At 45.6% G+C, this 144,179-nt stretch overlaps 2 protein-coding genes across 6 annotated transcripts; both read right to left on the reverse strand.

Annotated features, from left to right (window-relative positions):
- Positions 1-40,264: 40,264 nt before the first annotated feature.
- On the reverse strand, positions 40,265-70,952 carry IL10RB (interleukin 10 receptor subunit beta). Of its 3 annotated transcripts, XM_068984180.1 has the most exons (7): positions 70,787-70,952; positions 68,141-68,264; positions 63,501-63,658; positions 61,800-61,966; positions 56,647-56,794; positions 48,898-49,055; positions 40,265-41,254 (listed from the first exon to the last, which is right to left on the reverse strand). In XM_068984180.1, the coding sequence occupies exons 1-7, from the start codon at positions 70,833-70,835 to the stop codon at positions 41,105-41,107; spliced, it is 954 nt and encodes a 317-aa protein (XP_068840281.1). In that variant the 5' UTR covers positions 70,836-70,952; the 3' UTR covers positions 40,265-41,104. The 3 variants fall into 3 exon arrangements, with proteins under 3 accessions (XP_068840281.1, XP_068840283.1, XP_068840282.1); XM_068984182.1 differs by lacking the exon at positions 48,898-49,055; XM_068984181.1 differs by lacking the exons at positions 40,265-41,254; positions 48,898-49,055 and adding an exon at positions 52,339-52,617.
- Positions 70,953-72,261: 1,309 nt separating this feature from the next.
- IFNAR2 (interferon alpha and beta receptor subunit 2) lies at positions 72,262-107,642 on the reverse strand. 3 transcript variants are annotated; one of them, XM_068984176.1, is made up of 9 exons: positions 107,448-107,642; positions 96,893-96,984; positions 93,399-93,440; positions 91,686-91,809; positions 89,946-90,118; positions 87,604-87,758; positions 86,031-86,199; positions 78,217-78,347; positions 72,262-73,775 (listed from the first exon to the last, which is right to left on the reverse strand). In XM_068984176.1, the coding sequence occupies exons 2-9, from the start codon at positions 96,945-96,947 to the stop codon at positions 73,032-73,034; spliced, it is 1,593 nt and encodes a 530-aa protein (XP_068840277.1). In that variant the 5' UTR covers positions 96,948-96,984; positions 107,448-107,642; the 3' UTR covers positions 72,262-73,031. The 3 variants fall into 3 exon arrangements, with proteins under 3 accessions (XP_068840277.1, XP_068840279.1, XP_068840280.1); XM_068984178.1 differs by lacking the exon at positions 93,399-93,440; XM_068984179.1 differs by lacking the exons at positions 91,686-91,809; positions 93,399-93,440.
- Positions 107,643-144,179: the final 36,537 nt, after the last annotated feature.

The raw sequence follows: 144,179 nt of genomic DNA on the forward strand, positions 1-144,179 counted from the left end.
AATTTCACAAACTAGAGTTCCCCAAACATTTCAACAGCTATTTTAATCAGTTAAACTATTCCAAATGAAAACTTGATAAGCCAAATTGTGAGATAGTATGCTGCTGCTGCTTTAATTGCTAAGTTATGTCCAACTCTGCAAACTTTTGGACTGTAGCCCACTAGGCTCTTCTGTTCATGGGATTTCCCAGGCAAGAATACTGAAGTGGGTTGCCGTCTCCTTCTCCAGGGGATCTTCCCAACCCAGGGTTGGAACCCGGGTCTCCTGTGTTGGCAGGTTTTACTACTGAGCCACCAGGGAAGTCCCCATGAGATAGTATAAAATGCCTTAAATATCTTAAAAATCTGACATACATAAATGCAATGATTACAAAATTTTCAATATACAGCCCACAAAATTTTGTTGCAAATATGCCACTGTCATATATCTAAATTTTCTCCTTTATTATCTCGGTTCTTATTCTTATTTTCTTTTTTAAAATTGGAGTATAGTTGCTTTACAATGTTGTGCTAGTATCTGCTGTGCAACAAAGTGAATCGGCCACATATACACCTGTGTCCCCCTCCCTCTTGAGTCTCCCTCATCCCATCCATCTGGGTCACCACAGAGGACCAAGCTGAGCTCCCTCTTTTTCCTATCGCTTTTCTGGGGTACTGGAGCCCTCCATTTGCCCCTCCAGATCCACTCTCCCCCCTGGTCTGCCCTGGGAAACACTTTGTATAAAATGCAGCAGTGGCGTCCTTTACTTTATGACTCCTGCCAGGGGGAGGCATCAGCTGGAGACTGGAGGGTGGGGGACACTGAGGTGGGACCCCTTCCTGGAGGGTCTCCGTGGGTTGGCTACAGACCCTGCTGCCGACCCCTTTACTCTCTCTGGAATAATGGTTCCTCCCGTTCCCCTCCAGGCCTGGAGCTAGTAAGCTCCCCACCGCCCTCATGCTTCAGCATTCTTCCTGGTGGTTTCGCTCACCCTGTCCACCCCCCTAAGGATAGTCCCTCTTGCGACCCTCTTCAACTACTCTGCTGGAGTGTGCCGTCTCTTTCCTTTTAGACCCTTGATTGATAATCAGGTTACAATTTCAGTTGCCTAACTTGCAAATCAGAGTGACCTTTGCTGACTGGTTAGGCTGATCCACGCATTCACGTGTAAGTCGATTCGGTCATGTCTGACTCTTTGCAACCATATGGACCCTAGCCCACCAGGCTCCTCTGTGGGATTCTCAGGCAAGAATCTCATGGGATTCTCCAGGCAAGAATACTGGAGTGGGTTGCCGTGCCCTCCTCCAGGGGCTTTTCCTGACCCAGGGATTGAACCTGTGTCTCTTATGTCTCCTGCGTTAGCAGGCAGGTTCTTTACCCCTATGCCACATAGGAAGCCCACGATAATCAATACAGCATTATCAGTTGATAGCTCAGAACCAGGGACAGGAGACTTGGATCTGCCATCCAAGGGATGTGTCCAGGCAGAAAGAGCCTCTTTATCTTTTTTGCTTGGATTTTGTTTATTACATGAGACCCTGCCCAGGTTATTGGCTCTAAATAGTTTCAGTTTGATTTTTTTAATGTCCTCAGTCTTGTAATTCCTTGAGAAATGATGCTGTTTGAAGGTCTTATCTTGAAAGTAGAGGCTGATAATGGACTATGTCCAATTACATAAGTCTTTATGATGCATCCGATAGAAGTCATTTTGTAACTGCTTTTTCCAAGAAGTGCCTGGTTTGGATTGACTACTTATGGTAAATTCAATGGACCTAGACAATGATATATTTTTTTTAATTTTAAAATTACAAAATTAAAAAAAAAAATTTGTGTTATGATTAACATTAACAGGTTAACGTTGTTAACCTGATTAACAATGCTGCGATCCCTGGGTTGGGAAGATCCCCTGGAGGAGGGAATGGCTACCTACTTCAGTATTCTTGCCTGGAGAATTCCAAGAACAGAGGAGCCTGGCAGGATATAGTCCATGGGGTTGCAAAGAGTCAGACACAACTGAACATCTAACACTTGAACACTTGATAGCTGATTAACAATGTTGTGATAGTTTTAGGTGAACAGTGAAGGGACTCAGACAGACATACATGTATCCATTTTCCCCCAAACTCCCCTCCCATCTAAACCGCCACATAACATTGAGCAGAGTTCCCTGTGCCTATACAGTAGGTCTTTATTTCTTATCCATTTTAAACATAGCAGCCTGTCCATGTCCATCCCAAACTCCCTAAGAAGCCCTTTCCACCATCCTTCCCCCTGGTAACCATAAATTGTTTTTCTAAGTCTGTGAGTCTCTGTTCTGTAAGTTCATTTGTATCCCTTCTTTTTAGACTCCACATGTAGGGGATAGACAATGATTTTTATTTCTCAGTAATCATTAAGAGTGACAAGAAGGGGCCTTCCTACTTCTGGGTCTGCTTAGGACCTCAGGGGCAACTGAAGCCTCCAGGGCAGCGAGTACAGTCAAAACGACAGGGCCTTTTAGGGTAGCCCGCCTGGGGCAATTTCAGGCTTTCAAGAGAACAACCTTAGTGATGAGTCTCATTAGCTGCCTGGGGGTCAAGAAGAGAAAGACCCCAAGATTTCACACTGGAGACCTTGCTGATACAAACTGTAATGTGTGAGTAGATGTGGCAGGAGTTTTAGTGCTTGTACTGTGAAAATCAATTTGATATTTGAATTTCCCCACCTGTGGACATGGGCTGCTCAACTGGCTGCCTCTAAGTCACTTTCAGACACACTTGCTGGATGATTTTCTCCCAGGACTGTTGTGGAAACAAGAACCGTAGCAACCGGTGAGCATCACCCCCGGGAGGGCTCTTCTTCCAGCTCATGAAGCGAAGCACCTGCTGTTTGCCCATCTCAGAGCCAGACACTTTGCAGACAGTCTACTGCTGGTTTTCAAGTATACTCCCAACACTGCTCAGTTCGCCTGCTCCCTCATTGAGTGAGTTCACTGTATCACTGTCCTGGAGAAACATTTCATGTCTCCTTATTTCTCCCCCAAACTCCTCTGTTCCCTCCTTTAGCTGATGACATTTATTAGGAATGGAGGAGATGTCAGACTTTCTGAATTTCCCTCCCTGCTCCCCAGTCAGCTAGCCTGCCTGTGACAACCCGTGCTCTCTTCTCTCTGTCCTGCCCAAGGCCACGACCAGGGCTCTGGGTCCTGCCACCCTCTCTTGTCCTTTCCAAGGGCATCCTCCCAGCTCCCATGGGTATCATCAATGTTTGTATCCAGGGCTCAGCTGAGCTGGAGAGGGAGATCCCAGCTGCCAGGGATTGGGGTAGCTAATGAAGCAACAGCCCCAGACAAGAGTACCAGTGAGGTTTCCATCTCTCACAGTGACGGCATACACAGAGGCACCCCTTCCATATCCTCCGGTGGAACATGCCCTGGTCCAGGTCAGATGGATCAGTGGGGGTTGTCTCGCTGTTGAGGGAGCCTGAATCAAAGGCTTCTGCAGTTTTGTGGACCTGGGCCTGGAGAGAGGGGAGGGTGACTGGGTGCAAGGCACAGTGGCCAACCGTGCCTCAAGGCTTTCTCCTCCTCCCTCATAAGGGGGCCTTAGCAGAGGCCCCTGAAGAAGACCACAGATCAAGAGACATAGGCATGAAGGTGCCAGGGCTGCAAGCACAGAGTGTCAGAGCATGGCCAGCCAGGGACCCGAGTCCCGGACTGCAGCTCTGGTTAGAGACTTCAAGGCCTGGCTGTCACCAGTTCTCAGGCAGGGAGGGAACGTCCCCCAGGTCCTGCCAGGTAAAGGCCCTGTAATTGCCTATTAGTCGGGCCCAGAAGGGAAAGGCATCTGGAAATGATCGTGGAAACAACTTTTGTAAGGGGTGAGGAATGGACAGCTGGGCAGAGGGAGCCGCTGAACTCAGATTCAGTCACATCTCAGCCAAACCCTCAGGGGGCTCTGCCGTGGGGTGGTACTTCAGAGTCGTCTGGAGTCGAGGCAAGGACTGGGCTTGCACTCCTGCTTAAAGCGACACTGGACGTGGGCTTCCCCCGCGGGAGGCGGGAGCTTGCACAAAGCCCCTCCTTCAGCGCTCCTGTCCTGACGGAGGCACTGGGAGGTACCCCACCGTGTCCACTACGTGTCCTCTGGGCACTCATCCATTACACCTCCGCCTCACCTCACCCACCTTACCAGCTTTCAACACAGCTGACCAGTTCCTTCTAGAAAAATCCTTTTTCCTCAATTCCCAGAACATCACACTCTGGTGGTTTTTTTTTTTTTCTTTTTTCTTACTTGTTTGACTATTTCTGCTCAGGCTCTTTCATGAAGCTCCCTTTCTTCTCTTGGGCATTCCATTCTTCTGGTTCTTCTTCTCAAGTGTTCTTGTACCGTCTTATTTGTTCAAAAAACACTGCATCCTTGGGACTGCCCTGGGGGTCCAGTGTCTAGGACTCCACGTTGCTAGTGCAGGGGGCCAGTCCCTGGTCAGGGAACGAGATCCCACTTGCTGCAGCTAAGAGTTCATGTGCTGCAAGTAAGACCTGGTGCAGGGAAATTAAAAAAAAAGAGAGAAAACAGACAGCAAAATAGAAAAAACAAAACAGAAACAACAACAATAAACTATGTTTTTGATGCCACTGTTAATGTCTTTAGCCCAAAACGATTTCCGAACTGCAGGCTCTTAGAACCAGCTACCGACTTGTCATCTTAACCTGATTATCTCACAGGCACCTCGCGCTCGGCATGCTCAGAATGGATGTCTCGGTTTCTCAGCTCACTCTATATCTCCTCCTTCTCCCTCTCACCTTTTCCATCGAGGAAAACGGCACCCCTTCTTTCCAGTTGTCCGGAGCTAGAAGCCTGGGCTGCAGCCTAGATTTCTGCCTTTCAGTTGGTTGCCTGCCTCCGAGAATCCCTCCGCTGCTGTCTTGCCCCCACCTCCGGCGGACCCCGCCATTATCTCTAGCCTGGCTACAGCGAAGGCCTCATGCCGCCTTTCCCACCCCAAGCCCCCAACTGGGCAGTCCCTGAGGGCAGCCCACAGAGTCCACGGTTGACTGAGGTGGAACCCCAGCTCCTCTGTGCTGGGCACAGGCTTCTTTCCTGGATTCCCATCTCCATCCTCCCTTCTTCTCCGACCTCAGCCCCTGGTGCTCGTGGCTGCACCCTCTCATATTTAAGGATGTGGAGTCCTGGAAAAGACCTGAGTGTGGTGGGTGGGGTTGCCTCCTCCTGATATCAGAGTGAACTTCGGTTCATTTCAAGAACATTCTTTGGAAGGAGGGCTTCCCTGGTGGCTCAGTGGTGAGGAATCCGCCTGCTAATGCAGGAAACACGGGCTCCATCCCTGGTCCAGGAAGATCCCACATGCCTCGGAACAACAGACCCGGAGCGCCGCAGCTATGGAGCCTGTGCTCTAGAACCTGGGAACGCAGCTACTGAAGCCCATGAGCCCCTGCTCTGCAGCGAGAGCAGCCGCCACAATGAGAGGCGCGCGCGCTGCAACGAGAGCGTAGCCCCGCGCTCTGCAACTAGAGAACAGCCCACCCAGCAACAAAGGCCCACCAAGCCAGAAATCAATAAGATTATTTATTATTTTTTAAAGAGTATTTTATAGTGGGAGTCACCTGCTTTTCCGAAAGGAAGTCTGATTTTCATGGCTCAGTGCAAAACGTGGGTCTGGGGTGCTCTTGGTAGGAAGGTACCGGAGGATGGTGGTCCTGGGCTGGTGTGTGGGCTGCACCACAGCAGAGAGTCTGACTGCGGTCCCCGAGAGACCATGACAGCCCCCTGGGGAGCCTCCTTGCTGGCCTTTTTCTTTCCGTCTGGGACATACCTGTGGTCAGCTTTTCTTGTTTCTTGCTGTGGCTCTTCAACAGTTTATCACAGAGCTGCTGGTGGACATAACTGATTTATCCTGTTTGACTCAATCAGTGACAGCTGCACTCAAGTGGCACAATTTCTCTTTTTTTTTTTTTAAGAGGGAAATACCACTGAAATCATCTCCAGTTATACGGATAACATGGTTAGCAGTCAGAGGCTTGCCTTTTAGTTTTCCAAGAAAACCAAAGTCCACTCAGTGAGCACCGAGGTTGTACACCAAACCACTACTGGCCAGGCAGAACCCTTTCCCAGGACAGCTTCTAAGAGGCACTTGAAGGTGCCGCAGGCGGCAGAGAATTTGCAAACTGTGTGTTCAGTTGCGTTTGGCTTCTCTGTGTTAGTAATTTGCCCTGCCACAGAGGCCTAGGGACAGCCGTACATAGGAAACAGCTGTCTCCTTCTTAAGGAATTTCTCCTCTTGACTGCCAAGTCCTGACTTCCGGAAATCCAAAATAAGATGGCTTCTGATTACGGCTGCATTCACCAGCAGTCTCTGGTAACGCCAGAATCTTACAAAGGACAGGTGTTATGGCTCTAGGAGATATCAAGGCCTCTATGTGTCTGTGGGTGATGCCAGCATGCATTAACCCATCCTTGGGTACTGCCAACCTCCCTGTACCCCCTTGGCAGTTTGCAGACTCATCTGCGGGTAACACACCCTTATTCCAAGTCTAAATGACAATCCAATGACTGGCTTTTTGACTCAAAAACATCTCCAAACCCTCAACTTCCTCAGTTAAATGGGAGAAAGCAAACATTTATTGAGAGCCTTTAAATGATGAAATACAGTGATGAACAGGTTAGTCCTTGCCCACCAGTTGCACTGATAATTAGAGCTCTGATTAAGCTCTACACTACTGGCGAGAATACGAGATGATTTAAAAAGTTGTTGTTCAGTCACTGAGTTGTGTCTGACTCTTTGTGACCCCAAGCATGGTAGCACACCCGGTTCCTCTGTCCTCCACTATCTCCCAGAGTTTGCTCAAATTCGTGTCCATTGAGTCGGTGATGCTATCTAACCATCTCTGCATTTACCTTCTCCCCTTAAAGTTATCTCCCAATGTTCATTAATTTTTTTTGAAAAATTAATAACCTTTAAAAAAGTTAAAGTATAGTTGATTTACAATGGCATGTTGATTTACAATGGCATGTTAATTTCTGCTGTATGAATTTTATGTTTAGAGCAGTATTAGATCCACAGCAAAGCCGTGTGGAAAGGACCAAGTTCCTGTCTGCACTCTGACCCCACACTTGCCCAGCGTCCCTCACTACCAACGTCCCACACCAGAGGGATCCATTTGGAACAATCGATGAGCCTACAATGACAGAACATTATCACCCGAAGTTCATAGTTTACATGAGAGTTCGCTCTTGGTGTTGGACACGTACGGGTTTTGGCAAATGTGTAGTGATAGGCATCCGCCATCATCGTATCAGGTAGAACAGCTTCACTGCCCTGAAAATCCTGTGCTCTGCTGTCCTCACTCCCTCCCCTACCCCAACCTCTGGCAACCACCAAACTGTCTATTGTCTCCTTAGTTTTTTGTCTTTTCCAGAATGTCATACAGTTGGAGTTATGCAGCTTGTTTTCCTGGTGGCTCAGATGGTAAAGCGTCTGCCTGCAATGCGGGAGACCTGGGTTTGATCCCTGCGTCGGGAAGATCCCCTGGAGAAGGAAATGGCAATCCACTCTGGTACTCTTACCTGGAAAATTCCATGGAAGGAGGAGCCTTGTAGCCACCGTCCATGGGGTTGCAAAGATTGTAGCCACCGTCCATGGGGTTGCAAAGAGTCAGACACGACTGAGCAACTTCACTCATGCAGCTTGTAGCCTTTCAAATTGGCTTCTTTCACCAAGTAATATGTGGTTAAGTTTCCTCCTCCTTTTTTCCATGGCTTGATGGCTCATTTATTCCATGCTGAATAATATTCCATTGTCTGGTTTTGTTTGTCCTGTTCACCTTCTGAAGGACATTTCAGTTGCTTCTAAGTTTGGGCAGTCATGAATAAAGCAGCTATTAACATTAGGTGCACAGGGTTTTGTTGTGGACGTAAGTTTTCAACTCCTTTGGGCAAATACCAAGGAGCGCAATTATTAGTTCATTGATTTTTAATATTTCCCCTGTTCTAACCCCCACAGTTCCAGAAATTTCAACCTGGGAAAACAGGTGAATCAAACACAATTGCTCCTCTTCCTTCCATCTCCTTTCCCCTCTTTCCCACCTTGTTCCTCCCCTTGCCTTCCCCCCACTCCCCTCCTTGCAGTTGTCTGCAGTTGTGCCCTGTTCCTTGGCCTGTAGTTGTTGGTTTGTTCTGGTCTGTGTATTTCAGCCCAAGGAGAAGGAATTTCATGAGAGCCTGAGCCCGGGAACAGAGACCGACAGAGAAGGGATACGGTTCAAGCGCAGCTCTTTGCACAGTGATGTATTCTATTGATATACATTGAGCCAAGTTAAGTGCTGCAGGGACAGAAAAGCTGTGATGGGGAGGGGGATTGGATGAAGGAGTTCTCTAAATATAGTATCTCACTCCCACTTGCCCAGAATGGGATGCTCTCAACTTCTCTCTTTTTTTTTTTAAGGAGAATAAACCAGTGTGGGATTTGAAGAAATGCAGCTGAGTGTGTGCAAGCTTCCCTGGTGGCTCACTGGTAAAGAATCCACCTGCAAAGCAGAAGATGCAGGAAACTTGAGTTCCATCCCTGGGTTGGGAAGATCCCCCGGAGGAGGGCATGGCAACCCCCTCCAGTATTCTTGCCTGGAGAATCCCATGGACAGAGGAGCCTGGTGGGCTACAGTCCATGGGGGTCACAAAGAGTCGGATGCAACTGAAGCCTCTGAGCACACACACACACACACAGAGCTGACTGTGAGCAAGCTGGGAGGGGACTTGGAGGGACCAAAAACTGCTCAACACACCTCCAGCTCCCCCATTTCCACCTTCACCCCCCGGTCCTGCCTCCTGGGGTGCTTGGCACATCTCTCTCCAGAGCCTTTCTGGGGGCTTCTCACAGGCAGCCCTTCCCTTAGATACATAATTTCCAGGGTTTTCCACTCTGCTAAGTGCCATTCTTTTATTGAGTTGTCAGGTTCCAAATACGTGTCACTATCTCTTGGCTCTTTTTGCTCTTCTTCCACTATTGTTCATGTGGGTTTCTGCTTTTTTATTCAGTTAATGTCACTTGGGTTGAAGTTTTCTGTACTTGGAGGCAGACTCGACACCTTAAGTCCTCAAGGTGGTTGATTAGAAAATGATGCAGGGTGGAGGTCTGTTTGCCCTCCTAGGGGAAGGATGGAGATAAATAAATGTGTCCAGTGGGCTGGGTTTCATGATGAGGGGCTCAGGGCTTTCTGTTGAATATGAAATTCCTGAGTGGAGTTTTACATTGTTATTCTTGCACAAACTCACCATACTAGAAATCTCTTAAAAAAAAAATTTAGAAGCTTCCTTGGTGATCCAGTGGTTAGAAGTCTGCCTTGCAGTGCAAGGGACACAGGTTTGATTCTTAGCTTGGAAAGATTCCACATGCCGTGGGGCAAGCGAGCCCGAGTGCCACAAGCAGTAAAGCCCGTGCTCTAGAGAATCCCCCGCGATGAGAAGCCTGTTCACCGCAGTGAAGAGTAGCCCCTGCTCACCACAGTTAGTGAATGCCCTCGCACAGCCCAAATAAACATAGTTAAATAAATGCTTAAAAAATAGTTATTTCTTTGGCTGTGCTGGGTCTTAGTTGCAGCACGTGGGATTTTTAGCTGTGGCATGTGGGGTCCAGTTCCCCACACTGGGAGCCTGGAGTCTTAGACCTTGGGCAGCCAGGGAAGGCCCTGGACATCACTTTTTTTTTTTTTCTTTTTCTTTTTTTAAATTTATTTATTTATTTATTTTTTAATTTACAATACTGTATTGGTTTTGCCATACATTGACATGAATCAACCACGGGTGTACTGGACATCACTTTTGACTGCAAGATTTGTGTCTTTCAAATCGAGCAAAATCATCAAGGTACCTGTGAGGCAACTTAGCACCAAACAATTGACTCTTGTTTAACACACAAGGAAGAAAATTCGAAGTCCCCCCACTGGCTCTGAATTGGCTGGCAGACACTACAAATAAGTTGTACATTGGATCTGGGCAAATCAGTTAACAGAGGCTTAAATGGAGGGCAGAGGAGAAAGTGTCTGTGTATATGTATAAAGAAAGACTGGAATCTTCCCCTACCCCTGCAATATAATCGTCACACACCTCTTATCTGCAGGATATTGCAACAGAAGGAGAAGGAGGGAACAGTGACGATGAAGACAGTCTCTGGACTCCGGTTGGCCCAGTCTCAGTCCATCACCTGTCAGCTGTGGGACCTGGAGGACTTTCTGTGTCCCCTCTCACTCTCTCTCTCCACTGTAGTCACACTGCTCCCTTGCCCGTCCTGGCTCAGGAAAAGGGAACACTCGCTGCTTTCTCTGTTGGGAGTGCTCTTCCCCAGATAGCTGCAGCTCTTTTTTTAAAAATTAATTAATTTTAATTGGAGGCTAATTACTTTACAATATTGTGGTGGTTTCTGCCCTACATTGACATGAATCGGCCACGGGTGTACATGTGTCCCCCATCCTGGACCCCCCCCCAACCACCACCCTCCCCATCCCATCCCCCTGGGATGTCCCAGTGCACCGGCTTTGAGCTCCCTGTCTCATGCATCGAGCCTGGACTGGGCATCTATTTCACATACGATGATATACACGTTTCAGTGCTGTCCTCACAAATCATCCCACCCTCGCCTTCCGCTCCTGCTTCTTCACTGCCTTCAGCTCTCTTGTTCAGATGTCTTATCTTCACTGAGGCTGTCTGTGATCTCCCTCCTACCTCCCAGCATTCCTTATCCACAAACCTCACTTTTATTTCCCCCCCAGAGCACTTCTTGCAACCTGCCTTATGACTCATTTACGTGTCTGCCATTGCTGCTACATTTCTCCAAAGAGACAGAACTGATAGGATATGCCATACACACACGTACATCTGTATACACACAAATGCATGTTTATGTGCATATATACACATATATGTGTGTGTGTGTATAGTGCATATGTATTTTTATATGCGTATATGCTCAGTAAAGAGCTGTCGAGTGGATGAATGAGACAAACCATCACTCCCTGAGATGAGGAGGAACTCGAGGCCTGGCATGGCTCCTGGTCAGTGGGCTTGTGGCTGAGGTGGAACTCAACACCAGGGGGCCTTGTCAGTTATCTATGGCTGCATAACGAGTAACCCCAGTATAACAGCTTAAAATAACATTATGAGACTTCCCTGAAGGTCCAGTGGTTAAAATTATGCCCTTCCAATGCAGGGGGCATGGGTTCCATGCCTGGCTGTGGAACTAAGATCTTGCATGCTGCACAGTAAGGCCATAAACAAACAAACAAGCAGAAAGCAAAGCCTTACTTTCTCAGTTCTATGAGTCAGGAATCCAGGAAGAGCTTGGCTGGACCCTCAGTTCCAGGGTCTCTCAATGTGTCAGCCAGGGATGAGGGTCCACTAGAGAAGAACCCACTTTTTCTTTTATTTTTTTAAATATAAAGTTATTTATTTTAATTGGAGGCTAAGTGGTTTTGCCATACATTGACATGAATCAGCCACTGGTATACATGTGTTCCCCATCCTGAACCCCCTCTCACCTCCCTCTCCATCCCATCTGTCGGGGTCATCCCAGTGCACCAGCCCCAAGCACCCTGTCTCATGCATCGAACCTGGACTGGTGATCTGTTTCACATTTGATATTATACATGTTTCAATGCCATTCTCCCAAATCATCCCACCCTACCCTCTTCCACAGAGTCCAAAAGACTGTTCTATATATCTGTGTCTCTTTTGCTGTCTCGCATACAGGGTTATCATTACCATCTTTCTAAATTCCATATATATGCATTAGTATACTGTATTGGTGTTTTTCTTTCTGGCTTACTTCACTCTGCATAGTAGGCTCCAGTTTCATCCACCTCATTAGAACTGATTCAAATGCATCCTTTTTAATGGCTGAGTAATACTCCATTGTGTATGTGTACCACAGCTTTCTTATCCATTCGTCTGCTGATGGACATCTAGGATGCTTTCATGTCCTGGCTATTGTAAACAGTGTTGCGATGAACACTGGGGTACATGTGTCTCTTTCAGTTCTGGTTTCCTCGGTGTATATACCCAGCAGTGGGATTGCTGGGTCATATGGCAACCCACTCCAGTACCCTTGCCTGGAAAATCCCATGGATGGAAGAACTTGGTAGGCTGCAGTCCATGGGGTCGCTAGGGGTCGGACACGACTGAGTGGCTTCACTTTCCCTTTTCACTTTCATGCATTCAATTCAGTTCAGTCACTCAGTTGTGTCCGACTCTTTGCGACCCCATGAATCGCAGGACACCAGGCCTCCCTGTCCATCACCAACTCCCGGAGTTCACTCAGACTCACGTCCATCGAGTCAGTGATGCCATCCAGCCATCTCATCCTCTGTCAACCCCTTCTCCTCCTGCCCCCAATCCCTCCCAGCGTCACAGTCTTTTCCAATGAATCAACTCTTCACATGAGGTGGCCAAAGTACTGGAGTTTCAGCTTCAGCATCATTCCTTCCAAAGAAATCCCAGGGCTGATCTCCTTCAGAATGGACTGGTTGGATCTCCTTGCAGTCCAAGGAACTCTCAAGAGTCTTCTCCAACACCACCATTCAAAAGCATCAATTCTTCGGTGCTCAGCCTTCTTCACAGTCCAACTCTCACATCCATACATGACCACTGGAAAAACCATAGCCTTGACTAGATGGACCTTAGTCGGCAAAGTAATGTCTCTGCTTTTCAATATGCTATCTAGGTTGGTCATAACTTTCCTTCCAAGGAGTAAGTGAATTTTAATTTCATGGCTGCAGTCACCATCTGCAGTGATTTTGGAGCCCCAAAAACAAAGTCTGACACTGTTTCCACTGTTTCCCCATCTATTTCCCATGAAGTGATGGGACCGGATGCCATGATCTTCGTTTTCTGAATGTTGATCTTTAAGCCAACTTTTTCACTCTCCTCTTTCACTTCCATCAAGAGGCTTTTTAGCTCTTCACTTTCTGCCATAAGGGTGGTATCATCTGCATATCTGAGGTGATTGATATTTCTCCCGGCAATCTTGATTCCAGCTTGTGTTTCTTCCAGTCCAGCGTTTCTCATGATGTACTCTGCGTAGAAGTTAAATAAGCAGGGTGATAATATGCAGCCTTGACATACTCCTTGTCTTATTTGGAACCGGTCTGTTGTTCCATGTCCAGTTCTAACTGTTGCTTCCTGGCCTGCATACAGATTTCTCAAGAGGCAGGTCAGGTAGTCTGGTATTACCAACTCTCTCAGAATTTTCCACATTTTATTGTGATCTACACAATCAAAGGCTTTGGCATAGTCAATAAAGCAGAAATAGATGTTTTTTCTGGAACTCTCTTGCTTTTTCCATGATCCAGCGGATGTTAGCAATTTGATCTCTGGTTCCTCTGCCTTTTCTAAAACCAGCTTGAACATCAGGAAGTTCACGGTTCACGTATTGCTGAAGCCTGGCTTGGAGAATTTCATGCATTGGAGAAGGAAATGACAACCCACTCCAATGTTCTTGCCTGGAGAATCCCAGGAACGGGGGAGCCTGGTGGGCTGCCGTCTACGGGGTCGCACAGAGTCGGACACGACTGAAGCGACTTAGCAAATAGCAACAACATGGCAATTCTATTTCCAGTTTTTTAAGGAATCTCCACACTGTTCTCCATAGTGGCTGTACTAATTTGCATTCCCACCAACAGTGTAAGAGGGTTCCCTTTTCTCCACAGCCTCTCCAGCATTTATTTCTTGTAGACTTTTGGATAGCAGCCATTCTGACTGGCATGAAATGGTACCTTATTATGTTTGATTTGCATTTCGCTGATAATGAGTGATGTTGAACATCTTTTCATGTGTTTGTTAGCCATCCGTATATCTTCTTTGGAGAAATGTCTGTTTAGTTCTTTGGCCCATTTTTTGATTGGGTTGTTTATTTTTCTGGAATTGAGCTGCAGGAGTTGCTTGTATATTTTTGAGATTAATTCTTTGTCAGTTGCATCGTTTGCTATTATTTTCTCTCATCCTGAAGGCTGTCTTTTCACCTTGCTTATAGTTTCCTCTGTTGTGCAGAAGCTTTTATTGAAGTACAGCTGATATACAATATTATATATTATATAAATTATTATATAATTATATAAAATATATTTATATAATTTTTAAATTTTATATTGATATATAAAATACATAATTATATATTTATTATATAAAATTATATATTATATAAACAATATTATTACAAGTGTACAATACAATGACTCACAATTTTTAAAGGTTAGATGGCACTTACAGTTGTTATAAAATATTGGCTATATTCCCTGTGTGGTGGTGGTGGTTTAGTCACTAAGTCGTATCCGACCCTTGCAATCCTGTGGGCTGGGAAGCTACCAGGCTCCTCTGTCCATGGGCTTCTCCAGGCAAGAATATTGGAGGGCGCTGCCATTTCCTCCTCCAGGGGATCTTCTCAACTGGAGAGTCGAACACAGGTCTCCTGCATTGCAGGCAGATTATCTACCGTGAGCTACAAGGGAAGCCCATATTCCCTGTGTAGTACAGGAAACATCCACTTTTAAGATCACAGGGTTGTTGGTGGAACTCAGTTTCTTTAGGGCCATTTTTATCTCAGAGGGGCTTCCCTGGTGGCTCAGATGGTAAAGAATCTGCCTGCAATACAGGAGACCTGGATTTGATTCCTGGGTAGGGAAGATCCCTGGAGAAGGGCATGGCAGCCCACTCCAGTATTCTTGCCTGAAGAATTCCATGGACAGAGGAGGCTGATGGGCTACATGGGGTGTCAAAGAGTTGGACATGACTGAGCAACTAACACTTTCACTCTCAATCTCAGAGAGACACAGTAAGGGGTCCTGAAGAGAGATTCTAGTTGCCTGTCCAGGAACTGAACCTGGGTGGCGTGGATGAAAAACCAGGAATCCTAGCTGCCAGACCACCAGGGACTAGAGGCTAGAAGCAAAATGGCCCTAGCTCTTGCCCCTGTTTGAAAGCAAGAATGTTTTAAGGAGGCAAAGACTGTATGCTGCTGCTGCTAAGTGACTTCAGTCATGTCCGACTCAGTGCGACCCCATAGACGTCAGCCCACCAGGCTCCCCCACCCCTGGGATTCTCCAGGAAAGAACACTGGAGTGGGTTGCCATTTCCTTCTCCAGTGCATGAAATGACAAGTGAAAGTGAAGTCGCCCAGTCATGTCCGACTCTTAGCGACCCCATGGACTGCAGCCCGCCAGGCTCCTCTGTCCATGGGATTTTCCAGGCAAGAACACAGTAGAGAGGAGGTTAAACCACTCATATAGGGTCAGTTCTTCCAGGTCTTTGTTTACCTTTGACCAGTTATCTTGTTTCTTTTCTCACATCTGATTTGTCCTAAGGTCCTCCCCGATCTTCATGAGCATCTTTTCACCAAGATGGATTCCAGTGCAGAGGCCTGTGGGAGGCCTGACATCACCTATTACGGGACGGCATCCCCTCCTTTTTGACCCCCTAGGAGCCTTCCCGTGCATGTGAAGACAGGGAGGTTTTCCTTGACCTCAGAAGTGGGCATCTTATCTCTTTGCTTTGGCAGAACTCAGCTCTTCCCACTAACTTTGCCCTTGCAGTGTTTAGGTGAGAACAAAGCTCCAGTTTTACTCTGTTTGACCAACACCAGCTGTCTAGTCCTGGGGCCCATCTACTTCCTACCATAGTTAAACTGAGGAGTTCAATTCCCTACTGGCGAGTGGAGGTGGCCTCAGGTCCTTGCCACATGGCCTTTCCACCCTGGAAGCTTGCTTCCCCAAAGGAGGCAAGCTGAGCGCTTCCCTGGTGGTTCAGTGGATAAGAACCCTCCTGCCAAAGCAGGGGACACAGGTTTGATCCCTTGTCCGGGATGATTCCACATGCTGCGGGGCAGCTAAGCCTGTGTGCCACAACTCCTGAGCCTATGCTCTAGAGCCAGGGAGCTGCAGTACTTGAGCTCACACTCCGCAACATAGAACCTGTGCTCCACAACAAGGGAAGCTGCGCCCGGCAACAGACGGAAGACCCCGCTTCCACCGCTGCACTGCAACTAGAGAAAGCCACGGAAATAAAAATTTTTTAAAAAGGGTGCAAGCTGAGAAGTCACTCGAGAGAGTCAGCCAGCAAGACAGGAACCACCATCATCTGTAACTTAAATACGAAGTGGCATCCCTTTGTTAGCGTCTGTTGAGTCACAGGTACCATGCATGCTCAAGAAGAGCGGATTACGCAAAGGCGGGGATTACTCTGAGGTGTGAGTACCAGGAGGTGGGGATCAGAGGTGGCTATCCCAGAGTCTGCCTGTCACAGGTGGGTAGGAACACAGACTCCAGAGCCAGACCACCTAGCCTCAGTTCCCTGTTGTGTCACTTCTTTCCTGTGTGATCTCAGGTGAGTTACTTAACCTCTCTGTGCTTGAGTCCCAACCTTTGAAAAATGAGGCAAACAACAGTATCCACTTCATAGGGCTGTTGTGAGAATGAAATTAACATGCGAAAGTGCTTATTTATATAGCTGCACACAAGACTGGCTATTAACTCCTGCTTCATCCAGGCAAGTACACAGTGTCGTCCTCAGAGAGAAAGATGTCTCAGCTGTCCTAGGTTTCCTGTTTTGATAGAATAGCTCAGTGCAGTCCACAGCCTGTCCTGGCCCTGATTTCTCCTGCTCAGAGACTTTACCCTCATAGCTTTAACCTTCTGGGCATGTTTCTAGTCATAAACCCAGGGCAATCATCTAGCTCATCAAGTGCCAGCCTGTTCCAGGCTGTTGAATGAAGAGTTCTGATGGGTGTGGAAACTAAGGCAGTGGTCTGTGGTGGCTCAGAGGGTAAAGCGTCTGCCTGCAATGCGGGGGACCTGGGTTCGATCCCTGGATCGGGAAGATCCCCTGGAGAAGGAAATGGCAATCCGCTCTGGTACTCTTGGCTGGAAAATCCCATGGACGGAGGAGCCTGGTAGCCATCGTCTATGGGGTCGCAAAGAGTCAGACATGACGGAGCGACTTCACTCACTCACTCACTCACTTGACTCAGACGTGAGTCCTGAGACAACCAGGAGTCAGAACGTGAACATGACTCAGGGAGAAAAATCACATTGAGTCTTTGTTGCAGGAGACAGACTTTTACGTTTCTTTTACCCATTTTTTACCCCACAGGAAGTAGATTGGCTTGAGCGCTGTCTGAACTAGGGTTCAGGGTACGAGACACTTTGCAGTCACTCCTCTTGGCTGAGAAGAGGGTGGAATGGTGTTCCTGTACAGTCAGCTGCTCGCTCGCCCGCACTCCTTCCCGTTTTAAACATTAAAAAGAAGTTAAACTGGGCAGGTTAAAACAATGGAGCCGTTCACTACTCTGTCGGTTTCCTGTGGCTGCCTTGACAAATGACCATAAACTGGGTGGTTTGAAAGGAACAGAAATGATCCTCCCACAGTTCTGGAGACCAGAAGCCTGAAATCCAGCTGTCATCAAGGCGGCACGCCTCCACAGACTCTCAAAGAGAACCAGTTCCTTCCGCCTCTGACGGTTCTGGACATGTCTCAACTTGTGGCCACATCACTCCAATCTCTGCCTCTGCGGTTACATCGCCTCTTGCCCTCCTATCCGCAGAATCCTCCCCACCCCCATCCCACCTCTCATACAGGGACACTTGTACAGGCATTTAAGGCCCACCTGGATAATCCAAGACAGTGTGTATATCAAGACCTTGAACTTAATCCCATCTGCAAAGATCCTTTCTTTTCCAAATAGAGTCACTTCCACAGATTCCAGGAGTTAGGACCTGGGTGTCTTTTTAGGGGACTGTTTTTCAGGACTTCCTGTCCCGCTGCTTGAATAATTTCACCATGGAATGATTGAATGATGGCTCTGTGGACAAAGTGGAGAAGATGGATCAAGACAGTATGGTACTGGCACAAAGACAGAAATATAGATCAATGAAACAAAATAGAAAGCCCAGAGATAAACTCACGCACCTATGGACACCTTATCTTTGACAAAGGAGGCAAGAATATACAATGGATTAAAGACAATCTCTTTGACAAGTGGTGCTGGGAAAACTGGTCAACCACTTGTAAAAGAATGAAACTAGAACACTTTCTAATACGATACACAAAAATAAACTCAAAATGCATTAAAGATCTAAACATAAGACCAGAAACTATAAAACTCCTAGAAGAAAACATAGGCAAAACACTCTCTGACATAAATCACAGCAGGATCCTCTATGACCCACCTCCCAGAGTACTGGAAATAAAAGCAAAAATAAACAAATGGGACTTAATTAAAATTAAAAGCTTCTGCACAGCAAAGGAAACTATAAGCAAGGTGAAAAGACAGCCTTCAGAATGGGAGAAAATAATAGCAAATGAAGCAACTGACAAAGAATTAATCTCAAAAATATATAAGCAACTCCTGCAGCTCAATTCCAGAAAAATAAATGACTCAATCAAAAAATGGGCCAAAGAACTAAACAGACATTTCTCCAAAGAAGACATACAGATGGCTAGCAAACACATGAAAAGATGCTCAACATCACTCATTATCAGAGAAATGCAAATCAAAACCACAATGAGGTACCATTTCACACCAGTCAGAATGGCTGCTATCCAAAAGTCTACAAGCAATAAACGCTGGAGAGGGTGTGGAGAAAAGGGAACCCTCTTACACTGTTGGTGGGAATGCAAACTAGTACAGCCACTATGAACAACAGTGTGGAGATTCCTTAAAAAACTGGAAATAGAACTGCCTTATGACCCAGCAATCCCACTGCTGGGCATACACACTGAGGAAACCAGAAGTGAAAGAGACACATGTACCCCAGTGTTCATTGCAGCACTGTTTATAATAGCCAGGACATGGAAGCAACCTAGATATCTATCAGCAGATGAATGGATAAGATAAGAAAGCTGCGGTACATATACACAATGGAGTATTACTCAGCTATTAAAAAGAATGCATTTGAATGAGTTCTAATGAGATGGATGAAACTGGAGCCGATTATACAGAGTGAAGTAAGCCAGAAAGAAAAACACCAATACAGTATACTAACACATATATATGGAATTTAGAAAGATGGTAACAATAACCCTGTATGCGAGACAGCAAAAGAGACACAGATGTATAGAACAGTCTTTTGGACTCTGTGAGAGAGGGTGAGGGTGGGATGATTTGGGAGAATGGCACTGAAACATGTACATTATCATATGTGAAACGAATTGCCAGTCCAGGTTCGATGTATGATACAGGATGCTCAGGGCTGGTGCATTGGTAGGACCCAGAGGGATGGGACGGGGAGGGAGGTGGGAGAGGGTTCAGGATGGGGAACACATGTACACTTGTGGCAGATTCGTGTTGATGTTTGGCAAAACCAATACAATATTTGTAAAGTAATTAACCTCCAATTAAAATAAATAAATTTATATTTAAAAAAAGTGGAGATGACGGCTCAGCTATGTAAAAGTGAGAGGTGCTGAAATTGTGGACTGTAGGAAGGGCATTTCCAAATGTTTTAGGACAAATGAAGACTCTCCCCAAGGCACAGTAGGGGAGGGGGCAACCCATGAAGATGAAGGGAAGTGTAACTAAATGTTTACTCACTCATGTTTTTTGAGCTCAGACTTACAGGATCCAGTCTAAAGATTGAAGGCAGGCACACAGCCCTAGACAAGCATTTTAGAGCATCCAGACCTTCTAGCGAGAGTGCCAGAGAGACTGCAGCACCAGAATGAGCCGAGAATCTTCTAGAGATGAGCGCTGAGAAGCCACATTTGCAGCAGAAAGAGGAAGGAAGGGAAGGCCCTCTCCCATGGGTAGAAGGTGTTTTGTAAACGAACCAAGAGGAAACAAAACTGTTCACCTGCTATTTTTGCTTTTGGCCTCATCATCAAAGCAGCTCAGATGGGAAGGCACAGATGGGGTGACGATATGCTGCTGGGCAAATCAAAGCCAGAGACAGGTGTAGTTAAGGGGCCCACTGGAAGGAACTCTGGCTTCTGAGGCTAGAAGACTTGGCAGACTTGACTATGGACCAGTGAGAAATACGATGGGGGTGCTGGAGTGAGGGTGAAGGAGGCTCCAGGCACCCACGAGCAGATCAGGGTCCTCAGATCATGAAGCTCTCCAGTCTGACCCAGATTGTAGAGAGTTCATTAACTATGGCCCAAAGGGTAATTTTGAGTCTAGGGAGACTTGTTGGGGATGGAGCTATTTGGTTGAAAAATCAATAATGCAATTTATCCGGTTCTGATACATAGAGTCAGTTAACCAGGCACCCCTCTCTCTGAATGTTTATTCTTCTGCCTTTTTCAAGGAGAATCAACTGCGCATCTCTAGAGTCCACCGGATTCCGTTCCTGGGAGTTCCCTCCTCCCTTCCCCCGTTCCATTCTCTAACCCAGTCTGGACATGGATCCTCTTGCTGATCCCCCCTCACCCCATGATTTTCCCCCTTGAATATGAATGAGGGAGGTGAAGACACGGAGCCCATGAAAGGAAATACTGACAGCTCTGGTCCAGCCAAAGGCTGGCAGCAGAAATTATAAATGGGCAGAGACCACGTAAAGAAGAGGTAAGGCCAAGTTAACTTGGAGAAAGGGAGTAAAAGCATGTAAAGCTTTACTAAGAAATATTTCTTGGGACTCCCCTGGTGGTCCAGGGGTTAAGCTTTTCACCTTTCAGTGCATGGGCTGTGGGTTTGATCTCTGGTCAGGGATCTAGGGTCGCACATGCTTTGTGGCCAAAAAAAGACTGAAATATGTCAGAGCAATGAACATCCCTTGCATTGCAACTAGAGAGTAGCCCCCACTTGCCACAACTAGAGAAAAGCCTTGTGGAGTGATGAATACCAGTAGAGTTAAAAAAAAAAACCCACAATAAGATACCACCTCACACCTGTCACACACTATTATCAAAAAGACAAGAAAAAAAAAAACCCACTGTTGAGGATGTGGCGAACCGGCTGCAACGGACCTCGCAGAAGCGTGGCCAAGAGGAGCTACCCCATGTCCGAGGTCAGGGGTGGCAGCCGTGAGTGCCAGGCTGACGGCTCAGGAGCGGCCGAGAGGAGCTGCCCCACGCCCGAGGCCAGGGGCGGTGGCCGGGAGGAGCAACCCCACATCCAAGGAGCAGTGGCTGCGCGGGTGCAGGAGGGTCTAAAGGAGCTATTCCACGTTCAAGGTCGGGAGGGGCGGCAGTGAGGAGATACCCCTCATCCAAGGTAAGGAGCAGCAGCTGCGCTTTGCTGGAGCAGCCGTGAAGAGATACCCCAAGTCCAAGGTAAGAGAAACCCAAGGAAGACGGTAGGTGTTGCAAGAGGGCATCAGAGGGCAGACACATTGAAACCATAATCACAGAAAACTGGTCAATCTAATCACACTAGGACCACAGCCTTGTCTAACTCAATGAAACTAAGCCATGCCCTGTGGGGCCACCCAAGATGGGCGGGTCATGGTGGAGAGGTCTGACAGAATGTGGTCCACTGGAGAAGGGAATGGCAAACCACTTCAGTATTCTTGCCTTGAGAATCCCATGAACAGTATGAAAAGGCAAAATGATAGGATACTGAAAGAGGAACTCCCCAGGTCATTAGGTGCCCAATATGCTACTGGAGATCAGTGGAGAAATAACTCCAGAAAGAATGAAGGGATGGAGCCAAAGCAAAAACAATACCCAGTTGTGGATGTGACTGGTGATAGAAGCAAGGTCCGATGCTGTAAAGAGCAATATTGCATAGGAACCTGGAATGTCAGGTCCATGAATCAAGGCAAATTGGAAGTGGTCAAACAGGAGATGGCAAGAGTGAATGTCAACATTCTAGGAATCAGCGAACTAAAATGGACTGGAATGGGTGAATTTAACTCAGATGACCATTATATCTACTACTGTGGGCAGAAATCCCTCAGAAGAAATGGAGTAGCCATCATGGTCAACAAAAGAGTCTGAAATGCAGTACTTGGATGCAATCTCAAAAATGACAGAATGATTTCTGTTCGTTTCCAAGGCAAACCATTGAATATCACAGTAATCGAAGTATACCCCAACCAGTAACACTAAAGAAGCTGAAGTTGAATGGTTCTATGAAGATCTACAAGAACTTTTAGAACTAACACCCCCAAAAGATGTCCTTCTCATTATAGGGGACTGGAATGCAAAAGTAGGAAGTCAAGAAACACCTGGAGTAACAGGCATATTTGGCCTTGAAATACAGAATGAAGCAGGGCAAAGGCTAATAGAGTTTTGCCAAAAGAACACACTGCTCATAGCAAACACCCTCTTCCAACAACACAAGAGAAGACTCTACACATGGACATCACCAGATGGTCAACACCGAAATCAGATTGATTATATTCTTTGAAGCCAAAGATGGAGAAGCTCTATACAGTCAACAAAAACAAGACCGGGAGCTGACTGTGGCTCAGATCATGAACTCCTTATTGCCAAATTCAGATTTAAATTGAAGAAAGTAGGGAAAACCACTAGACCATTCAGGTATGACCCAAATCAAATCATTTATGATTATACAGTGGAAGTGAGAAATAGATTTAAGGGACTCAATCTGATAGATAGAGTGCCTGATGAACTATGGACTGAGGTTCATGACATTGTACAGGAGACAGGGATCAAGACCATCCCCATGGAAAAAAAATGCAAAAAAGCAAAATGGCTGTCTGGGGAGGCCTTACAAATAGCTGTGAAAAGAAGAGAAGCAAAAAGCAAAGGATAAAAGGAAAGATAGAAGCATCTGAATGCAGAATTCCAAACAACAGCAAGAAGAGATAAGAAAGCCTTCTTTAGCAATCAGTGCAAAGAAATAGAGGAAAACAACAGAATGGGAAAGACGAGATCTCTTCAAGAAAATCAGAGATACCAAGGGAATATTTCATGCAAAGATGGGCTCAATAAAGGACAGAAATGGTATGGACCTCACAGAAGCAGAAGATATTAAGAAGAGGTGCCAAGAATACACAGAAGAACTGTACAAAAAAGATCTTCATGACCCAGATAATCATGATGATATGATCACTCACCTAGAGCCAGACATCCTGGAATGTGAAGTCAAGTGGGCCTTAGAAAGCATCACTACGAACAAAGCTAGTGGAGGTGATGGAATTCCAGTTGAGCTGTTTCAAATCCTGAAAGATGATGCTGTGAAAGTGCTGCACTCAATATGCCAGCAAATTTGGAAAAGTCAGCAGTGGCCACAGGACTGGAAAAGGTCAGTTTTCATTCCAATTCCAAAGAAAGGCAATACCAAAGAATGCTCAAACTACTGCACAATTGCACTCATCTCACATGCTAGTAAAATAATGCTCAAAATTCTCTAAGCCAGGCTTCAGCAATACGTGAACCGTTAAATTCCAGATGTTCAAGCTGGTTTTAGAAAAGGCCAACATCTGCTGGATCATGGAAAAAGCAAGAGAGTTCCAGAAAAACATCTATTTCTGCTTTATTGACTATGCCAAAGCCTTTGACTTTGTGGATCACAATAAACTGTGGGAAATTCTGAAAGAGATGGGAATACCAGACCACCTAACCTGCCTCTTGAGAAACCTGTATGCAGGTCAGGAAGCAACAGTTAGAACTGGACATGGAATAACAGACTGATTCCAAATAGGAAAAGGAGTACGTCAAGGCTACAGAAATGGAGTAGCCATCATGGTCAACAAAAGAGTCAAGATATGCAGATGACACCACCCTTATGGCAGAAAGTGAAGAGGAGCTAAAAAGCCTCTTGATGAAAGTGAAAGAAGAGATTGAAAAAGTTGGCTTAAAGCTCAACATTCAGAAAACAAAGATCATGACATCTGGTCCCATCACTTCATGGGAAATAGATGGGGAAACAGTGTCAGACTTTATTTTTTGGGGCTCCAAAATCACTGCAGATGGTGACTGCAGCCATGAAATTAAAATTCACTTACTCCTTGGAAGGAAAGTTATGACCAACCTAGATAGCATATTGAAAAGCAGAGACGTTACTTTGCCGACTAAGGTCTGTCTAGTCAAGGCTATGGTTTTTCCGGTGGTCGTGTATGGATGTGAAAGTTGGACTGTGAAGAAAGGTGAGCGCCGAATAATTGATGCTTTTTCACTGTGGTGTTGGAGAAGACTCTTGGGAGTCCCTTGGACTGCAAGGAGATCCAACCAGTCCATTCTGAAGGAGATCAACCCTGGGATTTCTTTGGAAGGAATGATGCTAAAGCTGAAGCTCCAGTACTTTGGCCACCTCGTGCGAAGAGTTGACTCATTGGAAAAGACTCTGATGTTGGGAGGGATTGGGGGCAGGAGGAGAAGGGGACGACAGAGGATGAGATGGCTGGGTGGCATCACCGACTCAATGGATGTGAGTCTGAGTGAACTCTGGGAGTTGGTGATGAACAGGGAAGGCTGGTGTGCTGCGATTCATGGGGTCGCAATGAGTCGGACACGACTGAGCGACTGAACTGAACTGTGTACAGTTGACGGAATGTAAGTTGGTATAGGCCCTATGGAAAAGAGTCCAGAGATTTTTTTAAAAATTCCAAATAGAACTACCATATAATACAGGAATTTCACTTCTGGATATTTTTCCAAAGGAAAGAAAAACACTAATTTTAAAAGATATACAGACCTCTGTGTTCACCACAGCATTATTTGTAGTCAAGATATGGAAACAATCAATAGATGAATGGATAAAATGGTGGGGTAAATATGCAATGGAATATCACTTATCCACGAAAGGAATGAAATCTTACCATTTCTGACAACATGGATGGAACCAGAGGATATTAGGCTCAGTGAGAAGAGTTATACAAAGACAGACAAATATCGTATGACGTAGGATCTAAAAAATTTAACCAAAGAACAAACAGAATAAAAACAGGAACAGGAACACACTCAGATGCAGAGAACAAAGAGGTGGTTTCTAGAAGGGAGGGGCTGTGGGGATGAATAAAATACACAGGGGTAATTGAGAGAGAGAAATTTCCAGTTACCAAATAAGTGAGTCTTGGGGGTGAAATGCACATTATGGGAAATACAGTCAATAATACTGCAATAACTCTGCATGGTCAGGGCAACCAGATCTATCGTGGTGATCACTTTGCAGTCTATTGAAATATTGAATCCCCATGTTGTACGCCTGGAACTAACATAGCATGGTAGGTCAGTTATACTTCAACTTTTTAAATTAATATTTTCCCCTTCTTGTTCTAGCCTTCTAGAAATACTATGTAGAACTCGTGGCTAAGAAATACGACCTTAAGGAACGACAACAGATTGCATTTGCCAAATAAAACAAGTGAACAACACACAGATGGTTTCTATTTTCTATAACGAGTGGAAGGTTTGGTGACTGATGACAATGCCAGGGGCCTCCAGGAAGCTGTGCAAAGAAGTGATGCTAGTGGTATCAGTACAAAGAACACAGGAAGCTTGCAGGCAACCTTTAAGTCATGTAAGTGGCCCTCCTCAGGGCCATTCAGGTACCATATAATTCACTCATCTAAAATGTAGGATTCAAAAGTTTTTGTATATTCACAAATACTTGATGGCTATCATCACTATCTTATTGCAGAACATTTTTATCACCCCAAAAGAGGTCCCCTATCCATGAGTAGCCACTCCCCATTCTTCTCCTCTTCCCTCCCCGGCAACCCCAGCACTTTCTGTGTCAATGGATTTGCCTATTCTGGACAATTCATAGAAGTGGAAAGATATCAAACCTTTGTGACCCTTTGTGACTGGCTTCTTTCACTTAGCATGTTTTCAAGGTTTATGTGGCATCTGGGTCAAGTGGCTTGCAGGGATCCTTCACTTCATTGCTGCATACTATCCCATTGTGTGGTTTTACCGCATTTCGTGTATCCATTCATCATCTCATGGACTAGTGGGCTGTTTCCACTTTTTGACTAGTGTGATTAACGCTGCTATGCATATTTATGTAGAGCAGGTCTTTGTGTAGAAATGTAGTTTCAGTTCCCTTGGTTGTATAACCAGGACTGGAAGTGTTAGGTCATATGACAATTTTATGTGTATTTCTTTGATGAACTGCCAGACTTTTCACAGCATTGGTTTTTCACAGTGTTGGTTATTAGAGTGGTGGTACCAGATCCTTGTCTTCCCTAGCACTTAGGATAACAGAGGGGCTACTAGATGCTTGCTGAGACTTCTGCTGATTTAAAGTCCTCTAATCTTCAGGGCCCATCAGTCCACTAAAGACCTTTACAGAGAAATATTTCTCTTTTTTAAAAGATTTTTATTTTTTGATGTGGACCATTTGTAAAATCTTTATTGAATTTGTTACAATGTTGGGTTTGTTTTCTGAATTTCTCTTTCTGATAGTTTGTTGTTAGTGTATAGAAATATAATAGATTTCTGTGTATTGATTTTGCATCATTGTACTGAATTCACTGATGAGGTCGAGTATTTTTTTTTGGTGCCAGCCTGAGGATTTTCTGTGTATGATATCATGTTGTCTGCAAACAGCCACCGTTTTACTCCTTCCTCTCCAACTGGATTCCTTCTATTTTTCCCCTTATCTGATTGCTGAGGCTAGGAATTTCATGTTGAATGAAAGTGGTGAGAGTTGGCATACTTTTCTTGTTCCTGATCGTAGAAGAAATGATTTCAGCCTTTCACCATTAAATATGATGGTAGCTGTGGGTTTATCATGTATGACCTTTATAACATTGAGGTATATTCCCTCTACAGCCGCCTTGGTGGCTCAGCAGTAAGAATCCGCCTGCCAATGCAGGAGATGCAGATTCGATCCCTGGGTCAGGAAGATGCCCTGGAGAAGGAAATGGCAACCCACTCCAGTATTCTTGCCTGGGAATTTCCATGGACAGAAAAGCCTGGCGGGCTATCGTCCATGGGGTTGCAAAAGAGTTGGACGCAACTTAGTGGCTACACAACAACAATCTTCCCTCTACACTCACTTTGTTGACAATTTTTTTATCATGAATGGATGTTGAATTTTGTAAAAAGCTTTTTCTGCATCTATTGAAATGATATGATTATTATTCTTCAACTTGCTAATGTAGTATATCATATTGATTTGCAGATATTGAACCATCCCTACATCCTTGGCATAAACCCCACTTGGTCTTGGTGTAGAATCCTTTTAATATATTGCTGAATTCAGCTTGCTAATATTTTGTTGAGGATTTTTGCATTTATGTTCATCAGGGATGCTGCTGTTGCTAAGTCGCTTCAGTTGTGTCCAACTCTGTGCAACCCCATAGACGGCAGCCCACCAGGCTCCCCCGTCCCTGGGATTCTCCAGGCAAGAACACTGGAGTGGGTTAACATTTCTTTCTCCAATGCATGAAAGTGAAAAGTGAAAGTGAAGTCGCTCAGTCATGTCTGACTCTGCACGACCCCATGGGCTGCAGCCTACCAGGCTCCTCCGCCCATGGGATTTTCCAGGCAAGAGTACTGGAGTGGGTTGCCATTGCCTTCTCCGTCATCAGGGATATTGACCTGTAATTTCTGTGTGTGTGGTGTCTTTGTCTGGTTTTGGTATCCAGATGATGCTGGCCTCGGAGAATGAGTTTGGAAGTGTTCCTTCCTCTTTAATTTTGTGGACTATTTTGAGACGGCTAGGCATTAACACTTCTTTCAATGTTTGATAGAATTTACCTGTGAAACCACCTGGTCCTGGACTTTTGTTTCTTGAAAGTTTATTGATTAGTGACTTAGTTTCATTACTGGTAGTCAGTTGGCTCATATTTTCCATTTCTTACTGATTCAGTCTTGGGACATTGTACATTTATGGAAATTTATGTATTCCTTCTAGGTTGTCCATTTTATGGGTGTAAAATTATCTGTAGCAATCTCTTATGATGCCTTGCATTTCTGTGGTGTTGGTTATAACTTCTTTTCTTTCATGCTTGGGTTTACTGATTTTTGCCCTCTCTATTTTTCTTGATGAGTCTGCCTAAAGGCTGATCAATTTTATCTTCTCAAAGAAAAATTTTTTAAATGTATCTGCTAGGATCTTTATGATTTTTTTTCTCCTACTAAGATTTCTTTATTCTTTTTCTAGTTCCTTTAAGTGTAACTTTAGGCTACTTATTTGAGGTTTTTCTTGTTTCTTGAGGTAGGAGTTAGTGCTGTAAACTTCCCTCTTAGAATGGCTCTTGCAGGGTCCCATAGATTTTTGATCATTGTGTCTCCCTTTTCATTTGTCTCCAAGCAACTTTTTTTTAAAATTGGGATATAGTTGCTTTACAATATAGTGTTAGTTTCTGCTGGACAGTGAAATGGATCAGCTGTATGTATACATATACCCCTTGCCTCTTGGACCTTCCTCCCACCTTCCTGCCATCCCACTCATCTAGGTCATCATAGAGCGCTGAGCTGAGTTCCCTGAGCTATGCAGCAGGTTCCCACTAGCTCTCTGTGTTGCACAGGGCAGTGTACATACGTCAGTCCTAATCTCCCAATTCATCAACTCCCACCCCGTGTCCAGCCATTCTCTACATCTGCATCTCTATTCCTGCCCTGCAAATAGGTTCATCTGTGCCATTTTTCTACATTCTACATATGTATGTTAATAAACAAATTTGTTTTTCTCTTTCTGACTTAGTTCACTCTGTATGACAGGCCCTAGGTCCATCCACGTCTCTACAAATGACCTGATAGCCTTCCTTTTTCCATTCTACGTATGTACCGCGTCTTCTTTATCTGTTCATCTCTTGATGGACATTTAGGTTGCTTCCGTGTCCTGGCTGTTGCAAATAGTGCTGCAGTGAACAGTGAGGTGCATGTGTCTTTTTGAATTATGGTTTTCTCAGGGTGGGATTTCTGGGTCATAGGTTGTTGTCATCGATAGTTGCTCTGTAAATAGTTGTAATTTGGTTGTGTCCATGGGAGTAGGTGAGCTCAGGGTCTTCTTACTATGCTATCTTCTCTCTCCTTTGAAACAGAACTTTAAGAAAACTTGTTATTTATTTATTTTTTAAACCCTTAAGTTTCTTCCAGGGTATTTGGTCCATCCTTATTACATTTCTCCATTTCTTTCTTCTAAAGAGCTAAATTTTAAAAGCTCACTTGGTGAAAACATTCCATTATTTGTCCTTGTGCTCAGAGATGGCTTTTGACATTAAAACAAAGTTTGCCACTGAGGGTTTGATTTCTAACCCACTCTTCTGCTGCTAACTAAAATAAGGGCTAATCTTACTTTGGCATAAGAAGCAAAGATTGGCAACAAGAAGTAAAAATATTAAAAATGGGAACTGAGATACTGTAAAATTTTGTGACTTCTGATGTGCAGTTGAGGGTGAAAAACAACTTCAATTCAATTTGAAAGTAGACAGAAGAGAATATAACCTTTTTCTTTACCTGGGAGATTTTCACTGATTTTATTTTTCTCTTGCCTATGTTTTGGTGTTTTGTTAACTTATTTAAACAGAATTAGCTCTATTTAATCTGCATGTGTTAATGAGTTTCTATTTGATCTGCAGTGTAGCTGCCAGGTACTCAAGAAGGTTTCAGTTTACATTTTTATTATCTATTATTTCAACAGACCCTTCTTAGTACTAGGTCTGTGTCAGGTGCCAGCATAGAGAAAGGGGTAGCAGCAGGGAGAATTACTTCCCAGATGACCAGTGGTGAGAAGCTCAGAAGCCTGGAGCAGTGCTGGGAGGAAAAATTTTCGGCCATGAACATATTTCCCTGAGATGTTCATAACTCTGAATAATTTCTGATCTTCTTGTAAACGCAGAAGGTGATGGGTGGACCTTCCGTTGTTGTTGTTTATTCACTGAGTTGTGTCTGACTTCTTAGTGACCCCATGAACTGTAGCTTGCCAGGCTCCTCTGCCCATGGGATTTCCCAGGCAAGAATACCAGAGTGGGTTGCTGTTTCCATCTCCAGGGGATCTTTCCGATCCAAGGATCTAACCTGCATCTCCTGCACTGGTAGGTAGATTCTTTACTGCTGAGCCGCCTGGGAAACACTGGTGGACCCTTTAGCCGGGTATTAAAGATAAGAGAACAGGAAAACAGACAGGAGTGCAGGGTAACAGGTACTTACCACCTCTCGCACCTCTGGCAGAGCAGCGATCTGCACCTTCATCGCACACTCCCTGGAAAAAACCTGGGAAAGCTTTAAGACCCAGGACACCTGACTCCCACCCCAGAGTGTTCCAATTTAGTGGTCAGAGCAAGGCCTGGCATTGACACTTCTAAAGCTTGCCATGTGCTGCAATGGCAGCCATGGCTGAGAACCACAACGGAGAGGAGGGACAGGGTGACTGAGAGGCTGCTCTGGTCTTGGAGGGCAGGACTGGAAATGCCAGTAAGGAAGCACAGTGAACTCTTCTTCTAGAAGAAGCTGGCAAGGGGAAGCCTGGGGAGGGGGTGATGGGAAGTTGGCTCAAGCTGGCTTCCCTTTCGAACAAACCTGACATATGTTTCTGCTATGGTGTCTTCATGGGGGCCCACAAGATGACCTGCTGAATCCCTTTCTGATCTCAGAATTCTTGGACATTTTCTCACCAGTGAGGTTCTCCCCTCCTTCTTCACTTCCTAGCTGTAAAGCTTGCAGCCTTAGCAGTTAGATTGCCCACATCCTTTCTCAAGAGAACTGGGCTCCAGAGACTTGGCAAGGCCACAGAATCCACCCTGAGCCCTGGCAGGGCCTGAGCCACAGCCCTCATCACACATGAGGGTTGAACTCTCAGTGCAGCGCCTGCAGCCTGCCTCGGGCTTTCCTTACAGGGCTTCAGAAGGTCCTGGGGAGGGTTTGGGCCCAAAGAATAAGTAAGATAATCAATGTAAAGTATTTATCACAAAGCCTGGCTGCTACTCCCTTGATGTCAGTTGAGACAACCAGAAATGTTCCCAGACATTGTCAAATGTCCTGTGGGAGACAAATCTGTCCCCTCCTATGAGGGAAATTAAAATGGAGGAAGTCTTGCAGGGTGGGGCCGGAAGTGCCCGTAAGGAAGTGCAGTCAGAAGCGGAAGCAGGAGAGCAGGCCTCTGACCTTGCTTCTGACCTTCCTGGACACTGTCCGGATCCCATGCCTGCCCGCAAGCACAGCTAGTCAGGCAGCACTTTAGATGAGAAAGGAAGTAGGATGCGGCCAGTCATGCCTGGGGTTTAAAGAAATCATATGACTCACAAGATAAAACAAACAGTGTTGTAAAAACATTAAAGTCAATATTAATTGGACCTTGAAATGTTTTATCTTCAGCTGTTCTCCTCCCTGTGTTTTAGTTTAAACCCAAGATATATTATATGGAAAATAGTTGTTTAGATTTACTCATATATCTACCAGTTTCTTTCCTGTATTTCTTTCTTTTTTTCCTTTCCTATATTTCTTCTTACATAACTTTCATCTGGGAATGGTTTCTTTCTGCCTACAATATATCCCAGAGATCTTTCTCTAAAAAGGTCTTTTGATGTCAAATGTCATCAACTTTTGTTTGTCTGATTCTTTTTTAATTTCTTTTCCTGAAAAATTGAAGTCGCTATCAGTTTGTGACCTGGGATTATGAGTGGGAGCCCCTGGAACTGCAATTTGATGTCTCATCCACAGAGTGGATGCACTGCCTGGGACCTTTTCCTGGCTGGGATTCCAGATTGCTGTTAACCAGGGACTTCCCAGCACTGTCTTTAAGTCTGGATGTAGGTCAGCCCAGTTTGGTGATGTATGTGCTGTTACTCTTTTCTGTTGCTTCCATTTCTCTTCTTTTAATGACTGTATGTTGAAATTAAGTCAAATAATCTTCTATAGAAAATTGAAATTGTTTGTGTGTTACGAGTGGTTTCTTTTGTTAACAAATCCTTTGAACCTAAAACAAAATTAAAACTTAGTGGTAAAACACCTCCCCAATTAAGAACCATTTCTCTAGAATTGAGGTAACTCTAGAAATTTTATGATACTTAACTTACCCATATCTCAGATTCATCTTATTCTCCTCTGAAACAAAACAGGATCTTAAAACATTTCCTCTTCAGCTGTTTTCCTCCCTGTATTTTATTTTAAACCCAGGATATAGTGCTATTATTTTATACAGAAAATAGTTGTTTAGATTTGCTCCTGTATTTAACAGTTTCTTTCCTGTGTTTCTTCTTATGTATCATAATTTCCATCTGGGAATGGTTTCCTTCTGTCTGAAGTATATCCGTTAGATCTTTATTTGATCTTTTAATGTCAAATAGCATTGACTGTTGTTTGTCTGAGTCTGTATTTTATCCCTTTTCTGGAAAGATATTTTTGCAGTCTTATAATTCAAAGTTGACTAAAATGTTAGTGCACTTGAAAGGTATACTATCACTTTTTGACTTCTTTACTGCTGAGATCATCATCCATAATTTAATTATCTTTTCTTTGAAGATAACATGCCTTCTCTGTTTTTGAGGCCCTGCAGTTTCACCTTGAATTAAATTTGCCCATTCTCATTCATTTTAGTTCACTGATTCCTAAGATGTCGATGATCAATCTTGCCATCTCCTGCTTGACAGTCTCCAATTTACCTTGATTCATGAACCTAACGTTTCAGGTTCCTATGCCACATTGTTCTTTACAGCATCGGACTTTACTTTCACCACCAAACACACCCACAACTGAGTGTCATTTCTGCTTTGGCCCAGTTGCTTCATTCTTTCTGGCTATTAGTAACTGCCCTTTGCTCTTCCCTAGTATTGAAAGGTTGTTGTTGAATTACAACGCTGGGATTTTTGGCCCCTGGAGGAGAAGAATTTAATCCGGGGCCAGAGACGAGGCTTGATCGCTCAGAGCTTTTGTGTAACAAAGTTTTATTAAAGTATAAAGGAGCTAGAGAAAGCTTTTGACATAGGCATCAGAAGGGGGCAGAAAGAGTATTTTTCTGTTAGTTTTTAGCTGGATGTTATATAGTTATTAGCAGTCTGTTAATGAAAGAAAGGAATGTCTCAAAACTTAGAATGGCACCAGGCCCCTCACCCATAGGATGTATTTTGGGATAATCTTGGCTCCAAATGGTTCATCTTAGGCCATAAAAGGATTAGCTTGAATCTTGAAGAAGGGCAGAGCACCATACAAATAGTGTTATTTACACAGATTAGAGGAACAGTATCGGTGTACAACATCAGAGTTTGGGGTAAATGCATAGTACATTAGCAGAGCCTAAGATAAACATTTCCATAAGAAAACGGCATTTGTTAACTTCAGGTGAAACCAGGTGTCATGGCAACACAGAATTTTAAGAGAAACCTTTTAAATTTGTATAGAGAAGGAAAAATATCTCTACTTTGTTTCCTCCTGCCGCTTAAGAGAGAAAAAAATGTCTGACACTTGCAGCCTATTTCCTCCATTTGGAGACCCCTGGCCTTCCTGCCTGTTACCCTCTCAGTATCATGTTGGAAACCTTCCAATATAAGGGACTTATCTTCCCGTGTCCTATCTTTTTGCCTTTTCGTACTGTTCACAGGGTTCTTGTGGCAGGAATACTGGAGTGGGCTGCCATTTCCTCCTCCAGTGGGCCATGTTTTGTCAGAACTCTTCACTGTGACCCACCCATCTTCGGTGGGCCTGTACCGTGTAGCTCATAGCCTCATTGAGTTAAGCAAGTCCATTTGCCACGACAAGATGATGACTGCAGCCATGAAATAGAGACACTTGCTCCTTGGAAGGAAAGGCATGACAAGTCTGTGAAAGTCGCTCAGTCATGTCTGACTCTTTGTGATCCCATGGACTACATAGTCCATGGAATTCTCCAGGCCAGAATAATGGAATGGGTAGCTGTTCCCTTCTTCAGGGGACCTTCCCAACCCAGGGATCGAACCCAGTCTCCTGCATTGCAGGTGGATTCTGTACCCAGCTGAGCCACCAGGGAAGCCAAAGCATGTGTGTTAGCCACTCAGTTGTGTCTGACTCTTTGGGACCCTATGGACTGTAGCCCACCATGCTTCTCTGTCCATGGGATTCTCCAGGCAAGAATACTAGAGTGGGTTGCTGTTTCCTTCTCCAGGGGATCTTCCTGACCCAGGGATCGAACCCCGGTCTTCAGCATTGCAGGCAGATTCTTAACCATCTGAGCCACTGAGACAGCATATTAAAAAGCATCACTTTGCTGACAAAGGTCCAGATAGTGAAAGCTATGGTTTTTCCAGTAGTCATGTACGGATATGAGACTTGGACCATAAAGAAAGGTGAGTGCTAAAGAACTGATGCTTTTGAATTGTAGTACTGGAGAAGAATTTTGAGAGTTCCTTGAACTGCAAGTAGATCAAACCAGTCAATCTTCAAGAAAATCAACTCTGAATATTCATTGGCAGGAACGATACTGAAGGTGAAGCTCCAATACTTTGGTCATGTGATGCAAAGAGTCAACCATTGGAAAAGAGCTTGATGACAGAAAAGACTGAAGGCAAGAGGAGAAGAGGGCAGCAGAGGTTGAGGTGGTTAGATAGCATTACCAACTCAATGAACATGAATTTGAGCAGACTCTGGGGGATAGTAGAGAGCAGAGGAGCATGCAGTCCATGGGTTGCAAAGAGTCAGACATGACTTAGTAACTGAACAACAGCAAGTTTTGCCCTGATGTGATTTCTTCTTCTTTGTCCAGCTAGGGATTTGTTATCTTTTCAAATATTCAAATACTTCTTTTGCCTCATCCTTTCTCACCTCTTCTCCTGAGACTGTGATTCAGTTCAGTCAGTTCAGTCACTCAGTCACGTCCAACTCTTTGTGACCCCATGACCCGCAGCACGCCAGGCTTCCCTGTCCATCACCAACTGCCAGAGTCCACCCAAACTCATGTCCATTGAGTCGGTGATGCCATCCAATCATCTCATTCTCTGTAATCCCCTTCTCCTCCCCACTTTCAATCTTTCCCAGCATCACGGTCTTTTCCAGTGAGTCAGTTCTTCACATCAGGTGGCCAAAGTATTGGAGTTTCAGCTTCAGCATCAGTCCTTCCAATGAACACCCAGGACTGATATCCTTTAGGATGGACTGGTTGGACCTCCTTGCAGTCCAAGAGACTCTCAAGAGTCTTCTCTAACACTACAGTTCAAAAGCATAAGTTCTTCTGTGCTCAGCTTTCTTTATAGTCCAACTCTCACATCCATACATGACTACTGGAAAAACCATAGCCTTGACTAGACAGACCTTTATTGGCAAAGTAATGTCTCCGTTTTTTAATATGCTGTCTAGGATGGTCATAACTTTCCTTCCAAGGAGTAAGCGTCTTTTTATTTCATGGCTGCAGTCACCATCTGCAGTGATTTTGGAATCCAAAAAAATAAGAAGACTGTGATCAGGCATGTAATAGATCCTCTCATTCTATTCTCGTATGTGTGTGTGCTAAGTCACTTCAGTCGTGTCCGACTCTTTGCAACCCTATGGTCTGTAGCCTATCAGGCTCCTCTGTCCATGGGATTTTCCAGGCGAGAATACTGGCATGGGTTGCCATGCCCTTCTCCAGGGTATCTTCCCACCCAGGGATTGAATCCGTGTCTCCTATGTCTCCTGCATTGGTGGGCAGGTTTTTTACCACTAGCGCCACCTGGGAAGCCCCTCTCATATTTCCCATTCTTCTGTTATGTTAATGCATTCTTGATAATCACTTCAGATCAACACTCCTGGCAGTGGTTAATTTTATTTGTCAGCTTGACAAGATCATAGTACTCAAATATCTGCTCATATACCAGTGAATGTTGCTGTGAAGATGTTATTTTTAACATGAGACTGGCATTTAAATGAGAAGGCTTTGAGTAAAGCAGGTTACCCCTTTATCATGTGAGTGGGTCTCTTCCAATCAGTTGAAGGCCTTGAGAGAAAAAAAGACTGAGGTCCCCAGAAGAAGGAATAATTACGCCTCCATACTGCCTTTGGACTCAGCTGAAACATCAACCCTTCCCTGGGTCTCTGACTTGCCAGCCTCCGCAATTCCATGAGTCAGTTCCCCAACAATGGAAATGTCTCACTTCTCATTGGCTCTGTCTGAATCCTGACTCTTATGCTCTCCTTTCTGCCTAATCTATTTACGTTCATTTCAGTTTTCCTAATTTGCTGTTAAGCCCATTCTCTGACTTTTAAGTGTCAGTTATGGTTGACCCTTGAACAATGTGGTGATTAGGGGCACTGACCTCCTGCACTGTCAAAAATTCACATATAACTTTACAGTTTGCTCTCATAGCTGTGGTTCCACAACCACCGATTGCGTAACATTATGGTATGTGTTTAATGAAAAAAAATTCTGTGTATAAGTGGAACTGCGCAATTTGAATCTGCATTGTTCAAACAACTGTATCATAATTTTCATTTCCAGAGATCTATTTAGCACCTCCTCTACCATGCCCTCACCCCGTCACCAAATCTGTTTGAAACTTAGTCTGCAGCAGATTTTACTTATTACTCCCAATTATTCTCTCTCTTCCTTGTGAGGGAATCATACAGTCCTGACTGTTCCTACATGACTTGCAGCTCTTCCCAGGGAAGGCGCACACGTCCCCATTCTACTAACATTGGACTTGGCCAAGCTTTTGGCCACAGGAAGTGGAGGGCAGCGACATGCTCCATGTTCAGCAGAAGCTCTGAGGACGATTGTGGTCTGGTAGTTCTCTCCCCATTTGGCAGGTCCTTCAGCCTAGATTCTAGAATGAAGACATCACTGAGAAAAGAACAGACCCTCAGTTGATTGCCAGCCACACACAAAATGAGTGAGAAAGAAGTCTTTGTTCTCCAAGCCATTGAGATTTGGGCTCCTGTGAATCGCTCTGCCTCTTGTGCCTCCTGATGCTATCAATGCTTCTTATATTTATTTGACTGCACTCTGCGTGCTCTCTTTCCTTGGACCGTTTATGTCTGCATCTGAAGTCTTGGTGGGTCAGGCCCAGCTGCCTGCTGTTTCTCCTGGCTTTTCCTTGTGATGTTTTCCTTTGGGGTTTTGTGATTTCTAGCAGTTAACCTCAAGTTTTATTTTGACCAGCCAGGAAGAGGGATTGGCGGCTGCAAATCTACAGTTTTGAGATTATAACTTCTCAGGAAAGATGCTACTTTGCCTCTCCAATCAGAAACAAAACTGAAACCAAAAAGGTTCACTTGTAGGGAGTGTAGTAGGCTGAATAATGACACTCAAAGGTACCAGGTCCTAGTCTCTGGCATCTGCGAATGTGACCTGTTTGGAAAAAGGGTCTTTGCAGATGTGATTAAATTAAAGATCTTGAGTTGGGTAAGTTATCCTGGATAATTATCTGTTCAGTTCAGTTCAGTTGCTCAGTCGTGTCCGACTCTCTGTGACCCCATGAACTGCAGCATGCCAGGCCTCCCTGTCCATCACCAACTCCCGGAGTTTACCCAAACTCATGTCCATTGAGTTGGTGATGCCTGGGTGGGCCTTAAAATGCAACCACAGGTGTCTCTATAATAAAGAGACAGGCAGAGGGAGAGAACCAAACAGAGGAAGAAACAGTGATCTGAATACAGGCAGAGACAGCAGTGACGCTGATGCGAGACAAAGTCTGCTGGCATTTGGAAAAGGCGGAGCAGACTGTCCCCTAGAACCTTTGACGACTTTTCTGGCACCTTGAATTCAGCCTAGTGACACCGATTTTGGACTCCGGAAGTCCAGAGCTGTGAGAGAGTAAGTTTCTGTGGCTTTAAGTCACCAATTTGTGACACTTTCTTATGGCAGGAAACTGATATGGGGGTGGGATGGGATTCATTTATTCCTAGTTCACCCTTACACAGGGGAGGGGATGCTCTTTGGGATTTCAGACTTATAGGAAGGTGTCCTTTCCACCCCACCTTGGGTGAGCCCCAAGTCTTGTCTTCTGTCCCCTGAGTCCTTGCAAGGGGCTGAAATCCTGCAGGGTTTATTGACTGCCCTCCAGGGTGAAAGGTGGCATATTCCTTCCTTCCTCACTAGGGATCATTTGAAATGTTTTTATAAATGTAATGTCCAGCATTTTACTTGACTTCATCTGAGGGTCAGGGACGTTGCCATACTATGGGACAGGGAAGCCTAGATGAGGTTCCCTAAGATTGCTGACATCTTGGGGGCCAAACGGTAGACATGTCCCCCTCCTATTCATTGTGCAGAGACATGAGCAATATTTCCTCATGAACGAGGCGGCCAAGATACATGAGGAGGGTGGCGAATATGAGGGCGACTTGGGCAGACATCCATCATCAGTGGTGGGAGACAGGGGTGTGTGTGTGGGAGGTGTGCAGACAGTGCACCCCCCAGTGTGGCTAGAGACCCTGGTCCCTGAGATGGCTCTGATTCCACCCCCACAACACTGTATTCAGGGCAGGGCAGGCAGTAGCTCAGGGGTCAGCTCCTGGCCCAAGAGGGCCTGTGCCCTTCTTTGCCTTCATCTTAGCTGCATTGCGGTAGGAGGAGACGCAGGAGATGCAGCTTTGATCCCTGGGTCGGGAAGATAGATCCCTTGGAGGAAGAAATGGCCACCCACTCCAGTATTCTTGCCTGGAGAATCCCATGGAGGGGGAGCCTGGCAGGCTATGGTCCATGGCGTCACGAAGAGTCAGACAGAACTGAGCAGCTGAGCACGCACGCATGGGCTGTGAATTCCCCCACTCTCGGTAGGAGGCTGTTACCCTTGTGGTCTCCAGCTAGTCAGTCTCAGGGTTCAGCTGGTCCCCCTGAAGCCCCTCAGGACCTCCCAGCCCTAGAGGATGAGTGCTGCTGTCAGTCCCTCTGCTGGGGAATCGCACAGAGATGGCTCACTCCTGTCATACCCCTATGCCCACCTGGGTGGGCTTTTAGGACTGGAAAATCCATATCCACTCTGCTTCGCTTTGGGAAGCCTGCTCAGGGTTTCAGCTGCAACCATTAGCAACTGACTGGCTAAAATGAGTGTCTCAGCCTGATTTGGGGGAGCTCACAGAATCTCAGAAAGGGTTGGAGGAACAGCCTTGGGAGGTGAAGGCAGGAACAATGTCCAAATCAAACCCAGCAGAGAATCTGCCTGCAGTGTCAGAGACCCGGATTCAATCCCTGGGTCAGGAAGATCCCCTGGGAAAGGGAATGGCAACCTGCTCCAGTATTCTTGCCTGGAGAATCCCATGGACAGAGGAACCTGGTGGCCTACAGTCCTTAGTGTCGCAAAGAGATGGATACGACTGATCGACTAACCCTTTCACTACTTACTGCTGGTGCTGTCTCCCAGGCTACTGGATGCTTCCACTGGAACCCTGGCCTCTACTGCTGCCCTGCACACCCCTCCCCATCTCCCAACTCAAAGCCCAGCAGCTAGGGGACTGCAAAGGAGCAGGTGGCATTTTGAGCCCTTAAAAAGGGAGAAGGGTTCACACTTTCCAAGATGGAGACTCCTCAGACATGTGAAGGGCTTTAGACATGTGAAAGACTGGATGAATAATGGGCAATAAAGGAATATTCCTTTCCTTCTCTCCCAAGTCAGACACATTCATGTGCATAGAACTTGATGGCCTTCCTGTCACGCCTCCTTCAGCAACGATGAGCTGAACTGGGGAAGGGAACTGACTTCTCCCCTGTCGTAAGAGTAGCTCCAAACCGGAGTCAGGGGCTGAGAACCCAGATCGTGGTGCTTGCTCCCTCACATCACTGAACGTAATTTGACAACACTGAACAAGTCAACAAACTTTTGACTCCCCGCCCCCCATGTTGTTTCCATTAAAAATAAAATGTCAAATCACTTCAAAAAGTGTTGTTTTTCTATTTTGGGGAACTTTGATGAATCTACTTTATTGAGTAATCTGGCCCAGAGGAAGCGACATCTGTTGCTGACCTAGGTTTGTGAAGTCAGTCATACCCATGAGATGATGCAGCTGGTAAGATGAGCTACCATTTATTGAGTGAATGCTATGTGCTGGCACCAGGGTGGGCATTTTCACTGAGTGTCACTAATCCTTAGGTCTTTTCATCTTCATGTATAGATGAGGAAACTGCTAAGCGTCTGAGGTGGAATTCAAAGCCGATGCATGCATGCTCAGCTGCTCAGTTCTGTCTGACTCTTTGTGACCCCATGGACTGTAGCTCACCAGGCTCCCCTCTCCATGGGATTCTCCAGGCAAGAATACTGGAGTGGGTTGCCATTTCCTCCTCCAGGGGATCTTCCCGACCCAGGGATCGAACCTGCGTCTCCTGCATCTCTGGCATTGATGGGCGGGTTCTTTACCACGGAGCCACCTGGCAAGCCTGGAATTCAAAGCTGAGGGTCTTCTATTTTCTGAAGCTTCCCAGTTGCTATGGGGCCCCTGTGCCTGGCACAGTCCCTGGCTGACTGGCAAGCAGGGACTGAGGAATATCCACTGAATGAGTGAACAGTGAAGACAGCATATGAGACCTGGTTCATACAGCCACACAGATGGAGGGTCATTTAACAAACATGGACTAAAAGAGAGTAAGGCTTTAATTGACCACCAGCATTATACGAAACGTGTTCGCATAGGAAAATAAACCCAGTCCAAGTGTCCCTGAGAATCCAGAGTCTGCACTCTGTACAGTGCTTGGTGAGAGCAACTTCTGAGTAGACGCCATTTCTCCCGTCAGAATGTCGGCACTCTCAGACTCCCCAGTGCCTTGGTCTTTCTTCCTCATTTTATATATTTTTGTTTCTAACCATTTAAAACTTTTTTTTTTTTGGTGGTTTTGTTTTTTTGCCACATGGCTTGTGAGGTCTGAGTTCCCTGACCAGGGACTGAACCTCGTTCCTCGGCTGTGAAAGCATGGAGTCCTAACCACTGGGCCTGCTGGGAAATTCCCTAAAACCTTTTTATATTAGTGAATACATAAGACTGAGAATATACCTCTGGTGGCCAGCCTCAACCTTTTTTTTTTTTTTCTGGCCATATCATGTGATATGTGGGATCTTACTTTTTCAACCAAGGATGAAACCTGTGCCCCCTGCATTGGAAGCGTGGAGTCTTTTAACCACTGGGACGGACCATCAGGGAAATCACAGTGGCCAACATTTTTTTTCAAATCATTAAGGCCTTTAAAAAGTGGCAAGTTCCCAAGGTTTTGCCACATGAGCATTTGGAGTCCAGCTCCTTGGTGGTGTGGACGCTGTCCTGGCGTCTGTGTGAGCTCTCCATCTGGGGTTTACTCAGGCGCTCTCGGCCCGCCCTGGCTGGCTTCTCTGACTGCCCTTGTGGGGAGATAGGACAAGGAGGGGGTCACTGCACCCGGCTGAGTGTGCTTCCTCCTTGGACATCAGCTGGAAGGACCCCTGCCCATGTCAGGTCCTGAGACCGCAGCCAGCCCCAGGGTTCAGCCTGCAGCTTTCAGACACTTCTGTGATGACGCTCAGTTTGTCAAAGACTTCATTCTCATCAGAGAGCGGGAAGGAGAATAAGAGAAGAGTGCTGTGATGAGGGTGGCTCATAAACTGCAGGGAGGGGAAAGAAAAGAGTTAATTAACAAATTTTCCCATTTCTTTTGCTGGACTCACAATTTTCTACAGAACTCCTGGCTGGAAAATGCTGTTTCAAAAAAAATGTAACAAGAGTATGACACTTCCTCACAAAATTAAAAGCAGAATTACCGTATGAAGCAGCAATTTCACTCCTGGGTCTACACCCAAAAGAACTGAAAGCGGTGTCTCAGGGAGATGCATAAGTACGTCCCCGTCTTCAGGGCACCGATCAAATTGCCAACATCCGCTGGATCATGGAAAAAGCAAGAGAGTTCCAGAAAAACATCTATTTCTGCTTTCTTGACTATGCCAAAGCCTTTGACTGTGTGGATCACAATAAACTGTGGAAAATTCTGAAAGAGATGGGAATACCAGACCACCTAACGTGCCTCTTGAGAAATCTGTATGCAGGTCAGGAAGCAACAGTTAGAACTGGACATGGAACAACAGACTGGTTCCAAATTGAAAAAGGAGTACGTCAAGGCTGTATATTGTCACCCTGCTTATTTAACTTGTATGCAGAGTACATCATGAGAAACGCTGGGCTGGAAGAAACACAAGCTGGAATCCAGATTGCCGGGAGAAATATCAATAACCTCAGATATGCATATGACACCACCCTTATGGCAGAAAGTGAAGAGGAGCTAAAAAGCCTCTTGATGAAAGTGAAAGAGAAGAGTGAAAAAGTTGGCTTAAAGCTCAACATTCAGAAAACTAAGATCATGGCATCTGGTCCCATCACTTCATGGGAAATAGATGGGGAAACAGTAGAAACAGTGTCAGACTTTATTTTTTTTGGACTCCAAAATCACTGCAGATGGTGACTGCAGCCATGAAATTAAAAGACGCTTACTCCTTGGAAGAAAAGTTATGACCAACCTAGACAGCATATTCAAAAGCAGAGACATTACTTTGCCGACTAAGGTCTGTCTAGTCAAGGCTATGGTTTTTCCTGTGGTCATGTATGGATGTGAGAGTTGCACGCTGAAGAAAGCTGAGCGCCGAAGAATTGATACTTTTGAACTGTGGTGTTGGAGAAGACTCTTGAGAGTCCCTTGGACTGCAAGGAGATCCAACCAGTCCATTCTGAAGATCAGCCCTGGGATTTCTTTGGAAGGAATGATGCTAAAGCTGAAGCTCCAGTACTTTGGCCACCTCATGCGAAGAGTTGACTCATTGGAAAAGACTCTGATACTGGGAGGGATTGGGGGCAGGAGGAGAAGGGGACAACCGAGGATGAGATGGCTGGATGGCATCACGGACTCGATGGACGTGAGTCTGAGTGAACTCCGGGAGATGGTGATGGACAGGGAGGCCTGGCGTGCTGTGATTCATGGGGTCGCAAAGAGTGGGACATGACTGAGCGACTGAACTGAACTGAACTGAAAGACAGGAGCGGACCGCGTGCCCACCCACATATGTGTGCGTGCACTCAGTCGCTTCGGTCATGCCCGGCTCTGTGTGACCCCACGGACTACAGCCCGCAGGCTCCTCTGGCCAAGGGGATTCTCCAGGCAAGAACACTGGAGTGGGTTGCCATGCCCTCCTCCAAGGGATCTTCGCGTGGATCAGTTTCTGCCCAGATATCAAACCCACGTCTCCTGAGCCTGGGTCTCTTGCATTGGCACGTGGATTCTTTACCATCTGGGAAACCCCATCCACGTATGACTGGATAGATATTGTGTTGGCCAAACATTTGTTTGGGTTTTTGTTATATCTTCCATAAAAATCCAAACAAATCTTTTGGCCAACCCGATAGAATGTAGTCTATCCATATAAAGCAGTATTTTTCAGCCTCAAAATGTAATCAAGTTCCAATCCACATCACATTGTTGAGGAACCTTTTGCTAGGTGAAACACGCCAGACACAGCAGGACAAACAGGGCACGACTCCACTTACATGAGGCACTTAGACTAGGCAAATTCACAGACAGAAAGTAACGGTGGTGGCCTGCGCGGCTGGGGGAGAAGGGAGATGGGGAGTTCTACTTAATGGATCCGGTTTGTTTTTCGAGATGAAAGAGGTTCTGAGGATGGAGGGTGAGGAGGGTTGCACAACAATGTCCATGTACTCAATACCACTGAACTGTACGCTGAAAACTGCATATGGTGGCAAATTTTACGCTATGCGTGTTTTCAGTTCAGTTCAGTTCAGTTGCTCAGTTGTGTCCGACTCTTTGCGACCCCATGAATCGCAGCACGCCAGGCCTCCCTGTCCATCACCAACTCCCGGAGTTCACTCAGACTCACATCCATCGAGTCCGTGATGCCATCCAGCCATCTCATCCTCGGTCATCCCCTTCTCCTCCTGCCCCCAAATCCCTCCCAGCATCAGAGTCTTTTCCAATGAGTCAACTTTTCCCATGAGGTGGCCAAAGTACTGGAGTTTCAGCTTTAACATCATTCCTTCCAAAGAAATCCCAGGACTGGTCTCCTTGCAGTCCAAGGGACTCTCAAGAGTCTTCTCCAAAACCACAGTTCAAAAGCATCAATTCTTCGGCACTCAGCTTTCTTCAGAGTGCAACTCTCACATCCATACATGACCACAGGAAAAACCATAGCCTTGACTAGATGGACCTTAGTCGGCAAAGTAATGGCTCTGCTTTTGAATATGCTATCTAGGCAGGTCATAACTTTTCTTCCAAGGAGTAAGCGTGTTTCACCACAATTTAAAAAATTTGACAATAAATCTGCACCTCCTGTGCTTAGTGATCACAGGTCCTCCTCTGACCATTCCTCTTGTAAACCCGGACGGAGACTTAGGGACGATCCTGATGCTGCCCTGGGCATCCTTGCCTCGAGGAAGCTGGCTTGGGATACACGTGTCTTGGAATAAATCACTCTCCTGTGCATCCTCAGGCTGAGTTGGGGGCCCCTTCTGGTGCTCCCCAGCGCCCTGAGTGTCCCTTTGTTCAGCCTTCAGCCCTGTGCCATTCAGTGCGGCAGCCACCAGCCACATGGAATGTGGCCGCTCTGACTCTATGTGAGCTGAGAGGTAAAACACACACCAGATTTTGAGGACTTTGTATGAAAAAAAGAATGTAGATGTTTCAACAAATGAAAAAAATGATTGATTCCATGTTGAAATGACATTTTGGATATATTGGGTTGCATAAAATGTATTACTTATATTAATTTCAGCTGTTCCTTTCTGTTTGTTATTTACAATTGGAGCCTAATTGCCTTACAATGTGGTGTCAGTTTCTGCTGTACAGTGAAGTGAAGCAGCTATATGTATACATACATACATATATGTATCTTCTCTCTTGGGCCTCCCTCCCCTCCCCATCCTATCCACCTACGTCACCGCAGAGCCTGAGCTGAGCTCCTTGCGCTTACAGCTTGTTCCTGCAAGCTATGTGTTGTTGTTTTGTGTTTTGCTTTGGTTTTCTTGGCCGTGCCTCATGTCATGCAGCATCTTAGTTCCCCGACCAAGGATGGGATCTGTTTCCCCTGCAGTAGAAGTATGGAGTCCTAACTACTGGACTACCAAGGAAGTCCCCTGCTCCTTTTCACTTCTGAAAAAACTGTGCATGCATGCTTAGTGGATCAGTTCAGTTCAGTTGCTCAGTCGTGTCCGACTCTTTGTGACCCCATGGACTGCAGCACACCAGGCCTCCCTGTCCATCACCACCTCCCGGAGTTTACCCAAATCCATGTCCGTTGAGTCGGTGATGCCATCTAGCCAGGTCATCCTCTGTTGTCCCATTCTCCTCCTGCCTTCAGTCTTTCCCAGCATCAGGGTCTTTTCCAATGAGTCGGTTCTTCAAATCATGTAACCAAAGTATTGGGATTTCAGCTTCAGCATCAGTCCTTCCAAAGAACACCCAGGACTGATCTCCTTTAGAATGGACTGGTTGGATCTCCTTGCAGTCCAAGGGACTCTCAAGAATCTTCTCCAACACCACAGTTCAAAAGCATCAATTCTTTGGCATTTTGCTTTCTTTATGGTCCAACTCTGACATCCATACATGACCACTGGAAAAACTATAGCCTTGACTAGATGGACCTTTGTTGGCAAAGTAATGTCTCTGCTTTTTAATATGCTTTCTAGGTTGGTCATAACTTTTCTTCCAAGGAGCAAGTGTCTTTTAATTTCATGGCTGCAGTCACCATCTATAGTAATTTTGGAACCAAAAATATAAAGTCTGTCACTGTTTCCACATCTATTTGCCATGAAGTGATGGGACCAGATGCCATTATCTTAGTTTTCTGAATGTTGAGCTTTAAGCCAACTTTTTCACTCTCCTCTTTCACCTTTACCAAGAGGCTTTTTAGTTCTTCTTCACTTTCTGCCATAAGGGTGGTGTCATCTGCATATCTGAGGTTATTGATATTTCTCCCGGCAATCTTAATTCCAGCTTGTGCTTCTTCCAGCCCAGCATTTCACATGATGTAGTCTGCATATTAAGTTAAATAAGCAGGGTGACAATATACAGCCTTGACATACTCCTTTTCCTATTTGGAACCAGTCTGTTGTTCCATATCCAGTTCTGACTGTTGCTTCCTGACCTGCATACACATTTCTCAAGAGGCAAGTCAGGTGGTCTGGTATTCCCATCTCTTTCAGAATTTTCCACAGTTTGTTGTGATCCACACAGTCAAAGGCTTTGGCATAGTCAATAAAGCAGAAGTAGATGGTTTTCTGGAACTCTCTTGCTTTTTCGATGATCCAGTGGATGTTGGCAATTTGATCTTTGGTTTCTCTGCCTTTCCTAAATCTAGCTTGAACACCTAGAAGTTCACAGTTCACCTACTGTTGAAGCCTGGCTTGGAGAATTCTGAGCATTACTTAGCTGGAGTGTGAGATGAGTGCAATTGCGTGGTATTCTTTGGCATTGCTCTTCTTTGGGAGTGGAATGGAAACTGACCTTTTCCAGTCCTGTGGCCACTGCTGAGTTTTCCAAATTTGCTGGCATATTGAGCACTTTAACAGCATCATCTTTTAGGATGTGAAGTAGCTCAACTGGAATTCCATCATCTCCACTAGCTTTGTTCATAGTGATGCTTCCTAAGGCCCACTTGACTTCGCATTCCAGGGTGTCTGGCTCTAGTGAGTGATCACACTATTATGGTTACCTGGGTCATCAAGATCTTTTTTGTATAGTTCTGTGTATTCTTGCCATCTCTTCTTAATATCTTCTGCTTTTGTTAGGTCCATATCATTTATCTCCTTTATTGTGCCTATCTTTGCATGAAATGTTCCCTTGCATTTTGAAATTAGAAAATCTCTAATTTTCCTGAAGAGATCTCCCATTCTATTCTTTCCCATTCTATTGTTTTCCTCTATTTCTTTGTATTGATTAGTGAGGAAGGCTTTCTTACCTTGCCTTGCTGTTCTTTGGACCTCTGCATTCAAATGGGTATATCTTTCATTTACACCTTTGCCTTAAGCTTCTCTTCTTTTCTCCTTATTGCCAAATTCAGACTTAAATTGAAGAAAGTAGGGAAAACCACTAGACCATTCAGGTAGGACCTAAATCAAACCCCTTACGATTATATAGTGGAAGTGACAAATAGATTCAAGGGATTAGATCTGACAGAGTGCCTGAAGAACTATGGACAGAGGTTCATGACATTGTACAGGAGGCAGGGATCAAGATCATCCCCAAGAAAAAGAAATGCAAAAAGGCAAAGTGGTTGTCTGAGAAGGCCTTACAAACAGCTGAGAAAAGAAGAGAAGCTAAAAGCAAAGGTTACATAAGTATGTAGTATCTTGGGGCTTCCGTGGTGGCTCAGGGGTAAAGAATCTGCCTGCCAATACAGGAGACACAGGTTAGATCCCTGGGTTGGGAAGATCCCCTGGAGAAGGCAATAGCAACCTTCTCCAGTATTTTGCCTGGAAAATCCCATGGACAGAAGAGCCTGGCAAGCTACAGTCCATGGGGTTGCAAAAGAGTTGGACACGACTTAGTGGCTAAAGACCAACAACCTCATACTACCTCAATCTTGGTTACAAAGCCTAAAACACTTATTATCCCAGAGGGGGACGTTCCCACGAGGGGACACGTTAGGGATTCCATCAAACTGTAAGTTATAGCTGCCACCTTCTCACGGCAGGATGCTTGTGCCAAAAAATTAGCCGGCCAGGAAAGCAGTCAGGAGTCACTACTTGGGTCATCAGGAGGAGAAAAGGCTGCTGCTACATGGTGGGGCCTTGGGGGAGGGGTGACTCCTGCCCAATTTCCATGGCACGTGGAGAAGCACAGGAGCCGGGGTCTCTGGCGTCCTGTGACAGGGGCTCAGCCCTCGCAGAGAGGAGCATCTGAGTCGCCCCCGTCAGGTCAGCAGCGGGTGGTCAGGCGAGAAGAAACAGCAGAGCAGTGAGATCATGGGTGTCACTTGAGCCTTTGGGACCAGCTGCAGTGGTGGGGCTGGCCCTTGTTCCCTTAACCTTCTTCTTGTAACCGTCCCTGGAGGAGGAGATCGACTGGGCTCTTAAAGAAGCTGCACCCCTGGGTCCTAATGGTTTACGTGCAGGCTGGAGTGGATGCTGCGATGCTCCACCCTCACCCCAATCTTTAGGAAGCAGGGGCTTGCTCCCTCGGCTGCTGGGAGTGGGGCTCCCCCCATCCCCTACCCTGGGAGGCTCCCTGAGCTGAAGGAACTGCTCCATCCAAACTGCGCCTCCTTCCTGGGGGAGCCCACACCCAGCCCAGGGGAGACACGGGCTTCGCTTCACATTTCCTTTCACTTCATTTCTAATGAGAATATAAGCAAGATTTCATTTCTTAAAGCTGCCTCTGTCCTATAGGCTCTATCCAGGTACATTCTTTCTTCCACCCAAACATTTTGAAAGTAGCTTTCCTGTAGTTCAGTTGGTAAAAAATCCGCCTGCAATGCAGGAGACCCCGGTTCGATTCCTGGGTTGGGCAGATCCACTGGAGAAGGGATAGGCTACCCACTCCAGTATTCTTGGGCTTCCCTGGTGGCTCAGCTGGTAAAGAATCTGTCTGCAATGTGCGAGACCTGGGTTCCATCCCTGGGTTGGGAAGATCCCCTGCAGAAGGGAAAGGCTACCCACTCCAGTGTTCTGGCCTGGAGAATTCTATGACTGTACAGTCCATGGGGTCACAAAGAGTTGGACATGACTGAGCGACTTTCATGTTCACTTTTTCTTTTTCTCCACTTTCCTGGAGGAAAAAAAACTGCTTTCCTAAAGCCTGGGACACATCCTGTAATTTCAGTTGCTCTCAGACACTCCCTGCTCTGACACTGCTCCTGCCCCTCCGCTGTCCCTGGCTGTTCGCTGGCACTCAGCCCAGAGTCCTCTCTTTCCCATCTTTTCCGCTCTGAGCTCGGCTTAGCCCCTTTCTGCTCCGGGACCAGCACCTTGCCTCTCTGACGACTTGGGGCTCTGGGCATGGAAGGTCAGAGAAAGAACAAACATCCAGGCTGGAGGGAGGGCTTTTAGGAACAAAACCTCTGCCCCCCGCCCCCTCCCTATAGAGCTGTTCCCCGAGCTCAGAGTTCTCTGAAAGGGCACCAGGAATGGGACCTGCGTGCAAGGCGTGTGTCATCCTGCAAGAAACCATGCTGGGCTGAGTTAGGCGGCTCTGACTGTGAAGGTCAGCGTCTTCTTATGCACACGCATCTGGCTCCATGCCACTACCTACCTCTTTAAGGTGCTGTGGAAGAGAATTCCTCGGGGGGAAGGCGTGCCTGGCCTTCCTGTAAACGCACCGCAGCAGGAAGAAGCAGCCAAGCAGTAGCAGGACAGCGGCGCACATGGAGGCTGCCAGGACGCTGGCCACCATCCAGGATGGGGTGGTTTCTGCAGGGATGAAGGGCTGGGTCACATTGGGTCACATTCGCGTCATGCTTTCACCATCATGATCTAACGGTAACCCCTTACCGCTGGGGTGGGGCCGGGGTTGGGGGGCGCACAGGTGTGTCTCAGAAGGAAGCAGAGCAGCTATTTGAGGATCTGGAGGTTTTCATGTCTCACCCTTTCCTACCATCCTCCAAGTTGGGTTTCTGGGGCATGATTGCTGATATGCCCCAAAAAGCAGCAGCTGCACAAACTCTGATCCCCATTATCTACCCACAGGGGAGCCATCAGCTCCCTGTTCTGCTGTTCCATCAGCAGATAATGGGGCTCCCTGGGCCCTAGCGCCCCAGCTGACACACACGTGCTACAGCGTTTTGTATTGAGAACTGCACAGGGGACTCCACCTGACCGCCTGCACGCAGAGACCTCCCCTAATGCTAGTGCGGTGCCCAGCAGCCTAAAGCTGATCTCTGGGTGCCCCCCTCCCTTCGCTAGCACCTCTGTGAGCTCCTGTCTGGAAAAACCCGAGGCTACCAAAAGAATTCACCTTTGTTCTACCAACTTTTGATGTTCCTTTCTTAGTGCGCTTTCCGAAAAAGCTCAGGACTGTAAAGCCTTCCTCTCTCCCAGTGAGACCTAAATTAGCTCCTACAGTCCAGGAGTGTCTTTCTCAAGGATCTGGAAGCCACTCGTTTGACATGTCATCATCAGTATGGAGCATCATGACAGGGGAAGAGTCTCTGTCTCAGAGTCCCAGTGGGAAGAACGTCGCAGGTGATAAAATCCAGTTAGCAGCAGATGCAGAAAACGGCCTAAGTGCGTTAACACCACCCCATGTGTCCACCCAGTTTTGGTCATTTGTCACTTCCGTGACCCCGATTTCTTTTTATGCCGATTCCCAATTCTGTCTTTAAAATGCCCCATCAGCTCTTTCCCTTCCTCCAGTCACGAATGAACCAAATCTGTTTTTACCACCTGAACTGATGTCCAGCTTTATCTTGGACCGTCTCCAGGGGTCACCCTTAGTGGCCCAGCTCCCCTCACTTAGCACCAGGCCCCTTTGCCAGCCGCCCTCCTGGCCTCCCTGTGACCAGCCCTGTCAGCCAGCACCACCCTCCTGATGCAGACTGAAAGCATTTGGTGCTGGGAGAGGCCAGGAGAATGAACCTTGCCCTGGAAGAGCAGGGCCTTCTATGGGGATTGCGGCAAAGCGTCAACTCTTACTTCCCCAGGGCAGATCAAACAACCCTGATGGGCACACAGTCTTGGAGCCACCTGGACGGCAGGCCCCCTGCTGGCCTCTCCCAGCACTTGGCACACTGTGCGGCCATAGACACTCCCTAAACATCTAGTGAATGGTGAGGGCACCCATCATGGGGAAGAGGCTGGATGGGCCTGCTGCCCCCTCTTGCACTGTGATTAACACTGGCAGTGACCTTGCAGCCTGTCCAGCTTGTGCCCTGGCCGAGTTCAGGGAACTCACTCCTTATCCCTGCACCCTATGAATTCTCGTTTCAGTTACTAGAATCGAGTGGCGGTGCCTTTAGCAGGTTCAACTCAGATGGGTTTTCTGGGTGGATACAGGGTCATGGGGCAAGGGAACTGGTAGGGGTGGCCCCCAGGCTTTACGAGAGCGGATGATGGTAGGTCAGCTTGCGATCTGACGTCCCACCTCTGGAGGAAGTTCCAGCACCATCTACTCATCTCTCTATCTTTCCACTTAATACTTCTGTAGCCCTTTAATTTGCCATGCATCAGAATTACCCATGAAATATTCATTAAACATTGACTCCTGGGCCCCACCCTGGCACGGTTGGTGACACTGTGATGACTCCCCTGGGGGCAGCTCCTGGGCCTCCTTGGGCCTCCAACCCAGACGTTTCAGCATCTTACACAGGACATTATTCCATGGGCATACCTGGTTGATGGTGATAAAATTCAAAAGATGCTATTGTGACTTACCGAGAAGGGGGAATGGGGAAGGAGAGGGGATACTGCTTTACACAGGCTGTGACCTGTAGAAGAATCTGGTACTGAACTGAACTGAACTAGTAATCAACACTATCTGTGTGAAGCCCTTAACTTGCTTCAGTCTAGCTGGCCATGCCTCACGTGAACTCCCTTTTCCTGTCTCACCCTCGGGCAAGTCTTCCCTTTGCTTCAGTATGGGATGAATCTGTAGGCATGGGCGGAGATGTTACTTCCTGTTATTTACTTGTTGAGCTGACTTCCGGCAAGATACTTCATCTCTCTGAACCTTCACCTTCCTTCTGGGAAAAGGGAAAAGAACCTTTCCACACTTTCACTGAAAACTTGTGAGGTTTAAACAGGAGAACTACATTTAAACAAACAAACAAACAAAGCCCTAAACTGATGTTTGACAGAAGCAGGTTTTCAGTGGGCTATTCTTTTCTTTTATAAAATGTCTGGATTTTGTTAATGAGCAATCATTTAGAGTTAGAAGATATTTGAAATACTTTCCTTTCTGGTCCAAGTGTGTGCCTCATGCCATGGTTCGTGACATAAGCCTGAAGTAATATTTAAAGGTGTGATTTTATTAAAAAAAAATTTATTTATTTGGCTGTTAGGTCTTACTTTCAGGGCTCTAGAGCACATGGGCTCAGTAGTTGTAGCGCAAGGGCTAAGCTGCCCTATAGCACATGGGATCCTCGTTCCCCGACCAGGGATCAAACCTGCATTGCCTGAAATGGAAGGTGGATTTTTAACCACTGGAGCATCAGGGGAAGTCCCTAAAAGTATGATTTGAATAATGTCCTTATTAAACAGTAATGACACCTAACCTGTACTGCAGGCTGACTCTGTGCCTGGCACTGTCCTGGGTGACACCTTTGATCACTCTCATCCTGTAGATGAGGTGATGGAGGCAGTGGGCAGTTCAGGATCTGCCCCAAGTCACTCATTGTGCTGGAACTCACGGCAGGGAAGGATGGGACATGGAACAACCAGGCACGTACTCGGGCCTGGGGAAAGCAGTTGGCAGGTGTTTAGAGGAAAGAGCGAAGATCCCAAAGTCAGCATGCTAGTGATTTAAACAGGATGGGTGCTGCCAGGGCACAGAATTTTCATTCAAGCACAAATGATTCACGAGTGGAATAAAAAGGTAGGCTTTTGGGAGTTCTCCGGCAGTGCAGTGCGTAGGACTCTGCGCTTTCACTGCCAAGAGCCTGGGTTCAATCCCTGGTTGGGGAATGAAGATCCCACAAGCCTTGAGGGGCAGCCAAAAAAAAGTTTTTTTTGGTTTTTATTAAGGCAGGCTTTTGTTATTTAGAGGCACTTGCTGAGAGGCTCAGCCACAAGGTGGAACACAGGCAGGTGGACTTAGCCTTGGACAGCAGTGCCTTGGCACTAGCTGGGGGCTACAGAAAAAAGAGAGAGGCAGAGAATCCCCTGTAGAGAGACAGCAAGACTCCATCTTCTATGTGGCTCTGTAATCCTGAGAAACCGTGCTTAATATTATTGCAGAATACTTTTGGATGACACTGGAAAGATCACGTGACCGGGTGAGATGAGAAATTTCTGGATTTGGGCGAGTAACTTTGTTCATCTACAAAACAAGGGAAAGAAACCTCAACAAGATTCAGGAAACTCCAGGCTGGTAAGCCTGATTCAGTGTCCAGAAAAAGATACAAAAATTCTAAAATGGATCGTTAAGTAGCCACTTGTTGTTTGTTGCTTAGTCACTAAGTCGTGTCCGACTCTTTTGTGACCCTCTGGACTATGGCCCACCAGGCTCCTCTGTTCATGGGATGTCTCAGGCAAGAATAACTGGAGCAGGTTGCCATTTCCTTCTCCCAGGATCTTCCCAACCCAGGGATCGAACATGTGTCTCTTGCACTGGCAGGCTGATTCTTTATCACTGAACCACTAGGGAAGGCTGAAATTACGGCAAAGTTGTGTCTAACTCTGAGATTCTATGGACTGCAGCATGCTAGGTTTCCCTGTCTTTCACTATCTCCCAGAATTTGCTCAAATTCATGTTCACTGACTTGGGGATGCTATCTAATCATCACATCCTCTGCAGCGCCTTCTCCTCCTGCCCTTAATCTTTCCCACCATCAGGGTCTTTTCCAGTGAGTCAGCTCTTGGCATCAGGTGGCCAAAGCACTGGAGTTTTGGCTTCAGCATCAGTCCTTCTAATGACTATTCAGGGTTAATTTCCTTTAGGATGCACTGGTTGGATCTCCTTGCAGTCCAAGGCACTCTCAAGAGTCTTTACAGGCATCATAATTTAGAAGCATCAATTCAGCCTTCTTTATGGTCCAGTTCTCACATCCATACATGACTACTGGAAAAACCATAGCTTTGACGACCTAGACCTTTGTTGCCAAGCTAATGTTGCTGCTTTTTAATATGCTGTCTAGGTTTGTCATAGCTTTTCTTCCAAGGAGCTGTGCTGTGTTGTGCTTAGTTGCTCAGTCATGTTCGACTCTTTGCGACCCCATGGACTGTAGCTGGCTAGGCTCCTCTGTCCATTGGGATTCTCCAGGCAAAAATACTGGAGTGGGTTGCCATGCCCTCCTCCAGGGGTTCTTTCCATCCCAGGTCTCTTGCACTGCAGGCGGATTCTTTACCATCTAAGCCACCAGGGAGGTGTCTTTTAATTTCACGGCTGCAGTCACCATCTGCAGTGATTCTGGAGCCCAAGAAAATAAAATCTGTCACTGTTTCCACTTTTTCCCCATCCACTTGCCATGAAGTGATGGGACTGGATGCCATGATCTTAGTTTTTTGAATGCTGAGTTTCAAGCCAGCTTTTTCCATTTTCCTCTTTGACCCTCATTAAGAGGCTCTGTGGTTTCTCTTCACTTTCTGTCATTAGAGTGATATCATCTGCATATCTGAGGCTGTTGATACTTCTCCCAGCAATCTTGATTCCTGCTTGTGATTCATCCAGCCTAGCATTTCACATGATATACTCTGCATATAAATTAAAGAAGCAGAGTGACAATATACAGCCTTGACATACTTCTTCCCCAATTTTGAACCAGTTAGTTGTTCCATGTCTGGTTCTAACTGCTGCTTCTTGATCAGCATACACGTTTCTCAGGAGACAGGTAAGGTGGTCCAGTATTCCCATCTCCTGAAGAATTTTCCACAGTTTGTTGTGATCCACACAGTCAAAGACTTTGCATAGTCAGTGAAGCAGAAGTAGATGTTTTTCTGAAATTCCCTTGCTTTAGCTATGAAACACTGTATGCTGGCAATTTGATCTCTGGTTCCTCTGCTTTATCTAAACCCAGTTTGTACATCCGGAAATTCTTGGTTCGTATACTGCTGAAGTCTAGCTTGAAGGATTTTGAGCATAACCTTACTGGGGTGTGAAATGAACACAACTGTACAGTAGCTGGAACATTCTTTGGTGTTGTCCTTCTTTGGGACTGGAATGAAAACTGACCTTTTCCAGTCCTGTGGCCACTGCTGAGTTTTCCAAATTTGCTGGCATATTGAGTGCAGCACTTTCACAGCATCATCTTTTAGGATTTGAAACAGCTCAGCTGGAATTCCATCACCTCCACTAGCTTTGTTAGTAGTAAAGCTTCCTAAGGCCCACTTGACTTCACACTGCAGGATGTCTGGCTCTAGGTGAGCGATCACACCATCGTGGTTATCCCAGTCATGAAGATCTTTGTTGTATAGTTCTTCTACGTATTCTTGCTACCTTTTCTTCATCTCTTCTGCTTCTGTGAGGTCCTTGCTGTTTCTGTCCTTTACTGTGCCCATCCTTGCATGAAATATTCCCTTGATATCTCCAATTTTCTTGAATATATATCTAGTCTTTCCCATTCTATTGTGGGCTTATTTTTCTCAAGCTGTGTTCTTGGAAATGCTCCTTCTCAAAAAGGGTATTGAAAGATCAAATATGCTAAAAATGCTCATATATAGCGTGTTTTTTTCTGAGAGGGAGATGGGGTGAACCTTCATGTCCAGGCCCATCTGACTACAGGGCTCTTGTTTTGAGAAATATCCCATAAACACTCATGGGACACAGCTGGGACAATAATGCACTTGGCACTGGGTGTTGATTTCAGCTGATATTTGCCAAAAAGTCTTTCACTGTGACTTTGCAGACAGTCAAACACAACAGCTTACAAAATAGTCCAGTGTGTTCCTATGGATTAGTGACCATTAAGTAGGCATATCCTGGACACACCAACGGTTTAAACAACAAACTGTTAAAGATCCTGAAGCTCTTCCTAGCAAATCAGTTTTTCTTTGATAAGACAATGCAAAATTGGGCAAGAAATACATCCAATGACAAAAATCAACATTCAGGAAGAACTTGATAAGCTGACGTGATGAAGCACCATGATGGGAGCAACACAGCGGCCTCAGGACTGCAGTGACACAGATGGAAAGTTTTCCCCTTTCTCTGGAGGAAATAGTTTTTTTGCATATGGATACTCAGTTGCTGGGCATCATTCGTGTTGCTTTTTGTTTTCAGACCTTTTATTTTATATTGGAGTATAGCCAATTAACAATGTTGTGACAGTTTCAGGTGCACAGGAGAGCGACCCAGCCGTACAAATACAGGCTTCCAGTCTCCCTCAAACTCCAGAGGGAATTCTTTTATTACAATTGCTCTCCTTTGTACTTCTGCAATCCCCAGATCACTGCTTTGCTTTCCAAAGGGACTCCATAAATGAAAAGAGCCAGGATCAGACCTGCTTGTATGCATCTGAGCTGGTGGATCCTCTGGACAACGTCTTTAAATAACAAAAGGCCCCTCATTTGTGTGCAGACTGTAAGATTTTATCATCTCGAATGATAACACATCTGTATATAATTACTCAATGTCTAGGCCAACTGGTACCTTCCTCTTCCCTCTGTTCCTCCTTCTCTTCCTCCCTCCCCATGTTTAAAGAAACATCAAGCATGGAGGCACTCTACTAGACACTGGGGTACGTGTGCCTCATATGTGGGGGACTGTGTTGAGGTTCTGGTGCCATAATTCATGAGGAACCCTAAAACTATCTTGCTGAGGACAGTGATGGGGTTGCCAAAGTCTTCCTACGATGTGTGAAGGAACTGGAGTGTGCAGCCTGGGAAGGAAAGGCGTCTAGCAGAGGCCATCAGGGCTCGACCTTTGCTGGGTGGTCTTGGGAGGCCTGAGACTTGCTGAGGGAGCCCGAGAGGTCAGAACAAGCACACTGGAGGTGCGTGTGTGTGGGGAAACCTTAGCCCTCTGGACGGAAGGACTGTCCATCAGTCCCTTGGGTCTAGGAGTGAACAAGCTGCCTCAGAAGGTGGCGGTCTCCTTCCCAGCATGAGGCTCAGTCAGTCAGGGATGAACTGGAGTTTGAGCTGGGTGATAATCTCCAAGGAGTCTTTCAGCTGGCACACTCAGTGGGAGTCTCTAAAGCCACTTAAGATGCTCAGAGGAGGGAATTCCCTGGCGGTCCAGGGGTTAGGACTCTGCTTCTACTGTAGGAGACACAGGTTTAGTCCCTGTTTGGGGAACGCAGATCTCACAAGCCTTGCAGCATGGGGACCCACCACCACCACCCACGTCCAGAAAAAAAAAAGAGGGTGATCAGAGGACACAGAACAGCAGATGGTGCATCTCAAGACTCACCGTCAATGGTTGTTTGCTCACAGACAGGCTCACTCCATTCTCCAGCTTTGTTCCGATCAGGAAGAAACCCTCGAACTTGAACACAATAAGTTGTCTGTGACTCAAGATTTCGGAGGAACTCGAAGTCATACTGACCAGAAATTGAAAACTAGTAACAGAGACAAAAATCAGAACATGCCTCAGCAGTGAAGGGACATTTCCCACCGCCCCACCCCACCCCGCCACCTGCCACTTATTGGTTATAATCTTTACTTCAGGCTCAAAATAGGAGGATAAAGGAAGCAGATGCTCCTCCCACATCACCTCAGGTGACCCTGAGATCATTCTAAGTGGGGAGGAGGGGGAAGGGCAAGGACTGACCATGGTCCTGGCAAACTGCTTTCTTCCCTGAATTCCCTAGTTTAAATGATTTGCAAACCATCCCGCATTTTTTTTTAAAGATAAACCAGTTGTATGGGTTGAATTTTGTCCAAATTCTTACATTAAAATACTAACCCTAGTACTTTCAAAAGTGACTTGGTTAGACAGAAGGTCTTTTTAGATGTAATCACATAAATGAGGTTATTGGCATGGGCCCCAATCCAGTATGACTGGTGTCCTTAAATGAAGAGGACATTTAGACACAGGTGGGCACACAGAATGCCACATAAAGATGAAGGTGGGGATTGGGCTGATGCCTCTATATACTAAAGGATCCAAAATTGGCTAGCACCCACCAGAAGCTGGGTGGGAGGCCTGGAACAGATCTTCCTCTTGGTCCTTAGGAGGAACCAATCCTGCTGACACCTTGATCTTGGACTTCCAGCCTTTAGAACCTCAAGACGACACATTTCTGTCGCTTCATCCATCCAGTTTATGGTACTTTGTTACTGCAGCCCTGGCAAACGAACACACCAGCCAACTACAGTAAGACCCAATGTGATTTCTGGCCCTAGCTGCCTGGGGTTCTCCTCTGAATCACTTCTCCATTCACGCACCTGGGCTGTCCTCCTCGGGCGGCTCATCTCACCTCAAGGATATACACCATAGCCCGCCTCTGGTGAGGCCATCCCAGACTTATCTTAGTTTAATTTGAATATAAGTTATCGTAATTGATGACATGTTTCTGAATTTGAGAAACCAAAATAGTGTTGCAGGGAAGAACAAAATCTGACTCCACATCGGATCTGTTTCCTTTACTTTAACCTTTGCTTCCTATGAGGATACTATTTTGTTGTTCACTATGAGGATACTATTTGTTTTTGTTCACTACGAGCATACTATTTATACATAATGGCCTGCCTGGGGGTACCCTGCCCCTCTCCTTTACTATTAAACCAAAGTGTCTTTGTTCAGGATCCTGTCTACCTGTGAACAGCTGCCTATAGGAAGGAAGAAATGAACACATGCCCCCCCACCGCCACACCCCCAAGGTTGGCCATTCCAGGAGACACTTGCAAGATTAATAGCCTTTTTACTTCCTCACTTCCTCTCCCTCTCTATTCTATAAAAGAACCTGGCATCCAGAGCCTGATAAGAAGGTTATTTTTGACACATTAGTCTGCCATCTTCTCGGTTTTCTGGTTTTTCAAATAAACTCATGTTTCCTTGGCTCAATATCTTGTCTCTGATTTACTGGCTTGTTGTGTGGTGAGCGGAGTGAACATGGACTTGGTAACAATAGTTTCCAGCAAAATAAAGGGAATTAAAAGAGTACATACAGCTTGTATTTCCAGCATGGTTACAAATTCCTTATAAAAGGGCCTTATGAAAAATTTGCCATGTGAATAGGAGTTTCAACAGAAACTGAGCAGAGACTCTGTTTTTACTTTAGTAATTGTTTACTTTTCTTTGGGTGCTGGGCTTGCTGACAGCTTGTCTCTATTCTTTTGTTGTATGAGAAGCTGAGCTCACTGAAGGCAAGAACTGGATTTTACCAATTGAAAAATGAAGAGTATAGTATAACTTCTAATGATTAAAAACAGAAATAAAACCAAAAATCCCTGGCTTTCATTTCCAGAAACCCAATATCTTGAAAACCTTACAATGCATTTTTTTTTTTTCAAGGCTAAACTCAGAGGCTGACACGTCAGAAGCAGATAGGGAAGAAATGTGAAGTCCTTTTTCTTTTTTAACTTCTGGACAGCTTCTTTTTCTTTTTTTAAAGATTTATTTACTTTCTTGCTGTGATAGCCTTTGTTGCTGTGCTCAGGTGGTCTCTAGTTTCGGCAAGCTGAGGCTGCTCTTCGCTGAGGTGAACGGGCTTCTCATCGTGGTGGCTTCTCTTGTGGAGCACAGGCTCTAGGACACATGGGCTTCAGCAGTTGTGGCAAATGGGTTTAGTTGCTCCACGGCACGTGGGATCTTCCTGGACCAGGGATGGAACCCATGTCTCTTGCATTGTGAGGCCGATTCTTAACCACTGGACCACCAGGGAAGCCCCAACTTCTGGTTTTATCTCCCTGCTGTCTCCCACCAAGAAGAAAGAACTTCTAGAAGCTTTTAATGTTTTTAGCTCAGGGACCTGAACTGGTGGCACTCTCTCAGAGACACCTGCATTCTAAAAGGGAACCATTTAATCCTATTTCTTTCAGGCTGCTGTAAACAGAATGCCAAAGACTGGGTGGCTTATTGAGACACATTTCCTTCACACAGCTCTGGATACTGGGAAGTCCAAGATGAAAGCACCAGCAGATCTGACCTCTCAGGAGGGCCTGCTTCCTGGTTCATAACTGGGTTTTCTTGCTGAGTCCTCCCCAAGGGGTGGAAGGGGTGAGGGAGCTCTCTGGGGCCTCCTTTAAAAGGGTGCTAAGATCTACCTCCTAATACCATCACACTGGGGACTGGATTTCAACACGTGAATTTGCAGGAGGGTGAGGGTGGGGATGGGGTAAAGCGACACAAACACTGAGTTGATAGCATGATAAACTGGCAGAGGTAGCCCTGCAGGCACTAGTGAGAGACACACTTGGGGGAGCACGCAGCCTTTCCAATACTCTGTATGTTCACACCAAAGTCTTCCATACCCCAGGCAGAAGGAAGGGACGAATGTGTAACCAGATGCCAGCCCTGAGGGCATATTCTAGATAAGAAGCTAAAGATAGACTGGGTTTTGCACTTCATGCCTGGGGCAGGAGGCACTCAGGCCCTGGGTAACTGTGGAATCTGATTCTTAGGATGGGGAACACATGTACACCCATGGCTGATTCATGTCAATGTATGGCAAAAACCACTACACTACTGTAAAGTAATTAGTCTCCAATTAAAATTAAAAAAAAAAATCACAGTAGGCTGCTAGCTTCAGGAGTTATCTTTGTATCTCAGAGTTTAGCAGGGATCCCTGCGTTCGACAAGTGATCATAAAACTTATTGTTCTGTATTGCTTCCTAGGCACATGTAATCCCAGGGTCTTGACCATAAGCAAAATCATCTCTCCTGTGAAGAAGGCAGATATCCTGTATCACTTAACGAAGCATTTTAAAAAACTGAAGTGTAGTTTATACACAACATCTTAATGGTTTCAGGTGTACAACAGTGTGATCTGATATTTGTATATGTTATGAATTGATCACAACGGAGCCTTTTTTGGGGGAAATTAACTTGAGATTTTGGGGGACTACATTGTAAGTAGATACAAATTTAATTACATTATTCCTCAGACAATACAGGATTCCCGGGTAGTTCAGCTGGTAGAAAATCTGCCTGGAATTCAGGAGACCCCGGTTCGATTCCTGGCAAGGGTTGGGAAGATCCACTGGATAAAGGATAGGCTACCCACACCAGTATTCTTGGGCTTCCCTTGTGGCTCAGCTGGTAAAGAATCCACCTGCAATGCAGGAGACCTGGGTTTGATCCCTGGGTTGGGAAGATTCCCTGGAGAAGGGAAAGGCTACCCAATCCATTATTCTGGCCCAGAGAATTCCATGGACTGTATAGTCATGGGGTTGCTAAGTGCTGGACATGACTTCACTTCACTTCAGATAAGACACATGGGTGACCTGTTCTTGCCAAATACATGAGCATTAGTGATTTAATGTAGAGGAGATAACATATATGTAACGTAACTTACATAACATATATGTAAGTCAGTTTAGGCCCAGAAACGACATTTGGCTCAGAAGCACTAAAAGAATTAAAGGTGATCAAAGATGAATGAAAATAGCATTTTAACCTGTCTACACAAGGGGAAGGGACTCTCACATATTGACCCGTAACACATTGTTCAGGCAATGGGACACGTTTACCTTTCTTTTTACTTTTTTTCATTATGTCATTAAATTTCTCAACAATCCTGTGAAGTAAGTGATTGCTGCAGCTTAGATGCATCAGTCATGTCCAACTCTGTGCGACTCTATGGACTGCAGCCTGCCAGACTTCTCTGTCAACAGGATTATCCAGGCAAGGGTACTAAGAACGGATTGCCATGGCCTCCTCCAGGGGGGCTTCCTGACCCAGGGATCGAACCCAAGTCTCCTGCATTGCAGGCAGATTCTTTATTGCTGAGCCACCAGGGAAGCCCCAAAGTAGGTTATTATCCCCACTTTATTAATGAAATGGGTTATATGCCCATTTTGCAGACCTGAGAAGCTGAGGTCAAGAATGTGACCAGAGTCACACAGTGGCAGGGGCAACATGCCAGCAGGGTCTTTCCACTCCCAGCTCATGTTTTGAAAGGCATTGTTCCTGAAAGAGGAAGAAAGCAATGGGGAGAGGTGGGGTCAGTCCTATAAAAGGTGACGCCCACCATTCATCCAGGGCTGGGGCTGCCCTGACCATGGACTTGACTGTTCTGTGGTGTATGTGGGCCCTCATGCCATGAAACAGTAGTCATTCACTGGTCACCTGATTCTGGTGACCCCAAGTTCCCCCAGCCAGCTGCTGAGTCAGCTTGGCCTTCTCCAGCAATTTCCCTCTGGGGAGAGAAAGGCTTGTTCTCCTGCACCAGACCACCCAGGAAGTCTGCCCTTGAACCCCGGGAAGTGTGACCAGACACACCAGTCACCCCCAGAATGGGTAGCTTCTGGAGCTCAAAGGACCAGGCCTGAGAGCCTCTGGACCATAAGGTGCTGCCACCTGGCAGAGCTTTTCTCCATCATTATCACCTCCAGCCATGCTCCAGCTGAACAAAGGACAGGGAGTTGACAGCTGCAATGTGCGTGATTCACTGCACTTACCTTTTCATCAGAGCCATTTTTCCAATATTGCACATGATAAGTCCATGAGTTATAAATGTTCCTCATGGTCCACGGTTCAGGTTCATTCTCGATTCTTGGGGCAAAGAAACGCATATGTAAAGAATTAGCAAGTGCTTCTACTTGCATTCTGGGAGGTCCGATAGTGGCTGAGGATGAGAACAAAGCAAAATGACAATCAAAATTCACATGTTAAAAACATCAACATATCAACATTTACTTTTCTTAACTGGGCAGACCAACTGGGCTACTGAAATACTCTGTCCTTGATAAACCACTGTGGTGATGTTGACCGATGTGGCTAAGAACAGTTAGATTTTGTTTCTTAAAACAAACAAAAAAAAATCTTTTTACCTTTGCCTTTATTAATCAGGTTTGGTCCTTTTATATTTATTGTGATTTCTGATATATTTGCAATTACTCCAACTACATTACTTTGTGTTTTCTATAAAGACTGCTTTTTTTGTTTTTAATGGCTCATTCCTGTCCCCTCCTCCCTTTTATTTATTTATTTTTTTGGTTGGGTTGAGTTTTCTTTATTTCCAGTGCTGGGTTGGAAGCAAGAGATGGAATTTCTATTTTTAGTGTTTAACCTATATAATTAAACCACTTTCCAACAAATACATTTTCCAGCGAAGTCTGAAACTACTCCCCTCTCCCCAAAGCTCTTTTACTAGACATTCACATGATGGGCTCCTTCAACTCATTTGGGTCTCTGGCCAGTTGCTGCCACCTCAGAGAGAACTGTCTCACCATGCTATGTAAAGAGCAGCTCCCACCACTCCCTGTCCTGGCATCTTACTGTATTTTCTTTAGAGCCACGGTCACTGTCTGTCATAAAATATGTATCTGTCTATTTATCGTCTGTCTTCCCAACTGGAATGTACATTTCACCGGGGCAGGGGTTTTTGTCTTGTTCACCACTGTAGCTTTAACACACAGTAGGTGCTGTGGCCTCAGCACACAGTAGGTGCTGGCACACGGAAGGTGCTCAATAAGAACTGTGGAATGAATCATAAATGGCCCCTGGCAATCATGCTGTTTGAGTTATACCTGGTATTCTTGTCTGGCGACTGTTACATTTGGGGGACTGCGAATAGGCCTGGGTTAGCATTCTACCCTATTTCTACTCTGCTAGAAGCTGAAGACCAGATAAGAACATTCATCATGTTTTACCGAAGCAAGTATAAATAGGTTCCTGTGACATTTTGAAGCACTCTCCCATCATATAAACTTCAAGAGGCAAATATCGGATGCGGGGTTGTCATTGCTGAGAGCCCTGCCACAGAGGAAGCCTGGGTGTGGATTCCTGTGCTGCTTGCTCATCACCCCTGTGACCTTGGGACAAACCGCATATCTACTTATATTTGGCATCAGTTTCTAAAGAGAACTTCCATAAATGGGCCCTAGGATAGGATTTGGAACCAGTCAGGAACTGGTAAGTCTGCTCAGTGCAGGAGCAGAAACCTGTACTATGTTTTTTGCCTTAATGCTGATTCTGGCCTGTCTCTCCCACAAACTCCCTTAAGGTCACAGCCCTCCTAGTTACAGCCCCTTTGGTCCTCATCCAAGGCCATCCACTTGGTGGGCACTCAAAGAATTTCTGCCCATGGGCCAACCAAGGGGGAAATAATCAAGGCAGGGTGATGACATTACAATGAGATGAAAACGAAGGGGGCTTACTGTCATCCACAGGACAGAAGGTGATGTTTATCCAGTCTGAACTCTCATCAGCAAATTCAGCCCTGACTCTCAAGGTGTGGTCACCATACTTGGAAAGACTTGAGAAATCGCATTCCGTCGACAAAATACTTGTGCATCTATCCTGGAATTTCTTGTAACTACAAAATCAGAAAAAAAAAAATAATGAGAATTCTATTTGGGAAATTAAAACAGAAGGAGTCTTGTTCAGGCTTCAGAAGCAGGAACGAAGGCCCTTGACCTTGCTTCTGACCTGCTTGGACACTGCTTGGATTCCATGACTGCCCATAAGCACAGCTAGTCAGTTTAGTTCAGTCGCTCAGTCGTGTCCGACTGAGGACCTTGGAATTCTTGAGCTTCTGGTGAAAGTGAAAGTCACTCACTTGTGTCCGACTCTGCAACCTCGAGGACTATACAGTCCATGTTATTCTCCAGGCCAGAATACTGGAGTGGGTAGCCGTTCCTTTCTCCAGGGCATCTTCCCAACCCAGGGATCGAACCCAGGTCTCCTGCATGGCCGGCGGATTCTTTTCCAGCTGAGCCACCAGGGAGCTCCTGGAGGTCTGGCCAATCACTCCCGGTGGCTGGGAGCCTCAGTCTCAGTCTCTCTGAGGTTGTCATTGCATATGTGCATTTTCTAAACTCTGCTCCATGGGACCGTAATGATCCTTGACGTATCATCAAGACTTTCAAAAATAATCCATCCCATGGTCAAACAATCTGGGGCAAAAACAAGGTGAAACATGAATAGATGTCTCTTCTCAACAGAATTTCTCAGAGCACGTGTCTTTCCAAAAAGGGGTTGCTGCTGCTGCTAAGTCGCTTCAGTCGTGTCCGACTCTGTGTGATCCCATAGACAGCAGCCCACCAGGCTGCCCTGTCCCTGGGATTCTCCAGGCAGGAACACTGGAGTGGGTTGCCATTTCCTTCTCCAATGCATGAAAGTGAAAAGTGAAAGTGAAGTCACTCAGTCGTGTCTGACTCTCAGCAACCCCATGGATTGTATCCTACCAGGCTCCTCTGTCCATGGGATTTTCCAGGCAAGAGTACTGGAGTGGGTTGCCACTGCCTTCTCCAAAAAGGGGTTGAGTATTCAACATATTTGACCGAGAAAGCGTCCCTTTTTGATTATGTATCTCTGAAAGTTGTGGGGCATAGTTTGTGAAATGCTGATATACACACATTAGCCAAAATAGGTATATAACAACGATTTCAAATAATGCCCTATATGCGACTATGGCTCAATCATGATGGAAAAATTATTAAAAAAAAAACCTCACTGACCTCAGATCTCCAGGCCAACACCCAGAGGGAGGGTGGCAGAAACATGGTGTGGAAGGAAAGGGATGTAACTTAACCTCATAATAGCCTCAGGAACTATAATCAGTGCCACCTGATGTAAGGAAATCCAGGATCTTGTCTTGCAAAAAGTAAGAATTTTGTCTGATTGGCACCTTCCCGTCTTGGTGCCAAAACAATCTAGCTGCTCTCAGAGGTGACAGTGAAGGTGATAAAAATAACAACAACCAACATTTGTCAAGCATGCAGGTGTCCAACAGTGTGCTATTTCAACAGTATTACCTCACTGAATTTTCACAGGAGGGCAGAAATGACATCACACTTATTCTACAGACAAGGCACAGGGGTGGGAAGTCTAGAAACTCGCTCATGGAACTCAGGTCTGCTTGACTTCAGAGTGCTACCTGCACACTCCACCCGACTCTTAGGAGGCAGAGATAGTTGGGCTTACAGTCTGCTTTTTTTACTGTCTGTTCACTACATAGGCCACAAACACTTTTTCAATCAATGAACTTTTTATAGCTGCTTAACATCCCATCATTGGGAAAATCCAGGGGTCATTCCTTGAAGGGGCTTTTCCCACATGTGGCCATTTCTTCCATACATTTAAACTAATGCATCAATTGAGTGGAACACAGTCTTTCAACAGTTATTTTGCAGCGACTTCCCTTTCATTAGGTTATTTTTTAATAGTATCTACACATATTTTTCTTTCCATTAAGTAGTTAATATGATCTGTTCCCTGTATTTACACCTGGTTGTTTTAGATGTTTCCATATTAAAATCACCAGTACAGTCTCTGAAGCCCCACCCTTGGCCACCCCTATGCAATGCACACAGACAATGAGAGCTTGTGCTGTGTGACCACTCAGGCTGAATTCTAATCAAATGTTTTCTAGAGCCATAGAAGGGTAAACACATTTTTCAGGGTCAAATTTCTTCCACACCCAGCGTATGTTTTGTTTTCCCCAGCAGAGGCCCGGCTTGGTCTGCACCTCTATGCTCAGGAGACTGGAATCCAGGTTTCACTCTGAGCTATTGGCAGCTCTCATCTAAAAGACAAACATCTAAAACCAAACACTTCTACTCCGATGGCAAAGAAACAAAGAACAGAACAATAAGAAATACACTACAGGGAGAGAGAGAGACAGAGAGGAAAGTTAATTTTCCACAACAAAACCCCCAGTGCTATCAAGACAGAGCGGAGAAAACACAGAGATGAAACTAACCAATCAAAGCTAGAAAATACACAGCAGGAGAAAAAAATGAAGTCTCCGGCCGACCCGTCTTAGGTCCTTGGGGAGACTGACAGGACTGGAACATGGACTGAGATGCCAGGACAGCATCACAGGTGAGCCTGCCAAACCTCGGTGCTGTGCTGCAGCGATGCAAACGGTCACCCTTGCTCTCATGAAGCACACCGTGACATATCGAGGGGCGGAAGGCATTACGGAGCACAGAGACACTATCAGCTCAGGCAGTTCAGTTCAGTCGCTCAGTCGTGTCCGACTCCTTGCAACCCCATGAATCGCAGGACACCAGGCCTCCCTGTCCATCACCAACTCCCGGAGTTCACTCAGACTCACGTCCATCGAGTCAGTGATGCCATCCAGCCATCTCATCCTCGGTCGTCCCCTTCTCCTCCTGCCCCCAATCCCTCCCAGCATCAGAGTCTTTTCCAATGAGTCAACTCTTCACATGAGGTGGCCAAAGTACTGGAGTTTCAGCTTTAGCATCATTCCTTCCAAAGAAATCCCAGGACTGATCTCCTTTAGGATGGACTGGTTGGATCTCCTTGCAGTCCAAGGGACTCTCAACAGTCTTCTCTAACACCACAGTTCAAAAGCATCAATTCTTCGGCGCTCAGCTTTCTTCACAGTCCAACTCTCACATCCATACATGACCACTGGAAAAACCATAGCCTTGACTAGACGGACCTTTGTTGGCAAAGTAATGTCTCTGCTAGAGACACTATGGCAGACCTTAAAAACTGGTGAATGTGGATATAGGCTATTTGGAAGTTTTCTGCATTACACTTGATATTTTGAAATGATTTGTTACTTGCGAATTATTTTGAACTAAAAAGTTAAAAAAAAAGTGTAAACAAAGGTGATCTTATTTATCTTTCTCCTTCTTCTCTGACTCAGCAAGCTCTGGATATGGTGGTAAAACAAGGAGTGTAGGATCAAAGCCCCTGAGACTCGCATCTCTCCCGGCTCACAGAGGGTGTGTCTGCACCCCCTCCCGGCTCACTGAGGGCAAGTATCTGCCTTTGTCCGTTTCTGAACCACACGGGAAGCAGGTGTGCAGCTCACTGCCCTTTGCCCTCCTGTTGCTGTTTTGCACCCGACACAGAGATGCGTCACCTGTAGCCCAGCTTGTGACATATGGTGGCAGGCCCAGCACAAGGAGAAACTGACAGGAAGGGCAGGTCCTGGGAGCTTGGTGCATCACTGAGGTCATACTCACCCTTCCTTCTTAAGCCTCTGCTGTCTTCAGAGGAGACAGCTTTCAACAGTCAGCAGCTCTCTTACAATTCAGTTTCGGGACACAACTCAGAGTAGCTGAGCACCCACTATGCAAATGATCTGTACCCCCCAGCACTGAGGTATGCAGTTTATAACCTAGGCGGGTGGGTGGTAAGCTAGCAAGGGGCTTCCTGCCTGCTTCGCATACCTCGGTTTTCTTGGATAGCTCCCACTTACAAACTGTTGACTTCGAGCAATATTACTCTGAGCCTCCCTGGTGGCTCAGACGATAAAGAATCTGCCTACAGTGTAGGTGACCTGGGTTCAATCTCTGGGTCAGGAAGATCCACTGGAGAAGGGAATGGTTACTCACTCCAGTATTCTTGCCTGGAGAATTCCATGGACAGAGGAGCCTGGTGGGCTACAGTCCACGGAGTGGCATAGAGTCGTTCTCGACTAAGCAACTAACACTCTCATTTTCAGCAATACTACTCTAATAACTGGAAGATGGTCTCATCATTGGCATTTTTCTCTTTAAAAAACATCAACAGTGACAAGCCTGATAAGTTCACATTGCAGCAAGCTGCCTTGGTGGCTGATGACACCCACGATCTATAGGCTAAAATGTCTGTCACACCATGAACCATCACAAGAAACAGGAGAAAGGATTTTACTGTCTGTTTTCAGGGAACAGAGCTTTCACAAGAATTCTGGGACAGAATGAAAAAGGCCAGAGGAAATGCTCTCCCTGGGTTGTTACGGTCACTTGGGTGACAGCAGTCAGGCTCTCTCCTTGGTCCAGCCCAGTGACCAGCCCTGCCAAGTGCCCTCCTGCCAAGAGTGGCCCAGACTTGCCTTTGGTACTGAGCTGTGAACGTCAGATTCCCCTTGGGAAAAGCAGGTGACTCCCATCGTAGAATATTCTTGAAATTAACTGAATTCATTCTGACATTTTCAGGAGGTGGGATCATTCCTAATGCTGTAAACATAAAGGGAAAAAAGTTGGCAACTCTCTTTCTCAAAATAGTTGTCCAAGAAAATAACCATGTCCAATACTCAGGTCATGTACTCTGTGGCTCAAAGTCTTCACATGGGCTTGTGGGAGAGGGAGACAAGCATTAGTGGTGCTAAGGAGTCTGGACTGTATTTGAAGAGAAGAAATTGCTAAGGGGAGAAGGACAGCAATAGAGACGTGGGGATGGATGAGGGTGACCTGGCATTTGGGTGGTGGTAGAAAGGTGTGAGGGCTTTCCAAGTGGCTCAGCAGTAAGGAATCTGCCTGCCAACGTAGGAAATGTGGGTTTGATCCCTGGGTCGAGAAGATCCCCTGGAGAAAGAAATGGCAATTCACTCCTGCATTCTTGCCTGGGAAATCCCATGGACAGAAGGAGCCTGGTGGGCTACAGTCCATGGGGTCGTCAGAGAGCAGGCCATGACTGAGTGACTGAAACAACAACAGAAAGGTGTAACGGGGTAGATTTAAAATCTATTTCCAGATGTATAAACTTTAGACTTCCTGATACGCTCGGTGTGAAGTAGATGTTAATATCCACTCCCTGCTTAAGCACCTTATGCTCTGACTGGGGCTGGGGGTGGAAATCAAACAACACTAAATATTCACTGGAAGGACTGTTGCTGAAGCTGAAGTTCCAATACTTTGGCCACCTGATGCGAAGAACTGACTCATTGGAAAAGACCATGATGCTGGGAAAGATTGAAGACAGGAGGAGAAGGGGATGACAGAGGATGAGATGGTTGGATGGCATCACTGACTCAATGGACATGAGTTTGAGCAAACTCCAGGAGACAGCAAAGGAAAGAGAAGCCTGGCCTGCTGCAGTCCATGGGGTCGCAAAGAGTCAGACACAACTGAACAAAAACAACAATTTTAGGATTTGCATTAGGTTTGAGATACTGAAGGATACATAAGTAGGAATGCCAGAGACAGCTGGATGAATAAGCCAGCTGTAGGCACAGAGGGTAGATTTGAGCTAGAGATAGAAATAGTTGTTAAACTTTTTAACAGAAAATGCCAAACATACACAGAAGTACAGAGAAGAGTATAATAACTGCCACCAGACCATCACCCAACTAGCCAACAGACAGAAATTTGAAAGTCATGAGTCCATGTTGTCCAGTCGCTAAGTTGTGTCCAACTCTTCTGCAACCCCATGGACTGTAGCCCACGAGGCTCCTTCTAATCATGGGATTTCCCAGGAAAGATTACTGGAGTGGGTTGCCATTTACTACTCCAGGGGATCTTCCCTGACCAGGGATCGAACCTACATCTCCTGCATAGGTAAGATAGATTCTTTACCACCAAGCTACCGGGGAAGCCCAGTGCTAGGTGTTAGCCCCTCCACAGTGTTAGACTCCTTGGGACCCCGTGGACTGCAGGTGGCCAGGCTCCTTTGTCCCTGGAATTCTCCAGGTAAGAATACTGGAGTGGGTTGCAATTTCATTCTCCAGGGGATCTTCCCCACCCAGGGACTGAACCTGGATCTCCTGCATTACAGGCAGATTCTTTACCATCTGAGCCACCAGAGAAGCCCAGAGCTGGTATTTAATGCCAGAGTTCTGCTGGCAGCCCCCAGAGGGGTAGTGTAGGAGAAGGAGAGAGCAGAGCTGGGTATAAACTTGGCTGATAGAGGTGGAGAATCCCAGGGACAAACAGCCTGATATAGGCGGGAGGGAAACCGGAGAATGAGAGATCCATCAGAAAGGAAGGAGGGATCCATAGTGTTATTTGAACCTGGGGAGACAGTTTAGAGGACTGCCCTGTAGCCCAAGTGGTAAAGAACCTGCCTGCGATGCAGGAGACCAGGGTTCAATCCCTGGGTCGGGAAGATCCCCTGGAGGAGGGAATGGCAACCCACTCCAGTATTCTTGCCTGGAGAATCCCATGGACCTCTAGAGAAGCCTGGCGGGCCCCAGTTCATGGGGTCGCAAAGAGTCGGACACGACTGAGTGACTAACACGCACACGCACACGCACACGCACACAGACACACACACACACACACACACACACAAGCCTGGCAGGCCCCAGTTCATGGGGTCGCAAAGAGTCGGACACGACTGAGTGACTAACACACACACACACACACACACACACGCACACGCACACGCACACACACACACACACACACACACAGAGGCAGTTTGGAGCAGGACAGGAAAGGTTTCACTGGATTTAGAACTCAGAAGCCCTAGAGCTGTAGGGGTTGAGGGGCAGAATTCAGACCTTGGCGTGCTGGGCCTAATGGCCCGCCCAGGAACTTAAGTCACTTTGCGCCTCTGGGGGTGCGCTGGGGGAGGGCGGGGGGGTCGCCTTTGGGGGTCAACGCTGCCCGGCGTCGTAGCCACGCCTCCCGCTTCCCGAGCGCGCTTCCTCCAGTCGGGACGCAGCGCCACAGGCATCAGGGTCCCAGCGCGGGCAGCCCCGGCGGTCGAGCCGACGCCCCGGAGGCTACCCAGCGTCCCCTCCCCGCAAACCCCTCACCTGACATCAGGAGGCAGCCGCCCAGCCAGCTCCGCAGGCTGCGCGCCATAGTCGCGCCGGGAGCCCGGGAGGGCCCTCAAGGGGGCAGCCCCGCAGACAGCCGCCGGGCACCGGGGCACACCCCCCAACCTCTTACGCCGGGGTCGCACGTACGCGCGCCCGCCTGCCAGCTCCGAGGCTGCTTCCGGGAACCGGGGGCGGGGCGGGGCGGTGCAGGGCCCGCCCCCGTCTGGGCCCCGCCCCTCGCACCCTGCTCCAGGGGCCGCTGTCACCCGCTTGACTGTGGCAGAAACAGAGGTGAAAGGGGACTTCTCGCCTGCGGGTGAGTGGAAAACACCGTTAGTAAAACAGGGTGCGAAACTGTACATGCAGTGTCCCCGATTACATTAGACGCATGCTTTGAAAGGAGCCCTCAAGTTGAATGAATACACTCCAGATAGTAAAGAATCTGCCTGCAACGCAGGAGACCCGGGTTTGCTTCCTGGGTCAGGAAGATCCCCTTGGCGAAGGGCATGGCCACCCACCCATGGAAAGAGAATTCCGTGGACAGAGGAGCCTGGGGGGCTGCAGTACGTAGGGTCTCAAAAGAGTCGGACACGACTGATAGACTAATACGGAGCCAACCCAGAGTTGATATCTGGATGGCGGGATTAAGGGTGGTGATGGTTTTTCTTCAGGTCAGTTCAGTTCCGTCGCTCAGTCGTGTCCGACTCTTTGCGACCCCATGAATCGCAGCACGCCGGGCCTCCCTGTCCATCACCATCTCCCGGAGTTCACTCAGACTCACGTTCATCGAGTCCGTGATGCCATCCAGCCATCTCATCCTCTGTCGTCCCCTTCTCCTCCTGCCCCCAATTCCTCCCAACATCAGAGTCTTTTCCAGTGAGTCAGCTCTTCGCATGAGGTGGCCAAAGTACTGGAGTTTCAGCTTTAGCATCACTATACAAGTTTTCTCCAGTGAACAGTTGTGGCCTCTATGATCGCCTCTCCCCCGCAAATAAACTGATTTTAAAGCACTCCGTTAGCAAATCTAGCTTGAGAGGATCTTCTTTACCATAACTCCCCTCTCCCCCCAGGGATAAGCGGCAACAGAGAACCAAGTTATTTACTGACCGGAATCGTTTCTCTCACAAGACTGCTGACAAAGGCTTAATTTCCTCCTTTTCAATGCATTATTTAACAGCAGGGTGATGTTGGAAAACCCAGAGCAGGGTAAGTACTAGGTGATGTAAGACACTGGCTGACTTCTGTGGCTAGAACATTCCACAGGAACACAAGCTCAGGGAGGCAGAAGGTCCCTTTGGCTCCCAGAGGCCACGAAGTAGTTAGAGGGAGGTTTGTGTAACCCAGAGATGCCAGGAGAACTACCCATCTGCTGCATATATCTCCTGTCTAACAAGAAACAAATATGGAGACATTTCCAAGTTCATATTAAAAAGTATGTTCTATTTTTTACCAACCACTGTACAAAATTATATCTTAAAATATGACACAGACCCTGTCCCTCTCCCTTATGCAAATGTGTCTCTATTGGTCACCTGTCTGGCACCAGAGTTATTGTGTGTGTGTGTATGTCTTCCTCACTCAGATTGAGGAGGGCTGGACCAGGGGCTGAGAGTTGAATTCTCAAGAGTGTAGGCGACACAATATCATCTAGGGGTGCCCCAGACTTGGTTGGGGCTTCCTTTTTTCCAGTCCCAACCCAGAGCATGTGCTTCTGTTTCCTCGTGCGTGTCCTTGCTTTCTAACTGCCCGCCCTCCCTTCTGTTTTTCTGTGGCTTTTCTGGTCTTCCCTCAAGCCTGTGGGGGAAAAAAAAAACCACTGCTGACTGCTCCTGCTATGAACCCTGCTGAATGTCTTCCTTTTCTCTCCCTACTCCACACTGACCCGATTTAATAATTTCCCAGAAATCTTACAGGGCCCCGGAACATTGCCTGAAAACCACAGGGAACTTTGTTCTTTACTCTGGGAAACATGATGCAGAATCATTAGACATCCATGAGAGGAAAGGGAACAGGCAGGGCATTTTCCCATCAGGGCAAATTGCCTTGAACAGGTTAACAATGCACTGAATAATAGCAGAATACTCTGTTTCCCACCTCCCCTCCCCCCAGAGTGAGAATTTGCATAGATGATGTCACCAGTCTCCTACTCCTCCCCAGGGAGAATACTCGGAGACCCCCAAAGGAGCAAGTGCAGGTGCTGGGGGTGGGGGGTGAGGCCCGGAGGCAGTGTGTGTCCAAGTTAATTAAAATTTTTCAGATTCACCTGTCTTACTATATACCCATCCCCCATGTCAACATCTGACTCGGAAGTGTCACTTTTATCAGAAAGAGCATCTTGGGGCCTCAGGCACTCCATAGAGGGGTCGGTGAAGGGCAGCTGGGTCCCTTCTTCACTGGCCACCAAAAGGCTTGATTCTGTCTCGTTGAGGTCCTCCAGCACGGCTGTGTCTTCTGGACGAGATGGGGACATTAGAGTGACTTCCGAGTCCTTGTCGTCCTCAAGGGCTCTCACGCACACAGAGTTCAGATTCACGTTGAAGACAATTCTGCCCTCAGACCCCTCCGTGGAGTCACTGTCCTCCTCGGAAGTGGGGTCCTGCCACAGAGTCCCTCTCATCTGGTAGCCCCCACTTGTGCCTTCCGACTGCCAGGGGCCGGGCCCTGGTGCCACGCGGGTCTCGGCGTCCCTCTTGGGCTCAGGCAGGTACGGCTCCTCAGCACTGGGGTCGCTGCAGTCCTCCAAGCTGCAGTCTTCCAAGCTGGCTGAAGTGGTGGAAGCTGGACACAGCCTGCCCGTTAGTCCGTGCTTGGTGTAACCGCCTGAATTTACGCGGGGAGCTGCTTCGTTTTCAATGTCACTTTCATCGTCATAATTATAATTCCACTCTTTCTTCTTCCTGGTGATGTGAATGACTTCCACGGTAGCCATTTTTTCCAATGGAGGCAGCTCAGGAAACACCCAGACTGACAGTTTATAAAAATTCTTTAAAAAAAAAAAAAAAAAAGAGAATGATCAGTCCTGAGTGTTTGTTCTCTCTCTTTTGGACATCATAAAACTTAATAGAGTTAACTAACTGCATAGAGATGGGAAAGGTGGTCATGAAGACGATGACAGTAAGTACAAAAACAGCAGACAGTTACACAGGATTTACTGTTTGTGGAGTACTGCTTTTAGTAAACTACACATTATAATTCATTTCATCCTCACGACTTCTCTATGAAGTAGGCTTACTAGTCTTGCTCCACTTTACAATGCAGAGAGGTTAAGAAACTTGCCCGAGTTTCAGGGAACACTCACTGGTGGAGGCTGGGTTTCAAACTAGGAGGCTGCCTTCAGTAGAGACTGGCCCACTCCTTCCCACTGCTGTCCCCTTGCTGCTTCTTGCTTGTTAGGGGAATCTATCCATCGATAGTTTTGATAGATGGATAGATTCCAACTGGATAGATTTCACCTCCGGATTGCTGACATTCTTATGGGTGTCAGGGAACTGTGAGTAAGGAGAGATTCTAGGGAGCTGATCCCACTGGGGTCAGAGCTCCCTGGACTGGAGGACCTTAGAGATGCAGGTGACCCCTAAAGGGTCAGAGCTGAGAAGGAACAGAGAGACTGGAGGTTGCTCTAACCCAGCACCTCCCGGATACAACAGGTGAGGTGGCCTAAGGAGACCGGCTACAGTGGGGTCATGGTGAGGAGGGTGGTCTCGAGCTTCCCTTTGCAGACCGTGAATCATCATTAGCATCCTTCTCCTTTTTGTTGTCTTGCTCAGGCTGCCCAATGTGACAAGCCTACTTTTCGTGGACTCTATTCAGATGCAGCCTTAGGATGAACCATTCTATTGGGTTGTTTTGTCATTTTTCTTATTTATTTATAGGGGCTGTTTGTATAACCTTGGGCTTCCCAGGGGGCCCTAGTAGTAAAGAACCTGCCTGCCAGTGCCGGAGACAGAAGAGATGCGGGTTCGATCCCTGGGTTGGGAAGATGCCCTGGAGGAGGAAATGGTAACCTGCTCCAGTATTCTTGCCAGGAAAATTCCATGGACAGAGGAGCCTGGCAGGCTATAGTCCGTGGGGCCACAAAGAGTTGGACACGACTGAGTGACTGAGCACTTATATAACCTAGATGCTAATTATTTGTTGATTGTTTATGCTGCATGGACTTTCCCCTAGTCTGTGGTTTAACGTTTTACTCTTGTTATGATGACATTTAATGGAAAGAGAATTTCCATCTTAATTTAAGAAGGTATATCAATTTTCTTTCTCCATGGTTTCTGCTGAATCTTCCTTACCTTTAAGTATGATTCCTATATGCCCTTCTAAAACTTTTAATAGTTTTGCTGTTCATATTACAGTCTTTAATATGCCTGAAATTGATGCTTGTGTATGGTGTGAGGTAGGAATCTGATTTCATTTTTCCCCACATGGGTAGCATTTACTGACCTCAATCCTTTCCCCATAGCAATTCCTACAAAACCCTAAGCCTAACCTTGTTTCCACATATGTGAGTCTGTCTTTGGGCTCCCCATTTGACTAGATCTTTGTTAATGCCTTTCAACAAGGTTTGATAATTTTCTCCACAATGGGCTTGTGACATTTTCTGTTAGATTTCTTCCTTAAGTACTTTAAAAAATATTTTTTATTACTATTGTAATGATGTTTTAAAAACTGTATGATTTCACTTAAATTGCATGATTCCATTGAACTGTATGATTCTAATTTCAAAACCAGGTAAAACTAATCTACACTGTTAGAGTGTAGAGAGCGGTTATCCTGGGCATGGGCAGTGACTGAGAGGTGGAAGAGAGACTTCTGGAGGGGGTTGGTCATGTTTTCTTTCTTGATCTGGATGTGACTTATGTGGGTATGTTGAGTTTGTGAAAACTCAGTTTTTTGCTACGACTTGTGCACTCAATTTCTTGGATGTTGAAAAGCAACTTATAGAAAAACATATTTATTTTTAAGTGACTGTTGCTAGGGTATAAAAAGCAGCGTTTTTATGTTGATTACTTTGTGTGTAATAAACTTATTAGTCTAAATAAGTGGCTAATGTGGCTCAGCTTATTAGTCCTAATACTTCATCTCTAGATTCTGAATTTCTTACTTAGCCAGTCATATCATTTAATAATAATCATTGTCTCTACCCCCCATTTTTCAGACTTTAACCTCCATAAGGGCATCTTTTTTGTTTGTTTTATTCACATCTAGATCCCCAGCACCCAGCACCTGTGGATATGCAGTAAATATACAACACTTATTTGTTAAATGCAAAAGAGGAGGCGTAGGAGGAGGAAAAGAAGAGAAGGGGGAAGGCGGTGTGGGGAGAGGAGGAGAAAAGAAAAGACAGTTTAAAATTTTTAACTTCTGTTCTTCTTTAGACATACATACACAAGCATACTAGACCTACGGTGTTCTGTTTTACTATTCCTAGAGTTTGTACTTAAACACAGAGCAACACTTTTTACTGGAGAAATAGCAGACAGACACAAGGTAACAATGCTTGCTTTCGTTACTTGGAGATAACATAATAACTGGTATAAATATAACTGGCATATAATTTGGGCTCATTTTAAGGACAGGAAAAACCCAGGAGACCTGGGAGAAGGGTTAGTAATGAGTTTAGGTAATTCAGGCAGAAAGTCATCCAGGACATGATGGGTATAGTGCTAGAGGGTTTTATATCTCAAGGCTGCATGAGAAACATCAGTTGGAACGGGATTTATCTAAGAGCTCAAAGCGAAAGCTATACATGGCCAACGGAAGAGTTGGAGTGGAGGCTGAGAGTAAGCCTGCAACTGAACACTAACATAAAAAACTCAAAAAGATATACTGTTAAAGCTACAAAAGATTAAGTTATACTGATAGATTAAAAAAAAAACACGACAGGGATCACAGTATGGATAAAATCCAACACAGAGCCATTTACTTCTCATAAGCCACAGCCAAATGCCACCTAGGTTCAAATACTAATTCTAATTAAAAACTCCACAAGCACCCCTCCTCCCAAACAGTCCATCCCCCAACTCAACCTCAACACACAAGAACAAGGAAAAGAAGAGAATAGCAGTCATAACAAAGAATGAAATAATGCCATTTGCAAAGACTTGGATGGACCTAGAGACTATCATATTAAGAGGAGAAAGACATATTAAGTCAGAGAAAAGAAAAATATCATATACTATCACTTATTTGTGGAATCTGAAAAAAAAATGATACAAATGAACTTAGAGAATCCTGATGGGCTACAGTCCGTGGGGTCGCAAAGAGTCAGACATGACTGAGCGACTAACACTTTCACTTTACTTTTTCATTACTATATAAAAGTAGGTAAAAAATAAGGACTTATTGTATAGCACAGGGAACTATATTCAATATCTTGTAATAAGCTATAATGGAAAAGAATCTGAAAAAGAAATTATATATATTCTTTTTCAAATTCTTTAATATATATATTATTAAACTGAATCAGTTTCTGAATGCTTGAACACAGCATTGCAAATAAACTATACTTCAATTAAAAACATTTAAAGAAACAAAAGAATTAAAAAAAGACTATACTTTTACCACCTGTGGAGAGATATTTATTTGTGGCTATTTAAAAAATTAGAAGGTGAATGAGTTAAAACATAGAATATCTTCTAATGTAGAAGGAAATATCTGAATATCTTCTAATGTAGAAGGAAAGCGACAGGATAGGGAAAATGAAAAATGATGGACAAAGTGGTTGAATCAAAACATGTGAGGAGGTTTTAGAAATATGTAAAATCAATACCTAGACTTGGTTGAGTGCCAAAGATTCTGAGCAGGAAGAATATGCCTCATGAAACACAGAGAAAACACAAGACAAAGTGGCTGGTTCCACTTATGAATAACACAAATAAGAGACCCCTGGGGGACCATTATACTATGATAATGAATAAAAGTAGAGAAAAAAGATTAATCAATGTTGGCAAAGCTTTGGAGAAAGGTGTACACCGTGATGTTGACACTAGCATTATAAATTAGTTCTTTATATTTTCATATAAGATATATTCACTTTGTGTATATATTCCACATAAGTAATCCAAACTAAAAAGACAACCTGTATTAAAATGTTCATTGTGTTACTCCTAGTGGCCAAAGAAATGAAAGGAAAAGAAATAATGAAAAGGAAATCAATCCAAATGTCCAACAGCTGAGAAATGATTAAGGAAAAAGCAGACATTAATAACAATGGAACACTGTGACGATGGAAAATCGTATGTGGACAAAGTATGAAAAGAAAGTGGAAAATGCAGTATATACGTTTATAGGAATGGTAAAGAACCCAGAGTGGTACAACACCTGATGTTTTGAGAAAATGGGGTTTCTTCTATGAAGATATTTAAGTGTATAAAAATTCTTAAGTCAAAATGAAAAATAAAGGTAGAAATGAAAAAAAAAATACATACCAAAGCTTCGGGGAAATCATTTCTTAAGCATATATAACCAATCCGTTTCAGTACCATTACAGTGCTTACGCAGACAGCAGTTAATAAAAACAGAATAATTATTCCTCCTATTGTAGCAGGTTCTGATGACTCTGTCGATGAAAAATTAAATGGCTTTATTTAAAAGTAAATCCAGTGAACAGTCACAGTTGGGAACAATGTATATTAATCTGGTGGTGGAAGGGTTTATTATGGGGGCAAAAGTTGGAAAAACTACTGTTAAATATCAAAGAATGGAAAGTAATCCAAGTATACATTTTAAAAAAATGTTAAAATTCAGTTTCTAGAAGTAAAATTTCTTCCAGTTGATAATTATGCTCTATGACTGCATTGTCCAATAATGTGGCGGTTTAGCCACATGTGACCATTTAAATGTAAATTATCAAAAAAAAAAAAACCAAACTTGTTTCTGAGTCATACTAGCCAGGTCTCCAGAAGGAGTTGCAAAAGGGAGTTTGTCTGAAGATGACAACTGGGTCACTTGGAAGCTGGACTCTGGCCATGCCAGAACCCAAACTGGGGTGTGGTAGATCTTGTTTTGTCCAGTTATGAGTTCTCCTCCAGCTTCTTGTCAAAATGACTTTTCGAAAATTTCAATTTTCTGAATGTAAACAGCTTTTTCCTGTAAGTCCAACTAGGCTGAGAAGAAATCAATACTTATAGAATTAAGGCTGTCTTTAATATCCAGAAAAGCGTTTGTGAATATTAATCCAATAACCACAGCCTCAAGCAAAACAATACAAGAGAAAAACAACTAAAGACGGCTCATATCTTTCTAATGTCTTTTAAAAGGTTAAAGAATGGACAGAAAGAAACTCGGTGAAGATCTGAGCCCTTAGACGGCGGAAGACTCATGAACCCCTTTCGTTCCCATCAAGAATGAATGGGCCATCATCAAGAAAATTTACAAATAATAAATGCTGCAGAGGGTGTGGAGAGAAGGGAACCCTCCTACACTGTAGGTGAGAATGCAGACTGGTACAAACTTGTGGAGAACACTATGGAGGTTCCTTACAAAACTAAAAATAGGGCTACTACATGATCCAGCAGTCCCACTCCTGGTCATGTATACAGAGATATATGCACCAATGTTTATTATTTACAATTGCCGGGACACTGTGGCAACCTAAATGTCCATCCGCCGGGGAATGGATAAAGACGACTGTGGTGCATATACACAATGGAATATTCCCCAGCCATACAGAAAGATGAAATAGTGTCATTTGAGGCAACACAGATGGACCTAGAGATTGTCATACTGAGTGAAGTAAGTCATATAGAAAAAGACAAATACATGATATCGCTTATATGTGGAATCTAAAAAAATAGTGCGAATAAAACTCATTCACAGAACAGAATGGATTCACAGTGTAAAAAACTTATGGTTGCCAAGGGGGAAGTGGGAGAGGGATACCCTGGGATTGACATATACACATTACTATATATAAAGTAGATAACTAATAAGGACCTACTATAATGCACAGGGAACTCTAGTGACCTATATGGGGAAAGAATCTGAAAAAGAGTGTATATATACACGTGTATCATCGATTCACTTTGCTGTATAATATTACAAATCAACTATATTCCAACAAAAATTAGAAAAAAGAATGAATGAGGATGTGTCATGTCAATGGCAGTTATACAATCAGACCTAGTCATAAAGGCACACCTTTATAATACAAAATCCTCACATGCAGAGAGCTTACATTCCTGAAGAGGATTCTGTGAACCTACATGGAGGAGCAGTGTGATGTCACGGGATCTTGACCCATGTGTCCCACCCCTCTGAGTCACTTGAACGAGAATTTCTCTTTTGGCTCTGCTTCCAGGGAATGTAAGCATGACACCAGCCTATTTAAAAGAGACCCTATTTAAAAGGGACTTCCCTGGTGGCCCAGTGGTGAAGAATCTGCCTTGCCATGCAGGGGATGTAGATTCATTCAGTCCCTGGTCTGGGAAGATTCCACATGCCATGAGGCAACCACGCACTGCAACTAAGACGCAACGCAGTCACATTATATATATATATATATTCAAATTAAAGAGACCTACCAGATGTTCAAGCTGGCTTTAGAAAAGGCAGAGGAACCAGAGATCAAATTGCCAACATCCGCTGGATCATGGAAAAAGCAAGAGAGTTCCAGAAAAACATCTATTTCTGCTTTATTGACTATGCCAAAGCCTTTGACTGTGTGGATCACAATAAACTGTGGAAAATTCTGAAAGAGATGGAAATACCAGACCACCTGACCTGCCTCTTGAGAAACCTATATGCAGGTCAGGAAGCAGCAGTCAGAACTGGACATGGGCTAACCTAACTGGTTAGAACCAGTTAGGACTGGTTCCAAATAGGAAAAGGAGTGCGTCAAGGCTGTATATTGTCACCCTGCTTATTTAACTTAATAAGGCTATGGTTTTTCCAGTGATCACGTATGGATGTGAGAGTTGGACTGTGAAGAAAGCTGAGCGCCGAAGAATTGATGCTTTTGAACTTTGGTGTTGAAGAAGACTCTTGAGAGTCCCTTGGACTGCAAGGAGATCCAACCAGTCCATCCTAAAGGAGATCAGTGCTGGGTGTTCATTGGAAGGACTGATGCTAAAGCTGAACCTCCAGTACTTTGGCCACCTGATGCGAAGAGTTGACTCAGGAAAAGTTGACTTGGAAAAGACTCTGATGCTGGGAGGGATTGGGGACAGGAGGAGAAGGGGACGACATCACTGACTTGATGGACATGGGCTTGGGTGAACTCCGGGAGTTGGTGATGGACAGGGAGGCCTGGCGTGCTTCGATTCATGGGGTCGCAAAGAGCTGGACTGAACTGACTGACTAAACTGACCATCCTTTACCAGACATTACCCCTCCCCTGCCCTTTCTGCTTAATTTTTCTCCAGAGTATTATAGTATTATACTTAACCATCCCTTAACACAATGCATGTTTTATTTTTTTGAATCTTGTTCTTTTGTCTCTCAATGTAAGCTCTATAAACTAAGAAATTTTTATCTGTTTTTTTTCACTGCTGTATCCCCAGTATCTAGAAGAGTATCTGGACCATAGTGGGCCCCAGTAAACATTTGTCAAATGGATGAGGACACCTTTCCCTGGGGAACTTACTGAAGAAAACTCAGCCGATTAGTTTAAGATTTGACAAAAGGGAGGCATTTCTCCATTTCTCTGGAATAAATCCCCCTTTATCAATACTGCTTTAAGATATCAGTGTTTCACCACTGATATCCCAGTAACTTAACTCTGGTTCTAGGTCATCCTTCAAGAATCCCCCACCATCCAAACCTACCTGGTCCCTGGGTTTAGCTGCTTGAGAGTGGCTCACATGGCCAGTTTACACAGTGAGAGGGGTCACATGATCTGAACCTACTTGGTTCCTGAAGTTTCGGACAAGAATTGTGGCATGAAATATTTGGATAGTGAGGCACACCTGTACCTTAACTGTCTCATGTAATGATAAAAGAACAGAGGCTGAAATATACAAAGTGATGTGTTTGCACCAAGGAAGCATGAAGTGACGGGCCAGCATGTTGCCATATGACCATTCTTAGCAGGTGAAACAGGGAAGAGTCAGGGGAGACACTGAATCATCAGAGCAAGGACGTCACCTTCCAGTGCCTTTGGTCAGGCTTAGGTTCACCTAAGGGCAGACTGGGTTTCAGCCAACCACTGTTGTCATGTCCTATTTCTAATCTGAGTTTTTATTGCTGTGATACTCTGATTTATAAGAAGAAGTACATGTTTGGTCTTTTTCCTCAATTCTGAAACCCTTAGAAATTCCTAAATAATAAGAGCAAAGAAAGTGAAAGGAGCTTTTTTTTGTTATTCAGAACAAGCCCCTCTGAACCTCACTTGGTTTATGTGAAACCTAAAATGAATAAACATAATTTGTGTCCTAACACCAAATCTCAACATCAACTAGATGTCCAGAGATTTGACTCGTTTCTGATAGGAGTTAGTGCAGAACCCACAGGGCTATCTATCAGCTTTGATGATTTGCTAGAATGGCTCAAAGAACTCATGAAAACAGTTTACTCCCTAGATTCCTGGTATGTTATAAAAGATTGTAACTCAGAAACAGGCAGAAGGAAGAGATACACAGGGCCAGGTATGGGGGATGGAGCTTGGACTTCTGTGCCGTCTCTGGGCAGGCCACCCTCCCAGCATCTCAGTATGTTCACCAACTTGGAAGTTCTCCAAACCCCATCATTTATGGTTTTTAAGGAGGACTCGTTATATAGACATAACCAGTTAAATTCTTGGCCACTGGTGGTCACTTCAACCTCTAGCCCTTCTCCTCTCCCCAGAAGTCAAAGGGTGGGACTGATAGTTTCAACCCTCTACATCACAGGGTTGGTTGCCAGGGGAACTTTCCAAATGTCAACGGATATGAACACCCACTGGTCATTATTTTCTTAGGAAGCCTATTGTTTTGCCCTGTGTATCTCTTCCTTTTGCCTGTTCCTGCATTATAATCTTTTATAATATACTAGGAATTGGTGTTAGGACACAAATTATGTTCATTCCGTTTGGGTTTACATTTTTATATAGAGCCATAGGCATGAAGAGACTATATGTTCAGTCGTGTCCAACTCTGTGCAACCCCATAGATGGCAGCCCACCAGGCTCCCCCGTCCCTGGGATTCTCCAGGCAAGAACACTGCAGTGGGTTGCCATTTCCTCTCCAATGCATGAAAGTGAAAAGTGAAAGTGAAGTCGCTCAGTCGTGTCTGACTCTTAGCGACCCCATGGACTGCAGCCCACCAGGCTCCTCCATCCAAGGGATTTTCCAGGCAAGAGTACTGGAGTGGGGTGCCATTGCCTTCTCCGTGTTCAGTTGCTAAGTCATGTCCAACTCTTTGCGACCTCATGAACTATGGCACACCAGACTTCCCTGTCCTTCACTGTCTCCCAGAGTCTGCTCAAACTTACGTCCAATTAGTTGGTGATGCCATCCAACCATCTCATCCTCTATTGTCCCTTTCTCTTTCCCTCAATCTTTCCCAGCATCAAGGTCTTTTCCAGTGAGTTGGCTCTTCAAATCAGGTGGCCAAAGGATTGGAGCTTCCGTTTCAGCATCAGTCCTTCCAATGAATATTCAGGGTTGATTTCCTTTAGGATTGACTGGTTTGACTGCCTTGCTGTCCAAGGGACTCTCATGAGTCTTCTCCAGCACCATAATTTGAAAGCATCAATTCTTCAGCACTCAGTCTTCTTAATGGTCCAACTGTCATATCCATACTTGACTACTGGAGAAACCACAGCTTTGACTATACAGATCTCTGTTGGCTGCTAGGTTGGTCATAGCTTTTCTTTCAAGGAGCAAGCATCTTTTAATTTCATGGCTGCAGTCACCATCCACAGTGATTTTGGAGCCCAAGAAAGTAAAGTCTGTCACTGTTTCCACTGTTTCCCCATCTATTTACCATGAAGTGATGGGACTGGATGCCACGATCCTAGTTTTTTGAATGTTGAGTTAAATATGGGCAAAGTTTTGCCCATATGTAACTGACATTATAAACATGATTTAAGTTAAAGCTGTGAAGTAGTTTTTCCTTTAAAATTGATCTGTGTATCATTTGATTCTGAGTAACACTGGTGAATAAACTCACATTGCCTGGAGTTCTAGCAAACACCAGGCACCTTGACATGTCAGCTGCTCATTAGTGGAGTTCACTTCATCTGCAAAGAAGTCATTGCACTTATAGTCACTCCCTTCTAAAGCTCATCTTATTTTGACTCTGGTAAATCAGAGCACTAAAGAAACTCTCACTGGGGTTGGGAAACTCAGAAAGGCTTCTGCTGGGAGCCAGCATGGGGAATCCTGCCCATGGCAAAGGTCATGAGGAAGGGGGCCTGGAAAAAAGCAAAGGCTGAGATCAGGCCTCAGGGGTACCCCTGGATTTTCCTGAGCATCTACCCCCAAAACCAGAGTCTGCTTGCTTTATTGTACTGTGCTTTCCACTCTTCTGACATAACAGGGGGCCATCCCCTCCCACCTTTCTCTGGAAAGAGTTAACTTAGAGCTCCAGTTAACAGTCTCCTTCATATAAAAGGAGTGTCTCAGCTCAAACTCCTCTGACGGCTCTCTAACTTGCCTGACAGTTAAGAGACTTTTACAACTTGTGATTGTTTACAGCCCCCAACTGTGAGAGGCATGAAGCTTAAAGCATCTTAAAGATATAGAGCCTTTTCTAAAAAGCTAAAAATTATATTGGTGATGAGTTTTCATTGTTGAGTCAATGACTACTGCCATGCCTCCATATTCTTTATCTTTTAGGCACTTGAAGGATATTAATCAATGTAATTGGATATAGAAAAAGGAATATAGTCGTTTTGATGTTAGCAACACTAGACTTTTGAGTTAATGAACTTTCTCTTTGTTATAAATCACTGTACTCCTCTTTCCTTGTTATAAATTGTTGTGTCCTTGCTATACAAGAATGTAACCTTAATTAGTGCTTTCTGAGAGTGGCACCAGACTTTGGAAAGGCACTTTTAAGGCAAATAAGTTTTCTGGTTGACAGACCCTTATCAGAGAAGGGCCGTAAAATGCTAATAGGCCTCCTGGCCAGAAGATGATGTAAATCACCTAAGACTTGTGTATACAGCTAGGTATGCAGAGAGAAAGCCTGGTCTCGATAAGAGTCAGGACTGCTGACCCTGCATAATTTTGTATTATCCATTGATCTCTGTGTACAACCAAAAGTATAAAAAGCTTTTCTGGACAATAAAGGATGGGCAAGTTCCTGAAAAGACTGGTTCCCCCGTGTCTTCTTTTCTTTCTTACTCTATTTTCTGGCTGATTCCCATCTGGGGCATAGAGGCTAGCCGTGTCTACTTATTTGCCTGGGCTTCCAAGACCCACGCGAGAGGGAGCCCAAGGTGGGGCACCCTCCGCTATTCAAGCGGGTGCCTGTGGCCCTACGTAGACGGTCCAAGTCCCTTGTCTCGGGGCTTTATTGGCTTTCTATGTAAACCAAGGAATACAGCCTCTTTCTCTCCTCCATTCTCTTAACTGCAAACTCTTTCCTTATCTCTCTCTAAATCTATATATCTCTCTTGCCACGCTGTTCCCCCTTAAAATTACCCTGGATCCACCGGGGCTGGACCCCGACAGGCTTCTTTGGGGGAGATTTTCATAGATTTTCACTCTGGGCAAAACAGTTGGCTTCCTGAGAAAATAATGAGCAGTGGATGTTCTTAAGGCTGACTGTCCTCCCTGCAAGTTCCTCCATTTGAAGGAAGGTTCGGGGAGGAGGTTGTATGCTGTTTTGACGCCTTGGCCACAGAAGGGCTTTCAGCCTTCATCCGTGACCAGCTCATCCACACTGGCAAGTTTCATTTTCATCCATGAGTTACAGCCAACCTTCTGGGGAGCCAGGCCATGTCTATGGACCTCACTGCGACTGTCGTCCTACCCTTTGGCACCTCTCCAGGCAGTTACATCAGGAACCAAGCCTCCTCCAACACTTGACTTAAATAAACGGCCAAACCAAGGACACACAGAACTGAACCCGATCCTGCTCCAGAAATAAATCATTTCCACTTTAGCCTCCTGAAGTGGAAGTTATCTGATTGTCCCCATGGGATGGCAACATAAAAGCAGCTCTACCTCATGGTAGAGACTGACCGACAGAAGGCATCTCTGTGATGTACCTTGTTGGATGAAATATCTTTAGTGCTTCATGATTTTCAGACTCTTTTCTTTAAATAGATTTTCCCTCAGAGGAAAAGCAAACCATGAATTTTCAAAAACTGTCATACCTGATTCTCGTCTGGGTCGAAAGAGGGTACATTTTAAGGGAGATCTGTTTATTTTTCTTGGATATTTAGGCTCAAAATAAACAGATATACAGTAGTTTGTGTTTGGAATTAACTTGTCGATGACATAATTGAAATTTTCAGTGATGTTTCCAGTTATTTGGGGTTGATGCTGTAAAAATGTGCAAAAAAGAAAAAAAAGTCAGTAAGACATTAAGGGAGAATTTCATTTAGAGGCAAGCCCTAAGAGAGTCTTTGGGAATTGGTCTTCAAATCTTAAAAACACAGATAGAAATATCATAGGCTTGGCAAGAAAAAGTTATTTATAAGTTACTCAGGCAAATGATTTATTCAAGATTACATGCACATGTATAAACACACACATCTTTAAACCATGAAATCTAGTCTAGCAACTTCCTTTGACAAATGAGGAGAAAAAGACCCAATGAGGAATAAAGGTCTCCAGGATGTCATTTTTATAAGGTGATGTTACTCAAGATCACCTTGCAAAAATCAGAAAATAAGATTATCCTACTTCATTAATGATATGAGTCTACACTTCAGAAACTGCTTTCATATATATTAATCTGATTATCAAAAGAGTCTGCAAAGTAGGCATTATTCCCGTTCTCCAGATGAGGAAGCTATAGCTCAGAGTGGTTTAGTAACCTCCTCAAGGCCACACAGCTTATCTGTGGCAGAACTGAAGCTGAGGTCTAATTTCCCTGTCTTTTCCCTGAAAACACCTTGCCTCTTCTTCCCTGGCTACTTCTGTTCCATTTTGGAATTAAAGAGATCATCTGAAGAGGTTCTTTCATGAAAAATAACTTTTGTAAAATGTTTTATAGTTTTCAAAGTACATTCTTACCAATGGTTTGATAAATGAAGCTTTCCACCAGCTCAAATACAGCATCCTATAATATTTTTCTGCAAGTTTCTATTTGGAAGGAAGAGGAATTTTTTTTTCTCACCCCACCCCCAATAAACTAAAAGGTCATGCATGGAGGACGGAGCAGAAGTGCCCTGGTGGGAGTGCTCTGGCCTTGAAGGGAAACTGCAAAAGCGTAGCTGGGCGCCAGAGCTCTGGGTCCCACAGCTGGCATGATATTTGTGGTCATCATGTGATCTGCAGTCTGCAATGCTTGCTTCCTGTTTCACTGGAAGCTGCTTCACCCTTGGTGGCCGTGGACTCCGCCTCCCCAACTATGACTCAGATGGATAGTTCCTGCTCAGAGCCAAGGTCAACCCTTTCCCATGCTCATGAGAGTCTGCCCACTCTCATCTCCTCCAGAACATCACTCCCCTCCCCAACTCCCCTTCCCACCATGAAACATTCCCTCTGCATAGGGACCTGCTGTCATTTCTTCCATCTAAAAAGTCCCTCCATAGACCCCACTTCCCCTTCCAGCTATCACAGCATCTCCCTACTCCCGTTTATAGAGAACCCTGGAGATGTCTTTCCTGAAGTCAAACAGCAATGAAGCCCAGACCCTTCAGTTTTAATTGTCCAAATCATTACAGGTGTTTCTTTTAGCAATGTGTTCATTGCCAAGTCAGAACTGTTTTGACCACTTACCCTCTTAACACTGTTCCCTGCATGCTCTTCGATAAATGCTAAGTAAAACTGTAATTCTTCACTTGGTATCCTGGGACTGTCTAATTGAAATTTCACATTCACACTGATGTTGTTTGTAAAATCAACAATCTCAAACTTTGGTGGGTCCAAAGGCTCTGTTTAGAAAATGAAATAAACCCCAACATTAATCAATAAATAGCATAACCGTAATGATAACCACTTTCCTGATGCAACCATACCTCTTTACAGCTCTCTTTTTGACTACCTGTGGCCCTCAAGGCATGGGTTATATATATATATGTATATATATATATATATATTTTTTTAATTGGTGAAAAACTGAGAACAATAAAAGTGAAGTGATAAGTTTACTATTAGCACAAGAAATGGAGGACAGATTTTGGGGTGAAAGTCAGTATTTCACAATTTTCAGGTTGTATTCAAAACATAAGAGTGAAAATGACTTCTCATCTAATAATAATAAAATAATAATATATAACCATTGCAGAAATATCAGAAAATACAGACAGGCAATTGTCTTTGAATGCAGTTAATCCTCTCTTGCATATGCAGTATGTGGATAAATACATAAACACATATAAAAGCTGAACCAGTGTACACATCCACCTAAACTAAAATCAAATCATTCTTATACTGTTTTACATGGCATATGTTTTCACTTATTTCATAAACATATTAAATGCATGTTTACCTATGAGCTGGCAAACTAGGGCCTGTGGGTTAGATTTTGCACAGCCTGAAAGTTGAGAATGGTTTTTATTTTATTATTATTATTTTTTTGAGCGTGGTTTTTATTTTTGAAAGGGTTGTGAACAAATTAAGGCTATGTGACAGAGACCATACATGGCCCAAAAAGGGCGAAGATTTTTTTCTCAGTCTTCAAAAGATTGATTCACTCTTTTAAACAGTTAGATTGGCTCTAATTCTTCTGAATGGAATCTGCATATCAGTGAGTATTACAGAGCTCAGTCTTTGCATTTGGCTGTAATCATTTCTTTAGGACAAATTTTTGGAGGAATTCGGGATTAGAGCAGGCCCAGGTTAAGGTTTTCAACACATACTGCCAAATACCTTCAGAAAGACTGTGTCAAGCTATATTCTCTGCATTTCTTCTAAGTCTGGGTATTTACTTACTTTTTATATTTACCATTTGAGTCTTGAAAATAGATATCTCGTAACTGTGTTAATATACATTCTTTAAAGATCTGAGTAGTCTGAGTACCATGTTCTATAAGCTGGGCTTTTCTTTCTTTTCTACGAGGACACGTACACAAACACGCAATCCCACAATTCCGAGAAACACGCAATCGCACAATTCCGAGAATCCCAAAGTATCCAAGTTTGCTCCATGGGACTCAGCTATCATCACTTTGCGAAGCACAGATGTGTGTGTGTGCACACCCACACAGCCTTTAACTTGGCTCCTTTTGCTGCTGAGTCACTCAGGCACATCTGATTCTTTGGAACCCCATGGACTGTAGCCCACCAGGCTCCTCTGCCCATGGGATTCTCCAGGCAAGAATACGGGAGTGGGCTGCCATTTCTTTCCCTAGGAGATCTTCCCAAGCCAGGGATCAAACCCATGTCTCTTGCTTGGCAGGCAGACGCTTTACCACTGAGCTGCCTGCAAAGCCCTTTGCAAGATCAGGATACCAGAGACATGATGGAGTCTGGCGGAGAGCCACTGCCAGCTGCTCTGGAGCTGTTAACACAAATGCCAGAAGGAGCCGCCTCCCGTGGTAGGGAAAGGAAGAGCAGGCACGCCCACTCCTGGGATCCAGGCTTCTCTCTCTGGGCCCCGTGTGCACACACACCTGGGTGCTCACACATGCCAGAGCTACTGGGATCTGATCTGGGGAGGGGCTGCAGTATTAAGCAAAACACAGACCCCCAAAGTTATGACAGCTCAGACACAGGCCTTTCTGAACCCTGTTGTACACTTCCTGTCAGGCTGTGAAACAAAGCAAAAAGTAGCAGCTACTATATATCAGAAGTGAACACAGCGTTCTAAATCAACTATACTTTAATGAATAATAGCTTCAGAAAAATGTACCACCTGCTACTGCCTGAGTGACTGCCTTATACAGGCACAGAGAGCCCTTATCGTCAAAAAACAGGTTATCATTCCACGTTTTTGGAGGAGAAAACGGAGGCTCAGAGAAGCCAAGTAACCACCCCAGGGTGCCAGAGATAGGAGGCAGCAGGGCTGGGAGGTGAACCCAGCCCCGTGTCTAAAACACCTTTACAGAACTTCTTGCTTTCTGGCAAAGCAAGTAACGATGAACTTAGCGATGATGATGAAGATAATAAGACAAACTCACTGTCTGACACCAGGAAGAAAGAGCCCATACAATTGACCACCACTGCGTTCTCTCTGTATCCAACCACTTGGGAGATGTACATGTCCGTCGTGTTTACCCACACGTCTGTTAGGTCACAAAACGATCTTGTGATGTTTATACAGTCCTTGACGACCTTCATATCTTCTGGTTTACTTTGAAAGGCAAAGAGATGGTCAAAGAAAACATTAGCCTGTATGTGATGAGGGTGCATGAACCCGAAGCCCCACTTGGATATTCCTGTGTGGCCCTGCTCAAAGGTCCCTTGTGGGTTTTCTTTCTTTTAATTTTGAAATTTCTTTTTAAACATTTTATTTTGTATGGGAGCACAGCTGTGCTGTTGCTGACTGAGACCTCTGCCTACTTCTGGAATGTCTGCCCCAAGAAAACAGGGATCTGGGTTCCGAGGGTTACCCCTGGCACGTGGTAGGTGCTCAGTAAATATTTGCTGGGTGACTGAATCAGCAAATGGGTGTTCATGGCAGAGGCCCTAGATCTCTCCAATTCTGCAGGACAATCATGACTGCCCCTCCCTGAGACCCCTTCTTTCTCAGGCTGAGGATGGCATGGTCTGGTCCTAAGTTAGCCTATATGGGACCAACACAGACATCTGCTCTCTTGAGCTTCAGAAAGGCAGGTGGATAATACACGTGACTGCCTAAGGCAGGGAGAATCGTCAGTAGGTAACAAAGAAAAACCCAATCCTAAAGGAAATCAACCCTGAATATTCATTGAAAGGACTAAGGCCTAAGCTCCAGTACTTTGGTCACTTGATGTGAGGAGCCAACTCGTTGGAAAAGACCCTGATGCTGGCAAAGATTGAGGGCTAAAGGAGAAGAGGGCGGCAGAGGATAAGATGGTTGGATAGCATCCCGGACTTCAAGGACTTGAGCAAACTCTGGAAGATGGTGAAGGACAGGAAAGCCTGGCATGTGGCAATCCATAGGGTGCCAGAGTCAGACATGACCTAGCGACTGAACACCAACAAAGAGATGCCCACCAGGGGTCCTTCAGCAGGTCAGATAGCAGCAGCAAGAGTAATAAGACGGACAGCCAACTAAGGACACACCGCGGGGCAACTGGACCAAAGTAAGGCTTAGGAGGGTGATTGTTGGATGTGGGAATAAAAGGGCCGAAGAGGACACTGTCCATGAGGCATGACTCCCTGCAGCCCCCCTTGAGCAGGAGAAGCAGCACGAGGAGGCTGAGCTCTGCGCCCAGGCCACAGCTGGTTAGCGACTGAGCCAGACTTTGGACCTGGGCCTGTCCTCGTCGGGACCAGGTGGGTTTCTGATGTCCCGTGTGCCTCCCTGAGTGGACAGGAGTAAACATAACCCATCAATACAGTCAGCAGGCCTTTGGACTTCTGTCCTCAGAACGATGCAGCACTTTCGATGCCCAGACTTACTGAACTAGGGAAGTGACTGTGAAGAATGACGATAATTATTTTGACTCTGAGATGTTGACTGTAGAAATTGGCTTTGGTTCTAAGTACAAGTGTGTCAAAAATAACTCTGGGGTGTTCGGGCATTCAGTGTAATTCAAAATGGAGGAGTCTTTTGTCTTGGACTTTTAAAGCTCGGAATAAAACACTGAGACTGACAGGGGCTGAGTGAGGAGAGAGAGAAAAGCTCTATCACAAGGAAGCTCACCTCTTCCCCACTCCCCACATAATAGAAACACGATATAATTAGCAAGAGAAAAACAGAGTGTCAAACCCACCTCATGATTGTGTACCATAATGTATAGTGAGCTGGTACAATTGAACGGTTTTTTAACTCCCATGATAAGATTGACTGGAAATTTCGAAATCTCATCTTAAAAGTGCAAGATTCATCTGAAAGATCTAAAGGGAACAGAAGTTAAAAAAAAAAAGAAGATTGAAATCTGGAACCCAGGGTTGTTATCTTGGCCATGGTTCAAACTGTCCCTTGGGATCTGAACTTCTAGCAGAGAAACCCCTCTGAGAGCACCAGGATCTTAGAAACCCAAAGGAAATGGTTTTGTTGAACACTAGAAATGAGCTAATACAAGTAATATACAGGAACTCAGCACCGTGTAAACAGAATTTGGTGGTAGTGGTTTAAGTGGTTAATTCATGTCCAACTCTTGCAACCCCTTAGACTGTAGCCCACCAGGCTCCTCTGTCCATGGGATTCTCCAGGCAAGAATACTGGGGTGGGTTGCCATTTCCTTCTCCAAGGGATCTTCCCAATCCAGGGATCGAACCCGGGACTTCTGCATTGCAGGCAGATTCTTTACTGACTGAGCTACAAGGGAAACCTGAATTTGGGCTCACCCAATTATCACAGGCTCACAGCAGCAATTTGGATCAAATGATCCATGTTATCCTGGGCCACCTCATGCTCTCAAGTCAATCCTCAACCCCTCCTCTGGTCCACCCTACATAGCTCAGCCCATGGCAAGCTTTCCTTCCTATGAATTTCCCACTGCGCTTGTTCCCCATCACAGAGGGGAGGTGAAGAATGTGTGCCCAGATTGGATCTTTCCAGGCATTTCATCCCCATGCCTATGCTGGAGTAGATTTGATTCACAGACCCATTCCACAGACTGTGAACTTGAGAAGTTGAGTTATGCAACTCAGCTGGGGTGTGGCAGTGGCAAAGGAAACCTTACAGTTACATTTGTCAACGCGGCCTTATATGGTTAAAATTGCAAAGAGCATCTTAGTTTCCCGTGGTTAGGTCCTTTGCTTCTTGGTTGCTCAGTCTTCATCCCCTAGTGCTCATCACAAGGCTGGATACATATTTAACCCATAGCGAAGTTTTGTGGGAAGGTTTATATGTAGACAAGAAATTTAGTTTTAAAAAATGTATTTTCTCTTATCTGGTACCAGGTACCAGATAACAGGTGGAAAAATGTAAATTAAAGAGAAATGATTTCTGGAAGATTTTTTGTTTGGCACAGTCTCCTCATTCTTCTATTAGTGAGAATATGAAGAGCTGGGTATATTTTTAAGGGGCTTCCCTGGTGGCTCAATGGGAAAGAACCCACCTGCCAATGTAGGAGATCCAGGTTCAATCCCTGGGTCGGGAAGATCCCTGGGAGAGAAGTGGCAACCCACTCCAGTATTCTTGCCTGGAGAATCCCATACACAGAAGAGTCTGGTGGGCTACAGTCCACAAGGTCACAAAAGAATCGAACGACTGAGTAATGTAACAACAGCAACCACAACAATTCCTTCAAGGGGTTTAAAAAGTAACTCTAGTGTTAATTTCCTGTAATAGTTTTGTGAGACAAATGTGAAAATCAGAATTGGCTAAATTCTCCTTCTACAGAGAAAGTATTTGAGGAAAAAGATTCAAACAAAATGGCAACAGATTTGGAGTCAGAAATCCCATTTTTTGACTTCTAAATGGTTGCTTCCCTACTCGTACCCTTACACAAAATTTTGTTGTCAAGAAAATCTCTTACCAGGCACAACATATGAAATACCAAACACGAGGCTGATGTGCACTGGAAAGAAGAGAAACATGTTAGAAAAGCAAACAACACTTTCTCCAGGCTCAATTTATGATTGTTGCTCTGAGTCTGGCATTCTTCCACATACATGTATTAATATTGCACTAAGAGTTCCTTGTGCTAAAGAAAAAAGGTCAAGTAAATGGTTCTGGGCTTCCCAGGTGGTGAAGAATCCGCCTGCCAATGCAGGAGACACAGGAGACTTGGGTTTGATCCCTGGGTTGGAAAGACCCCCTGGAATAGGAAGTGGCACCCCACTCTAGTATTCTTGCCTAGAAAATTCCATGGACAGAGGAGCCTGGCGGGTTACAGTCCGTGGGGGTCACAGAGTTGGATACGACTGAATGAGCACACAAAATGATCTTAGAGAGTTGATGGTATCAGCAGTGCATCTTCCGAGGACGTTTCGGCCTGAGTGGATCCAAAATAAGCTGTTTGGGAACAGATACTACTAATGGGGGTTGACTGGTTGGGGAACCATCCTGAGAAGCAGTCATCCCTCTGGAACAAGTCTCAGAATGTGAATAAGCATGTTGCTAATTTTAAAACTTCCGAGGCAAAGATATTTACCGAGGTTGGTGGAGGGAGAAAGGTCTCGGTGAAGGGAGGGGGGGAATTCTCATTTGTTTTCTGACGTCACCATGACTCAGAAGTGGGAGGGCAGGGTTGGCAGTTTTTAGTAGGTGAGGCCCTACTGTGCTCACTGTCACATACTCCCCAATGCATGACATTTCTTGGGGGAGAAGTGTCCCAACCATGGATCCCTTACTGATAAACTATGCAACAGATGACACAGTGATAGTGAAATAGAACCAAAACAAAGGTAAGGAGAAGGCACAAAGGAATAGGGCGATGGAAAAAAAAATGATAATAAGTATAATGTGGAAACCAAAGTTCAGGGGTGACATTTTGGTTTTGTGATGAGGAGGGAGATGGGAGTTTTTTGTTATTTTGTCATTAGGTCGTGTCCGACTCTTTGTGACCCCATGAACTGTAGCCTGCCAGGCTCCTCTGTCCATGGGATCTTCCAGGCAAGAATACTGGAGTGGGTTGCTGTATCCTTCTCCAGGGGATCTATTCCAGGTGGAATTTTTTGGAGGGGTTTGAGATACCTGAGGTTATTGATATTTCTCCTGGCAATCTTGGTTCCAGCCTGTGCTTCTTCCAGCCCAGCGTTTCTCATGATGGACTCTGCATAGAAGTTAAATAAGCAGGGGGACAATATATAGCCTTGACGTACACCTTTTCCTATTTGGAACCAGTCTGTTGTTCCATATCCAGTTCTAACTGTTGCTTCCTGAGCTGCATACAGATTTCTCAAGAGGCAGGTCAGGTGGTCTGGTATTCCCATCTCTTTCAGAATTTTCCACAGTTTCTTGTGATCCACACAGTCAAAGGCTTTGGCATAGTCAATAAAGCAGAAATAGATGTTTTTCTGGAACTCTCTTGCTTTTTCCATCATCCAGCAGATGTTGGCAATTTGATCTCTGGTTCCTCTGCCTTTTCTAAAACCAGCTTGAACATCGGGAAGTTCACGGTTCATGTATTGCTGAAGCCTGGCTTGGAGAATCCTGAGCATTACTTTACTAGCGTGTGAGATGAGTGCAACTGTGCAGTAGTTTGAACATTCTTTGGCACTGCCTTTCTTTGGGATTGGAATGAAAACTGACCTTTTCCAGTCCTCTGGCCACTGCTGAGTTTTCCAAATTTGCTGTCATATTGAGTGCAGCACTTTCACAGCATCATCCTTCAGGATGTGAAATAGCTCAACTGGAATTCCATCACCTCCACTAGCTTTGTTCATAGTGATGCTCCCTAAGGCCCATTTGACTTCACATTCCAGGATGTCTGGCTCTAGGTGAATGATCACACCATCATCAGTATCTGGGTCATGAAGATCTTTATCGTACAGTTCTTCTGTGTATTCTTGCCACCTCTTCTTAGTATCTTCTGCTTCTGTGAGGTCCCTACCATTTCTGTCCTTTATCAAGCCCATCTCTGCACGAAATGTTTCCTTGGTATCTCTAATTTTCTTAAAGACATCTCTAGTCTTTCCCATTCAGCACAGGCTGGAATCAAGATTGCCAGGAGAAATATCAATAACCTCAGATATGCAGATGACACCACCCTTATGGCAGAAAGTGAAGAACTAAAGAGCCTCTTGATGAAGGTGAAAGAGGAGAGTGAAAAAGTTGGCTTAAAGATCAACATTCAGAAAACGAAGATCATGGCATCTGGTCCCATCACTTCATGGCAAATAGATGGGGAAACAGTGGAAACAGTGTCAGACTTTATTTTTCTGGGCTCCAAAATCACTGCAGATAGTGATTCCAGTCATGAAATTAAAAGACGCTTACTCCTTGGAAGGAAAGTTATGACCAACCTAGACAGCATATTGAAAAGCAGAGACATTACTCTGCCAAAAAAGGTCCGTCTAGTCAAGGCTATAGTTTTTCCAGTGGTCATGTATGGATGTGAGAGTTGGACTGTGAAGAAAACTGAGCACCGAAGAATTGATGCTTTTGAACTGTGGTGTTGGAGAAGACTTTTGAGAGTCCCTTGGACTGCAAGGAGATCCAACCAGTCCATTCTAAAGGAGATCAGTCCTGGGTGTTCATTGGAAGGACTGATGCTAAAGCTGAAACTCCAATATTTTGGCCACCTGATGCGAAGAACTGACTCATTGGAAAAGACCCTGATGCTGGGAAAGATTGAAGATGGGAAGAGAAGGGGATGACAGAGGATGAGATGGTTGGATGGCATCACCGACTCGATGGACATGGGTTTGGGTGAACTCTGGGAGTTGGTGATGGACAGGCAGGGTGCAGTTCATGGGGTCGCAAAGAGTCAGACATGACTGAGTGACGGAACTGACTAAACTGAACTGAAATATATTCTCGATCCGTTATCTCATTATTACCCTTTGTTGAATAGAAAAACATTTAATTTTCATAGAAGACCTTTTTTGGTCATGATGTGTGCTTTATAAGCTTTAAGAAACCATTCTTTACACTGAGGATACATAGATATTCTCCTACAGTTTGACCGACCCAGGGAGCAAACCCAGGCCTCCTGTATTGGCAGGTAGACTCTTAACCACCGAGCTTCCAGGGCAGTCCTAGGGGTCTGGCCTCTTTCCAAATGTAGGAATGGAGTGATAAACTCCACCCTGGATTAGAATGACAGTATTAAGGGAAATTCCTCTTCAAATTACAGTGACGCTAGCTCCCTTCATTATTGAGCCTCAAGTCTGTGATTATTTAGTTGTTTTCCTAAAACACCAGTAGAGCAGAAACCCATTGTAAATCAAACCATCAACACAGAATTCCTATCTATGTTCCACTTGGCTCTTGACATTGGTCCTGTGTCCTCAGGACCAGGAAATCAACTGGCTACTTCCTAACAGGGTCCCGGTAGATGGAGCTGTGAGAAAAAGTGACACTCACCCATGGGATACAAATTCAGTGGTCCAATCGCTGACACATTCTGGCTCAAAAGCATTTTTGTTGTTTTATGTGTCCTTTATTTACTTTCACATCTGAAAAGAAATCAATATTAGGTGATCAGAATTCTGAAGTATCTAATTAAACTGCAAAGACAACAGACAAAGACAATCTGTATGCAGGTCAGCAAGCAACAGTTAGAACTGGACATGGAACAACAGACTGGTTCCAAATAGGGAAAGGAGTATGTCAAGGCTGTATATTGTCCCCCTGCTTATTTAACATCTATGCAGAGTACATCACGAGAAATGCTGGGCTGGAAGAAGCACAAGCTGGAATCAAGCTTGCCGGGAGAAATATCAATAACCTCAGATATGCAGATGACATCACCCTCATGGCAGAAAGTGAAGAAGAACTAAAGAGTCTCTTGATGAAAGTGAAAGAGGAGAGTGAAAAAGTTGGCTTAAAACTCAACATTCAGAAAACTAAGATTATGGCATCTGGTCCCATCACTTCATGGGAAATAGATGGGGAAACAATGGAATCAGTGACAGACTTTTTTTTTTTTTTGGCTCCAAAATCACTGCAGATGGTGACTGCAGCCATGAAATTAAAAGACGCTTGCTTCTTGGAAGAAAAGCTATGAGCAACCTAGACAGCATATTAAAAAGCAGAGATATTACTTTGCTGACAAAGGTCTGTCTAGTCAAAGCTTTGGTTTTCCCATTAATCATGTATGGATATAAGAGTTGGACCATGAAGAAAGCTGAGCACTGAAGAATTGATGCTTTTGAACTGTGGTGCTGGAGAAGACTCTTGAGAATCCCTTGGACTGCAAGGAGATCCAACCAGTCCATCCTAAAGGAAATCAGTCCTGAATGTTCATTGGAAGGACTGATGCTGAAGCTGAAGCTCCAATCCTTTGGCCACCTGATGTGAAAGCACGTATAAGCAGCTGAACTGAACTGGCCTGGGTCTTGGCTGTGGCGCGTGGGATCTCGTTGCAGCACGCGGACTCTTCAGTTGTGTCCCTTGGGCTCAGTAGTTGAGGTATGTGGGCTTCGTTGCCCTGTGGCTTGTGGGTGGGATCTTAGTTCCCTGACCAGGGACTGAAACTGCATCCCCTGAATTGCAAGGTGGATTCTTAACCACTGGGCCACCAGGGAAGTCTCCAGCAGGAAATTCCTAATTCCAGGTTTCCTCTCTGCCCTTCTGGGAGCTGGATCATTCACCCCATTTACACAAGGAGCTTTATCTCAGCTTGCGGAACCAATAGCCATTTGGTTCCAAAAATTTAAATATAGGAATTATTTTTTTTTTGCTTAGTCCTTCAGAATATCCTCATACATGTTGTTGTTCAGTTTCCTGGTCATGTCCAACTCTTTGAGACCCTATGGACAGCAGCACGCCAGGCCTCCCTGCCCTCACCATCTCCTGGAGTTTGCCCAAGTTCCTGTTCATGCATAAGCAAATACAAAAATGTATTCTTATTCCCCCCAACCCTATTTTTCCAAATCAGAGATAGCAGGTGACGCTAGTGGTAGAGAACATGCTGGCCAATGTAGGAGACATAAGAGAGATCTTCTCGAGCCAAGGGTCGAGGCGGGCATGGCAACCCCCTCCAGTACTCTCGCCTGGAAAACCCCATGGACAAAGGAGCCTGGTGGGCTACAGTCCATGGGGTCAGAGTGGGACACAACTGAAGCAACTTAGTACACACATAGCATATACAGTGCCCGTCTAATTCCTGCTTTTTTCCACTTAAAAATAAATTTGGGAGCTCTTTCTGTATCAGCACCAGAGAGAATTTCTTTGTTGTTGTTGTTGTTTTTTTAAAATAGTTACATATAGTCTACTCTGTGGACATACCATGATTTATATGACCAGTCGCCACAAAGAACATCTGAGTGACTTCCAACTGTTTCTGCAATGGATTCTCTTGAAAATGCTTCATTCTGACCATGTCAAGCCTAAGTGTGAGAAAGCTCCCCAGAAATAGTACTGCTAAGCCAAAGGGGGTTCAGTCAGGGTCCCGGCAGGTAAGAGCACATTCAACTCTGGCTAAGCGAAGGAAGATTTTCATCAAGGGACTATTTAATACAAATGTGTGAGCAGGCTACAGGCCAACCATAAGGATGAGCGTAGCATCTGAAAGTAACAGCAGCGAGGGCTGTTATCATCGTGGGCTTGAGGTACAGAGGGAACGTCCCAAGCCTGGAATTAGGAAGGAGAGAGTCCAGCGTGAGGAGCACAGATATTCCTCACTGTCTTTCTTCTCCTCTCTCGAGGCTCCCCATTGGCTGACTCCAATCGAAGCCATTGGACAAGGCAGCTGGTGACTGTACCCATACAAGATGGGATCCCAGGGCACAGTAAAAAGTGGCGAAGGTGGAGGCTTGGTCTGCAGGGGCAGACAGCAGGGACCAGGCACAAAGTCACCATGCATGTCTTTTTTTTTTTGGCTTCACTAAATGCGAGGCTTGTGAGATCTTAGTTCCTGACCAGGGATAGAACCCTGGCCCTCTGCAGTGAAAGCCTCTGCAATGAAAGCACGGAGTCTTAACCACTGGACCACGAGGGACATCCTTGCATTGGTAGTTTTGATAGAGACGGCCACACTCTGGCCCTTGTGGCTCTAGCAGTTTACACAACCTCTTGCAGTGTGTGAGAATTTCTGCTTCTCCACAAAGGAAGAGCTTGTAGGGAATGATAATGATAAATAATGATTATGACAATGATAACCATCAAGCTCTTGGATTTCTGAAAATCAAATTCATAAATGCCAAGTTGTCTTCAGACTTATATGAATTCTATACTTCTCTTATTCTAAGTAAGACCTAGCATATATGGCAGAGGTGTTTCCTTTTGAGTTAACTGTCTATCTTTGAGTCGTTGTTTTTTTTTTTTTTAACATTGATTCTTAAATTTTTGTTTTGGAATATAGTTGCTTTACGATGCTGTGTTAGTTTCTGCTGTACAGTAAAGTGAATCAGTTATACATATACATATATCCCCTCTTTTTAAGATTTCTTTCTTCACATCGGTTTGAAGGAGCTTTTTAAGTATGAGGCAAACTGGCCCTTTGTGATATGAGTCACATCTTTTTAATTTTTCTCCGCCGTTGTCACTTGTCCTTTGATTTGCCTGTACGGCTTTTTTCTTTTTTAACGGAAACTTCTGAGCTTTCAGACTTAAAGGTATTTTCTTTCTCAGCATCTGCATTTTGAGTGAGTTAGTCTTCTTCATTCTAAGGCGAGAAAGGAAGTCTTGAAACATTTTACGGAGCCCTCAGTTGGTCTCATTCTTTCTCTCCCCCAGATCTCTGTCTCCATCCAAACTACTGGGTGTTCTCCTGTCCCCGCAAACACTGGGGTAGCACCAAGCCCCAAGTCAAAGTGAAAAATGACCCCCAAGTAGCAGACATGAATTCAAGCTAAGAACACATTAAAAAGTCCCCTTGACTATGACACTGTCAAGCCAAAAGACTCCAAGTCAAAACTGCCACCTACCACCCATGAGCTATCCGGGCACCTCACCTTTTCCCATAACATGTGCATGCTCGGTCATGTCTGACTCTTCACAACCTCCTGGACTGTAGCCCGCCAGGCTCCTCTGTCCATGGGATTCTCCAGGCAAGAATACTGGAGGGGGTTGCCATTTCCTCCTCGAGGGGATCTTCCCCACCTGGGGATGGAACCCACGACCCCTGCATCTCCTGTACTGGCGGGCAGGTTCTTTACCACTGAGCCACCTGGGAAGTGTACCGTTATTAGAACAGCCACAGAGATGTCTTTATGGCATGTGATGTGGTCTACCATCATCACTCCTCAGCAGCAGGCTTGCCGGGTCGTGGGCGTTCTCCAGATGCTGGGAGCACCAAGACCATGGAATGCCACCTTGGGGTGACTCCCTTCTACCTGACCACTTGTCCTGTGGCCTCTGGCCTCTCTGTTTTGTTCTGATGGCGGCACATTTTTGCCCTTATTCTGCCTCTGCAGAACCTTCCCTCTCCTCAGCGGCTGAAAGTACACACACACAACCACACAACCAGAATTCCTCTCTCCTGCTCTGGGCCGCAGGACGTTGCCTCCCTTTCTTTGTTCCTGGTGACTCATACTCCACTGCCAATTAGATTGCTGATAGAAGATTCTTGCTTGCTTGGAAAATCTAATTTCCCATCTTGGCATCCTGCCTGGAACTGTTCTCGAAGCTCTTTAAAACTCGCCCTGATTCCAAGCAGCTCAGCCTTCCTAAAGCTCTGGTTACTCTTATCTCTGCAGCCAGGGCCAGCTTCAGTCACCCCAGGGGCCCTGCATACAAGAAGGGTCCTACTTTTGGTTTATTGCTCTCCTGTGGCCATCTTGAAATTTTTAATCCTTTTATCTTTGAACTTGTGTTTTGTTAGTGAAGTCTGATGGGACAAAATAGGAGATCAATTCATACTTGGGTCTTGCTCCCCCAACCCCTGCAGGATGGGGGCCTGAGCTGGCCCCTCTCTCTACACCCGATGACTGCTTGATGTTCTTTTCCTGGAGGCAACAGCTAGGTCACAGGGTGGGAGAGCGATCATGGTGCATTGATGCCCTCCTGGCGTGTGTGCAGGGAGGCTGGGCCAGGCAGAGTGGAAGCTATCCCTGGCCCGCCTAGCCTAGTGGGTGGCTACCTGGTCTGGTGGGAGCTAAATGTCAAGGTCAGTCTGATCGGGGTACATAGCAGGGCCAGGAGCAGAGGTTTAAAGACTCTTCACTGTCTGCCAGCATGCTACGGGTTGGGATGGCAGATCCTTGGAAAGGGGAGACTCAGGGTTTGCCTTTTCCAGAGTCCATCTCAGGCTGGTGGCTAGCAGTTGAGGGTTGTGGGCAGCCTTCCAGTTCAAGTGCATGTGTGCCCAGGGTTGCCAGGCCGGAAGGGTCCCCGGCAGCTGTGGGCAGTGGCACTGGCCCTGCCTGTGTGCCCATGGGAACACTCTTTCCTCTTTGCTCCCCTCCTGAATCTGGGCTTGAGTTTACTGCTTCCACCTACTTCCAGGAATTCTCCCAAGATGTGCTAGGAAATGCCAACTCTGTATTATAATTTGGTGATTCACCATCGGGCTTAAATACTTTTATATTTGCATTTAGATCTGGTTTCAGTTCAGTCACTCCGTCGTGTCCAACTGTTTGTGACCCCATGGACTGCAGCATGCCAGGCCTCCCTGTCCATCACCAACTCCCGGAGTTTATTCAAATTTATGTCCATCGAGTCGGTGATGCCATCCAACCATCTCATCCTCTGTCATCCCCTTCTCTTCCTGCCTTCAATCTTTCCCAGCATCAGGATGTTTTCAGACAAGTCAGTTCTTCGCATCAAGTGGCCAAAGTATTGGAGTTTCAGCTTCAACATCAGTCCTTCCAATGAACACCCAGGACTGATATTTAGGATGGACTGGTTGGATCTCCTTACAGCCCAAGGGACTCTCAAGAGTCTTCTCCAGCACCACAGTTCAAGTGGCCCACACAAGTGTCTCGCTCTGAACTCTGAGCCACAAATCACACCTGCTCTGAATCTCCTATCACCACCATCCCCTCTCCCCCAACAATCCTTGTCACTGGTACCCAGACAAACACTACTAACTTTCAAGGCCCAGCTCAAACGGATGCTACTGTGGCAAAGTGACTCTTCTCTGAGTTTCAACTCCTCCTAACAAAGACAGACAGACAGACAACCCTCAGAACTTGCTGCCTGCTGTTCTCCGGGTAGAGAGCAGAACTGTGTCGTTTCTTCTGTCCGGCACAGCCTGACACCTGGCACATCTTTGCTGGTCAGTGAATGAATGGATTCAGAAAATCTCCACAAGTAAAATGACATATATTCCCCCCCCGCCCCCCAGGAAATTTAAAAAAATACAAAAAAGCACAAAGAAGAAAGTAACAAGCATCTTCATTTTTACTACTGGGCATCAACCATTGTTAATGTCTTGGCATATTTGTTTCTGGTTTATTTCTTGTTTTGGTAAGAATAGTTCAACTCGCTCATTTTAAAAAATTGATAAAAATAAGGCATAAAAGCAAAATCTCAGCATCCAGATAGTTCCATCATTAACATTAATGAACAACATAATCCCAGAGATCTTTCTATGTACACACACAGCAAATACACACAGCACACACACACACACACACACACACACACACACACACACACACACAGGGTATTTTTGTCTAAATTAATTTTACTTGGAAAAAAACTGAAGCAAAGGCAGAAAAATTGTTGACATTTCAATTTCTTCCATAAGAAAGAATAACTCCCTAAAATATCCCTCCAAAGTTAAAAAAATTACAAAGACATTGGAAGTTGGAATACAATATTCACAGCACTACCTGTTCACCTCTGTTTATTGATCCACGCCTTCAAAGATGAGAGCTATAGGGCCTACTCTCATATTTCCTTCCATCTTCCTCTTCTGCCCCTACCTGATTACTTTTTCTTTGTGTGTGTGTGTGTGCCCAGAGTTGTGTAATAATCACATGTATTCCACAATTTCCAAAGATGTTTTATATTAATTCCACATTTAAATAAATACCCATCAACAGCCCTTTTCTCTTTTTGGCTGTGCTGGGTCTTCATTATGGCACTTGGACTCTCTCTTGTGGCCAACAGTCCTTTATACCATGAGTTCTTGATGCCTGAGTTCTTTACTTTGACTTCTCTCTCTGTTTATTATTTGCTGGATTTTATTCTCCAGCAGTTTTTTTTTTTCCATAAGGGCTCATGGGTGCTGAATCTCCTTTGTTCTTTTGAAGAAGCCCCTTTCTGTTGACTTTCAACCTGAATGACATCTTCTAGCTAGATCACACACCCTCTTGGGAAAAAATTTCTTTCCCTAGAACTTTCCCCTTGGAACCATTGTCCTCTGGCATCCGGCACAGCCCTGGAGACATCTGAGAGCAACTTGATGTGAGTTTTCTCTCCTTTACTTACTCTTTTTTCAATTCCTAAACAGTAATAATTATTTTCCTTTGAATTTAAACTACTGAATTTAAACTACTAAGCATTTCTGTATGAAAATTTCCTGGAAAATGTCATGCTCTTTTGGCCTACAGACCATTTTTCCTTCATTTCAATAAAATTTATCTCATTTTTGTTTGCATTTTCAGTCCCATTTGTTGGTTTCACTATGTCAGGAAACTCAAGTATCCTAATGCCTGACTGTGCTTTATCTGTCTTCCACACTGGATTCTTAATAAAAGACTTCACCTTTGTCTCTGAGTTTTTGGGCTTAAGAGCCTTTCCTCTGTTAAAATGCTTTTACTTTCAGCAGGATCTATCCTATTCTTTCCTCTTATTTCTTCTGTAATTATGTTTCAATGATCTTCAGTGTATTCCCTTAAGTCTGCAATCTTCCTTTTCATCTCAATTAAAATTTTTCTTACCTTTGAGTTTCTTTTATTGAATTCATATTTTTAAATCAATTTTTGAGAGATCTAAAGCTATTGTGGTGGTTCAGATGGTAAAGAATTTGTCTGCAAAGCAGGAGACCTGGGTTTGATCCCTGCATTGGGAAGATTCCCTTGGAGTAGGACATGGCAACCCACTCCAGTATTCTTGCCTGGAGAATCCCATGGACAGAGGAGCCTGGCGGGCTTTAGTCCATGGGGTTGCAGAAGAGTCAGACACAACTAAACAACTAAACAACAACAACAACAACAAAAAGCTATTGTCAAGAATGGCCTTCTGTCCCAAGAGTAATATTTTCTTCTTAGTAAGATTCCTGCAAGCTGTCACTGGTGGCTCAGGTGGTAAAGAATCTGCCTGCAGCGCATGAGACCGAGCTTTGATCCCTGGGTCAGGAAGATCCCCTGGAGAAGGGAATGGCTACCCGCTCCAGTATTCTTGCCTGGAAAATTCCATGGACAGAGGAGCCTATTGGGCTAGAGTGCATGGAGTCACAAAGAGTCGGACACAACTGAGTGACTAATCCTGCAAACTATCATATTCTTTCCTTTCTTTTTTCCACGCCATTTCTGCTCACCTCGTTCATACTTCGATTCGTCTCCTGCAAGTGTGATTCCGTGGAGTGAAATCCTGACCTCCTTTCAAAAACTATGCCTGATTCCAGTTTGTTCTCTAGCCCAAAGCATAGGTGCTGGGAGGCGGGCATGCCTATCAAGGAAGTGTAGTCTGGGCTCTGCTTCCTCCTGGAACACCCAGTTAACTGTCCTGCAGGCAGGGTCGAGGAGGGGTGGGTCAACCGTGGGACCTTCGTGGGGTCCCCTGACTCTGGTGCTGGCTTCTGCTGTCCTGCACCGCCCACCCCTAGAACATTTCCCTCCCACCCCTGAGCAGAAAGCACCTACTGTTTCGTACGAAAAGGAGACAGCTAAGTCATGCTAAAACTCATGGTTTCATTCTTTCTTATTTACTAGGGAGCACTTTTAGGATTTTTGTGGATTCCCTACCATTTTTTTCTGGTGGTCAGATACACTCAAATTTTAAATATATTTTTAAAAACCTCAGAATTAAAACAACAGTGTTTCAGAAAAACAGGGTTTAAGAATAACTCTCCCATGTACCAGTTTGTTAAACCCTGGCTCATGGGGATACTGAATGAATTCATTTTCCTGCTGGTTCTTGAAAAGATTCTTAATGGTTCTGAACTACTCCCTACCCAACATCCATCCATGTCTCTCTCCCCGTCTCTCTTTCCCTCTTTCATATTCTCCTCACTCCACTTCTTACCACCCTTACTTTGGCCAACTGCTCTCCCAGCAAACTGTTTTCATTTATTCTTCCTGAACTGCACACCACCAATTTCATTCTTTGAAGCAATGAAAAGTCCTCAGGGAAAAGTATCATCAAGCTCTGCCAAGAGAACCTATCTCACAAAGTATAAAATGCACATTTCCTTCTGATATCTGAACATCTGTGAAATTGGGGTGCTCTGTATGGTGGCATGACATACCATAATTGACAGTGGTTTTTCCTACCCAGTGACATAAAAGTTTTTAAAGTACACCTTATATCCATCATTGTGTCTTACTTTTGGTAAAATATGATTGACCATCAAAGAATACAGATGCTTCAGACTACAATAGTTTGAAGATTTCTAAATGTCACAGGAAGTCCAACATGCTTTGTGTATGCAAGTGGAGGAGGATGGAAAATACATTTTAATAAAAGTTTCACTTTCAAGACAGTACATCCAGGTAATGATTCTTCGTCTATTTTTTTTTTTTAAAGATAAATTACCAGGTGTCAAATTTCAGGAACCAAATCTCAGGCAGAATGTCTTTAAGTTTGAAATAAATATATGAGAAACATTAGAAGAAACACAGGTAAGGATAAAAGAGTCACACAGATTTTTGATGATCCAGCGTTGAAAAGGAACTCATGAACTAGAGAACTGAGAAGTTCACTTTCTGCCACAAAGGGGTCAAATCTTATCATCTAGGGGCACACTGATAGATGTTTTCTTTACAGCAAATTTTGCTACGGTCTTGCTTTCACCCCTGTCCTCTCCAAGTCAGGACAGCAAGAGGTGGGTACTTTGAAACCTGGCCAAGACGCGGGGCAGGTGGCAGCCCAGCTGGTCTCGGGGTCAGTTTCCGCGAGACCAGGAGCAGGTGGGGGTGCTGGGACTCCAGGACTCTGGCAGCACCTGCATCCGCAACTCCTACCTCGTTCTACTCAGTTTCTAAGACTTTTATTGTGTGTGCCAAACAAAAGCAAGGAGATCAAACAAATATTAAAAGAGAAAGAGACACAAAGAGAGACGGGATAGCTAGAGTTCCTCAAAGCCATCGTTCGCCACGTTAAGTGGGTTGAAGGATCCAACTCGTAACAGGGTTTAGCTGGTTCCATCGGTCAGAGTCGAAACGTGAAGGGTCGACTCGCACCCTGTTCCTCACTCCCTCCCGACCCCGGACGCGGGTCCACTCCTGTCTCCGCGACGCTGTCCCATCGCCCTGGCCCCACTCCAGCTTCCAAGCGATGGGTCTGTCAGGACGTAGGACCATCCAGCTTCGGTGGTCCCTCCGTACCCCTCTCCGGCGCGGAGACAAACTAGGCCTAACCTTGTGTTCTGCTGGAGGGCGGACGGGAGACTCCGAAGCGGAGACCCGAGCCGGTAACCCAGTTTTGCAGGGCGCTGTGGACCCTAAGGAATTTGACTCTCACCTCGAAGCGGCCAGGGCCCTTGGCGGGATCAGGTGCGGGGCGGGGGTCTGCAGGGCTGAAGGTACAAACAAGGGGTCCCTGGGAGGTGCGAGGGGGGCGACGAACGGAGGACGCCCGGACAGGGCCGAGGGCAGCGCGGCCGCAGGGGACAGTCAGTGGGTGCCCCCCAGGGACCCTCCAGGGCTGCGGGGAGCTTGGAGAGGGGACGCCCCTGGGCAGGGGTGCGGCGGCGCGCGCGGAAAAACCCTGCGATCCGGGGCGCAAGCGAGAGGAGGAGTCCAGGGCAGAGACAGGCTCGTGGAGAGGGATTCCGGGAAACGGCGGCGCAGAGACGGCGTCGCCCGGTGCCCTCCCCACCCTCCCCCGCCCCGTGATCCCCGCCGCCCCCGCCGGCCCGCGTTACCTTGGCAGTGCGGCCTCGCCGCTGCCCTCGGGGTGCCAGCCTCGAGCCCACCCGCTCCAGCCGGACTCCGCCGACGCTCCTCCTCACCCCGGCTCGGCGCTCGCGACCCCGATGCGAGCTGCTGTTGGCTCTTTCCGCAGGGACCTCCGGCGCCGGGCAAAGGCTAGCAGAAGGCGAGAAGTGGTGGCCCGCAGCCTCCGCACCCGGGGCGCCCCGGATGGATCTCGGGGTCTCCGCCCAGAGAGGTGGAGCAAGTCTCCGGCGCTGGTGCGCGCGCCCGGCTGCTTTCGGATAGCGCGCGGGCGGGGCCGCCAGAGCTTATACGCTACCGCGTGTACACCCTGGGGCCAGAATGATCTCTGTTCCTTTCCAAGGCAAACCGTTCAACATCACAGTAATCCAAGTCGATGCCCCGACCAGTAAATGCTGAAAAGCTGAAGTTCAACGGTCCTATGAAGCCCTGCGAGATCTTCTAGAGCTGCTGCTGCTGCTAAGTCGCTTCAGTCGTGTCCGACTCTGTGCGACCCCAGAGACGGCAGCCCACCAGGCTCCCCCGTTCCTGAGATTCTCCAGGCAAGAACACTGGAGTGGGTTGCCATTTTCTTCTCCAATGCATGAAAATGAAAAGTGAAAGTGAAGTGGCTCAGTCGTGTCCGACTCTTCGCGACCCCATAAACTGCAGCCCACCAGGCTCCTCCATCCAAGGGATTTTCCAGGCAAGAGTACTGGAGTGGGGTGCCACTGCCTCGTCCGCTTCTAGAGCTAACACCCCCAAAAGATGTCCTTTTCATCACAGGGGACCGGAATGCAAAAGTAGGAAGTCAAGAGATACCTGGAGTAACAGGCATTTTTGGCCTTGCAGCTCAAAATGAAGCAGGGCAAAGGCTAACAGCTTTTCCAAGAGAACACACTGGTCATAGCAAACACCCTCTTCCAACAACACAAGAGAAGACGCTATGCATGGAAATCACCAGATGGTCAATACCCAAATCAGATTGATTATATTCTTCGCAACCAAAGATGAAAAAGCTCTATATACTCAGCAAAAACAAGACCAGGAGCTGACATTGGCTCACATCATGAACTCTTTACTGTTAAATTCAGACTTACATTGAAGAAATTAAGGAAAATCACTGGACCATTCAGCTTTGACCTAAATCAAATCCCTTACAGTGGAAATGACAAAGATTAGATCTGATAGACAGAGTGCCTGAAGAACTATGGATGGAGGTTCATGACATTATACAGGAGGCAGGGATCAAGACCATCCCCAAGAAAAAGAAATGCAAAAAAGCAAAACGGCTGTCTGAGGAGGCCTTACAAATAGCTGAGAAAAGAAGAGTAGCTGAAGGCAAAGGAGAAAAGGAAAGATATACCCATTTGAATGCAGAGTTCCAAAGAAGAGCAAGGAGAGAGAAGAAAGCCTTCCTCGGTGATCAATGCAAAGAAATAGAGGAAAACAATAGAATGGGAAAGACTAGAGATCTCTTCAAGAAAATTAGAGATACCAAGGGAACATTCATGCAAAGATGGGCACAATAAAGGACAGAACTGGTATGGACCTAACAGAATCAGAAGGTATTAAGAAGAGGTGGCAAGAATACACAGAAGAACTGTACAAAAAAGATCTTCATGACCAAGATAACCACAATGGTGTGATCACTCACCTAGAGCCAGACATCCTGGAATGTGAAGTCAAGTGGGCCTCAGGAAGCATCACTATGAACAAGCTAGTGGAGGTGATGGAATTCCAGTTGAACTATTTCACATCCTGAAAGATGATACTGTGAAAGTGCTGCACTCAATATGCCAACAAATTTGGAAAAGTCAGCAGTGGACACATGACTGGAAAAGGTCAGTTTTCATTCCAATACCAAAGAAAGACAATGCCAAAGAATGTTCAAACTACCTCTCAATTGCCCTCATCGTACACGCTAGCAAGTTAATGCTAAAATTCTCCAAGCCAGGTTTCAACAGTACGTGAACTTCCTGAACTGAACTGAACCTTCTGGGATGGCTCAGCCATAAAGAATCCGCCAGCAATGCAGGAACCATGGGAGACCTTCGATCCCTGCGTCTGAAAGATCCCCTGGAAGAGGAAATGGCAACGCACTCCAGTATTCTCACCTGGAGAATCCAGCAGACAGAAGGGCCTATCAGGCTATGGTCCAGTAGGTCGCAAAGAGTCCAACACGACTGAAGCGATTTAGCATGCAGGCGCACTTTACTAAGACCACACCTTCTGCCCCCACCCATGTGAGCTCTATAGGGAAAGTTCAGTTCAGTCACTCAGTCGTGTCCAACTCTTTGAGACCCCATGGACTACAGCACCCCAGGCTTCCCTGTCCATCACCAACTCCTGGACCTTGCTTAAACTCATGTCCATCAAGTCAGTGATGCCATCCAACCATCTCATCCTCTGTCATCCCCTTCTCCTCCAGCCTTCAATCTTTCCCAGCATCAGGGTCTTTTCCAATGAGTCAGTTCTTTGCATCAGGTTGGTCGAAGTATTGGAGCTTCAGCTTCAGCATCAGTCCTTCCAATGAATATTCCCTTTAGGATTGACTGGTTTGATTTCCTTGCAATCCAAGGGACTCTCAAGAGTCTTCTCCAACACCACAGTTTAAAAGCATCAATTCTTCACTGCTCAGCTTTCTTTATAGTCCAGCTCTCACATCCATACATGACTACTGGAAAACCATAGCTTTGACTAGATGGACCTTTGTTGGCAAAGTAATGTCTCTGCTTTTTAATATGCTGTCTAGGTTGGTTATAGCTTTTCTTCCAAGGAGCAAGTGTCTTTTAATTTCATGGCTGTAGTCACCATCTGCAGTGATTTGGGAGCCCAAAAAAAAAGAGATGAAGGATTTTGGCGGTTGCATCTTCAGGGGCTAGGACAGTGCCTGGCACTTAGGACAATGCCCTCAATTTAATCCATTCAATAAAAATGTGTTGAATGAATGAATAAAAGAGTGAATAGCGAGTAAAAGAGGGAATGAATTCTCTCCTGCCCTCCTCCCCTTACAAAGTTCTACAAAACTGCTCAGATCATAATTTTCCAACAAATAAAACAGGGATAAAAATACCACTGAGTTGTAAAGGCTTGGTATAGTTCCAGGCTCAAGCAGTCCTGTGTATACATTGTAAATATTGGCTCCCCATTCTCTGTGGGTCTTGCCCCTTGACTTCTGGTTGCCTATTGAACTGTGGTGCTAGAAAAGACTCTTGAGAGTCCCTTGGACTGCAAGGAGGTTAAACCAGTCAATCCTAAAGGAAATCAACCCTGAATATTCATTGGAAGGACTGATGCTGAAGGTGAAGCTCCAATCCTTTGGCCACTTGATACAAAGAACTGACTCATTGCGAAAGACCCTGATGCTGGGAAAGATTGAGGACGGAAAGAGAAGGGGGCAACAGAGGATAAGATGGTTGAATGGCATCACTGACTCAATGGACATGAGTTTGAGCAAACTCAGAGAGGTAGTGAAGGACTGGGAAGACTGGTGTGCTGCAGACTAAGGCGTTGCAAAGAGTCAGACAAGACTTAGTGACTGAACACCCACTGATCAATGTGTTTGGGGGCAGGTAGAGAGGCAAGGAGGAGAAGGCAATGGCACCCACTCCAGTGCTCTTGCCTGGAAAATCCCATGGGTGGAGGAGCCTGGTGGGCTGCAGTCCGTGGGGTCGCTAGGAGTTGGACACGACTGAGCCACTTCACTTTCACTTTTCACTTTCATGCATTGGAGAAGAAAATGGCAACCCATTCCAGTGTTCTTGCCTGGAGAATCCCAGGGACGGGGGAGCCTGGTGGGCTGCCGTCTCTGGGGTCGCACAGAGTCGGACACGACTGATGCGACTCAGCAGCAGCAGCAGCAGAGAGGCAAGGCAGTCCCTCATTATTTTGTTTATCTATTATTTATATCCTGTCTGAAATGTAAATGTTAAAATCCTTTTGAAAGAGAAGGAAAAAATATACTTACTATATTGGTTATTCTAATTGAGCATTCACTTTCACTCTCAGCTTTCTAACAAGGGTGTTTCATATTTTTTATAGATAATAAAAAGGAAAATTTTCATCCATCAAATTAACTAACATTTGCTAATGCCTCTCCATATGAAATGCACAGAGATGATCATAAGAGGTTGTCAGAGTCCGACTCAGAGAATCAGTGGACAAGGAACAGAAGCCTCAGGGGACAGGAAAGAAAACCATACTTGACCCATAGCTTGAGAGTCAGAAGCTCCTGGAGACCCAAGTTTAGTGGAGTCCTTCTGCTTTCTTGAGCCTTTTTCACAGGTGTCCCACCAGGCTCTCGTGGCGAACAACAACAGAAAGCTTCCTTCCTATTTGGTCAGGGAGGAGACATGGGTTTGGTCCCTGGGTTGGGAAGGCTCCTCTGGAGTAGGACATGGCAACACACTCCAGTATGCTTGCCTGGAGAATCCCATGGACAGAGGAACTTGGTGGACTACAGTCCAGGGAGTTGAAAAACAGCTGGACGCAATTGAGTGACTATACAACGGCAACACCACCACCAGTTTGAGCCAGCTCAAAGACAGTTAGACAACTCAGCCCCCTCAAACCTTTCTGACATTAGGGGAGAAAAAACCTAGCAGGGCAGAGGCTAAGAAGTTCCTCTGAAGGTCACAGTCCAGAGGTTCAGTCTCATTAAAAAGAGAGACAGGCTCTGAAATTTAACTCTGAGATTACTGAATGTTTCCCCTCCACAAAACCTTTCACCACACCCATAGGACTCCAGTGGATTACAACTCTATTTAAGAAGGAGCTTCTAGGGAAACCCAGAGACAACAAGGAAGACAAAACATGAGGACACGGGATGAAATGAAAGCATCAGACACCTACAGGTACAGCAAACATTAAACGCAGACCGACTCTTAGCCAGATAAACATGGTGCTTCACAGTGAATGATTATTTATCTCAGCTCCTGTTATCTGACACATCTTGTCCAGCTTTCTACAAAAAGTGTGAGGCATGCCAAAAGCAGGAAAAACACAGCCTGAAGGGACAAAGCAGGCTTGAGAACCAGACCAAGGTGTGATAGAGAATTTGGAGTTCTTAGCCTAGGTGCGTACATGATATCACACCTTCACCAAAACCCATAGAGCTGTATAAGACACATAGAGAGTTCTAATGTGACTATTATAACATGTGGTTAATACTGATGTATCAATATTGGTTCATTGATTTTCACAAATGTACCACGCTAGTGCACGATGTTAAAGATGGGGCAACTGTGTGGAGGGGAGGGGGACTGTGGGGCGTCTCTGTCCTATATGATCTGAGGACCAATGTTTTCTCCCATTTTTCTTTAAAGAGACAGCCTTCCCTGGGTTTGTTTTTTTTTTTTTTTTGTAATTTCTGTTAACATGTGCATGCCCAATCGCTCAGTCGTGTCTGACTCTTTGTGACCCCATGGAGCCTGGCTTCTCTGTCCCTGGGATTCTCCACGTTAGAATGATGGAGTGGTTTGCCATTTCCTCCCCCAGGGGATCTTCCTAACCCAGGGATTGAACCCGAGTCTCCTGTGTCTCCTGCACTGGCAGGCAGATTCTGTACATCTGAGACACCTGGGAATCCCCACTATATGCTCTATATTCCCATAAAGCCTACTATATGTTAAAAAATATACATTTGTTCATTTATTCAGTAATATTCACCAATGCCAAGCCCGGTTGTAAGTTTTGGAGACAGCACAGAGCAGTCAGTCCCCTACATATGAACCTTCAAGCTGTGAACTTTCAAAGACTCAAACGTGTGTTCACACGTCCAGTCATATGTCTGGGTATGTTGACACATGATTGTGCTTTTGTGTGCTTTACTGTACAGTACTGTGCAGAGTATAGTAATACACTATGGTTATGTCAAGCCCAGGATGTCTGGAAGCAACTGTGAAAGCAGTGGGGATGTAGCCAGTACTTCTGTAATTTTCAAGGTACTGTCAGTTCAGTTCAGTTGCTCAGTCATGTCCAACTCTTTGGAGTTGCTGGAACCCCATGGACTGCAGCACGCCAGGCTTCCCTGTCCATCACCAACTCCCAGAGCTTGCTCAAGCTCATGTCCTTTGAGTCAGTGATGCCATCCAACCATCTCATCCTCTGTCATCCCTTTCTTCTCCTGCCTTAAATCTTTCCCAACATCTGGGTCTTTTCCAATGAGTCAGCTCTTCGCATGAGGTGGCCAAAGGATTGGAGTTTCTGCTTCAGCATCAGTCCTTCCAATGAATATTCAGGACTAATCTCCCTTAGGATGGACTGGTTGGATCTCCCTGCAGTCCAAGGGAGTCTCAAGAGTCTTCTCCAACACCGCAGTTCAAAAGCATCAATTCTTCAGTACTCAGCCTTCTTTAGTCCAAGTCTCACATCCATACATGAGCACTGGAAAAACCATAGTTTTGACTAGATGGACCTTTGTTGGCAAAGTAATGTACGTAAGACTAAAAACATTTTCTTTGTTTTTCTGTGTGTGTATTTTTTGTTTTTATGTACCTAGGGGTCGCAAAGAGTCGGGCTCGACTGAGCGACTGAACTGAACTGAACTGAGGCTAACTTTGCTGCACTTACCCAAGCAAACTGGACTTACAAATGAACAGGATTCATCCATACGTAGGGGACTTAATGTATATGCCACAGGCCGAGTTCCTGCTGTTCTCTGGGTTTATGTTCCAGTGGGTGGGGGAGTTGGGGGTGGTGGTGGTACAAACTCTGCAGTTTTAGATCTATAGTAAGTCTCCTTCAAGCTGCGGACTTTCAAGCGTGTGAATGTGCACTGCCACCTCCAGTCACATGCTAGCTCGTGTGTCTGGTGTGCACCGCCACGTGCGTGCACCTTCTACAAGCGATTGCACTTCTGTGTGCTTTACTGCACAGTACTGTGCAGAGTGGGCTTCCCTGGTGGCTGAGTGGTAAAGGATCCTCCTGCCAGTGCAGGAGACACAGTTTGGATCCCTCGTCTGGGAAGATCCCCTGGAGAAGGTGATGGCAATCCACCTCATTATTCTTGCAGGGAAAACCCCATGGACGGTAGTGCATGGCGTTGCAGTCAGATCCGACTTATGACTGAACAAGAACAGCAACTGTTTAGAGCACAGTAGTGCAGAGTCTTTATGTCAAGCCCAGGATGTCCAGAAGCAAGTGTAAGAGCACTGGTGCTGTAGCAGGTACTACTGTACTTTTCAGAGTACCATACTGTAAGATTAAAATTTTTTCTTTTTGTGTGTGTGTGTGTTTTATGTATTATTTATGTGACAAGCAGCACAAACCTATCATAGTACAGTACCTTAAAGCCGATGGTGTTAGTTGGGTACCTAGACTAACTTTGTTGGACTTATGAACAAATCGGACTTAGGAACACACTCTTCAGAATGGAACCTCTTATTTCCCCTCCCTCCAGTTTCCTCTAGTAACATCTTGTAACAATGTGGTACATGTGTTATAATTGGGCTTCCCTGGTGGCTCAGATGGTAAAGCATCTGCCTGCAATGTGGGAGACCCTGGTTCGATCCCTGGGCTGGGAAGATACCCTGGAGAAGGAAATGGCACCCCATTCCAGTACCCTTGCCTGGAAAATCCCATGGACCGAGGAGCCTGGTAGGCTACAGTCCATGGGGTTGCGAAGAGTCAGACAGGACTATGTTGTAATTGGTGAGCCTATTATACTCTGGTTGATACATTGTTATCAACTAAAGTCCCTCGTTTACATTAGGACGCACTGTCCATGCTGTCCATTTTTTTCCTGCTGTACATTCTATAGAGTTGTAACAAAGGTATGCTATGTGTTCACCATAACAGTATCACACAGAGCAGTTTCTAAAAGTGACCCGCGTTCCATTTGTTCATCATTTTCTCCTCCATAGTCCCCGGCAACTGCTGGTCTTTTTACTGTCTCCAAAGTTTTGCTTTTTCTAGTATCACTTACAATTGGGATCACATAGTTCATAGCATTTTCAGACTGGCTTCTTTTTCTTAGCAATATTCATTTAAGGTTTCTCCACATCTTATTGTGACTTGATAGTTCCTTTTTTTAGTGCTGAGTAATATTCCACAGTTTATACCACAATTTGTTTATCCATTCACCTCTTCAAAGACATGTTGATTGCTTCCAGATTTTGGTAATTATGAATACAGCTGCTATCCACATCCGTGTTTGGTGGATGTTAGGTTTTGGTGTGAAGATTTCCAACTCATGGGTAAATGTCAAAGACTGCAATTGCTGGATCATATTTTAAGAGTTATGTTTAGTTTTGCAAGAAACTACCAAACGGTCTTCCAAGGTGGCCATACCCTTTTGCACTCCCATCAGCAATGAATGAGAGTTTTCACTTCTGCACATCCTCACATCTTCACCAGCATTTGCTGCTGTCAGTGTTTCTCATGTTAGCCATTCTAGTAGGTGTGTAGAGGTATCTCATTGTTGTTTTAAGGGATGGGTATTTTTAAGATGGGCTTTCCCCTGTGGCTCAGCTGGTAAAGAATCTGCCTGCAATGCAGGGAACCTGGGTTTGATCCCTGGGTTGGGAAGATCCCCTGGAGAAGGGAAAGGCTACCCACTCCAGTATTCTGGCCTGGAGAATTTCGTGGACTGTATAGTCCATGGGGTCACAAAGAGTTGGACGTAACTGAGCAACTTTCACTTGAGTTCACTTCATTTTTAAGACGGGAGAATACTATGTGTATTCAGAGTCTACTGAAAATGGTCCCATAGAGAGTGGTAAATCAATCGTGGGGAAGAGATAAAGAGTGAAATTGTTGAGATAGGAGGAACGCTGGGGGCGGCGGAGGCCTGTCTTAGGTGGAAGGGACCCTTTGTCTTTTGTAACAGGAGAAAGGAAGGCAGAGTGGGTGGACTTGGTGGCAAAGATAACAGAGTGTCTGGCAACTCTGCTTTTTGTATGAAGTATGTGGCAAAGTCATTTGCTGGAAACAAGATGTGTGAACAGGGTCATGAAGGTGGTTTGTAAACAGAATTTCTGGACATGAAATACTCTTAATGTATCAAAGGCTTCTGGACAGGAGGGGATCTGTGAAGGAATTCCTCTGGGCTGAAAAGAATACTGACATGGGTTTGATCCCTCCCTTATAAAACCCCACAGCCTTACACCTCTCTGCTCTCCTCGGCGTGGGGAGGAGTTCAGTGGAAAGAATGGGAAATCAGGGAGTCAGAGAACGGGATTCTGGTTTCAACCTCGGTCAAGCTGACTCGTAAGGTCGAATGCTGAGTTCTAGCTTCTGCTCGGTGACTCCAGACCGAGAGTCTAGATGCTGCACCCACAGTGCACTGCGAGTTCGCCCTCAGAGGTGCACGTGTGAGCGTGCTGGGGGTCAGTTCCTCCCCTGGGCCTCAGGCCCAGAAACCCCAAGCCCGGGTAGTTTGACCACATTTACCCTCTCCATGCAGCTGCCCACCTTTGCCCAGACACGTGGGGGAAGTAGGGTAGCGATGGGCTTGCTTCTTTCAACTCAGCTGCAGGTTGCCTCTGCTAATTGTTCAGAGCACTGCAGCCTGACACCTTGGGGCCCTGTGTGACCCGTGCAGAGTGGGAGGCCTCCGTCACCCAACCTCAGCTAGGGGACTAGACGATAAGCACATGACCCTCTTTCCCCACGTCTGGTTCTCAGAATGAATCATTTCCTTCCTCCTTCACCCTCTTTTTAAGCCAGCACTACCCTCTTGGGCTTGGCTCTGCCCACAAGCACACCCTTACACACCTGCATAGGGTAATATACCAGGGTCCTGTGGCCACTGCAGTTGAGTAGGGTTGAGATCATCCCCCAGGCTTGCTTGGGAAATGGGAGCCACCAAGGCTGGAAAGGAAAGAAAAAAGAAAGCGGGGAATCTGAGACAACTCACTCATCTAGAACATGCTGATAGACCACGTGATTCCTAAAGTCTCCTGAGACTTTGTATTGAGGTAATGAATTAATTTTGCATATGCATTACTAAATGTATCATTTAGTGAATTACTACATAAATGAAATGTAGATTGATTTTTTTTTTAAAGCCTAAACCTAATGTACCCTGACTCTCCCAATGGCTCCTGACCATGTGTTGGGAGAACTCTGTGCACAGAAAGCTGACAGATATCCAGGAGACCCTGCCTTTCTAGGGGAGAAGCCCAGGAAGACAGGGCGCTCATATGAGGCTGGCACACCAAGGTGCCTGGACTCAATCCTAGGTCCCAGGGAGAATGCCGTCAGTGTTCACAGAGGGAAGCTATAAGAAACTCCAAGACAGGGACTTCTTTCCTGGTGGTCCAGTGGCTAAGACTCTGCTCCCAAAGCAGGGAGCCCAAGTTGGATCCCTAGTCAAGGAGCTAGATCCCATGGTCTCCAACCCTCTTGATGGGCTTAGTTCCCTCTTAAGAAGAGGAAGGGGCTTCCTGGGTGTCTCAGTGGTAAAGGATTCGCCTGCCAATGCAGGAGACGTGGGTTTGATCCCTGGTCGGGAAGATCCCCTGGAGAAGGAAATGGCAACCCACTTCAGTATTCTTGCCTGCAGGATCCCATGGACAGAGGAGCCTGCAGGCAGACATGGGGTTGCAAAAAAACTGGGCCTGACTAGCGACTAAACAACAGCAAGAAGAGGAAGAGACTTTGCCCAGCAACCGTACTCATCAGAGCCTGGATTGCAGGCTGCCAGCTTCCAGAACCATGAGAAATGAAGACGTGCTGCTTAAACCACTCCATCCACGGCATACTGTCATACCAGCCTGAGCAGACTTAGACATACAGTCTTAACATAATTGAATTTCCCAGAAATGCAACTGCTGTGTAAATTGAGTGAAGCTTGTGCTTTGTTTTGTTCAGAACTTTACCATGAGTTCTTCTCCACTCTGGAAACACACACCAGTAACACCACTCATGATGTCTGAGTCAGTGAGAGATCACACCTGTTTCAACTTGTATGACAGCCGTGGCCTTTGTGGTGAGTCCAGAGCAGGGAATTAGCACAATCCAGTTTACAGACTAACAAAGTCTCTCCTTGCTGTGTCTAGGACAGATCTGAAGAAGGAGAGATTGGATGCAGAGCGCAGTGCAGAGGTTCTTGCTGGGCCAGGATTTTGGCAGTAGGGATGGATTAGAAATATTTAGGAAGAAGAATAAATAGAACTGGGTGCTAGATTGACTGTGTGGAGTGAGGGGTGCATTAGAAGACAAGGCAAATCCCCAGCATCCTAGATTAGACATCTCTTGGATGGTGGTACCACTTTCTTTTCCTTTCTAAACATGTTTTATTGGAGTATAGTTGATTTATAGTGTTGTATTAGTTTCAGGTATAGAGCAAAGGGAATCAGTTAAACATATACGTATATTCCCTCTTTTTTACGTATTTTCCCATATAGGTCATTATGGAATATTGAGTAGAATTCCCTGTGTTAAGTCGTATCTGACTCTTTGTGACCCCATGGACTGTAGCCTGTCAGACTCCTCTGTCCATGGGGATTCTCCAGAAAAGAATACTGGAGTGGGTAGCCTTCCCCTCCTCCAGGGAACCTTCCCAACCCAGGGATGGAACCCATGTCTCCCGCACTGCAGGCAGATTCTTTACCATCTGAGTCCCCAGGGAAGCCCTTGGGCTCTACAGTGTATTCTCATTAGCTATCTATTCTATATAGAGTGGTGTGTATATGTCAGTCTCCAACTCCCAATCCATCCCTCCCCTCACTCACCACCCCTGGTAACCATAGGTTTGTTTTCTGCACCTGTGATATTGTTTCTGTTTTGTAAGTTAATTCATTGGTGCCATTTTTTAGAGTCTACACGTATGCAGTATCACATGACATTCATCTTTCTCTGACTTACTTCACTCGGTATGACAATCGCTAGATCCATCCATGTTGGTGCAAATGGCATTGTTTTGTTCTTTTTTGTGGTTGAGTAGTATTCCATTGTGGGAGAAGGCGATGGCACCCCACTCCAGTACCCTTGCCTGGAAAATCCCATGGACGGAAGAGCCTGGTAGGCTGAAGTCCATGAGGTCGCTGAGGGTCCACATGACTGAGCAGCTTCACTTTCACTTTTCCTTTCATGCATTGGAGAAGGAAATGGCAACTCACTCCAGTGTTCTTGCCTGGAGAATCTCAGGGATGGGGGAGCTTGGTGGGCTGCCATCTATGGGGTCGCACAGAGTTGGACATTGCCGGGAGCCAGCATGAGGAGTCCCGCCCATGGCAAAGGTCATGAGGTTAAGGGGTCCGACAGGCAAAGGCGAGTTGGGCCTTAAGGGAGCCTCGCTGAATTTTCTCAAGCATCTACCCCCAAAACCAGAGTCTGCCTGCCTTACTGCATTATGCATTTCTCCTACTTTTCTGACATTAACAGGGGGCTGTCCCCCCCTCCACCTTTTTCTGGAAAAAGTTAATTTAGAGCTTTTAGATAATAAGTCTCCTGGACCTAATAAGAGTGTTTCAATCCAAAAACCCCTCTGATGGCTTTCTAGCCTGCCTATAGGACTCTTACAGCTGGCCATGTGATTATTTGCGGCCTCCCGACAGCCAGAGGCACAGGAAGCTCTAAACATCCTAGGAATGTAGGGGCTTCCGAGGAGTCAAAATTATTAGAATAGGACTAAATAAGGGTTTCAATTTGTTGAGCCAATACTTGCTGTCAAATTTTCATATCTTTTATTTGTTGATATAGTTGGTGTATAAAAAACAAGTAGCAACATAGATCTTTGAGTTCAGTATCTTCTTTGTTATAACCCACTGCCCCTTTGTTCTATAGGGATGTAACTTTAGTGCTTTAAGGGTGATGCAGATTAAAGAAAAACACTTCAGGGGAAATGAGATTAACATTCACTAAGGAAGAGAGCCATAAAGTGTTAACAGGCCTCTTGGCCAGAAGATAATGTAAATCACCTGAGACCTTTTGTATACAAAAAGATATACAGAAAGGGTCAGGACTGCTGCCCCTGCATGACTCTGTATCTTCCATTATGTAAAGCTTAGGGTATATAAACACCTTTTAAAAATAAAGTTATGGGGTTTTTGCACAAGCTTGGCCTCCTCGTGTCAACTCTCTCTCTTTCTCCCTCTCCCTCCCTCTCCTTTTCAGGCTGATCCCTTGGAATGTGGAGGCTCACCGAATCTACTTGTTTGCCCTGGCTTCTAAGACCCATGCAAGAGGGAGCCCGAGGCGGGGCATCCTCCGCTATTCAAGCAGGCGCTGGTGGCCTAACGTAGACGGTGCAAATTCCTTGTCTTGGAACGTTATTGGTTTTCCACGTAAACCAAGTTAGTCAGCCTCTTTTCTCCATTAATTTTCCTACTACATTATTCTTTCCTAATCACTCTTTATATTTCTAAATAAATAAGTTTTCCTCGCTGACTCCATCTCCCCTTCGAATTCCCTGGACCCACCAGGGCTGGACCCACCAGGGCTGGACCCCGGCAGGACATGACTGAACTGACTTAGCAGCAGCAGCAGCAACAGTATTCCATTGTATGTGTGTACCACACCCTCTTCATCCGTCCCTCTGTCAGTGGACATTTAGGTTGTTTCCATGTTCTGGTTACTGTCACTAGTGCTTCAGTGGATATTGGAGTGCATATATCTTTTCAAATTATGGTTCTATCTGGATATGCGCCCAGGAATGGGGTTGCAGCATCATATGATAACTCTATGATAACTCATAAAGAACTTCCAATAGTGTTCTCCATAGCCACTCCACCAATTTACATTCGGTGGTACCATTTTCTTTAAGATGGTATGTGTGATGGTTAAGGTACCTAGGCTATGGTAGGTGATAAATAAATGTTCACATAGTGAGATATACAGAAGTCATTCTGACTTATTCATGAGTTAACTTGAATTTTATGCTGACTAAAACAATCTGTCTGTGGCCTATCAAACATACATTGTACATATGCTTTAATTATTAGAGAAAAGGGCGTCAGAAAGAAAAAAATAAAGAACGTCCATGTTAAGAATAAAGATTAACTGCATCTCATCCTGGGACACCAATGCTGGTGCTCCTTTGATGCTAAGACAACCTTCCCAGGTGCCAAGGCCAGGCTGACTTGCTGTATGTGTGCTGATCTCTGTGTGTGTGTTTTACCTTGAAGAAATATATCCCTAATTTGTTTAATCTCCTTTGCTCAGGCAAGATATAAAACTGTGCTGAAATACCAGGCTTCTCTGGAGCAGCTTCTCAGATTAATCTAGGAAGATGGTTTCCAGGCTAGTCTTTGATTTGACTCAGAAAACTCTTTTCTACTCTTATTATAGATTGTTTTTTGATTATTAATATAGGCCATGGTACCTAGCTTTACATCAAATCTCAGTTTAGATACAGTGTGAACAGGAACAGGAACAGAAACGTCGCTCAGTCGTGTCTGACTCTTCGCGACCCCATGGACTGTAGCCTACCAGGCTCCTCTGTCCATGGGATTTTCCACGCAATAGTCCTGGAGTGGATTGCCATTTCCTTCTCCAGTGGATCTTCCCGACCCAGGGATTGAACCCGTATCTCCTGCATTGTAGACAGACGCTTTACCGTCTGAGCCACCAGGGAAGTCAGATACAGTGTGAAGGTACTTTTAAAGATGTGATTAATATTTAAATCAATAGACTTTGAGTAAAGCAGATCACCCTCCATCATGAGGATGGGTCCAATCCGGTCATTTGAAAGCCTTAAGAGAAAAGACTAAAAGTTCCTTGGGGAAGAAGGAATTCTGCCTTCAGAATGCTTTCACACTCAAGTGGCAACATCATCTCTTCCCTAGATCTCCAGGACACCAGCCGCCATGATTGCTAGAACTAGATCAAACCAGTCCATCCAAAAGGAAACCAACCCTGCATATTCATTGGAAGGACTGATGCTGAAGCTGAAGCTCCAATACTCTGGCCACTTGATGTGAAGAGCCTACTCATTAGAAAAGACTCTGATGCTGGGAAAGACTGAGGGCAGGAGGAGAAGAGGGTGACAGAGGATGACATGGTTGGATGGCATCATTGATTCAATGGACAGGAGCTTGAGCAAGTTCTGGGAGATAGTGGAGGACAGAGGAGCCTGGTGTGCTATAGTCCACGGAGTCTTAAAGAGTCAAACACTACAGAGGAGCCTTGTGTGCTATAGTCCACGGAGTCTTAAAGAGTCAAACATGACTTATTGACTGAGCAAGAACAGCAGCAGTGGTGTACAAAGGGCAACTGATGCTCCGAGAACAAATGAGTTACTCCGGAGAGATGAGGGAGTAGGACCCAGGGACATGGAGACAGAGCCACAAACAACATTTAACATGTAGGGGACAGCAGAGAAAGTTGAGCCTGTGGATGAGACAGGAGAGGAGAGTCAGGGAGATGACAAAAAAATCAGGGTGCTGTCCCAGCTGCCAGGGGAAGTGTTGCACAGAGGAAGTGGCCCAGAGTTAAAGGGCAGTAAAATGTCAGAAGAGTCAGGCACTGAGCAGTCGCCTGTGACCTGGTGGAGCACACGTGTTGCCCAGGGGAGGGTGAAAGCGTGGGCCTAGGGCCGAGACCGAGAATGCAGGGGACCGGTTTGCGAGAAGTTTTGCTGGGAAGGTGTGGGACAGAGCTACTGCTGCACGTGTTGGCTGTAGGGAGGAGAGAGGTCCGGCTTCACTCTTAGCCTTTCTGTCCCCCAAATGGGAGAGCCATAAGTGTATCTGAAGGTTGATGGAAAGGACCCAGAGGCGCTGGGGAGGCGGAGGCAATACAAAACCAGGGAGCCTGAGGTCTGAGTGCGTGGAAGTGACAGCCAATCTCTCCAGATCCGTTCAGACTAGGGGTTCCTATGCTGGTGGTAAAGAACAGCCTGCCAATGCGTAGACTCAAGAGACTCAGGTTCAGTCCCTGGGTTGGGAAGATCTCCTGGAGGAGAGCATGGCAACCCACTCCAGTATTCTTAGTCTGAAGAATGCCATGGACAGAGGAGCTTTTCTAAGAATCAATGCTAATTTCCTCTTACATTTTGGAAGTTTTCCACGGTGATGAGTTTGTCTTGAAGAAATAAGTCACTACCTCTTTGGTGCGATTTGGAAACCAAGGGTTTCCCCTGCCCTGCTTTTTTATTCCACATGTTCTTTCATTTAAGAAGTATTCTCTCTTTTCTGCTTCATTTTAAATTAGATCCAAGGTACACTGAGTGGGAATAAACAATCATAATCATTCAGTTCAGTTCACTTCAGTCGCTCGGCTGTGTCCTACTCTTTGTGACCCCATGAACTGCAGCACGCCAGGTCTCCCTGTCCATCACCAACTCCAGTTCATGACATTCTCTTACCACGGGTCCATATTTGTCCTGCTTCAAATCAATCAGTTATTTTATTTTGTTTTTAGTATTTATCCAGTTTCATTGAGATATAATTACTGTACAATGTATGTTTGTTGTTGTTTAGTTAGTAAGTCCTGTTCAACTCTTTGTGACCTCATGAACTGCAGCTTTCCAGGCTTCCCTGTCCTTCACTGTCGCCAGGAGCCTGCTCAAATTCATGTCTGTTTAGTTGGTGATGCTGTCTAACTGTCACAACCTCTGGCACCTCCTTCTCCTGTGCTAACTGTCTTCGGCTGTGTCCAACTCTTTGCGACCCCATGGACTGTAGCCCGCCAGGCTCCTCTGTCCATGGGATTCTCCAGGCAAGAATACTGGAGTGGGTTGCCATTTCCTTCTCCAGGGGATCTTCCTGACCCAGGGATTGAACCCAAGTCTCCTGCACTGGCAGACAGATTCTTTACCACTAGTGCCGCCTGGGGCATTCCAAAATGAAAGTGAAAGTCACCAGTCCTGTCGGACTCTGCGATCCCATGGATTATTTCTCCAGGCCAAAATACTGAAATGGGTAGCTTTTTCTCTTCTCCAGCAGATCTTCCCAACCCAGGAATCTAACCAGGGACTCCTGCATTGTAGGCAGATTCAATCTGCCTTCTCCTCCTGCCCTCAATTATTCCCAGCATCAGGGCATTTTCCAATGAGTTGGCTCCTCGCATTAGGTGGACAAAATATTGGAGCTTCAGCTTCAGTATCAGTCCAGTCCTTCTGATGAATATTCAGGGTTGATTTCCTTTAGGATTGACTGGCTTGCTCTCCTTGCAGTCTAAGGGACTCCCGAGAGTCTTCTTCAGCACCACAATTCAAAAGCATCAATTCTTCAGTGCTTAATCTTCTTTATGATACAACTCTGATATCCATATATGACTACTGGAAAAACCATAGCTTTGACTAGGTGGACCTTTGTGGGCAAGATGATGTCTCTGCTTTTTAATACACTGTCTAGGTTTGTCATAGCTTATCTTCCAAGGAGTAGGCATCTTTTAATTTCATGACTGCAGTCACAATCCACAGTGATTTTAGAGTCCAAGAAAATAAAATCTGTCACTGTTTTCACTTTACCCTTTCTATTTGCCAAGAAGTGATGAGATCAGCTGTCATGATCTCAATTTTTTGAATGTTGAATTTTAAGCCAGCTTTTTCTCTCTCCTCTTGCACCTTTAGAGGTGCACATTTAGAGGCTCTTTGATTTCTTTTGCTTTCTGCCATAAGGGTGGTGTCATCTGTATATCTGAGATTATTGATATGAGAAATCTTATCAATCACCATCAATCTTAATTCCAGCTGGTAAGTCATCCAGCCCTGCATTTGGCATACTGTTCTTTTGCATATAAGTTAAATAAGCAGGGTGACAATGTTCAGTCTTGATGTACTCCTTTTCCATTTTAGAACCAATCAGTTGTTCCATGTACGATTCTAACTGTTGCTTTTTGACCGACATACAGGTTTCTCAGGAGGCAGCAAAGTGGTCTGGTACTCCCATCTCTTGAAGAATTTTCCACAGTTTGTTGCGATGCACACAGTTAACGGCTTTAGTGCAGTCAATAGAGCAAAGGTACATGTTTTTCTGGAATTGCTTTACTTTCTCTATGATCCAACTAATGTTGGCAATTTGGTCTCTGATTCCTCTGTCTTTTCTAAATTCAAGTTGTACATCTGGAGGTTCTTGGTTAACATATGTTGAAGCCTAACTTGAAGGATTTTGAGCAATACCTTGCTAATATGTGAAATGCATGTAATTGTGTGGTAGTTTCGACATTCTTTGGCATTATCTTTCTTTGGGATTGGAACGAAAACTGATCTTTTTCAGTCCTGTGGCCACTGCTGGCTTTTCCAAATTTGCTGACATATTGAGTGCAGCACTCTCACAGCTTCGTATTTTGGGATTTGAAACAGCTCAGCTGGAATTCCATTATTTCCACTAGCTTCGTTAGTTGTAATGCTTTCTAAGGCCCACTTGACTTCAAGCTCCAGGATGTCTGGCTCAGGTAAGTGGTAACACCATTGCGGTTATCCAGGTCATTAAGACCTTTTTTTGTATTATTCTTCTGTGTATTCCTGCCACGTCCTCTTAATCTCTTCTGTTCCTGTTAAGTCGTCACTGTTCTGTTCTTTATTGTGCCCATCCTTGCATGAAATGTTCCCATGGTCTCTCCAATTTTCTTGAAGAGATCTCTAGTCTTTCTGTTGTTTTCCTCTATTTCTTTGCATTTTTCCCTTAAGCAGGCTTTCTTATCTCTCCTTGCTGTTCTCTGGAACTCTGCATTCAGTTGGGTGTATCTTTCCCTTTCTCCCTTGCCTTTCACTTCTCTTGTTTTCTCAGTTATTTGTAAAGCCTCCTCAGAGAACCACTTTGCGTTCTTGCTTTTCTTTTTCTTTGGTTTTGGTGACAGCCTCCTGGATGAACCTCCGTCCATAGTTCTTCAGGCACGCTGTCTATCAGATCTAATCCCCTGAATCTATTTGTCACTTCCCTTGGATAATCGTAAGGGATTTGATTTAGGTCATACCTGAAGATCTAGTGGTTTTCCCTGACAAAACATGGTCCACTGGAGAAGGGAATGACCAACCACTCCAGTATTCTGACTTTGAGAACCCCATGAATGGTATGAAAAGGTAAGATGAAAATAGCAGGACAATTGCGAGAGGAGGCTGGGCCCTGCCCAGACCACATATTTCTCATTCTTGAGAAGCCAGAAGACCTCCCTGACCACACATGTGCAGAAGGGCTCCTTGGAGGTCAAAAAGGGAGGGATGGCAAGGGATGCTAAGCTACCCACAGGCCTTTGCAGTAATATCCACTTTGGCTAAGAGCAGACTGCACACATGGGATGATCTTGAGAGATCCCAAATATGGACTGTGACCAGGGCGAATCAAAACTGATTTGCCAAAGGAAATCTGGAAGAAATGCCCCATAAAAGTAACTCAAACAGCCACGAGGGTGCAATTCAGCGGCTCTCTCTCCGCGTCTGCCTGTATGTCTATCCACACGTGCTGTACTCTTTCTCCTCCTAATATTTACTCGCTTCCCTACTTCCTGTCTTGGTGGACTTTTTTCCTGCAGAGCTGAGGGGCCAAGGCTCTGGTCACTGACCACAGGTCTAATGGCTAGAATTCGGTGCTCTAACCACCAAGACTAGGCCTCAGACTCTGGCTGGAAACCCAAGCCCAGCTGCAAGTTATTTTGGTCTGAGGCCACCAGAGAGCAGTCCCAAGGTCGGGGTGCCTGATGTGGGCAGAGACCCTTCACTCCTCAGGGAGAAGCTCTGTCATTTGTGAGACTCCCTCCTGATGGTGGGTGTCCGCACCAAGGGTGGGGATTTTGGTGAGACCACATCCTTGCCTCTCCCAACTTCTGAATGTGCCTTGTTTACCCTTTGCTGTGGAGGAGTTGTTCAGCCAGTTTTCAGATTTTTTTCCTGAAGGGAATTGATTCATCTTCATCTGTAAATTTCCTGTGCCTGTGGAATGTGGGAAGTTTAGTATTATCTCACACCTCCATCTTTAACGGCCCCTCATCCCTTATTTCTCAATAATTTATTTGTTGTTCAGTTGCTCAGTCGTGTCCAGCTCTTTGTGACCCCATGGGCAGCAGCACACCAGGCTCCTCCTTGTCCTTCACTATCTCCCTGAGTATGCTCAAACTGATGTCCGTTTGAGTCGGTGATGCCTTCCAAACCTAACTTGGATTTTAACAACATCTCTGTTTCTGATGAATCTGGAATCCAGTGTTTGTTTTGGAAATTGTTATGCTTACCAAATGTCTTTTGCTATTTTGACCTGTGAGCTCCTTTTTCCATCATGAGAGTGGAGGTTGGGGGGAGAGGGCTTGACCATCTTTGTTAGGCATTATCTACAGAAGAAAGCTGGATTCTAGTCCACTTGCCCCGGGGCAATAGGTAGAGACAGGATCAGTCCCAGAAACCATGTCAACCCAGTCAGAGTATCAGGAGTTCTCCAAGCGTTGAGGGAAATTCCAGGGGTGGAATTCCTATGTGTTTTGAGCAGTGGCTGGCTGCCCGCACAGGCATCTAAGAGGAGCAAAGAACGACCTTGGCCTGTGGGCTTTTGAAGTGGCTCTGTGAAGCATGAACCATCCCATTACTGTGAGCCCAGTTCTACTTAGGTAGGTTGGAAACAGGAGGGATTGAAACTGTTCCCCTCAGATTGGGACTTCAACTCATGTGCGGGGACTCAAACCCAGCCAGAACTCAGTTTAGGACTCAAACCCACATGGCGAAGACCTGAACTCAGCCAAAACTCACAGTCTTCCAACTGAGATCACACACCTGGTTTCAGGGCTTAATGAAGCTCAGGTGCTTGATGTCTTACCATAGAAAGAATCCAGTGAGAGACAAAGAGATAGGCAAGAAGTGGATTTGTTTAGAGAGAAGCACACCACACAGACAGAGTTGGGGACATCTCAGAAGGCGAGCGCGGCCTTGAAATGTGGTGTGGTTAGCTTTTCTGGGCTGGCTAACTTCACAGGCTCCGTGCTTCCCCCTCAGGGCTTCCCTGGTGCCTCAGTGGTAAAGAATCCACCTGCAATGCAGGAGACCTGCTTTTGACCCCTGGGATGGAAAGATCCCCTGGAGAAGGGAATGGCAACCCACTCCAGTCTTCTTGCCTGGGGAATCCATGGACAGAGGAGCCTGGCCTCCATGGGGTTGCAAAAAGTCAGACACTTCTGAGCAACTGACTTATGCTTGCACTACTTGCAACTTCATAGGCTAATGAGTGGGAGGATTATTCCAGCTCTTTTGGGGAAGGGGTGGAGATTTCCAGGAATTGGGTCACTGCCCACTTTTTGGTCTTTGATGGCCGACCTTGGAACTGTTGTGATGCTTGTGGGTCTGTCATCTAGCTTGCTGATGTGTTACAGTGAGCATATACTGAGGCTCACGGCCTAGTGGAAGTTGACTCATCTGCCGTCTTGGACCCATTTGGTTCTAATTACTTTATGTTATATCCTAGGGCTGTGTCAGTCTTTCAAAGGTTGTTTCCTGCCCCCTTTCCTCCTGTTTCAGAATCATATGTTGGGCTGAATATTTTCTAGGAAAAAAAATCATTCCAAGATCAAACGACTGTGCTCTCGCTGAGTCATCATCTGGCAGATTTAGATACAGCTGTGGGAGTTGGATATTCTCTTTACTTTTCAGGCTGTAGTTTCCAGAGTTGCTCCCCTCTGTGTTTCTATGTCTGAATCACTGGATGTGAATGATTCTCTCTGTCCTGCATTTATAGTTTCACTTATTTCATAGCTGGTTTGACGAAAAGTTATATTAATAGCAGAAACACCTCAGACCAGCCAGAACTTATCCTTACTCCATGGGAAATGTGCTATTCTATTCCATTTCTTCTTTTCTACTGCCTGAGACTCACTAAAGTGATTTCATGATCTGCTAATTGACTCCAGGCTGTAATCTGTAAAACACTGATTTGGAGGAAGGCAAAGGCAACCCACAGGCGTGCATGCTTAGTCCCTCAGTCGTGTCCGACCCTTGCAACCCTATGGACTCTAGCCCGCCAGGCTCCTCTGTCCATGGAATTCTCCAGGCAAGAATACTGGAGTGGGTTGCCATTTTCCTCCTCCAGGGGATCTTTCCCACCCAAGGATTGAACCTGTGTCTCCTATGTCCCCCGCACTGCAGGCGGATTCTTTAATTGCTGAGCCACAGGGGAACCCCCAGAGGAAACCCACAGGCCGCTTCGTGTGAGAGGGTGATTAAAAACAAAAATGGGGGGTATACAGCTTAGGTTAAAATTAGCTAGGCAAACTTGATGAAGGACACCCCCCGCCCCCCGCCGCCAACTGTCCTGGTCCGCTGCGGGGCTCTGCCCCTGCCCATTCTCAGCTGGGGCAGCCACGGTGGGGAGGGGCTGCCCGTGTGCCACAGCCGTGTCCCAGGTACCCTGGGAGCCCAGCCAGCCAGCAGATCGACGTTCACCTCACAGCAACCTGTGGGTTTCCTCTGCTTCCTTCCAAGTTTGTTTTTCCAAAGTCTGGTTCAGGACCTATTCGTGGGTTGTGAAATCAATTTAGTGAGTCTCAGATAACATCAGAAAAAAAAAAGAAGAAATGGAGTGGAAAATAGCAGAGTACATTGTACACAGTAAGGATAAGTATTGACCTCTTTGAAGTGTGCAGTGTATGGCGGACATGCAGTGAGCGGTGTGTGTGTGGTATATGGCATGTGGGAATATGTGTGTATGTATATGTGGTGAATGGTGTGTGTGGTGTGTGTATTTTATGTCTGCTATGGTGTATGTGTATGTGGTGAATGGTGTGTGATGTGTGTGTTTGTGGTGTGTGTGGTAAATGGTGTGTGGGAGTATGTGTGTGTATGTATGTGTGGTGAATGGTGTGTGTGTGTGGTAAATGGCATGTGGAAATATGTGGGTATGTGTGTGTGGTGAATGGTGTGTGTGGTGTATTTTATGGGTGGTATGGTATGTGTGTGGTAGACGGTGTGTGGGAGTATATGTATGTATGTATGTGGGGTAAATGGTGTGTGTGTGTGTGTGTGTGGTGTATGGTATAGGGGAGTATGCGTTTGCATGTAGTGAATGGTGTATGTGGTGTATTTTATGTGTGTATGTGTGTGGTGAATGGTGTGTGTGGTGTATTTTATGTGTGGTATGGTGTGTGTGTGGTAGATGGTGTGTGGGAGTATATGTATGTATGTATGTGGGGTAAATGGTGTGTGTGTGTGTGTGTGTGTGTGTGTGTGTGTGTGGTACATGGTGTAGGGGAGTATGTGTGTGCATGTAGTGAATGGTGTATGTGGTGTGTGTATTTTATGTGTGTATGTATGTCTGGTGAATGGGGTGTGTGTGTGTGGTATATGGTGTGTAGCAGAATGTGTGTATGTATGTGTGGTGAATGGTGTAGGGCGTGTGCGTGTGCGTGTGCATGCACGTGCACAGTGTATGTGATGTGAATGTATTAGGATGTGATCAGGAGCGACTTTACCTCAAGGCTGATGGTGAAAATGTTCAAATATTGGATTATGGGAAGTCATTCTGTCTTATATTAATATGTGGTTTGGCCTGAACTTTGTATGAACTAGAACGGCCTGACTCAAGGCCTGTCAAACATACACAGCACATCTCTAACCATTAAGGTCAAGAATATCCAGTTTGGTGAGAGGATAAATGACTCCCTTCCTATGTGTCCATGTTAACACTCCCTTGAAGACAAGATTCCCTTCCCAGACACTAGGGGCCAGCCAGCTCACTATATATGTAGTAAGCAGTCTCTTTTTAAAAAAAAAAATTAAATAAAAATTTTATAGTTTACACAAGACTTTTTCTTTATGCAAACAAGGATTTTCTTTAAAAAATGTTATAGGGGGATTTTTTTCATCAGCTCTTCATACAGTACAATCCTTTTGTTGAACTAAAGTTATACTGGCAATGAGTATTTATGGATCCAAAGCAGACTTGAGCTTCTGATATGAAAAATTTAGCACCCATTCTAGTTTACCGATTAGTTGCAGAAATGAAACTTCTGTCCAGATTTACACAATTCTGTAAAAAGTTGTCTCTTTTGAAACCTCAAAGGAATGTTCCTTATCACATTAGATGTATGTTCTTTGTTCTGATAAGGTATGAATTTGCTGACGACCATGATTCTACACATCAATTTCTCAGAGCTGCCAAGAAGCTGCCTCCAGGGCTACCACCCTCAGTTTGGCTCAAATAAAACTTTCTTCTGTTCCTTATTAGAGATTGATTATTGATTATTTGCACCAATAAGGCTAGTGAACTTGAATTTTCAGGGCCCTAGCCACTTGGAAAGGCTAGTCCCTATTTTGTTTTTGGAATGCCGTATCATTTTTTTTAAAGAGGGGAAAGCTTTATTCTCCTCAAATGCTGGGCCTGTTTTCAGTTGGGCAGTAGCAAGCTTTACTTCCTATGTGTGCCTGCTAAGTTGCTTCAGTCATGTCCGACTCTTTGTGATCTCTCAGACTGTAGCCCGCTAGGCTCCTCTGTCCATGGAATTCTCCAGGCAAGAATGCTGGAGTGGGTTGCCGTGCCCTCCTCCAGGGGACCTTCCTGACCCAGGGATTGAACCAGCATCTCCTGCATTGCAGGCAGATTCTTTACTGCTGAGCCACTGGGGAACCCCAAATGAAACATGATTCTCAATTTTTAGGTTGTGCATTTCTCTTGAGTCGTAAAGCCAGGGAATGCCGCACTTTCAGGAACATAGCTAACACCACATTGAGTACTGACTTGCCCCTCTGCTGTGTGCCTGCCACACAGCGCTCTCCAGACACTCTTGCTCCGTGTGGGCCTTTCTGCGCAAGCCTGTCACGTACTAAGTCCTCCCCTCACTTCAACCCAAAGAGTCAGGAACTGCTGGGGAGGGGGTGTAAGATAGGTTCAAAAATGTGTTATCTTTTATACCACACAGGAAATAGACTGTGTACTAACTGTAAGTGGAAAGTAATCTTAGATAATGGTCTAAAACTTATCAAAAATTAACTAAAAAATGTAATTTAAAAGAAGAGTCAGATACTGTTATCACCCTCCTCATTTTACAGATGAGAAAACAAAGGCCCAGAGAGGTTAAGTAATTGGCTCAAAGTCACACAGTAAATAGTCAAGCCAGGATTCTAACTCTAGGGTTTGGCTCCAGAGTCCCCTTTGTGGCCACAATGTAGAAGACATTTGGTGGTTAAATGGGTTGTTAAGAGAACAGAAAATGTAAAAGCTGTATATAACCTAAGCTGATCTTTAAAGAGAAGGTTTGGGTGAGCCCCCTGGTGGCTTCCCTGGTGGCGCAGCTGGTAAAGAATCCACCTGCAGTGCGGGAGACCTGGGTTCGATCCCTGGGTTGGGAAGATCCCCTAGAGAAGGGAATGGCTTACCCACTCCAGTATTCTGGCCTGGAGAATTCTATGGGCTGTATAGTCCATGGGGTCGCAAAGAGTCAGACATGACTGAGCGACTTTCACTTCACTTCACTTGGCTGAGCCCCCAGATGGGGTGGGGAATGGTAGGTGGCCTGGGGGCTGGGGAGAGCTGGCTTTCTCTGCGAGTGCCACTGTGGAGCTGGATGGGCTTCGAGGTAGCCTGGAGGTGAGGGAGCTCCAGGATGAAAGATGGGGCTCCAGTGGGATGTGCACAGTATGTGAGAAGTGGGGAGACAGGGCTCACTCGGACATCAGAGAGGAAACCCCAGCCCCTGCCCCCCTGCAGGGCACTGGAGACTCAATATCTCAAAGCACATGTTGCTGTGGATTTTGTGATGGAACCATTGAGCCCTTCATCTTCTGCCATGATTCTTTCTGAAATGCTCACGGGGCTTTTTTGGTGTGAGCAGATTGCTCTGACAGAGCTCAGAGAAATCTAAGGATGCAGGCCCAGTAGGCTGACCTCAAAGGTCATGACAGTGACGGGTCTGAGCCCATCACACATGGACTTGCAAAAGCACAGGGGTCCTAGCCGACTTCTGAGGTCTAGAATGAACGGTTGAGTGAATCAGCCTTGATTCAGTGCTCCCCTCTCATTTCATTGGAACTGCCCCTCATACCACAGCCCTGAGGGTTTGGAAAGAAAATGGCAACCCACTCCAATACTCTTGCCTGGAAAATCCCATGGACGGAGGAGCCTGGTAGGCTGCAGTCCATGGGGTCACTAAGAGTCAGGCACGATTGAGCGACCTCACTTTCACTTTTCACTTTCTTGCATTGGAGAAGGAAATGGCAACCCACTCCAGTACTCTTGCCTGGAGAATCCCAGGGACAGAGGAGCCTAGTGGGCTGCTGTCTATGGGGTCGCACAGGTTGGACACGACTGAAGCAACTTAGCAGCAGCAGCAGCAGGCCTGCCTCTGGACCCAAGCTCTAGTTTTTCATCTTTTTTATTAATTAAGTTATTTATATTGTGGGCTGTGTTGGGTCTTAGTTGCAGCAGATGGGATCTTTGTTGTGGCAGGCAGGCTTAGCTGCCCTACAGGATCCAGTTCCCTTACCAGGAATAGAACCCTTGTCCCCTGCCTTGGAAGGTGAATTCTTAACCACTCAACCACCAGGGAAGTTCCCTAGCTTTTCATCTTTTATAAAAATTAAACTCTACCTCCAATGTCCTGATGTGCCCAGTAAGTACAAGTAGTTCAGTTCAGTTCAGTCGCTCAGTCGTGTCTGACTCTTTGTGACCCCATGAATCACAGGACGCCAGGCCTCCCTGTCCATCACCAACTCCCGGAGTTCACTCAGACTCACGTCCATCGAGTCAGTGATGCCATCCAGCCATCTCATCCTCTGTCGTCCCCTTCTTCTCCTGTCCCCAATCCCTCTCAGCATCAGAGTCTTCCAATGAGTCAACTCTTCGCATGAGGTGGCCAAAGTACTGGAGTTTCAGCTTTAGCATCATTCCTTCCAAAGAAATCCCAGGACTGATCTCCTTCAGAATGGACTGGTTGGATCTCCTTGGAGTCCAAGGAACTCTCAAGAGTCTTCTCCAACACCACAGTTCAAAAGCATCAATTCTTTGGCACTCAGCCTTTTTCACAGTCCAACTCTCACATCCATACATGACCACTGGAAAAACCATAGCCTTGACTAGACGGACCTTAGTCAGCAAAGTAATGTCTCTGTTTTTGAATATACTATCTAGGTTGGTCATAACTTTTCTTCCAAGAGGTAAGCGTCTTTTAATTTCATGGCTGCAGTCACCATCTGCAGTGATTTTGGAGCCCCCCAAAATACAGTCTGAGACTGTTTCCACTGTTTCCCCATCTATTTCCCATGAAGTGATGGGACCGGATGCCGTGATCTTTGTTTTCTGAATGTTGATCCTTAAGCTACCTTTTTCAAGCTCCACTTTCACTTTCATCAAGAGGCTTTTTAGTTCCTCTTCACTTTCTGCCATAAGGGTGGTGTCATCTGCATATCTGAGGTTATTGATATTTCTCTCAGAAATCTTGATTCCAGCTTGTGTTTCTTCCAACCCAGCGTTTCTCATGATGTACTCTGCATAGAAGTTAAATAAGCAGGGTGACAATATACAGCCTTGACGTACTCCTTTTCCTATTTGGAATCAGTCTGTTGTTCCATGTCCAGTTCTAACTGTTGCTTCCTGAGCTGCATACAGATTTCTCAAGAGGCAGGTCAGGTGGTCTGGAATTCCCATCTCTTTCAGAATTTTCCACAGTTTCTTGTGATCCACACAGTCAAAGGCTTTGGCATAGTCAATAAAGCAGAAATAGATGTTTTTCTGGAACTCTCTTGCTTTTTCCATGATCCAGCGGATGTTGGCAATTTGATCTCTGGTTCCTCTGCCTTTTCTAAAACTAGCTTGAACATCTGGAAGTTCACGGTTCACGTATTGCTGAAGCCTGGCTTGGAGAATTTTGAGCATTACTTTACTAGCATGTGAGATGAGTTCAATTGTGTGGTAGTTTGAGCATTCTTTGGCATTGCCTTTCTTTGGAATTGGAATGAAAACTGACCTTTTCCAGTCCTATGACCACTGCTGAGTTTTCCAAATTTGCTGACATATTGAGTGCAGCACTTTCACAGGATCATCTTTCAGGATTTGAAATAGCTCAACTGGAATTCCATCACCTCCACTAGCTTTGTTCATAGTGATGCTTTCTAAGGCCCACTTCACTTCACATTCCAGGATGTCTGGCTCTAGGTGAGTGATCACACCATCGTGATCATCTTGGTCGTGAAGATCTTTTTTGTACAGTTCTTCTGTGTATTCTTGCCACCTCTTCTTAATATCTTCTGCTTCTGTTAGGTGCAGACGATTTCTGTCCTTTATCGAGCCCATCTTTGCATGAAATGTTCCCTTGGTATCTCTGATTTTCTTGAAGAGATCTCTAGTCTTTCCCATTCTGTTCTTTTCCTCTAATTCTTTGCATTGATCACTGAAGGTGGCTTTCTTATCTCTTCTTGCTATTCTTTGGAACTCTGCATTCAGATGCTTATATCTTTCCTTTTATCGTTTGCTTTTCGCCTCTCTTCTTTTCACAGCTATTTGTAAGGCCTCCCCAGACAGCCATTTTGCTTTTTCACATTTCTTTTCCATGGGGATGGTCTTGATCCTTGTCTCCTGTACAATGTCACAAACCTCATTCCATAGTTCATCAGGCACTCTATCTATCGGATCTAGGCTCTTAAATCTATTTCTCACTTCCACTGTATAATCTTCAGGGATTTGATTTAGGTCATACCTGAATGGTCTAGCGGTTTTCCCTACTTTCTTCAATTTAAGTCTGAATTTGGCAATAAGGAATTCATGATCTGAGCCACAGTCAGCTCCTGGTCATGTTTTTGTTGACTTATAGAGCTTCTCCATCTTTGGCTGCAAAGAATATAATCAATCTGATTTCGGTGTTGACCATCTGGTGATGTCCATATGTAGGGTCTTCTCTTGTGTTGTTGGAAGAGGGTGTTTGCTATGACCAATGCATTTTCTTGGAAAACTCTATTAGTCTTTGCCCTGCTTCATTCCACATTCCAAGGCCAAATTTGCCTGTTACTCCAGGTGTTTCTTGACTTCCTACTTTTGCATTCCAGTCCTCTATAATGAAAAGGACATCCTTTTTGGGTGTTACTTCTAAAAGATCTTGTAGGTCTTTATAAAACCGTTCAACTTCAGTTTCTTTAGCATTACTGGTTGGTGCATAGACTTGGATAACTGTGATATTGAATGGTTTGCCTTGGAGACGAACAGAGATCATTCTGTCGTTTTTGAGATTGCATCCAAGTACTGCATTTCAGACTCTTTTGTTGACCATGATGGCTACTCCATTTCTTCTGAGGGATTCCTGCCCACAGTAGTAGATATAATGGTCATCTGAGGTAAATTACAAGTAATCTTATGGTAAACCAAGTACACTTTTAGCAAAGAATCCTAAGATCCCCTGGAGAAGGAAATAGCAACCCACTCTAGTATTCTTGTCTGAAAAATCATGTGGACAGAGGAGCCTGGTGGGCTATATATAGTCCATGGGGTCACAAAGAGGCAAAGCTGAGCACCATGCCTACTTTTAGCAGAGGATTGTTCTTTTCAGGTCGTATTTGGGATATTAGTAGTGAAAGTGAAAGTGAAGTTGCTCAGTCGTATCTGACTCTTTGCGACCCCATGGACTGTAGCCTACCACGTTCCTCCATCCACGGGATTTTCCAGGCAAGAGTACTGGAGTGGGTTGCCATTTCCTTCTGCAGGGGATCTTCTCAACCCAGGGATCGAACCCAGATCTCCCTCATTGCAGGCAGATGCTTTACTGTCTGAGCCACCAGGAAAGCCTCTGGTAATGGTGTATTTTGCTAAAGTCTCTGATACATGGAGGCATAAAGCCCTGTATACAGAATCTTTCTAATGACATTTGTTTGCAATGAACTGATTGCCTAGTAAGATGATTTTGGAGGCATTTGTCATCCTTAAGATAACTCTTTAGACTGTGTAGACCACAGTTTAACGTGGCAGGGTGGGACCCGAGGTGGGTCTAGGGCCCAGTTAGCCTGACCGCCCAGGACACCTGTCCCTGCCTTTGTTCCCTCTCAGAGGCTCTGAATTAAGGGTGTATTATTGGACAGGACTCCATTCGCCTGGGGAGCAAGGGTGCTCCATTGTAGGCAGGTTGCTATTGTCTAACTGCAGGATTAATGAGGCCACCCCAGGCTCAGTGAAGCTTCTTGTGTCACCCCAGGCTAGCCAAGCAGCAGAACTCTCCCAGCCTTGGGGGGAGCAGGGGTGGGGAAGGGGGAATCGGGAGAGAGGAGAGAGTCCCTGAGACTGGGCTTGAGGATGTCCAGAGTGGCGCTTACCACCCTGGCCTTACCATCTGCAACTCCCCATTTGGTGAGTCAGGAACCCGACTGGGCCTCCGCAGATGACCACCAGCTGCCCTGCTTGTGTCCTGAACTCACTAACTTTCTTCCATGTCTTTAGATACAGGAACTTTCGTGGCTGTCCTAAGAGTGACTGGGTCTGGGCTTTCTATTAATTTGAGTGCACCATTGATGCTTACCAATATGGCGGTGGGGTGAAGACCTTTGAACCACAGGTTCATCATTATGGGAGTAAAAACAACATAGGTGATTTAATTTTTAGAGAGCAATGAAATTTTTAATGCACATATTTATTTTTAATATATATTATGTGGGCTTCCCAGGTGGCCTTAATGGTAAAAACCCACCTGCAAATGAAGTAGGCTGAATAGACGCAGGCTCAATCCCTGGGTCGGGGAGACCCCCTGGAGGGGGGCACGGCAACCTGCTCGTATTCTTGGCTTAAGAATCCCATGGACAGAGGAGCCTGGCAGGCTACGGTCGATAGTCACACTGAGTCAACTGAAGCGACTTAGCATGCACGCATGCATACGTCATGCAAACAAAATGAATATGTAATATGTAATATATATAAGGTATGGTCTTCCCTGGTGGCTCAGCAGTGAAGAATCTGCCTGTAATGGAGGAGGTGCAGGGGATGCGGGTTTGATCTCTGTGTTGGGAAGGTCCTCTGGAGAAGGGCATGGCATCCCACTGCAGTATTCTTGCCTGGGAAACCCCATGGACAGAGGAAGCTGGTGGGCTACAGTCCATGGGGTCACACAGAGTCAGACCCAACTAAAGTGACTTAGCGTGCATCCATATGTAATACATATGTAATGTATAAAATAGTGTATTAAAATATTAAAAGTATTTTTCAGTTCAGTTCAGTCGCTCAGTCGTGTCCGACTCTTTGCGACCCCATGAATCGCAGCACGCCGGGCCTCCCTGTCCATCACCATCTCCCAGAGTTCACTCAGACTCACGTCCATCGAGTCCGTGATGCCATCCAGCCATCTCATCCTCTGTTGTCCCCTTCTCTTCCTGCCCCCAATCCCTCCCAGCATCAGGGTCTTTTCCTATGAGTCAACTCTTCCCATGAGGTGGCCAAAGTACTGGAGTTTCAGCTTCAGCATCATTCCTTCCAAAGAAATCCCAGGGCTGATCTCCTTCAGAATGGACTGGTTGGATCTCCTTGCAGTCCAAGGGACTCCCAAGAGTCTTCTCCAACACCACAGTTCAAAAGCATCAATTCTTCAGCGCTCAGCCTTCTTCACAGCCCAACTCTCATGTCCATACATGACCACAGGAAAAACCATAGCCTTGACTAGACGGACCTTAGTCGGCAAAGTAATGTCTCTGCTTTTGAATATGCTATCTAGGTTGGTCATAACTTTTCTTCCAAGGAGTAAGCGTCTTTTAATTTCATGAAGTCACCATCTGCAGTGATTTTGGAGCCCCCCAAAATAAAGTCTGAGACTGTTTCCACTGTTTCCCCATCTATTTCCCATGAAGTGATGGGACCAGATGCCATGAACTTCATTTTCTGAATGTTGAGCTTTAAGCCAACTTTTTCGCTCTCCTCTTTCATTTTCATCAAGAGGCTTTTTAGTTCCTCTTCAATTTCTGCCATAAGGGTGGTATCATCTGTATATCTGAGGTTATTGATATTTCTCCCGGCAATAACAAAACTGAAAGCAGGGTGGCTAGCTGTTATGGGCTGAACTGTATCCCTCCCCCCACCCCACTCCACCCCGCTCCAAATTCATATGTCAAAGTCCGAACCCCTAGGATGTCAGAATGTGACTGTGTTTAGAAACAGGGCCTCTGAAGAGGTGATTAAGAGAAAATGAAGTCAGTAGACTGGGCCCTAATCCAATACAACTGGTGCCGTGATAGGAGGAAGTTAGGACACGCACAGGGAAGCCCCCGTGAGGACTCAGGGAGTAGACAGTCATCTACAAGCCACGGAGACAGACCTCAGGGGAAACCAACCCTGCCAACACTTTAACTTCAGACTTCTGGCCTTCGGACGGAGCAAATAGATGTTCCGTTGTTGAGACCGCCCGGTCTGTGGCGCGCCGTCTGTGCAGTCTGGCCGGCTAAGTGGCCATCTTGTTGGTGTCTGTGGCATCCTTTAAGCTAGGGAAGGGCTCCCTCTGCTGTGTTAAACACCAAATGCCCTGAAAACAATGCATTTCATGTTTGGACACCATAGAATTAAGAACCAAGTATTTAGATGCTTCTTTTCAGCATCCTTTATAGAATCAAGAATATAGAATCCTCATCCAATTCTTTGGAGAAAGCAATGGCAACTCACTCCAGTGCTCTTGCCTGGAAAGTCCCATGGATGGAGGAGCCTGGTAGGCTGCAGTCTATGGGGTCGCTGAGGGTCGGTCAGACTGAGTGACTTCACTTTCACTTTTCACTTTCATGCATTGGAGAAGGAAATGGCAACCTACTCCAGTGTTCTTGCCTGGAGAATCCCAGGGATGGCGGAGCCTGGTGGGCTGCCGTCTATGGGGTCGCACAGAGTCGGACGTGACTGAAGCGACTTAGCAGCAGCAGCAGCAGCAGCAGCAGCATCGAATTCTTTACAGATTCCTTCACCTGGAAGTTCAGTTCAGTTCAGTTCAGTCACTCAGTCGTGTCTGACTCTTTGTGACTCCATAAATTGCAGCACGCCAGGCCTCCCTGTCCATCACCAACTCCCGGAGTCCACCCAAACTCACGTCCATTGAGTCGGTGATGCCATCCAGCCATCTCATCATCTGTCATCCCCTTCTCCTCCGGCCCTCAATCTTTCCCAGCATCAGGGTCTTTTCAAATGAGTCAGCTCTTCGCATGAGGTGGCCAAAATATTGGAGTTTTAGCTTCAACATCAGTACTTCCAATGAACACCCAGGACTGATTTCCTTTAGGATGGACTGATTGGATCTCCTTGCCATCCAAGGGACTCTCAAGAGTCTTCTCTGACACCACAGTTCAAAAGCATCAATTCTTCTGTGCTCAGCTTTCTTTATAGTCCAACTCTCACATCCATACATGACTACTGGAAAAACCATAGCCTTGACTAGACGGACCTTTGTTGACAAAGTAATGTCTCTGCTTTTTAATATGCTGTCTATGTTGGTCATAACTTTTCTTCCAAGGAGTAAGCGTCTTTTAATTTCATGGCTGCAGTCACTATCTGCAGTGATTTTGCAGCCCAAAAAACGAGTAGGGGTGCTATTAAAATTTTCAGCAACTGGGGGTGGGGGGTTTTCCTATCGTGCGGGCTGGGGAGGAAGGGGTGGGGAGGCCCTGGGGGAGGGGCTGGGTGGCCTGGGCAGGCTCGGGAGGATGGAGTTAGAGGGAAAGACTATGCACCAACCCCTTACGGAAGATGTGGCCGTTCGGGGTGTCCATTGAAGATCAGTTTGTAATCACATAAAATCTTTTTCTAGTACTTCCTTTATGAAACTGCAAATCTTTAACCTAGGTGGTGCTCCTAGAATTAGTCCTCAAGCAAGTACTCTTTACTATGCAGGAAATTCTGTCTGGCCATGGTTTGTGATTGTTCAACACACATTCCTGGTAAGTCAGATTCATTCTAGTGACCTCACCCTCCTTCTCGTGGACAGGTTCTACAAATGAGACAGCAAGTCTGGAGTCTAAGTCAGGTACATCACAGTTAGAGGGTGAAAGTCTCCATCCCTTCCATCGCTACAAAACAGAGGGCAACCCAAGCAAATTGTGTTCCCGAAAGCTACCAAGAGAATGGAAAGATCAGCCCCTAGACTGGTATCACATGGTAGGTGTCCAATTAATAATTTTAAAATAAGCGAATAGTGACCAGACTCCATGAAATGGAAATGATTGGCAGCCTGTGTTCCAAGCATGGGTGGTCACTTGGCTGTTGTAGATTATTTCTGCAAAGTGAGAGTTGTCTTCTGTTGTTCAGAGAGCAAATAAGAAAACAGAGGGTGAAAGCCCAGAACCTGTCCAGGCTCGGCCTCCATGACCCTGTCTGATACGTAGACTCAGCATTTCGAATAGGGACCGCCTGGCATGCCCAGTCTGCGTGGAGTGAGGAGTGTGGTCAAGCTATTCTCCTTAGAAGGATAAGGAAGCTTCTAATGAGTCCTGACTTGAGTCTCCCATCCATTCCACCACCCACGGATTCAGGAAGCCTTTACTGAGCACAGCCCACATACGGCAGTAAGCATGACAGACACACATCTTCTTTCTGGGAACTTCCATGCTCACGGGGAGGACAGTTACATGCACACACGTGTCGTAATCGTGATGAGGTGAACTAGGGAGAAATACAGGGTGACATGAGCCTGGAAAAATGCGAGCAACTTCCAGCTGTGAGGGGCTGGGCAGGTTTACCGGAGACAGTCGTCTCTAAGGCAGGGCTTGGGAGGGGAGGCGGAGGGGTTGCGGTGTGGCGAAGCCTTTCACCTTGGGCAATTGTCTAAGGCAGCAGCTCCCTCAGAGCAGACTCGGGAACGGCATGCGGGGCTCGAGGCCTCGTGTGGGAACGTGGGTTTGCTCATTCCCCGGGACGATGCCCATCCTTTGGTTGTCCTAGTCCAGAGGAGATGTCTTTACCAAACTGGCACAAGGGGACCTTTGGGCTGGCGGGACCTGAAGCCTGGTTCGTTCAGGGAACTGAAAATACGACGGGTCACAAAGGGCTAAAACCTCTTGGTCAGTTATCAGGTGCTCCTCATAGATAACAGTCCTCATCTTTTTACATGTCCTGGACTCTCTGCTCAGGTAAAGCCCTGCTCCAACCACTGACCTTACCCCTTAGGGAGGTATCGCTTATTCCCCTGCATAAGCTCTCATCTCCTCTGCTGCTGCTGCTGCTAAGTCACTTCAGTCGTGTCCGACTCTGTGCGACCCTATAGATGGCAGCCCACCAGGCTCCCCCATCCCTGGGATTCTCCAGGCAAGAACACTGGAGTGGGTTTCCGTTGCCTTCTCCGCTCATCTCCTCTAGATCCAACCAAATGCCTCATCTGCTCACATCCCATTAAGGTCACCTGAGACCTGGGTCTGTTGCTGCCATCATCCTATGCCCAGCACACAGCACATAGAAAGTGTTCAGCTAAATGTGTCAGCTGAATGAATGGATCTGTTTTCAAAAACACGGGGACCTCTCTATGGGAACAGCTGTGCCTGAATTGCAGGCTTCATTATAACATGCATTTAGCACTCACTTCTGTGCACACTACTTGCAGTCATCAAAGGGGATACATACTCTTAATTTCTAACATTCCACCTCTCTGGGGCTTACATCAGTCCTCCAGATGCCACCAAAAACAAAATAAAGCCGGCTCAGAAAACAATGCGCTGATGACCATGGTCTGGATGCTGCAGAAACAACGGTTGGTACTCTCTGTCCTGGCTTATTAACCCTTATTTTACAAACAGTGATAACTGATATTCACTCTCTGCTGTCCTAGCCTCCTGCAGAATAGAAATTGTAAAAGGAAAGCCTGGGTCATGGGTCGAAGAGGGGAAAGAAGGAAAAGAGGAAGCTAGCAGGGTTAGACTCTTGGATAACATTGACAGACAACAACAAATTGCTAATCTACCATCATCATCACTGGGGCTTGAGAAAGATCTTACCTGGTTCCAAGCAGAGTTAGCTCAGACACAGCTGCTGCTGTTGGGTCCCTGAGAACAATACTCTCTCAGAGACACATGTCTTGTACACAGTTCTGTTTTCTGTTCTAGTTCATCCTCGGTCGTTGCCTCTTCGGCATGACCATTAGCTGCCCGCTGCCCTGGCTTCCTTCTGTTTGCTCCTTCTCAGCCCTAACCTCCGAGACAGCATGGAACTGACACATTCTGATTGCATGCAAAAAAAATCTGTATACCAACCATCAAGCCACCTGATGCAAAGAGCCCACTCATTGGAAAAGACCCTGATGCTGGGAAAGATTGAAGGCAGGAGGAGAAGGAGACGACAGAAGATGAGATGGTTGGATGGCATCATCGACTCAGTAGACATGAGTTTGAACAAACTCTGGGAGATGGTGAAGGACAAGGAAGCCTGGCCTGCTGCAGTCCATGGAGCTGCAAAGAGTCAGACACAACTGAGCGACCGCACACCAGCAACAACCACCAAGCATTTGGTTCTCAATTTCTAATTAGCTGTAACTTGGTGATTACACAACCTTGAACAGCATAATTTCTTCTGAGTATAAGAAGAGATGCTTAAAATTGAGAAATTTTTTGCTTATGCCATTTTTCTTTTTCTGGCGTCTGCCTGTGGTTCAGCTGCCATATTTTAACTTCTCCTTTCTCAAAGGGTCAACTCAGCACTGCTGCCTTGTTCCGTCTGAATGTGTTCCCACTTCTACCCGTGATCCAGAGTTCACCGGTACTTCCCACATCCCCTCTCTGCCAGGCTCCTTCCTTGGGCTCTGTCCTAAGGTAACTTCATTGCCGCTTCAAAGATGCCAAATCATCCCAACTTGCCTAACTTCCATTTTTTGCACATAGATCATACTTTTTTTTTTTTTTTCACTAATATTTGCTGCTGTTGTTCAGTCGCTCGGTTCAGTCCAACTCCTTGCCGTCCCATGGACTGCAGCACGCCAGTCTTCTCTGCCCTTCACCATCTCCTGGAGCT

This window comes from Capricornis sumatraensis, chromosome 1 (assembly GCF_032405125.1).
Source record: "Capricornis sumatraensis isolate serow.1 chromosome 1, serow.2, whole genome shotgun sequence".
NCBI classification, from domain to species: Eukaryota; Metazoa; Chordata; class Mammalia; order Artiodactyla; family Bovidae; genus Capricornis; species Capricornis sumatraensis.

Excerpts from the sequence above, each read along its gene's own strand:
- IFNAR2 (XM_068984176.1), bottom strand. The coding sequence starts at position 96,947 with ATGCTTTTGAGCCAGAATGTGTCAGCGATTGGACCACTGAATTTGTAT. Across the intron at positions 93,441-96,892 it reads ACTGAATTTGTATCCCATGG|TGCACATCAGCCTCGTGTTT; the intron begins GTGAGTGTCACT and ends TCTTCTTTCCAG. Across the intron at positions 86,200-87,603 it reads CAGGGAACAGTGTTAAGAGG|CATCAACCCCAAATAACTGG; the intron begins GTAAGTGGTCAA and ends ACATTTTTACAG.
- IL10RB (XM_068984180.1), bottom strand. The coding sequence starts at position 70,835 with ATGGCGCGCAGCCTGCGGAGCTGGCTGGGCGGCTGCCTCCTGATGTCA. Across the intron at positions 63,659-68,140 it reads TTCACAGCTCAGTACCAAAG|TTACAAGAAATTCCAGGATA; the intron begins GCAAGTCTGGGC and ends CTGATTTTGTAG. Across the intron at positions 56,795-61,799 it reads AAAATGGCTCTGATGAAAAG|TTTTCAATTTCTGGTCAGTA; the intron begins GTAAGTGCAGTG and ends CTCTGTTACTAG.